Raw genomic sequence first — 144,179 nt, 5'->3', positions numbered from 1 at the left:
ACAAGTAACACGATAAAACATCTTTATGGTGTTTAAATGGTATCTTTAATAGAGCGCACACAAAGCTAGCACTTCAATTCTGCGAGCACTGAGTACTGAATACTGCGTACTTCTTTTCCCATCGTCGAGCTGCAAGTCACGGCAAGTTACAGCCAGTTTTTAAAGATCCATGCTCTCAGAATGGCCACGCTCACGCTCGCTATTAAATATATTGTTTATAAAGAATGACATCTTGAACATAAAACTCATAAACCTGAGGAGTTCATTGCTGCTAGCTCAATGTCTCACCAACCAACATCAGAGCTAGAGAAATGTTCCATGACGCGTCTGATTGCTTAATTGCTTAATATTAAATATGTTACTCATTTCAGTATTTGTATCTATATCAGTGAATATAAATAGAAATCAATTGTATGCAAAATTGGATTGAATAGCATGGTATTGATGCATCCCTAGAAAAAAATATGCAATGTAACAGGAAGACACCTCAATTTCAAACAGGAAAATTTCAGTGTCTCTGTTATTTTTTTTTTAAAATTAATTTATTTTTTTTCTTTGTCAGACGTTAGTTGGGTTAATTCATATCTAAAGGTACATATTTAAGAAGCTACTGCTACTGGTATGCTGGGAAATTTAATACAGATGACTGCATTGTTCTCGAATTATGTGTTCCTTCTTGCCTTTATTGCCTTATTTTCTTTTATTTGATTCAATTTCCACACACAAAAATGTAAAGTTGACAAGACTCCCTAAAAAGTGTTTGGATTAAATGCTTACAGTTACTGTGCTGCAAATCAGAAGGCTAAATTGAGTGTTTAATGTCAAGGGAAGAACGCTGTTAGGACAAGACTACTGTTAAGACCTACAAGAGGAGGACAAAAAAAAAATAACAATGCAGAATCTTTGTTTTGTGGCTCCTTTCTGTACCATTTTTCACCTCAATGCCACCATTTTAGACCAAACTTACACTCTAATATTATCTAAACATTCACTTCCCACAGATGTCCATTAAAAAGCCAAGCCTGGCAAGTCTTTCTGCGTCCATCGGCTCCCCGGCTCCTTTGCCTGTTAGACAGATGTTGTCGTTTTGCATGCCGTTAGTCCTTTTATTCTCCTTGCAGAATCATGTTGCTGCAGAGATGACTGTGGGATGAGTTAATCAACCAAAGGAGGGGGTGACCTGCCAGAAACAGAGCTCCTCATCTCCATTCCCCCCCTGAGGCTTTTACTGCTCTCCCTAAAATAGCAGTGATTGTCAAGGAAAGGAAGCGAAATGTAATTGACTAAAAGTAAAGAGATAATTAAGGGAACCTGTTGGACAGAACACACACAAAAAAATTAATGCCTCTCATTTAATAACTGGTTTTGGAAAAAAAAAAAAAAAAAAAAAGAAAGAGAGAGAGAGCAAGATTTCGTCATCGTGTTTAAACATGAGAGGTCTTGTTTGAAAAGAAATGAGAACAAAAGGTGATGGAGGTAGAGTACATGCTAGGCAGAAAGTGTGTGTAGCTGCTGCAACTTAAGTGACACAAGTCCAACTCTAGTACTCAGGGCATCACGTAAAATGATGTCACGGCTTGTGGTTGCTTGCAGACGTCTTACACGTTGGGTGAGATTTGTGGAAAGAAGGTGAGGTTATGGTTTTTTTTAGGCAGGAAGACTAGTGAAGCTTTGGCTTTTATTTATCAGAGTAGTAGTAGTAGTAGTACAGATAGTACAGAGAAGTTTCTCAATTCGTTTTCCTGTTAATTTCAAAACAAACCTTTATTCAGGGAAATAATCCCTGAAATATTATCACATCCCAAATAATGATTTTTTTTTAATTTATTTTTTATTATTTTTTTTAAGTTAATGAAAATTCAGTTAGGAGCCTAATGTTTATATTCAGAGATTACTGGCATCTGAATGAACATCTGTATCACAGCTGCTGGTTTGTGCCGATAGTTGATGGTTGTGTCATCAAGAGCATGTATGAACTGTTTAAAAAACTTTGTAAATATGAAAGGAAATTGAAAAAATAAGAAGAAGAAGATGATCGCATTTTGTCAGGAGTGTCCCTAAGCATACGACAAGGGTGTACGTGTCTGTTTAACAATATATAAATAATCACAGATATTTCTAATAACTCAAAGGAATAAAGATGGAAGGGTATTCTGAAATATTTTCAATTGTATTACTAGAAAAGTGAATGCGCTAGGACATCTTGTGCGAAGTATTGCACAGAACATGAGGGTTAAATGCAGTGTCAATGTGTAGCAAGTGGTTAAAACGTGACCTGGGATTGATAGTGTACAATATGTACATATGTATGTATATGTACATCAGGCACAGGCTGCATTAGCAGGTGTTTGGTCGTAACCTGCATCGAGACTGAGACCGAACCTTCCGCGTCTCACCTCTATAGCATTCTCTTTGTATCCTCTCCAATATCTGCAAGCCTGCTCTTTCCTGGGAACTGTAAATACAACATAGCATATTTTTCAATTCTGTCTCATCTTTCTAGTCTACATGAGAGATACCGGTCAAAAATATTTCTGAAAGAAAAACAAAATATATAGATATATATCTATATTTCATCAAGGGTGAGAGGGGAAACTATACACATTTTTATTTATGTTCAAATGAATTTTATACTGTATGTACAGTATGGTGGCAAATGATATTTATTGATTGATTTATTGCAAGTTTTATATGTTCTCTGTTTCTTTACGTTGTCTTGGAAAATCTGCGATGACCTAAATTGTGAAATGGTTTGTTCGGTTGCGTTTTTATGGTACAGTTTGAAGCGATATTTTATGGAGCGACAGAGTGACAGAGGTTTTTTAATCCAGCAGAGTTTGAGGACAGTGCGAGGGAGAGAGAGAGAGAGAGAGAGAGAGAGAGAGAGAGAAATCATATAAGGATATCTGGGAATGATATGTTTTTATGAGTTACGGATATGTTCATGAGTCATTTTTATAACAAATATTTGAAATCAGATATTTGCCTTCAAATCTTTTACCAGGATGGGATCGTTATTATTCACGGAAAGATTTAATCTTTTATTTATTTATTTATTTATTTTATTTTATTTTTTTCCTTTTAAATGTTGTTGTCTTTCTTAAAAATCTCGGACGACCTACATTATGTAAATTGTATGACAAAATGGAAATCATGAAATCATATAAGGATGTCTGGAAGTTACATGTTTTTTTTTTGTTTGTTTGTTTTGTTTTGTTTTTTTATCTTAAATGCCTTGAAATCTTTATCCGGCTGGAATCATTACTATTCACAGCATCACCTCTGTTGTCTGTTCTGCTTCAGTCTGTACTGTTCTGCTGTTCTGTTCTAACCTCATCAAATTCAGGAAGAAAAAAAAAAAAAGCATAAACTTTATATTCGACTTTTTAACTCAATTTGCATGTTCATAGCTGTGGATGAAGTCGAGATGTCAGTAGCCGAGAGCGCAGCTGAACAGCTGCTCTCATTCACTTTTGTCAATTGTGTAGATACCAATCTATGAGGGGTGTTTTGCCTTAAATCCAGCACATTGTCCCCAGTGATGCTACCTACACATCAGAAACTCCACTCTATGCCAGTGTGTTGTATCATTGCCTCTGTGTTTGGGCTTTACAGAGGCCCTTGGTGTTTCAATGCCACTATAAGGACCAACAACAACAAAAAAAACTTATTACAATACAGTTGCCAAATTGACTCAGTGGAGAACATGGAAAATGTGTTTTCCAGAAGAAATGAATCACTGCATTCCCTGCTTCTTAATCCATGCCTTGTTTTATTTATTTTTTTCCTATTTGTGTTACTTTTTTTCTTTTTTTCTTTTTTCATTTAATGTTGGTGTTCATTTTTAAATTGAACACGTTCAAAATGATGTTTATTTCGAAATGACATTTTTTTTTTCTTGAATACAAAAAGCTGTAAAATAGCATTGGCACGAGCCCATCCTCTCTACATATGGGCTGTTTTTTTTCCCTCATTGCTCCTGAACCGTGTAGCTCTAGATCATTATATTCTCTGCTTAGGCTAAAAATAAAGCACAGTCCTGTAGACCAGCATGGCTCCTTTTCGTTCCTTCGTCTGATTATTTGACTCCGGCGCTGTCTCCCGATTCGGAGCGAAGTAGTCAGAGCTGTCGCCTTCGCTCGAGGAGGAACGGCCTTTTGGTTTGTATGGCTGTGAAATTTGTGGTGGCTTTTTTTTTTTCGTCACTCGCATTATACAGAGAGTGTGTTTAGCACGTGTCATTGTATTAATTGAGATAATAACGTTAAGCACATCTGAATACCAAATGAGACAAAAGGGTTGGTAGCAAATTGTTTAGAAAGGGCGAATAATGCATAATAAATGGAGGGAGGAGTGGGAGGGGGTTGAAGGGTGAATTGATTAAAGTGAAATAAAACAATGATTACAGACACACACACACACACACACACACACACACACACACACACACACGTTTATCATAATATCCTTGTGAGGACCTTCCATTGACATAATTATTTACGCCATGCCTGCACTTAAATCTAAATTGAGACCTCATTTTAACCTTAGTAACAAAAATTAAGCGTATTTGTTTATTTAATAGAAGCATTTTACATAGCGGTTTCCTCATGGGGACAAACCAGAGGTACCCATAAGCTCCAAACTGTCAGATATTTCTATCTTTGTGGGGACATTTAGTCTCCATCAAGAAATAAAAACATGCTCACACACACACACACACACGCACACAGAGTGCGTTTTCTATAAACAGTGACAGTTGGAAAACATTTTTCTTTGATTGTTAAGGAATAATTAACAGCATTATAATATTTATAAATATTTATAAACACGTTTTATGCCATTTTCTCATAAAAGTTACAAATCTGTAAAATAATAAGTCTGATTATGTAAATGCACACTTCAATTCGTATAAACATTTATTGTGAATAATATACCCATACTGTACACTCATATGTATTATATGTATGAGGATATATATTGGTCAATATGTAATGCACACAAATATTGTGGACTGCTCATGGTGTCATGGCAAAGCAATGACATTGTGCTCTGTCTTACGCTTCCTTCGGGTTGATTCATGTCACCGCCTGTGGGCCACACACTCCAAGCGCACCGCTGATACCCAGTGTGTTAAAGCAGAAGAAACAATGTAGTGTTTGCTTTGAGGGGAAAGGTCAGTGGGAGGAAATTGGACCCAAATGGAAGAATGCCTTCCCTGTCCCTCAGGTCCCTGATAACATGTGAAAGGAATATAAATGAAGTTTCCAAAAGGAGATTATCTATCAGTTTGGTGTGCACGTGCGAGCTAAAACAAATGTTTCCACAGGATACATTTAAAGGCAAATCCATAGCATATTTAATGAACAGCCAGTCTGATGGCGTTTAACCAATTATTCATCAGCTGTATAGTTCTATTGTTAACAGAAATGGAGTGAAGCAGTTTATGAAAAAGTCCATGTCTGGAACATCACCTCCCTTCTATTTTACTGCCTATATACATTCATTGAGCACTTTATTAGGAACACCTGTACACCTACCTCATTCTTGCAATTATCTAATCAGCCAATCATCTGGCATCAGGGCAATGCATAAAATCATTCCGATACGGGCCAGCAGCTTCGGGTGGGTAATGTTCACAACCATCAGAAAAATGTGATCTCAGTGATTTCGTCCGTGGCATTATTGTTAGTGCCAAACGGACTGGATTGAGTATTTCTATAACTGCTGATCTCCTGGGATTTTCAAGCACAGCAGTCTTTAGAGCTTACTCAGAAAGGTGCAATAAACATCCAGTGAGTGAAATACTTTGTTGATGAGAGAGGTCAAGAGAGATTGGCCAGACTGGTTTGAGCTGGCAGAAAGGCTCCAGTAATTCAGATACCCACTCTGTATAATTATGGTGAGCAGAAAAGCATCTCAGAATGCACAACACATCAAATCTTGAGGCAGATAGACTACAACAGCAGAAGACCACATCGGGTTCCACTTCTGTCAGCCAAGAACAGAAAGCTGAGGCTGCATTGGGCACAGAATCACCAAAACTGGTCAGTTGAAGACTGGAAATACAGAGCCTGGTCTGAAGGAGCTCAATTTCTGCTCAGGCACACAGATGTTAGGGTCAGAATTTGGTGCTAATAACACAGGCTGCATTGTATCAAGAGTCCAGGCTGGTGGAGGTAGTGTAGTCATGTGGGGAATGTTTTCTTGGCACATTTTGGACCTGGTAATACCATTCAATCATCACTTGAATGCCATAGCCAGTTTGAGTATTGGTGCTCACCATTTGCATCCCTTCATGGCCACAATTTACCCATCTTCTAATGACTACTTCCAGCATGATAACGCACCATGTCACAAAGTAAAAGTCGTTTCAAACTGGTTTCATGAACATGACAACGAGTTCAGTGTTCTTCAGTGCCTTCAGTTCTTCAGATCCGGTCCTTCAATGGAATCCAATAGGACACCACTGGGATGTGGTAGAACAGGAGATTCACCTTCGGTTCCCTGTGTGAAAGTTTTTACACCCATTGGCTGTATAGCCATAAAGAAAAACTCCATGCAGAAACGCATTAAGCACATTTATCTCGAAATATTTGTGATGTGCTTAGAGTTGCTGGTGCTAATTTGTTGGTTGGTGCTGTATTGTTGTTATTCTTGTGAGAAGTTAGTGCTTGTCTGTCACTCTGATGTCACAGACATCGCACATATTGCAAGTGCAGTTCCAAAGGTAATTTAATCTCAAACATAAGAGATGATGGTCCGGTTTCACTGTTAGCTCCTAAAACAAAAGAATTAATGGCAAATCCAGTGTAGAAGTAGTGGAGATGTTTGTGTCTAAAACACAATGCAGCTATATGATGCAGTTGTGCTGAGTTACGGCAGTGATCTACGAAGTGACAATGATGCTGACGGCAGTATTAACATGAAAGTTTTGGAAGCTGATCTGTTTGAGCAGAGTGTGCAAATGAGGAGATGAGAGAGCTGGACAGGCTAAAGCTCTCTTTAAGTCCAGATGAAGCAAGAGCTAAATCCCACTGTCACCACTATCAGCAGGTAGTCGAATGGGAAACCATGAACCAAAAAGAAACTAAACCAACATGACACCAAAAGAAGTTTGAACTGAAAAACTGAATTTCACAACAAAATGAAATTGGACACCACTGAAGATCACATGTCAATTCAAAACCTTAATATGCAAGTCATTCTAGGTGGCTTTAATTGTGAAGGAGCGTCCTAGAAATATTCACTGTAAAAAAAAAAAAAAATAGCTGTAAATTTTACTGGCGACTGGATTACATTAAATCAATGCAAGGTATTTGAGTAAGTTTTAGTGGTTCAGTAGGTAAGGCTTTGTGTTATACGATAGAAGATGGGGTTCAAATCCCACCACCACCAAACTGCCATGGCTGACGTCTTGAAGACCCTAAATCTGCCAAATCAGCCGAATGAGAGGGGCATGGTGGCTAAATGATTAGCACGTTTGACTCGTACCTCCAAGGTTGGGGACTCGAAGAGTTGGCACCCCGTCCAGGGTGTCCCCCACCTTGTGCACCGAGTTTCCTCGCAACCCCATGTAGGATAAGCGGGACAGAAAATGGATGGATGGATGGATGGATGGGTGGATCAGACAAATGAGCAAATGTATTGGATCATGTGTTATTTTATATTACGTAAGATATTACAGTACTTTAAGATATTTTATGGTTGCTTACTGTATATTTTTACTGAATTTTACCAGCAACCCTGTTGCTAGTAAATTGCTATAAAATTGACAATAGTTTTTGACAGTAGGATTTTATTTATTAATTTATTTTTTTATCAATGTAACCCATGTTCCCAGAGTTCCCTGCTACAGTTAAATCGCTCAAACCGAAACCATTTGAAGGCATGGTCTGCATTTATAAAATCTCAAATATTTCATGCCAAAAAAATGGTTAAAGGTTGCATAACGAAATGAGAAATGATGAGACTGTATTGTACCAAAGAGTGATGTCTGAGGTTCCCCTATACTTCCAGTCTTATACGAGAGCGCGAGAGTGATCACTAGACAGGAAAGGACTGTGTGAAGTATAGACCTATGAACCCCATACATATAAATGTCCGATTCTTATGTTTTCTTAGGAGTCATTGTATGTTTACTTAGACAGTATTCCCATATATAAACCTGTACATAGGGAAGAAATCTAGGTAACATTCAGTTCAGGGTCCTTGTTCAAGGTTACAAAGGCAGTGTCCAGTCCATATTTACCGTTTCTATCTAGTTATATTACTTTCCTGTCATAGCATAATGAAAGTCAATCACTGACAGTATGGCTGTGAATTGTACTACTGATATATTGCTCTTTGCTAGCACTGATCTAGGATCAGACCAAAAGAAGACCAAAAAGCCAGGCTCATACCATTAAAAAAGGTTTACATCCAGAAGTTATTTAATAAATTGTCCAACTTGTTGGCATCGTCTCAAACTATCATGCAAGCCCTCAGTATGTTTTGACTTTATGAGCGACTAATTGCCATGGTATTTGCTGAGCCTTTGCACATCTGCGCCTGCACTCTTAGCCCTATTCCTGATAGAGTTTTATTTCTGAGACTCCAAAACAAAACTGTTTATTTATTTATTTTATTCATTATATTTTCCCTTCTTAACATGCAGATTCCGGAACGGCAAGAGCTTATAAATAAGTGGCAATCAGAAGCCAAGAGACCCAGGCATAGGCAAAGCCTCTCAATCCTTTTGATCCTATTATGTATCACAAAAGTGTAATCAATATCCAATCAGGAGTTGCGCAGAGTTTAGTGTCATACAGGGTTGCTTATTGTCAGGGGTCGCGTTGCCGTGGCAACAGCCCAGGTGTGGCGGATCTTGGGCAGGGCGTGTATTGATGGAAATTTGGGAAGAAAAGCTGTTGAAGGGATAAAGAAATGTGTGGAGATAATGAAGCGAAGGAATATGATAGGAGCAGAAGCATCTTGATTACAACTGGAGATATAGTATACCACATTGATATACAGCTGATATACAGTTTGTGCAGTGTCAGAAATTATTTATTAAAATCTCGGCGTGTGAGCCCTGTTTTTACACTCATCTGAAAGCCACGAATGGGAAGGCGGTATACGATAATCCAAAAATCATGAGACAGATACAAATACAATAGTGGTAATGACAAAATGTAAACTAAACATGTTAATGGACAAAAAAAATATCATTATTACCTTAATTCCACGCTCTGTTCAATTTTCAGATGCGCTGACTGATGACACTAGCAGAGCGTAGTCATTTTTTTCAGGCTTATCGTTAGAGGTTCATCATAAATGCAGATGTAATGCAATGAATGAGTGCTATTGTTCCTTTTCAGAATCAGTGCAAGATATTTGTAGGCAAGAAAGAAACTATAAGTGCAATACCAAGAATTACAAAATACAGTAATGCAATACAAAGAGCAGGTCAGAGATGTACAGTGAGCAGGAAAGAATCATAATGTCATGCTACATGCATTTTTGAGGAACATCGTTATACAATACGACATGGAATAAAAGTATCAAACATAATATTAGTTTCCTCTGAGCTGCAGTCTGGGCCAGAAATCCAGTTTAAAGAGCTGTTTTTATTTTCAAACTTTTATATTCAACAGCACAAATCAATTCATTTAATATAAGTTAATATGTGTACGGTATGTTATAGTAGTAGTAATAAAGTAATATATTTAAGATTAATCATATGAATTAATCTTTCTATTTTTGAAGTTATTTAAAAAAGATTTCAGAAATGATTATTATTATTACACTCTAAAAAATGCTGGGCTATTTTTTATATCCAGACGCTGGGTTGAGACTTTTGGGTCATTTAATTGGGTTATATTCTCAGTCTTGGGTAGTTTTTGGGTAGTTTTGTGTAACCCAACCGCTGGGTTAGTGGTGGGTCATTTTCACTGACAGTTAAATCAATGCACCCCTCCCCCACCCCGACGCCTCAGCCCAGCTCCTCGGGTCAAATCAACTCAGAGCGGACTGTTTGAATTCGCCTCAGGTGGAGTTAGCGCTTTTCACACGGACAGACTGTTAAATTTATTTGGAGAAGCAAGGTTTGTATCGATATATTTATCAATAAGACCATTACTGTACACTAGAAAAAGCAAAAATGTGCGATAACAGTCCAGTTTACATGACACTAAGTGCACCGCTATCTTCGTTAGCTTTGGATTACGTGTTTGTAACGCCCACTGGATTGTAAGTTGCTTACTCAGTTTTATCTGGATGTTTTAAACGTCTCCTTTGATCAAAATCTGACATTTTCATCTCAAATATGTGACTTATTTGAGTAATTTACTTCATAGTCTGTATATAAACACCACTTTAGTAGCTCTATCCTGAACACATTTCTGAGCACCTTCTTGTGTATAAAGAAAGGAGATACCATGTTGACATGTTTGTTTATAATGTGGTATATTTGACATTTTCAAAGGGTAAAACTAATCCTGAAAATATTAACCCATTTATGAAATAAAATTAACTCAGCTTTTTTGTAAAAATGAAAGCATCCTTTTTAAAATTAACAAGCTGGATTAAAATTAAGAACCCAATTTGACTAACTTGGGTTAGTTTAGCCCAAAATGTGTTTTGTCCTATATGTATCCAGCTGTTGGGCTAAAAATAACCCAATTTGGGTTGTTTTTAACCCAGTGTTTTTTAGAGTGTATTATTGTTGTTGTTGTTGTTGTTGTTGTTGTTATTATTATTATTATTATTATTATTATTATTATTGTTGTTTTCGCTGTTGTTATTACTGTTGTTGTTATTATTATTATTATTATTATTATTATTATTATTATTATTATTATTATTATTATTATTAATTTGAAATGATGACACTTATAATGACTTATAATCGTCTCATACGCTGTATGTTTTGAGCCGTCTCTCTGTTTGCATGTACTGAGGTTTGAACTACGTGTATTTGCTTGACTTATTATAAATATACTGCACTCAGATATTTGTTTTGAAATAATAATAATAATGCAATCCCTACACACTATATTTATACACACATAAAATGTACACTTCTCAAAGCCTGTGCTGTTTGTCAACATTCAAACAGGGGAGCCTATTAATTTATATATATATATATATATATATATATATATATATATATATATATAAATCTATTTTCCCCTTTCCCATTGAATCAGTAATATTTTACAAGGCTCCATGTTTCCCTTTGAATTTATGTGATTTCTGATGCATAGTTTCCATAAATACAAAATGAAAGGTGCGTACAACGAGAGATGATACACTGCCTCCTTTTTATATCCCAATCTCTCTCTCATCTCATTGTGATTCAGAGGATGATAAAAGTATAATAATGAAATATGGGGCCAATGAATCGGGCGGCGCGAGGAACACCTGAGTCGTTGGAGAGCGATGTCATCATACTTGATAACGACCTCTGTGGATCGGCAGGCAGACGAGTCGACGTCGCAGAGGTTGACCTTTTGTCCATTCCGATCATCTGTTTTGTGGCACACTCAAGAAGGAAACTGCCTAGCTTTTGCAAGGAGAGACGCACTGATAGTGTGTTCACACTCAACTAACCTTTGTGTGCTCAGTCAATGATGAGAGGCTGAGCATTGGTGGCTGATTAACCCCTCGGTTAATGGATCATTACAGTTTGCTGTCAATCTGGGCGTTCAGGGCAGTGGTCAAGTGACTGTTAAGTGAAAGTGGACGCATAAATCTCCTTGAAAGAATAGGAAGAGCCCCTTTACCCTAGCAATAGGAGCAGTACGAATGCCAAAACCAACTTTGAGTTCTGTAGTGCTTTAGAATCTTTGTAATTGTTTTTTCCCCCATGAGCTCTTTTTATTGTGATTTTATAGGGACTTAATCATTTATCCTATTGGTTTAAAGTTGCATTTTTTTTCTTCATAATTTGATTTTGTTGCTTTTTTTCAATGGATTAAGAGTTTCAAGGTACAAAATGTGGCTTATTCACTAGAATAGTGTCAGGCACAAAGATGTGTGTTGAGAAAAGTAATGCACACGTCGAGGGTTGGAATGTCAGAGGACAAGGAAAAAATGTTATTATGATCTATTTTATTATCACCAGCTAAATAAATCTCTTTTTCTGAACAAGATCTCTTTATATATATATATATATATATATATATATATATATATATATATATATATATATATATATATATATATACATATATACACACATATATATATAACCCCCCCCAATCTGTACATATTGGCACAAACAGGCCCAGAGAAACAATAAAATGAAAAAGTAACAAACAGAACAAATTAGAAATGGAGGCAAAGGTGACGTCTGTTCTCGGGGACATGTTGGTTAAAAAAAAAAATAAGTAAAAATTACCCGCTGCTAATTACATACGCTGAAAAAAAATGTTTTTAATTAATCCTTGTCAGGGAACAAATGGTAAATTCATTAATGCATTAATCTTTTTTTCTACCGAATTTAATTTTGTTTTTTTGCAACAACAAACAACACTGGCTTTTGAAGATTCTGTGCCAACTGCTTTAAAATCCCTCCCACCCTGTGGAATTTAAACCGCAGAATCTTTGGCTAAATATGCTCCCTACAGCATCACATTCATCTTGCCCTGCCATTGCGGATAGAGGAGTTTGAACAAAGAAAAAGAGGGCACACCATCACACACCGCCCTGAGCTGGATGATGCAAGCGCGAGGCAAGGCCTTCTCTCTCTCTCTCTCTCTCTCTCTCTCTGTCTCTCTCTCGCTCTCTGTCACTCGCTCTCCTTCTCTCTCTCTCTCTCTCTCAATCTCTCTCGCTTGTTCTTTTTACTGCTTCACCACAGGAGTGAAATGAGTGAGGGCGCTCAGTAATGCTCCACTCTCAACGGCCAGAAGAGAACCACTGTGCCTATTTTTCTTCCTGCAACCCCGAGACCACCTGAAAATTCATCACCTGAAAAAAAACAAAAAAACAACAAGATCGAAAACAGCTATTAGGTATCATTTGTTAAGACACTTCAGCTTCATATTCTGCATTTTCCTTTTATGAGTCTCCTTTTCTTATGATAGGTCCTGCAATATATTTTATTATAACCCTTTAAATTACTTTTCTATTATTTTGCATAAGTCTCTATGGAACTCGATTTGTATCTTAGCAACCTACTCGGCGACAAAAAGCGAGATCAGAGAAGCTACTTATTAACTTGTTGCTATGACTACAGTGGTGGGCAATACAGTGCTAAGATGTGTTTAACCCTTTGCTTAAGGCTTCCTGCTTTCTGCCACCGGCTCAAAACGTTTTCACATCACCGTGTCAGTGTTGGAAACGAGGCCACGCATGTTTGCACTCTTCTTCTTGCAAAGTTTGACTCTTTCTGTCCAGTTGCATGAAGTTCTATATATTCCAGTTCAGTTCGACCCAATTCAATTCTATTTTATGGTTATTATCCATATACACTACAGTATACGTATTATGCACATATATGATGCTTACAGTATGTAGCTCAGTGCAGATTCCACATAAGATATTCATAGACAGTGTTAATACACAAAAACCAAAGCGTTAACATTAGACAAATATTAAAGTAAAACTCCATCCTGAACAGCTTTCATTTAAATCTTTATAAATATGTGCTCTTCAGTGGCATCCAACATTTATTTTGTAATTGAATTCTTTCATCTGCATGTTGATCTACTTTCACAGTTTTCTGGATTGCCCACAATGCCATTCAACTACGCACTGATGGTAGCTCCCGTGGGAATTCATCACTACCTAAAGAGATTAGTGCAACAGCACTTTAGTCCTTTCACCTGTCCAGCTCTCTCTCTTCCTCCTCTGTACATTTGCCCAAACAGAAGCTTCCAAAGCTTCAAATTTCATGCTACTACCATCATGCACATCATCCCATAGACTGCTAACTAGCCAAGCTGAATGTCTGCCGTAATTTGCCATATTTCATTTTGGATCTTTGAGGCCAGCGTTTGCACCAACATGTGTACTCCTTCTACTCCTCTAAAGGTGAGAGACAAAAGAAGCTCTTGCTCTTTTGCAGCTGTGGCTCAGGTGGTTGAGCGGGTTGTTCAATAATCGTAGGGTTGGCGGTTCGATTCCCAGCCCTCATGACTCCACGTGCCGAAGTGTCCTTGGGCAAGATACTGAACCCCAAGTTGCTCATCGCTCTAAGCTAGCGCCTTGCATGGCAGCTCTTCTACCATTGGTGTGTGAATGGGTGAATAGGAAACAGTGTAAAGCACTTTGTATAATCGCTAAGGTAGAAAAAGCGCTATATAAGTGCAGACCATTTACCATTTGTTTTTATGAGCTAACATCAAGCCTGACAATAATGTTTGACATTGTTCTTGTTTTTCAATTAAACTTCATTGTAACCATGTTAGAAATGTCCCCTCATGGCATTAATGTGACAGAAAACCACTATCTTCTCACAGGAATAATGAAAATCCAACACCAACCAACAAATCAACACCAGCGTCACTAAGCACATCACAGATATTTCAGTATAAACATATTTAATGTGTAGAGTTTTCCCTTTAAGTACAATAGTGAAGCAGCTCGATTGCAATATTCCGCTTCAAGGCCCATGCAGTAGAATTCACACTGCATACATATGAAGTGTCAGCACACAGATTTTATAATTATATAACGCGTATAAAGTGGCAGTGTAACTTGCATAACAGTTTTTTATAAAAACAATGCACAGTGAACATGACTTACAGCAACAGCATGAAGCAGCTGGATTCAAAACACAGGGATTTCTAGGGTATAAGAAAATATGTGTTCTAGGACAATGCTGGAAAATATAACGTGTTGAATTCTCGAATCTCATTGGTCAGAAGACGTTAACGCTGACAGTAGTGCTGTCTATAATTCAAATGGCAGGTTATATTATACATGACAAAGAAAGACGTACGATATCATCGTTGACGTTTTATGCTAGGTGACCTTTCTTTAACATTTATGGAAGGAGCCTCCAGTACCAGTGCTTTGTAACAGTCAATAAGTTTTCTTCCTCAGGAAAGTCATCATGATAGAGGAGGTTATGTTTAACAGTTTTTTTGTCTTATTAACTTCAGATAAGAGAGAAAAAAGTCTTGAAGGAACAACTGTTTAAAGCTGCTATAGTGTAAGTGGTAAGAGGAACTAACTTGTTGAACAGATGTTTAACAGATGTTAAATGTAGCTACAAACTGATAAATAGTATGACGTGTCATCACTGGTGAATTGTTGTGGTATAAGAGGAATAAATCAGTGCAGGGAGTGTTGTTATAGAAAGATAAGAAGAAGAAGAAGCCTTTATTTGTCACGTATACATTACAGCACAGTGAAATTCTTTTCTTCGCATATCCCAGCTTGTTAGGTGGTTGGGGTCAGAGCGCAGGGTCAGCCATGATGCGGCATCCCTGGAGCAGAGAAGGTTAAGGGTGATAATTAGCAATAATCAAATAATCAACTGTACACGATAATTAAACTGTTACGCTCACAACTCCACACTTTTTTTCCGTTTCCTTTAAAGACAAATAAAACAATGAAAAAAAATTTTTTAAAGAAAATACAGAAAAAGACTTTTCTTGTCTTGTCGACTCAAGGGCTGAAGTTTTACTCGTTTCAGTTACAGTAACATTCATAACATTCATAATCCATAAAAAAGGACCTGTTGTATATGAATGAAAGGAACTTGGATTAAAATAAATATAGAAATACATTTTAAAACATTAAATTAACAGCACAAGACCGTTTTACGTAAGTATTTCAATCAAGGGTCCTCAAAGCTTTCGCATCCCTTTAACTGTAAAATGTAGTCCACAGACCCCCTCGGTACAGATTTATTTTATGAACGCAATCCAACTATTCAAATATTAGCTTTATTATTCAAATGTGCAGAATATATCTAAATAGTTTGGTTATTTGGCGTTTTCGAGATTTGAATTAAACCCATTCAGATCAATTGTGCAGTCAAGCAGCTCAATATTCTATAATATTCAAGCAGCTCAATGTTCTATCTCGGATAATTGTGGCTTGTGGTTTCCTGTAACAAAATCAAATCAAATCAAATAAATAAATAAATACCTGGCTATGCTTCAAGGACTCCATTCCGAGAATCACTGGTTATAAATGTGTCATAGCATTCCCTGATTCAATATATAAACAATTTGAAACACTATAATTTTAGATTTGGTATTGAGTGTGCTTCCATGTTTGTTTGAAAGCTTTGTTTCCACGTGGAGCATGGAAATATCAGAGAACAGCCTCGGGATAAGACAAGCTGTTTAGAGTTTCTGAAATACAGCTGCACTGGGATGGGGAAAAGTGCATTGAGCTCAGTTCACGGTACGCATTTTTTTTACAAGAAGTAATCATAGAGGGAGGCAAGAAGCTGAAGTTAAAATGCAGCAATATAACTTTGTGATGATGTCTGAGCATACAGACAGTGCCCCCTGGAGGAAAGACCTGAGAAATTCAATAGAATGTAACCATGAAAAGCCTGCAAATATATATATATATATTGCATGTGTGTGTGTGTGCACGCGTGAGTGTGATGTTATTCTATTCATGCACATATGCACAGGGATACACATATACCTGAAATCGTTTGATCTGCAGCAGGGAGGTTATAAGACTAAGATGTGGGGGTGTGCCACAATAGAACAGGAAATTGAGTTTACAGATCTTCTTTTGTGAGATATGCTTTATTCGACAATACAAAAAAAAAAAATGAGGCAGGATTCAGTTTATAAAGCTGTTAAAGGAGCCATCAGTGATACAAATGCCACAGGTTTGTCACACAGTGATGTGAAACAAATGTGAGATAATAGTGGGAACTACAGCTAAATGGTGTTTGTGCTATAAATGCTAGTCAGGAAATACAGCTGTGCACACTGGCAGAGACTAACTCATTGCAATAGTGTGCAATGTAGTACACAAAAGCAGAAACGGTGTTTCATTAATCATACGAACAGATAAAAGATCGTGGATCAGAGAGACGTATTCACACATGGCTTGGCATTGATTTTTTTGTTTTAAATGTGTTTTTCTTTGTGTCTTTCGATCTCTGCACAAAAAAAAATCATAATAATCATAACAAATAAATGATAATTATGTTCAATAAACCAGCTTCTTTTTATTCACACAGCTCAGTGGTAAGCTGAAACATACTTATTACGAGCAAGGGATTACCGTCTAATTATATGAGCAATGTACTTTATTACTCCATCTCTGTCCGTTTTTATGTTACGTTAGAAGGTGTTGTCGTTCCTCCATTCTTCCACATTCATGTTGTTCCCACTCATTATTGGCACCTGTCTTTCATTCTCTTTTGACACCCCCCCCCCTTATTGCCCTGCCATCACGAAGGACCTTGTGGCCTCCCACATAGCCGCGATGTGAAGAGGGGTCCGTAGCTTGGCAACGCACCTAGCAACTGCTCCTCGTAACCATGGATTATAACCTGTTGCCAAGGGAGACAGAGATTGGGGATTGATATTCAAAGATGGAGTTTACAAGTAGAATAGGATAGAATAAAATAGGATAGAATAGTATAGAATAGTATAGAATAGAATAGAATAGAATAGGTTAAGTAGCTTATAATAATTTTTTTTTTTTTTTTTTCAGCAACAGGCTAAATGATCGTTAAGGATGCAGGCCAATAAACTTCTCCTTTTAATTTTGTTTCCTCAGTGATTGGTCACCTTCTTCATAAGAAATGATATCTTATTATTATTATTATTATTATTATTATTATTATCATGCCAGTCTAACAAATCTTTTAAAAAAGTCATTTTATTTTGTTTATTATACACGTTTACTTAATTGTGTGCATTTTTAACCTTTCATTGGTTTATTTTATTTATTAATTTTGGTTTGGCTTAGCGGTTAGCATGTTTGCCTCACACCTCCGGGTTAGGAGTCGAATCCCGCCTCTGCCCTGTGTGCACAGTGTTTGCATGTTCTCCCTGTGCTTCGGGGTACTCCGGTTTCCTACCCTAATCCAAATACATGCTGCAGGCTGATTGGCTAATTTAATTTGTACCTACGGAAAAGTCCTTAACACAGTTTACAGGCGCTAGGCAATTAAGGTCACAGTTACAGTAAGTTAGGACACTAAAGAGACCTTTTTACTGACTCTGAAAAACATCAGAAGAAAGATGCCTAGGGTTCCTGCTCACCTGCGTGAACATGCAATAGACCTGCTGCTGGGAGGCATGAGGACTGCAGATGTGGCCAAAGCAATAAACTGTAATATATGTAATGTAAGACGCCTAAGACGGTGCTACAGGGAGACAGGAAGGACAGCCGATTATCCTCGCAGTGGAAAATTACATGTAAGCATGTGTGTCCCCAGACGTGATCGAGAACTTGCAAATGCCTTGGTGGAAGAGTGGAGGAACATCTCACAGCAAGAACTGACCAATCTGGTGCAGTCCATGAGGATGAGATGCACTGTAGTACTTAAAGCAGCTGGAGGCCACCAGATACTCACTGTTACTTTTAATATTGACCCCCCTTTGTTCAGGGACTCATTATTCCATTTCTGTTCATCAAATTTCTGTGAAAACTTGTTCAGTTTATGCTTCAGTTGTTGAATGTTTTTACGTTAATACAAATATTTACACATGTTAAGAAATTTGCTGGAAATAAAAGCAGCTGAATGTGAGAGTACGGTTCTTTTTTGCTGAGTATATAATCTGTGGTTATAGCGCCACTTGGCGGCAAATACTTGGCGGACAAAAACTTATTCTAGTTGGGTACCATTTGTGTGTATATATATATATATATATATTTATATATACTATGGCTAGCGTTATGGTAAACTGCCAATTTAAGAAGCAAAATGAAAACATCCCTCTCCCATATTATTGTCCAACACACACACACACACACACACACACACACACACATAAACAGTCTCAACCTTCTTTCTACCCATCTTTATCTTTCGCTTGCTAATGACTGCTATTACACACCAAGAGCCAACAAACTGGTCATTACTGAAACATCCAGTCACTCTGGAGCTCGATTACAACACACACATGTGGACAGGTGTGTAGTTCAGTCAGTGCAAATGAAAACCTACAGTTCCCAAGACTGTCACTTTTGCAGGCTCTCACTACAGGCCTAATGACAGCCTGCCAACACAAACTCACAACAATTCAGCACTAATGGCCTTGGAAAGAACACAATCCTCATGACACAAGCTGTATGAAAAGATCTGAAGGTTAAGGTTAGTGGTGGAGGTATCATATATACCTTTTCTTACCACTTAATTTGTTTCAAATATAACAGAATTTCATCACATTCTTGTGTGTTTTTATTTTTATTTTTATTTATTAGATCAGCTTGTGTATGTATGTATAATACAAGGCATGCTTAAACACCCTTACATTAATGAGTCATATTGATCACTTATAGCACAGTGAAATTATTTTCTTCACATACCCTGTTAGGAAGCTGGGGTCAGAGCACATGGCTCCTGGAGTAGAGAAGAGTAGAGAGGGTTAAGGGCCTTGCTCAAGGGCTCAAGGGCCCAACAGTGGCAGCTTGGCAGCGCTGGGGCTTGAACCCCCGACCTGCCGATCAGTAACCCAGAGCTTTAACCACCAAGCCACTGCCACGTTGCTATTTCTAATGCACAGTCACCACCTTGTGGACATTATAGAGCACATACAAGCCACACTTGCTCGAGTTATAGCACTTTAATGTTGGTAACACCATTTGTGATTGCTAGACTTTAACGTCTAGCATTTTTAAGTCAAGTACGTAATCATGGCATGTCCCTTCAAAACAGAAACGCTGTACTTGCTGTTCATTTGAACTGACTTTACTTCATTTATTTACTTCTAGTTTCTCCTACAGAAACATTTTGGAAAAAGTACCGATCGAGAAAGCAATGCAGCCTGTCAATATTAATTATATCCACTACAGCATTTTATGTTTGCCGACTCAATCATTGCTGATGAAGTGTTATGGATGTGTCAGAGAAGTAGGCTTAAATTAATTTACCCCAATGCATATAAAATTTATAGTGTAATCACTTGAGACAAATGTTACTGAGAGATTTGTTGAATCTATCTTCTGTCTGCTTGAATCAACATTCTGGATTTGGGAAGAACCCAATCTCAGGATTGAACCGGGGAACCCATAACCCACTGCACCACTGTAACATAAACATTATATATAATGAGGGTCAGGAGGGCTACTTTAAAAATGTATTCCCTTACAGATACAAATTACTTCATAAAAAATGTAATCAGTAACGTAATCCAGGTATCACAATATGAAAGTAATGTAATCTGTAATCTGTAATGTAAACTTCAAGGTCACATATGTAAATAAAGTCAAGAGAACAGCAATATGATCAAAAACGCTTTTATTTAGAGCTTATTTTAGAGCTTAAAAACATGTTCAATGTTTGAATTTGTTTTAATAAAATAAATAAATAAACATTCACTGTCCCTGATGCGCGTAACAGGTCCGAAAAAGAAGACATGTCCAGGAAAAAGAGGATGACCTAAATGGTCCCCCTAAAAGAACATTTCAGAGAACTCTTTGTGTTAATTTCTACCAAATTAACTTCGTGCATGTACCAGGAGGTTTCTCACGTGAGCCACGACTGGCGAGAGAAAACCAGAACTATAATCAAGCAGCTGTCTATATTGTGTTATATCAAAAGATTCAATTCTTTGGTTTTAAATGAAAAAAAAAAAATGTAATCCTGATAGTATTCCCAGGTTTTATTTATTTATTTATTTATTTATTTATTTACAAAATGTAACTGTAATCTGATTACTTTGTTTTTTAAGGTAACTGTAATAGATTACAGTTACCAGTATCCTGATTACGTAACGCCGTGACAAGTATTCCGTAACTCTGAAAACCTGTACATAATATACACAACTCTCATGCCATTAACAACTGTACTGCAATATAATAATGATAATGATTCACATTTAACCACATACAAATCTGTACTGATACAGTATGTACAAGTCCATAGGTCTCCTATAGTTTTTGTTTGTTTGTTTGTTTGTTTGTTTGTGGCATTTTTTTTTTTTCTTTTCAGTTGAATTTACACTCATTCGATCAGCAGATGTCACTATTGTGCAGTAGTTCTAGCATTTCTTAACGACAAGCTTTAGAAAGTCTTGTTTCCTTCATCACTATCTCTAGGTATCCTCTTCTCAATAATCTCTATCATTTCATTTGTTTCGTTACAAACAGTCGCTGACCAAACTAAAATTCACCTTAAATATATACTCTACTATTTTTCAACTTGATTGTAATCTACTGCAACTGCTACAGAGATCATCAGAAAAGTGGTTTATTCTATTCTGCGGGCACACACACAAACACACACAAACACACACAAACACACACAAACACACACACACACACACACACACACACACACACACACAGAGAGAGAGATATTGGAAGTCCAAAAGAAACTGTGAATTCGACATATTTTTGTAGAATTCTTTTATGAAAATTTCCTTCATTTCAATATTTCAATTATATATATATATATATATATATATATATATATATATATATATATATATATATATATATATATATCTCGAGCTTTAAATAGTATAAAGATCACATCCTTTCAGATATGGTACTTTTGTCCCAAACAAAATTTGTGATTGCATTTTATTTATTTGTTTGTTTTGTTTTGTTTGTTTGTTTTATTGCAGTTCAGTGTACAGTTTTATAGCAGTTTATACAGCAGTACAGTATTGCGCATTTCTTTAGGCTTCCATTACAATAGCGTTTTTGCATAAAGGGTTTTCTTGTCTTTTCTTGGCACAGTGAAATATAAGGAAATTCATTTCTGTGATAATCACACAGACACACAGACACACAGATGCACAGACACACAGATGCAGTAGATAGAGATTAAGTTGAAAATCAAGCTAATATTCCTATTCCTGCACTTCATAGCTCAGTGTTCAGTTTGTTTACAGAGCACTGCTAACCCTTATTTAAGCGCTCTTCCACATGATGGCAGCAGGTACCTGAGAAAAAAAAAGGTCTTCTTTCAAATCTGCTTCTGTCACTTTAAAATTGTTAATCTGTACAGCACAGGTTAGTGAGATCATTTTTAATTTTTTTTTTTAACAAATGTTATTGCAGAACATTCTCTGACACTTCCCATATACTTCGGAAAGTAGCTTACGTATATGGCAAACTCGACGCTAACAACACAAAGCCATTAGGCATATCAGCAGCATCTGCAGCACTGTGTCATCTTACATAGTTTAACTGCATGTGCTAAGGAGATGTAATTGTTGTGACTAGTTTGTGACAGAAATGTCCAAAGACTGAAACAATAAGTCAGAATGGAGAATAGAATTATATACGTTAACGTGCATCACGAGGACAGATGCTGAGATGTAACTAATTGGCTGGAAAAGTAAACAACTGGGTCAGTGTAAAGACAAACAGAGCGTATTATCCATAATGACTGCAGGTTGTGTAAGGCCTAACATAAATGTACGGGTGTGTAGAAAGAAATACTGTATAATGTCCAATAATATTGGCACCCTTGTTATGTTGAACCTTTCACTGTTTAACCTTTTGATCTTTTGTTTAAAAAAAATTACAAAAATATTCTGCTCTCATGGATATTGGCATGGATTTTTAACATGAACAAATGTTATATATATATATATATATATATATATATATATATATATATATATATATATATATATATATATATATATATATGTATTTTTAATTGTTTAACCTTTTTGAACCATAAGGATCTAAAACAATCCTACTCTCACAACGTTTTTGTTGCCTCCCGCAGCATCCTAGTCCCGATTCACACTTCTAGTCTCTACCAGGCACCCTATGAAAATTTTAGGCAATATAGAATAAAGAAAAGAAAGAAAGAAAGAAAGATATCGCTGATACATACATACGTACAATACATGACCGGGTGTACAAAGTAAGAGACTGATACAAATACCAGGAAAGTGTCGGCGAGAGAGAAATGTTTTGAAATAACCATCCGTGCACCTGTTCCAATTTACTGTCGGTTTATTGAGCTCTGCATGTATTTTTGAAAATTTACATATCCCAGTATATGCGAGTCAGTTATTTCGTTAAACAGACTTGACAGGATTGGACAGGCACGTTTCCGCTTCATGTGCTTTTTTATGCTTGGGCTAATTTGCATTGATTACCTGCTTATTTGAATATGGCCTGGCAGTACACACGCAGTAGAGGGAGAAAAATGAACATAGCTGCCATGAATACACTATGTCATACTAGAGAGATTAGTGAAATACTGTATAATACAAAAATGTCTGGAGCTGGTCATTTGGAAAGTAAATTTGTGTGCCTGCCTGCAGTTTTGATTTGTTGGGCATTCTCAGAATATAACATTTAGCTCTCCACTGTCTCTATAGCAAAAATATGTATTTATGCATGTGCATGTAAGTGCATGCGATAAAACGGCACACGATCGATAAGGTCTCCATGTATTTAAGATAAGATAGTAGAGTTGTTAATAATGTGCGGTTATCCAAAAGAGTTGAAACAGCTCAGGGATGGACAGACACACACATGTGCACTGTCGGGAATGTATATAATAGTGATTGTCATCCATTAAAATGGGATAGAACATGTGCTGGAAGTATCACTGTGTGCCTAACAGTCTTTGCAATATGCCAGTTGATGGATTTGAGTGATCCAATTCGCCATTTGGACCCTAATTGAGATGTCAGACGGAGCGGTAAATGTGCTTGCATGTGCTGACGTGTCTCTTAACTGTTATTTATTATGGTTATTAGAACACTTTGCACTACCATCAATTAATCTCTTCCACATGCTCAGTGAGGGTGCAACATGGAGCCAATGTGCTAGAACAGCCATTACGAGTTTATGACATTTGCTTTGTTGTGGTTTTGTCTCTTCCTGTCGTAAAGGAAATGAATGTGCACACACTTAAGCAGAACCTGTTTAAAGAAAAGAAAAGAAAGAAAAGAAAAGAAAATATGGTATATTCTGGATGCGTATATAATATATATTTTTGCAATTATGGTTTCATGTAAGTGGCGTTCCTGTTTTTCACTTTCAAGAACTCTGTACATAAGACTACATGACACCTAGATAAGCACTGGGTGTAAGTTAAAGTTAATAAGCACATTAACTCATATTAACATTTTAAAATGTCTCTTAAAACAGGTGTTGTGCTTGCAAGTGTGCATGAAGCTACACGGCACATGAGTTTTTTGTGTGTGATCATACATTAGTTGTCATAAAGATGATTTCTTTCTATGTCATAAAGAAGCTTAAGCTCTTAATGATATTTATGACAAAAATCTGCTTGTCACATATTGGTTTACTTTTACTGATGATTCTCAGTTTTTGTTACCAGGGAGGGCAGTGGTGGCTTGGAAGTTAAGGCTCTGGGTTACTGATCGGAAGGTCGGGGGTTCAAGCCCCAGCGCTGCCAAGCTGCCACTGTTGGGCCCTTGAGCAAGGCCCTTAACCCTCTCTGCTCAAGGGGCGCTGTATCATGGCTGACCCTGCACTCTGACCCCAACTTCCTGACATGCTGGGGTATGTGAAGAAAATAATTTCACTCTGCATATGTCTATGTGATCAATAAAGACTCATTATCATTATATCATATAAATAGTAAAATGAACCTTTACTGAAAGGTCTGATACAATATACATAGCTCATTGTCATTAGAGTGTCATGGCCATAGTCATAAAAGTCTAATATATAACTAAATGAAGCTCTTATCTTTATATATATTTATATATAACAGTGTTATTACAGTATAATGATTGTCATGTAACTGCATCATTGTTAGTTGTTTACCACCAAGTGCTAAATCCAGGATATACTGTAGAGCAAGTCTTATACACTAGCCTGTGTTTTATATTGTGATTAACCTTATATGGCAAACTTATATCAAATAATCTTATAATAATCAACATACAGTATATTATAACGCATTCATAAACCATTATACACATTATAATAATTATTTATAAAAGGCATTAAAGTTTGTGGTAATATTAATACATTGGCAAACTCTATTATAAGCAGTTGTTATAACATACTACACTGTCAATACCAAAGAAATCCAGATATAGTTTATTTCATGCAGTATGTTGGGCTTTGGTATTGGTGATATAATGCATTATGATGCATAATGTTAAATTGCATAATGTTAAAAAAAATAATAATAATAAAAAAAGATATGTGTAAATTGCTGTGCATTTTTATAAATAAGTGTAACAATGTGTTAGTGTCTTATGAGTGCATTCTAACTTGATCAGTTCAGTAAACTACACAGTAAACTTCACAGAAAGTTTTAATTGATATAAATAGTTTATATAGGATTATGACAGTTGTCATTAATGTTTTTTTTTTTTTTACATTTCAGTATCTATCTAGGAGTGTAGCACAATGGTGATGACCCTGATGATGATGATGATGATGATTATGTTTTTTGAGTGGTATACCCATAGAATAAAATATAAAAAGAAGGGAATTACTTACAAACTAATTGTACATGAATGCTATTGTGTTGTTCTGTATGTGTATTTAATGTGTCAGTAACAGTTAATGTATAGTGTTATCTCTCTCTGTGTGTTTGTGTGTGTTTGTGTGTGTGTGTGTGTGTGTGTGTGCTGCTGCATGTGTGTGGTATCAAAATGAATGTCCCTCCGAGCAACACGAGAGATAATGTTTCTTTCTTTTCTCATCTCTCTTTCACTGCCCCTCGCCCCATCGGCCCCTCGCCCTCCCGTCACACTGCTGGCTGCATCACAGCTAATCGTCTCCCTTTGCCCCAACGGCAGCAACGTGCTGAGAGAATTAAAGAACCTCAGCCATCCTTCTCAATGCCCTTCTCCATTTCATCTTTTATTTCACCCTCTCGGTCTGTTTTGTCATAGATTTTATACAACAGTGAATGTGCAGAGGCATGTCTACATTTCATACTAAAGGTATGAAAGGAAAACAGAAGGAATATCTACTAAAGCTTAAACACATTTCAGAAGAGCTAATGTATTTTCAAGCCCCTTGTTCTCTATCTCTCCTCATCTTCTTTCTGTACCCCCTCTTCATTTGAGACTCTATTCAGGCCTGGCTGCAGTCTAATCAGTTTCATCATGGTTTCCATTAGTGCGAGAGAATATGAAGTAATTAAAGCATGGCCAGTAGAACAGGCTGAGAGAGAGCGAGAGAGCGAGAGAGAGAGAATCAGCCATCCGTAGCCAACAGACCGATAAGATGAAGAATAAAGGGTGTGGCATTCAGGTCTGTCTGTGTGTTCATTCCTGTGCTTGGCTAGAAACCAGACTTGCCTGTTAATGAATGAGATTATTAGGCATTAATGTGGCACTTTATAGCATGGAAAAGTGCCATCAGTACATGAAGATGAACACAAGATGAAACAAATGAATGTAAACACTATAGATGCATCGGTATAATATTTTTCAGACAAAGTATGAGTATGAGTACAGGTTTTCTGGTACTCAATGATATCAATACCAATACTGCTCTCGAACTGAGTAACCTACTTAGTAAAAATCAATCAGTGGTGCCATTAAACATGTTATTTAGCTCTGTTTATGCTATGTGCTGCTAGAAATGAATTCCTTTTGCTGAGTGTTATACTTAAGATGTTATCATGATTAAACAGTATCTTTAATAACGAGAACTTGGGCAGCCCATGTGAGCGCATAGAGCATTATTATTGAGCGTGGTCATTATAAATGAGTGCAAGGTGTGGAGGAAGTGTACGTGTCTCAGTGCTCGCAGAACTGAATTGCTCGTACACACAAGTTATCTGCACACTCACAGTGTGCAGATACCTTGTGCTTAATGACCACTGCTCTGTGCGCTCAGGTCAGTTGTACTTGTGTTCCCTTTTAAAGATACGATAGCATAAAAATACTTTGTCATGGTCACTTGAATTGTACTCGAAGATGCCGTAGTTCCTCGTCTTGATATTTTTAGAGTACAAGTCTGCAGTCTGCTATGCTTTGATCATTCATCCTGAAATACATCCAGAATGCTGTCATTTAGTGACATCTGTTCATTAGTGCAACAATGTATACTTGGCTTACATTGCATAGCATCGAGTATAAACACATGGGTAAATAAGCTTCGCACTGGATCATTTAATGTCACCGGTATTGGCCTCAATACATCCCTAGTAAACACAAACAAGGAAAGAGATGGCAATATACCCATTATTTGAACATGGGTGCAGCCATTTGAAATAGAAAGCATGAAACATACATATTGTATGTCAGACATGAAATGTGCCGTTTGTATCTAAGTACAGTACTATCTGACCTGGTTGAGAATATTCATCATTAACGTGATATTTAATCACATCCAGATTAGTGCATAGACTTAATGTATATACATTAAGTGTTGGGTAAATAACTCAAAAAAATAATAAAGTAATCCACTACAAATTACTAATTATTACTTTACAATTGTAATCTGATTACATTACTGATTACTGCATGTAAAAAGTAATCAGATTACTAATTACCTTACTTTCAAGTTACTTTCAAAATCTATCAGACCTACACTACATAGTGAAACTCAGTTATTTCAGTAATTTTAGCACGCATCAATGTATGACATGATCTGAAAAAGTTGGATTTATGATAAAACATGCCTCGGGTGTTGTCACTGTTTGTAGGATTACCAGACCGATGAAATATAAAACTATACTAACTAGGCTAGTTTGGTGTCGCTAGCCAAGAGGAGGCACAGCTAAGCTCTCACTGTATGGGTTTAGCTGCTACAGCACCATGCGGAGTACGCTATCTTTCCTTTTATCTGTGAGCTAGCGTTTGGCAGAATTGAGAGGTACCAGCCAATAAGAAATTTGTATTTCCACATAGTTTCCTGTAAACCCTGTCTGATTGGTCTCGCCTTCGTTCACTGAAGATATAAAATTACAACATGTTCAGTTACGTTGTGACAAACCGCTCCAAGTGGAGAATTATTCAGGACTAAAGAAAAATCTTCGGGGCTACAGCCCCCAATGCCCAGGCCAGGTTACGCCCCTGGAAGCTGCACAAAACGTGATTTATTTTAAAAATGCATTTTACTTAATATTGTTTTCTTAACATTAAATTTGTAATGTAATGTAATTTTACTGGCATCAGTAACTGTAATCAAATGACATAAATTTAAAATGTATTGCATTATATTACTGTGTCTACTGATGCTCAAGAAGACTTAACACCACATTAAGAGCCAGGGGAATGTAAACATTTGAACAGCAAGATTGGTGTAAATTATTATTTTGTTTGAAGATCTTAATTTTTTTCTCATTTAGTACTGCCCTTCAAAAGCTGCATAAGATATTTACATGTTTCCCAGAAGACAAAATAATAACAATTTACACCGATCCTTTGAAAAAGTTTACACCCCCCTGGCTCTCAATGCATCGTGTTGCCTTCTTGAGAATCACTGAATGTTTTCACCTTTTGCAATAGTTGTGTACAAGTCCTTCAGTTGTCTTAAGTGTGAAAAGATGTCAAAAATCATATAGCCACTGTTGGAAAGGGGTCAAATATGGAGAAGATGCTGATAAACCAAATAATGTGTAGTACCTGAAGTTAAGGGAACTGGAATGAAGGGTTTAAAAGGACAGCTTTTGATCTGTTAATGTTGAAAATGTATTATGTATGTTTTCTTATCTTCTGAGATAGTGTACTGTGTTTGAGCATTACCATACAATTCTAATCATGTCCTCTGTAATTCAGGGAGGATTTGGAGTATATCTCAGAAAGACTACGCATGAGGCAAGAATACATCCTGGATGGGAAACAAGTCCATTGCTGATGTGATTTTAAACATTTTTTAATGTATTTATTATTTTAACTAAAAGGTTATTTAATATTCTCTCTCTCTCTCTCTCTGTCTCATTAGTGTCATGTGAACTGTAAATTCTCTCTCATGCCCTTCATAAAATCAATATTGTTCCATTAACAATTCAGGTAGTATTCAGGTATGTACAGTATGGTCATTCAAGGTACCAAGGTGAACTTAAATGTAGTATAAAGGCAGTGTTGTTATATAAACTGAACGTGAATTGAAATGTTATTTGTTTAGTTAAGTTTAAAAAATGAGCGCATGAAGACCAGTTGTGAAGTAATTACAAAACAGTGATATCTGGGGTAATGAGCCACATGCTGATACGGTACAGATGCAAAAGCTGGAGTCACATACACAAGCACTGAAGAAAGGTTTTCACTTATATACATGATATTATTTTGGTTCAAATTGATTCATTTTCTCAGTGCTTTTTGACAGAACTTGTGTTATCCCTGGTAAATTTAGACTTTTAATGCAGGTTCAAATATACAGTACTGTATGCACCAAGACTGGAGTGAGTTGGTCATGGTACATAACTCCAAACGCTCAGACTGACTGCCCTGAGGCTCAATAGACTTTCATTTCTTGCCACAGCACAAAGCCAATTGTTTTCATTTTCACTTTGATCAATTATTCGCTCAAGCTTAGCATGTTCTGAATCACAGGGCCTGCTGCTTTGATAAACTGGCAGGCAGAGAAAGAGAGAGGAGGGGAAAGTGACTACAGAAGACAGAGAGAAAAAGAAAGAGCGAAAGAGAGCGATTCCATACTGTGGTGGAGGACAATAGAAAGAACAGTGTGCTGTGGAGGCGATGCTTGAATGCCTAACACAGCAAATCACTCTGCAATTTTCCTTGCACTTCTGTTATCCTCCTTCTCTCTCTCTGTCTCTCTGTCTCTGTCTCTCTCTCTCTCTCTCTCTCTCTCTCACCACCCCCATTTTTCTCTTCGACACCAATGATGGCTGTCTCAGCACTCTTTTCTGCAGCAACTTCACAATAGGTGCTTATTTGAGGAGGCACTCTGGCAGCAGAAGCTTTAGCCATGACAAGGTCTTATTATAGTGGAGGTTCAAAATGGAGGAACACGCCCACTCATACCTTCTGTGTCCTACAGTATTGTGAAGAGCTATTGCAGAGGCTGGGAAAGATATATGGTGCTGTGCTTTAGCAAAGGAAGCCAACAGCTTTATCACAGCCCATGATGGAAAACTAAAGGCATTTATTTATTTATTTATTTATTTTTTATGAGCACAGCTTGGAGATGGCCTATAATATGACGAGTCCAGATATTCAGTTCTTGGAGGACAGTTTTCTTTGTGAACACACACACAGATGATTTCATTCTGCACCCGGCGCCTCGCTGACAAGCTGGGAAATGAGCATATGGATCAAATAATGAGAGCTGAACCTCAGATGAGTTTTAAATTATAGCTTTTATCCAGTGTGAGAAAGCCTTGTCAATATCCATACGAGAAAGCCACACTTTCAGGGCTGACTTTGTTTTGGCCTCATCTCTGATTACCATTATAATCCAGCAGCCGCACCACTTGGGAGTCCAAACACATACACAGAGCATTCAAGTCTAGGCCCAGCAAGACGATTGCCTTATATTTAAAGCCCCTTTTTGTGGCTTTGCTATGACAAATGCTTTTCCAATACCAATCACAGGCGAGCACACTTATTTGGATCATTGAAAGGGGCTTTGAGTCCATCAGCAGGAAGTTCCATCACGCGAAGCAAATACCATTCAACAATCTAACACACAAGAAAGACGGGAGAGGGATTTCACACTTTATTCAAGGCATAAAAATGCTAATGTGTGAAGGAACAATAGGTCACCTGCTATCTAAAGTGTATACTGTTATTATTCAGAATTCAGTTTCTATCATGTTTGTGTCAATTAAAACCAGTCTTGTGTTTGTCAGGTCCAGTTTTAAAACTTCACAACTAATAATTGCATTTATTTTTTCTTATACAGTTCATCATATTTGCTATATAATTCAAATTATTACTGAATAATAATGGAATTTTTAATGAGATAAAACTACCCATTTATAATCAGTGCTGTTAGATGTTTTATGCAAACCACTGGTGACAAAAAAAAGGAGATTTTGATTTTGATTTTTACTAAAGCATGACACATGTACTATTTGAATTTATTCATTTTAATGATTTTTATTCATGCTCTTTTTGACTTACAGATGAGGGAGAATCCAAGCAAAGACAAAAAGTGAAAACAAAGAAAGCAAGGAGGAAATGCTGGGGAAGTTCCAGGAATTATACGAACAGTATTAACAAAGCAGTCAGTTAAACTATTAATATGAGTGAGTGTGTGATTGAATGCTTGTTTCCCTAGCCAAGTACTAATAGCAAAGTCATCACCTCTTGACCTTCACCTAATGTAGAATATAAAAGGCATGTGCAGATCATGCACAGGAGCATGCCCAAGTGAAAGTGACCACTATCTGGTGCTTCATTGACCAACTGATTTTGTGCTTTGGGGAGTGACATAAAGGGGCTATGCTGTCTAAAGACAGTTTAGGCCACTGGACTAAGGAAGAGATTGTGCAGGCATAATTGAATGCAGGCCAAGAGGTGCCTTCTTCCATTAAATGACATTCGACACATGCTATGTGACACCGGAGTCCACCATTCACCTTGACCAGATTCTACAGACACAATGTTGTGTCATCACCCCCCCCATGTGTTCTCCTACTGAGTAGAAAACAGCATTGGTACAGTACTTAGATCTTCCCATCCTCAATTTAGTACAGTAATGGAACTTTGACCGAGTCTTGTCCTCAACTAAAATAAATATCAGCACTTGGGTGATTATCATCGTCAGTAGGTTACAGTATTAATAAATTCTTATCTTAATAATAATTCTTAATAATTCTTATCTTCTAATAATGTAAAGTATTAACAGAGTAATAATGTACAATATTTACAATACAACAATGTGAACTATTAATTGAGTCATTCTCATCCTCAGTAAAGTACAGTATAAATACGTAAAATTATTAATGGATTGAGTGATTGTCATCCTCAATAAAGTACAGTAATAATGCATTACAGTATAAATAGTTTGAGTCATTTTCAATAAAGTACTGTGTTACTAGATTGAGTAATTCCTATTCTCAATAAAGTGCAATATTAATACATTGAATAATTCCCATCCTTAATAAAGTACCATATGGATAGCTTGAGTGATTCTCATCCTCAGTAAAGTACAGTATTGATACAATGAGTCATTCTTATCCTTAATTAAATACAGTATTAATCAATTACAGTATTACTAGATTGAGTGATTATCATTGTCAGTAAAGTAAATCATTGACAGGTTGAGTAATTCTCATCTTCAATAAAGTACAGTATAAATAGATTAAAATATTAATAGATCTTGGTGATTTTAATCCTCAATAAAGTACTGTATTAATACATTACCGTGTAAGATTACAGTGATTCTCATCTTAAACTGGTTATTTATAGATTTATAGAGTCCCATTCTCAAGAAAGTATAGTACAAATAGATTGAATGATTCTCCTCCACAACGAAAATCTGTAATTCAAATTTAATCATATGTTATTATGAAAATGTCACTTCGCTAAGCTGCTGGTGCACACTTGGTTTTTCAGGGAAAATAGGGGACCTGATGTATTTTCTAATTATAATCATCATTCCCAAACACCCTTTTCCCAATCACATGTGACCCATGAGGTGATGTGTACAATAATACCAAGAATATTTAACACTATGATTCTTAATTCTCACACTCTTGCCATTTTATTACAAATAAAAAGTAGATTGTAGTCACAAAGTCAGTTGTATTAAATGTCTCTGACAAAAGTATCATTTGAAGTGTTAGTACATTATTAACAAGAATATATTTTTTAATAAAATAAATTGAGGCATTATGATTCAGTTTTGATGAGAAGGACGCATAGTTTTAAGAAAACACTGTTTCAGCCAGCAGAGGGGGTGTGTTAAATCGAATGTCAGCAGACCCTCTTTATGCCCCATTTTTGCATTATGATAATTGCCTCCCCATATTTTCTGTGGTTGTAATTAGTGAGGTCTTCACTGTAAGTAGACACAGGGAGCAATGATGAACATCCACACACTCTCTCTCTCTCTCTCTCTCTCTCTCTCACACACACACACACACACACACAGAAGTTGCAGAGCATTGGCATGCAATTACACTCCTGCAATTATAGTTCTATTGTAAAGCAGGGATTTAGGAGGATTTATGCATGGTTGATGTGCCAATGCAATTAAAAATGGGACAAATCTGGTTCAGTCCTGTAAAAATGTGTCATGTTTTTCCATATATCTGTCCTGTACTACAGCTTTCTATGGATACTGCTATTAAAAATACTTTTAACTTGCTGTTCATATTTAAAATGTTTATCTTACTACCTTTATGAGGACCTTTCACTGGCTTAATAGGTTTAATCTCAGGAAACCTTTTGGCTCTTTTAATATTTAAAATATATGCTGCGCATATATATATATATATATATATATATATATATATATATATATATATATATATATATATATTCACACACACACACACACACACACACACACACACACTTACACTTGACATTTCCTAGGCTTCCTACTGAGTTAGATGACCCAGCTCCTCTATGCAGCATGACGGAGGAAGCAGTGACCCAATAAGAACAGGCACTGCAGGAGAAACACACACACACACACACACACACACAGAGTTTTTTTCCGTTTCTCTGAAGGTCCTTTATCCATCTGGTAACATGCTGAATAGACAGTCTTTACATGGGGGTCTTGGGGCCGATAAACAATCACATTGAGAACCACTTTTGCATAATAACACGTTCATTTCAAGTGAACAGATTGCTAAGTGGTCCATCGGCCTGCGCCTGGTCTCTGTAAACAACATCATTTGGTTGTCTTAGTAACATCAGAGGAGAAACGAGTTGCCATTAGTATGTTTGGCTTTGCTGAAATGATGACATTAATGTCTGGCACACAGCTGGTGTAAAAGGCCATGCTAAGGGCTGGGACATAACTTCAGTCTGAATATTGTTGACTAGCGGAAGATTCGTGCTCAAAGGTAGAATTAACTAAATGTCTAAACATTGAGGCACTGATTTGCAAAAATCCCAAATAATCAGTACTCCAGTTAGTTGGCCGGTGGACTTACAAATATTTACAATTGATATACATGTACAACCTCAATTCCAAAAAAGTTGGGACGCTGTGTAAAATGAAAATTAAAAATAGAATGCAGTGATTTGCAAATCTCATAAACACATATGTTATTCACAATAGAACATAGAAAACATATCAGATATTTAAACTGAGGAAATGTACCATTTTAAGAAAAAAATATGGTAATTTTGAATTTGATGGCCGCAACACGTCTCAAAAAAGTTGGGATGGGGGCAACAAAAGGCTGGAAAAGTAAGTGCTACTAAAAGGAAATACACTGTAAAACCGGTTAAGTTCATTTAACTCAAAAAATTTGAGGAAACTAATTACCTCAAAATTTTTAAGTTGATGAATCAATTTCTTTAAGCCAAATACACTTAAATATAACAAAAAATTTACTCAATTAAGTCTATTTAAGTGTATTTGGCTTAAATAAAATGATTTATCAACTTAAAAATTTTGAGGTAATTAGTTTCCTCAAATTTTTTGAGTTAAATGAACTTATCCGTTTTTCACAGTGTATTGGAATTTTAGAATTTATTAGAAAAATGTGAAAATGTGTAGTGAGAATGTGTAGAGAATAGTGTGCAGATATTACAGGCACATTACCTTATTATGACTGGTATAAGCGTTTATAAATCCTCATAAGTAGTTATAACACTGTATAAAGCATGAGTGTATGACCTCATAATGTCAGACTGCGTAACACATTATATCATTTGTTCATAAGAACATTATTTACACTTACATTTACACCATTTAGCAGATGCCTTTATCCAGAGAGACTTACAGAAGTGCTTTGAAGTCTCTATCAATAACTACATCCTGATACTGCTTCACTGGTTCACCGGTTCAATTCCATCAGACTAAAACACTCTCTTGGGTGTACATTTAACTTAATTTCTGCATTCACAGTGTATTATGAATACAGGATTCATTTGACAGATTTTGTATAGTTTATATTTAACAACCACCAAAATAGAGGGGAAATAAATAAATATTTTGTTTAAAAAAAGAATAAATAAATAAATAAGCCACTGATTAGCCAGTCCACAGTCCCACTTCATATCTGCATGTAAGCCTTTTTTGCATGCTGTGTTAACAGTCTGGATTTATCAGAAATGATCAACAAACCCCATTAGAGATAGTAGAGCTCGTACGGAAGAGAGGCTCTCTGTGCAGCTGCCATTAACAGATAACGACAACAATTATAGAGAAGTGTTTAAGTGAATTCAGAGGTAACAACAGTGCGCAAACTCATTTAGAAAATGAGAATGCAAACCACGCTTTGTTTAAATGTATTCATTTGCTTACCATTTTTTAAGAGTGCTTTTGGAGCCGATGCTTGAAATAGCGTTGGAGATGACTCACGTATCAAACTGGATCAAATTCATTCAGATTACGCTCTGAGATGCAAAAATATTGCAAAATATCATGAATTTCTGATACATTTTGGGATAATCTTTGCAGTCAGACTCCTGTCAAATATGAAGGTATTCGACAACATTACTGCATAATAAACAATTTTTTTTTTTTTGCCTGTGCCAGGGTACAATGCTCACAGCTGCATTGCAGTGTTAAACAGGAGAAAACTGAAAAAGAGAGAGTCACAGAGCGAGAGAGAGAGAGAGTTAATGAGACAGAGGTGTTTCTGGAGTTATAGTGTGTTAATTACACCCCTTCTGCTCCAGGCAACCCCTTTTTTTTCCCCCAATTTCCATTTTATCATTCCCCAATCCTTCTTTCTGGCTCTCTCCTTTCTTATCTTCAATAGATGTGTAAGTGGCTCATAAAGGCCTAAATGGTGACAGCACTAGATGGGAGAATGACTACTGGTATTTGTTGCCTGGTACATTCTCTGTATTTTATTTGCCCTTGATGACAAAGCAATGCGTGACATATAAACAAATTCTCTCTTTCTCTCTCTCTCTCTCTCTCTCTCTCTCACACACACACACACACACACACTCACACACATTCTGGGGCTTTGTTTTGAAGTTTGTGAAGCTGTCATGTGGATGATAAATGAACATTGGCTGAAGGTATTACTTGCTTCTCCAATCTCTTATTTTGCTGTCAGTGAACAAAACTTTTCATTACAAATCCAGAAAAAAATGGTCACTTTTCCTGAGTCCATGTTTCTGAGTGAGTGTGTGTGTGTGTGTGTGTGTGTGTGATAGAGTAATACTCTCAAAAACCTGCTGGGAGTATATAGAACTGTTCTAAGTTAACGTTATTGAAGCAATGCTAAACAATATAACTAGCTAATTGTAGCTGCTGCGACTCAGACATAATATGCCACAAATATAAGGCAGCAAATTACCATTAGAGACCCACAGGGAGCATTATAATTCTATTACAACCAATATAATTCCCATTATAACCATTAAAATCATTACAAATTCTTTGAGTGTTTCTATTGGGGCTTTCTTTTTCAGCACTTTTGGCTTTCTTTTCTCTGCTGTGGATAGATACCATTTTGTGGATATTTTTGGACCACAAATGGTAGCAGTTTAGATATATAAACCAGTCTTAGTGCATATCTACTGAAAATCTACTTCTTCTTCTTCTTTTCTTCTTAGTTTTTTCTTACAAATTAATTCTGTCATGGTGTAGGAACATGCTGCAAAAGTAATGTGGTATTATCCTTTTACTTGTCAGATATCAAAGAAAAAAAAAGAGAAAGAGGGAGACTCAGAGAGAGAGAGAGAGAGAGAGAGAGAGAGAGAGAGAGAGAGAGAGAGAGAGAGATGGTTCCCCTCAGGCAGCTGTGCATCTCTTTATGAATGATGAGGGTAATTTCTCCCAAACAGCCGAACGATCACACTGCTACACATCGCCCCCCCGCCATCCTGCACTGTTTGGGAATTAATGAGAAACCTTGTTGACATGTATACCTCTATGGACAAAGTGTGTGTAACTAAGAAATAATCCGATATATAAAATCTGATACTGCACAAACACAAACAAACACACACACACACACACACACACACACACACACACAGAGAGAATATCAAAGGTAGGATATTTTTTTAATTGATTTGAGCTATTTAAATGCAGGCACATGCAGTATAAATGTTGGCACCCCGCTAATTTGGTTGTGTCTGTACTACAAAAATAGCAACTTGTGCAACAGGGGTCTGCCATTAGAAATCTGTTGGCGCAGTGGGATTTTCAAAAGCATTTGGTCCAAACTCCATCTATTGGGACCTCCTTCTAGCTCAGAAGCAAGGGCAAATTCCTGCCTTCAAGCAAAGCCTTAAAAGTCTTGTAACTTTTCTTTTACTCTGTACAGATGGATAACCAATTAAGGAAAAATCTGGCGGCTCTTTTATGCTAGTAGGAGCATTTAATTATTTTGCTGGTATTGTTTGGTTCTACATGTCACTGCAAATCAACAAAGTTCTGGCTGATCACCTTTAACCTACGATGAAACATTTCTATCCTGATGGGAGCGATCTCTTCCAGGACGACTCAGCCTCCATCCACAGTGCAGGAGAGCTCACTGAATGGTTTGTTGGGGATGAAAATTGATGTAAATCATATGCTCGGACCTTCACAGTCACCAGATCTCAACCTGATTGAGCACCTATGGGAAATTTTGGAGTGATGGTTGAGACACCGCTCTATACCACTATTATCAAAATACCAACTGTGGGAAGATCTTTTGTAAAAATGGGGTTAAAACTTTATGCTATTTTTATTATTTTAATTTGTCACCCATCTATATGTCATCCTGATTCAACATAAACAGGCTATTTCACTCAAATACTAACTAAATATATATACATAGAACATCATATGTTTAATTGAGTCAATAAAATGTCTAACAAAACTGATTAAATGTCAAAGAATGACAAGGAATAAGCCAATATACGTAAATCCTGGCCTACAGCCATTACAAAAAAGACATGTCACGTGATGCTTCACACGTTTCACATCACATATAATCTATAAGTGAATTTGAATCATATGGAATTACGAAACATCAGTAAACCCTATTTCACAAGCACACCACCCTCATGTTACTGCGAGACACAATAATAAGGTATATATTATTTGCCATACCTGTATTCACAGATAATACAATATTAAGCCTTATTTTTATTTCTATACATTTTTTTCAATTAATGAAAAACATGATTAATAGTTATGATTAATTAGTTGTGTTGTTTAACTTCAATAATAACACATATGGTCAATATTTACCTGAGGAATTTAATTACTCTGGTCTGGATGTGTATCTTCATTCCAATAAGTAATGGACTATAAATAGTAACAAGTGAAAATAGTAAATGTAGTAAATACCCCTCTCTCTCTCTCTCTCTCTCTCTCTCTCTCTCTCTCTCTCTCACTGAGACAGCTCATTGTTTCAGAATGATTGGCCTGCCTTTACCCATTTACCCACCTGTCCATCACCTAGGTTGAATAAGCCAGCTGTCCCCTAGAGAGTGGCCCGAGACTATATCTGCCTGTGCAGGTAGAGCCACGAAGTAACAATTCCAAATAGAGAACACAGATGTACATAGCAAATGTACTGTCATCACACATGACTCACCAATCAGTCTACTTAAACTGTAAGAAATGTCATGACAACATGACAGAAGGCGGAATTGCACCGATCAGCTTATAACAAGATAACTGAACCAGAGTGTGTGTGTGTGTGTGTGTGTGTGTGTGTGTGTGAGAGAGAGAGAGAGAGAGAGAGAGAGAGAGAGAGAGAGAGAGAGAGTTAGTTTATATGTCACGCATTGCTTTGTCAGATTGCGAATTAGAATTTGGCTAAAAATACTTGACTCAACAGAGAGCAGCATTGCTGCTTCACAGCTCCATGATCGCTGGTTCGATCCTGAGATCGGGCTACTGCATACGTAGAATTTCGCCTATTCACCCATGTGGGTTTGCTATGGGTTCTCCAGTTTCCTCCACCTTCCATGCTGGTAGAAGGATTGGCTCTAGGTGTGTGTGTATGTCTCCTGCAATGTAGTGGCATCCCATCCAGGGTGTAGTCTGCCTTGCTCCCTGTCTAACCAGGATAGGCATGGGCTCCACCATGACCCTGACCAGGATAAAGCAATAAGTTAGTATTTTTTAAAAGGTTCATAGGAAGACAACACACATTGGGCCTCATTTACTGGTTTATTCATAAATTGTTGGTAGGTGTAATTACACAAGTTTAGTATTCATGAAAATCTTGTAATTTTAGGTGGAAAAATGTTTGTTTGTATATATGCATTAGAAGACTGATTTAAACCTTGAATGATTTACTCCAAATCATATAATACTGTATGCATAGATTACTGCACCGTTACATACAGATCACTCTCTCAAGTTAAAATGTCCTTTTTTAAAATTTTTTTTTTTTTTAACATTTTACAGCATTTAGTAGCAGATGCCTTACCCACAGTGACATATAGCAGTGATTTGGAGTCTCTATCAAAAACATATCTTCTTGCTAGTTCACTAGGTCAGGGACTGAGAGTACCATCGAGAACATTTTGTGAAAACCAACCATTATATATTATTGCCATTAATTTTTGAATAGTAAGCCAACACACACCCATAAATTAAGACAAATAAAGCTAATCATTCAGTGATGACAAAAGACATGCCATTGTATAAACAGAGGCTGGGCCGGTCTGTCTGCATAGAATTGTAAGCCGTAAACAAGTGCCTCAGAAGAGAGAAGATTTAACACACGTCTCAGTTGTGAGGGAAGGGATGTTTAAAGATCAGTATGATTCTTTCTCAGAGAATGAAAGCTGGCTTAAAAATTGGTTTCGTTTGCCACGGCATCTATTTTAAATCTGTGCAACATTTTAGATCCAACACATCAACCAAGACACTTTGAATCATTTTTAATAAACATTTTAAAATAGCAGTTTCCTTGTGTGATGTGCTTGGTGTCAGTGATCACCTGATTACAGTGTAGGTCTTTACAACATCTTTCATTTGTAGTTTGCTACATTGAATTTTTCTCCTCTATTTTCATCCATCCATCCATCCATCCATCCATCTTCTATACCGCTTATCCTTTTCAGGATCACGGGGAACCTGGAGCCTATCCCAAGGAGCATCGGGCACAAGGCGAGGTACACCCTGGACAGGGTGCCAATCCATCGCAGGGCACGATCACATACACATTCACACACCCATTCATACACTACGGACACTTTAGACACGCCAATCAGCCTACCATGCATGTCTTTGGACTGGGGGAGGAAACCGGAGTACCCGGAGGAAACCCCTGCAGCACGGGGAGAACATGCAAACGCCGCACACACATGGCCACGGTGGAAATCGAACGTGCTAACCACTAAACCACCGTGTGCCCTCTATTTTCATGTCACACCATTTTATTTTCGCCTCACTTAACTCACACCTAATTCACCTTTTCTGTAATTTGTCTTTAGATTTTGACCTTTTCAGGTGTTGTTACACCGCTAAATACTTTTCTTGACATAGACGTGAGGCTAATTAACTTCCACTTCTGCCTTTCTGCATTTTCTTTCACTATTTCACTGTAGTAGTCATTTATGTTTCCAGTCCTCTGAGTGCTTGACCTTTCAAAGAGTTTTGTGGATGTCATTAAATGCAAATGAGCTATGCCGAGTATGCGCTTTGTACTTCATGGGTGACCAACATATACCTATGAAGTAAATCAGCGTTTCTGAAACTTTTGTGAAACTGGTGGAAAATTTCACTTCGGTTTGGCTTACACAAACATTTGCATACAACCTTACTAAATATTGATAAATGAGGCACAATGTCTTTAAAACCAACATGCATACAAAATTCAAATAAATTCTGGAACCAGCTAAACAATAGCGAGTCACACACTCATAAAATTCTGCAATACCAAGACTTGAGGAAATACCCCTCAGTTCCCTAATTTTTGGTGCTGATCCATTCTTTAGGTCCATTAGCACGCACAACAGTAACACTGTTGTAGCCTATAATAACGGCACAAATGCAAAAATAATACATCACAGAGAAAAGCACAGAACAGGATGCCATGCTATTTGGCTCTACTGTACAACCTCAATTCCAAAAAAGTTGGGACGCTGTGTAAAATAAATAAATAATAAAAACAGAATGCAGTGATTTGATAATCTCCTAAACCCATATGTTATTCACAATAGAACATAGAAAACATATCCAATGTTTAAACTGAGGAAATGTACCATTTTAAAGAAAAAAATAGGGTAATTTTGAATTTGATGGACGCACCACGTCTAAAAGAAGTTGGGACGGGAGCAACAAAAGGCTGCTAAAGTAAGTGTTACTAAAAAGAAACAGTTGGAGGTTAATTGGCAACAGGTCAGTAACATGATTGGGTATATAAAAGAGGATCTTAGAGAGGCTTTCAGAAGTAAAAATGAGTAGAGGTTTACCAATCTGCGAAAAACTGCATCTACAATTTTTGGAACAATTTCAGAATAATGTTCCTCAATGTAAAATTGCAAAGTCTATGAATATCTCATCATCATAAATTCTTTATTCTAATATTTTGAGATACTGGATCTTTGATTTCCATGAGCTGTAAGTCATAATCATCAAGACTAAAACAAACAAACAAAAAAAGGCTTGAAATATTTCAATTTATGTGTAATGAATCTAGAATATATGAAAGTTCCACTCTTTGAATTAAATTACAGAGAAAAATGAACTTTTCCACGATATTCTAATTTTTTGGGATGCACCTGTAATATAATATAATAAAATACAACATTATTATTATTATTATTATTATTATTATTATTATTATTATTGGTAGTAGTAGTAGTAGTTATAGTAGTAATAGTAGTAGTAGTAGTATTAACACTACCACCACCAACAAAAATAATAATTGTTGGTGGTGGTTGTGGTGGTCTTTGCAAGCATGACAACTGTATAATGTTTCCTTCGAAGGACACAAATATATTTGACACCATTTGGTCCAATACTTCAACAAAGCACATTGTTACAGATCCCTATATGGCTTCTTTATATCAGAATCTGACTTGGTTGCTGGTAAGTTTCACATGGAGGTCATCTCTGGTCTGAAAACATTCACAGTGCATTATGCAAATAGCAAAGTGCAAAGACATCTACAAGGAGAAAAAAGCTAAGTACAGTGCAATTTAATGCCTCTGACTTTCAGCAGGCCTGTGAAGGATGTTTTCAATTAGAAGTGAGATAATTTAATTCATTGTTACACCCGCTGAAATTGCACTTTTACAAGCTTGACTGACTTCCTATTTCAGAGCTGCAGGTTAATGAGTCATGTACATTGAGCACATGCACTGGAACGTCCTCTAAACAGATTGACACAAGTTGCTTAAACCTGCGCCTCTGGTCTTAAAGGAATAGACTCCTACTTTTAACCAATGTGAATTAGCTACTGAAGCGAGATATTTTGTCATTCAAAGGAGGCTTCTGTACCTTTAAGAACGATGAAATATTTTAGTCTTGAGCCACCCCCCTGTCTATCCCCTCACTCGCACAGACACTCCCCCGGTCGCATTTATGTACCAGTGCTGCTCCTCTCTGCATCTTTTCGAAAGGGTCCGGAGTGCTGACTTTGTCAGTTGAAAAACCTTACGAGCACGTGGTGAAGGTCCCAACCAAGCCTGAACCTACCACAAGACTAAGAAATAAAGCGATATTTCCATCTGAGATGCTGCTTCATGGTTTTGAGCAGGGAGAAAAGAAGACAGGACAGCAAGGAAGAGGAGCAGAGGGCACTACAAAAGAGTAAAACTACATCGTGACTGAATTTTTTTTTTTATCAAAGATAAAATGAGAGTTATCTGCCTAAATGGTGGCCAATATCCTGTAATCAGCCTTCAATTTTGAATAAAGAAGAACTACACATGAGGAGTGGTTCTAAAGTTCATCAGAAGATCTCATCATGAAATTTGTTTTTGTTAGCAAATCTTCAGGACTCTAAAGAAGAGGTAAAGACTTTCAGTTTGCCGATGGAGGACATTTGCAGTACTACATTAAGATCTTGTAAATCAGTTCTGCCTGAATTTGCTCTTTGATTTGTCCTTGTTTGTTAGAACTCTTTGAAAGCAGTTTTGGACGGTCTTATTTGGCAACTAGATTGGGTGATGTTTACAGGCATGAATGTTTTTCAGCATACAAACTACTGCTCATGATGAACTAACTCAAACTAGGTTGTTCTTTCTAGGAGAGAGAAATCGTTTTAAAAATAAAGACATCAATGAGCTAGGTGGATTCTGTGTAACTGAAAAAAAAAAAAATTCCGAAATGCACGATTGATTGCAGCATGCACATGCTTCAGTCATTTACAGCTGGAATCATTTCAGAGACTCATCTTGACTGGTTAAAGCTCCTGAGGATACAGAAGAAGTGTGCTTATGGATCTGAGCATCGGGCATGATGAGCATCTATCCTTCCCGGGTGAGACAAATACTGCTCACCACACCTCTGCACCTCCTGCCCTTCCCTCCCACAGCCCAATCCTGAAGCAGGGTCTTGCGGCTGGCTTTAAGAGGGTGTGCCGGACAGAGGAGGATAGCCCATGCCCGTTTCCAGGGCTGCTCCCAGGCGTCTTGGAGATGCGAGTGAAAGAAGGCAGTAAGATCCGCAACCTGATGGGCTTCGCAATGGCAAGGATGCAGTGTGAAGAAGGAAACAGCAAACAGGTTGGCCTGAGGCAGGTGGTGTTCACCGGTTCAGGCCGAGCAGTCACAAAAACCATCACCTGTGTCGAGATAATGAAGAGGAAAGTGGGTGGACTCCACCAGCTGACTAAACTGTGCTATAAAGGTGTTCGAGAGGTGTGGGAGAGTCAGGAAGGAGGCGGTGCTAAAATGACTGTCCACAGGACTGTGCCATCTATTAGTATCCTTCTCTCTAAGGACCCGTTGAACCCCCTTGAGCCAGGATATCAGCCACCTGAGATGCAGAGTCCGCTCTGGGAGGAAAGACATGATAGTGATGCAGTGTGTAGTGATGCAGGAAAAAGGCAGTTTGACTACACTGTCATACAGAGCGAAACAGAGTCCAAAAGATTCTGTCCTCAAGGTGGAATCTCTATAAATTAAGCAATCTGGTTAATTGGGAGATCAGAACCACTTGCTGAAACTGCAAAGCTATTGCAGAGGAATTCTGAAAGGTAGTTTGTTTGCACATTTTATTATAACATGACAGATTGTGCTTTTAGCTCATTGAAATTGTATGTATCAAGCCTAGAGCTGGACTGGATGAGTTCATTTGATCATTTCTGTTACAATATATCTCCACTTGCAAATCATCATGTGGTGCCATCACTTCTTTCTGCTCACTCATGGTGGGCATTTCCTTAATGTTTCTGTAGATTCGATTAGTGTTAAAAGTCATCTCTTTTGTAATTAACATCTGAATACCCTTATTTAATTGGCACAAACTCTTTTGCATAAAAGTGAACTGTTGAGCTCATCACCAAACCGTGAGTGGATTTAACCAGTAAAATTTAAATAAATGAATAGGCTTATAGGTGAGCTGAACTTGTTGGTGGACTCACTCTGTCACTATCATAACACTGGAAATGCACGGACATAACCATAGACAGAAAATTAATACTATGTTAAATTAATAAATGAATCATTTCTTGTTTCCCTGAAAACAATCAATTATGAAGACATGCAAATAAATTATTTGCACATGAATAAGTCTTGCTGTTCATATTGGAAAAAATATAAATAGTGTTTGTGTGTGTGTGTGTGTGTGTTTTTATGCATAGCTTTGATGATCTATTGGTTATCTATTGACACCAACTGAATGACGCAGGCTAAATGCAAAAGACAGGATTTTTTTTTTAAAAATATATGTTTTAAAATGTCAATCCTATCCACACCTATAATCATTTAGCCTACCAAATCTCACTAACTAAATAAACAGAATTATATTTCCTGTTTAGTATCATATATATATATATATATATATATATATATATATATATATATATATATATATATATATATATATATATATATAAAGGCAGATCAAAGCCCACATGCTTTTAGAACCGACTTTGCTGCAGTGGTTATAGATACAGGGTGTTAAGATAGGACATCCATCATTTTAAGACAAAGATGACAGCGTGTCTAAGGGGCATCTCATCCGAGTGAAGTTCTTGAACCATGAGTGACTTTATAATACATTTTATAAAATGTAACCTAGGGATATTTCTTATGATCATAATGAAAATCTCTGAGGCTTGAAGATCACTTAATGCGTTTAATTTATCGCTTACACCCATGTAATGGATTTGTACAATACATCGGAATGAGATCCAATTTTTGCCAGTCTACTTGCAATCTCATTATGGGGTTGCCTTGGCCTGTGGATGAAATACAAAGGAATTCTTGGAAACATTGAGTGGTATTTGAGTGGTCTTTAATGGTTTCCTGAGGTTCTATTGTCTTCAGTAGACATACAATTAACCTCCCTGTTCAGTTGGAGAAATGAAAGAAAGTGCTGTTCTGAACCAAGGGTTAGGAGTGTGAAGTGATTACAGTTGCTAAAGAACTCAAATGGAACAAACTTTAGAGTGCTGAGGACGGGCTAATGGTTATCTGTGAGTGTTTATCGCTGACTTAACAGCTTTCACCCTTCACACAGTATTGTCTATGTAGGCCTCAGTTTCTATCACATACATACCTTACATCAGCTGACAGCTGTAAGATACTGATTGGGCAGCAAATAAATTAGAAATGAGGTAGACTCTAGACTATTCCATTCACACAAAAATGCACAGCAAATTAATCACTTTCTTGGGTCGATAAGGGGTTTTAGTGCGTTTAAATATGTACAACAATTTTCTACAATGTTACTTGTTGTACTAAATGTGCACTAATCACAAAGGGCTTGTTTGTTTACGCTGAAAGACCAGAGGTGATGGCAGTGAAGTGTGGAAGCTCTTAAATATATAAATATATCTGGATATGTGTGATTTTTAAAAAAATTATTTTAAATAATTACAAGAGGTTAAAAAAAAAAGAAAAGAAAATCAACAAAACATCCTGTGCTGCTCAGACGATATAAACAGGTAGGTATACGGTTCATTAGAGAATATTTATTTCACCTTCAGACGCAAACATCAAATTAAATTATTTTTATTTTATTTACTATTATCTTATACACTGACCATTTTTGTAACTTACAATCAAGGAACGTTTGTAAAAGCAAACACGTTTTGTTGGTTAAAATAAATTGTCTTTGAGCTATTAATTTTGCCCTAAAAGTTGTCCTTTAAATTTTGCACCCAAATGATTGTACTATACAACAATAATGCCCATCACAAAGTGAGGCAAAAGATGCTAAATAGCTCCTTTACTTACAGAGGCAGATAACATACAGAATAAATTAATCACGTGATGAGATGGATAGCTGTGAGCTAGGCATTGAAGATACTATAAAAGGACTAAGAAATCATGAAGCATTCTAACGAAGCTTTGATGTTTGTCATATATGAAGTCTGCAAGAAGAAGAAGAAGAAGAAGAAGAAGAAGAAGAAGAAGAAGAAGAAGAAGAAGGTCATACCTATGAAAGATTCTTTTGTATTTAATGTTTGCAGAGCCAATCTTTCCATGGCCTTTCCAAGGTTGAAAATGAATTCAGGTGACCCTCTGATAACAGTAAGCACACTTTTTTGTCTCTCTCTCTCCCTCTCTGCGCTCTCCGTCTCTCCTTCTCTTTCTTTAGTGGATAGGACTGAGGGCTCTGGGATGGTGTGGTAGTTCGCTATCTTCCACCTTCCAGATGGTGCAGTCTTTTCTTATCTAGAAGAATGGCCACTGCCTCAATTTTTCAGACTCTCTTATCTGAAAATCCTTTAAATTGAATATTTACTGGGCTGATGTTTACAGCCAGTGTTTGACTGCTCAAGGCACTGTTCTCTCACTCTCTCACTAGGACAGGCCAAGGTGGCCATTTTTCATCCTCATTCTCTCTCTCTCTCTCTTTCATTTTCTCACTCCCCTTTCTCCCTTTTTCTCTCTAAGAGAATAAGACTTTCTCCTGTTAGAGAATTAGACTAATTGACTATTCATTGCACTGGAAAAATAAGCATTCAGCGTGAATAGATGTAATTGAATGTTTAGATTGCGAGTTTATCTTAAGGCGACCTCTTATCGTCAACATTGGAAATGTAAAGGGGAAAATGACACACCAAAGTATGATACACCATACTCCCTAAAACAATTTGTTAATATGAAGGCAATATATATAATGAACTATTAACACATTCATATCATGTTATTGCATGTTAATAACCTCATTATACATGTAGTTATATTTATTTACGAATATGCATTACACTTTATATTGTAGCAGAGTTTGTATTGTTATACTGTAACATTATATCTCATTATAATGACCAAACTGAAACTCCATTTCAGTTTAAATAGTCTATTATTCATTGTTTATTGCTCACGGTCTGTTAGTAAATGCAGTATAGTCAACAGTTTGTTATTTAGTATTTTTTCTTATATTTACCACGCTTGAGACAACTGTAAAAAAAAGAAAAAAAAATATTGTAAATGCTGCAGGTTTAATAAACATTTTAAAAATATATCTTATATAACATGCAACTTATAAGCTATTACAGTATGTTAGAATATGTCTATTAATCATGTATGCTTGCTAAAGACATGTATATAAATTTGGTTACTGTCTGCTAAATGATGCTTGCGAACAAGTTACATGTTACAATGCATTAAAAAAGTAATATGCTATTTCTGGTGAAGTGAAATGTACACAATAAGAAATAGGACTTAGTGTGTCTATAACTAAGCATAATTCTCTAACTGAGCTTCTTTGACATTTACAATGTGTTATGTACACAATTTAAAATGCATTATATTAACAATTCATAATGCATTACACTGCTATAAGATGCGACACATTTACTGATCAGAAGGTTGGGGGTTCAAAGCTGCCACCATTGGGCTCTGAACCCTATCTGCTCCAGGGGAGCTGTATAATGACTGACCCTGCACCTTGACTCCAACTCCCTAATCAGATTGGATATGTGAAGAAAATTATTTCACTGTACTGTAATGTATATGTGACAAATAAAATCTTCAAATATAACAGTATGTATATTGCCAGTTAATATAACATGTTGTGAATGCAGATGCATATCATTAAAGACATGGTCTTCATAGAAAGCATTTCCCAACAAACCCCTTTATTAAGGATGTTACTAAAAACATGTATAACATGTGAGGAACCTATGCTGTGTTTGACTTTATGCCTGGCCATGCTCCGTCCAAGAGCCTTACTGAAATTCTGGCATCTAGTATTAATCATTGCATTTAAGGCGGTAATTTGTGCTGAAAAATACACTGTAACACTGTACGTTCTGATCAACTATGGAATAATAAGCTAATAGCATGCACAATATTTAGGCATTTTGCAATAAATGGAGGTGAGCGCTATTATTTTGTGTTGGCTACATGGAGAAGAGTAAAAAAAAATCACACAACAGCACAGAATGCCTTTTCTCTGCCTCCATCTAGTGGTGGAGTGACTGAACTTGAGCATTCATGAGTATAAGTATACATTTTACTTGCTTAAAATAATAAATGTAGGAATAATAAATACATTAAATAATACACAGAACCTCTTCGTGATATATACAGCCAAGTCCATAAATATTTGGAAAAGTTCTCAACAGGAGTTGTTCCAGTAAACAACTGTTTGGTTTACTTCCATTCAGTTTTTAGCCAGACAAGGAGGAAGGTATCTTCTCTTGTGATCCTTTGATATGTAAAACATTTGACTGAAGTACATCATGAATGTGTTCGTCTATGAAGGGTTTGTGGAAGGCACCTCTAATCAAATTCATGATGTGTGCCAGGTAATTTGGAGGGAAAGAGGGAAATGGGACTGCAATGCTTCTTTGTATGCTTTCAGCATGTATGCCACATTGTTATTATCGAATACAATGATATCTTCATTGGCAATGTCATACTCTTGGAGAGTTTTGACAACAGCAATTGAAACAGTAGAGTGATTGAAATTCTACATGAAAACTATACTCTCTAGATCAGGGGTTCCCAAACGTTTCCAGGGCAAGGCCCCCCAAAATGGCATTAACATTTGACCGAGGCCCCCCTTTTGCAAGATGTCTTTAAAACACATTAAAAATACAGATTGTGTGTGTGTGGTTGTCTGAGAGTGAGAAATAGAAAATATATTAGCGGGAGGGATGGGCACAGCAAATTGTTGAGGCCCCCCTGGCGCCCCCTGGCGGCCGCGGCCAGTTGTGGCCGCAAGGGGGCGCCAGGGAGGCCTCAACAATTTGTTGTGCCCATCCCTCCCGCTAATATGTTTTCTATTTCTCACTCTCAGACAACCACACACACACACACACACACACACACACACACACCACACACACACACAATCAATTCCTAATGTAACGTAATGTAAAGATGTAAGATGTAATTATTAATAAAAAAAAGGGGGATATATTCAGAAGTCTGTATTTTTTATGTGTTTTAAAGACATCTTGCAAGGGGGGGGGGGCTCGGTCAAATGTTAATGCCATTTGGGGGACCTTGCCCTGGAAAAGTTTGGGAACCTCTGCTCTAGATGTACAAGGATTCTTCCAGACTGATCTTTCTTTAATGGTGCTATCAATATGTTTAGCACAACATCTGGATGACATAGTGGTGTAATTTTGTCAGCTATTCTGTTTTTTTTCTTTTTTTTTTTTGGGGGGGGGGGGGCTATTTTAAATATTCAAGTCTAGGTTTATTTTATTGTATTTTTTCTTTTAACAATTTTTTTTTTTGGGGGGGCAGGGGTTATTATATTATATATATAAATATGAATACTTCTATAAAATCTAATAACAGTACACTTATTTCATGTCTCCTGTAAACAATATGCTTTCTGGAGTATCAAGACAGGCACATGAAAGGTCAATGAACAACATTAATGAATGATGTGTGGCACAAAACAAACATCTTTCATTCATCCTCATCTTCTATATGATGATCCTCTGCCCTCTCACTCCTGGCTTTTATACCAGGTGGTCCAAAGTAATTGAATATAGTTTGGTTTTTTTTTTCCATTCTGCCCAACTGACTATCTCTCTCTCCTTCAAACTCTTCACTCTCTCTCTTTTTTTTTTCACCATTTTTTTTGCATATCAACAAAAATTTGAGTGTCAGCGCAGTGTGTCAGTGCAATATAAAAGTTGTCGCTTAGGCTTAGGGTCCCCAAATGTTCAGAAACAGTCCTTTCACTGCATTTACAGACTTTAATCAACAGCTGTGAATGGAACGGTAATAGTTGGTTTGCCATAGTCCTTACAAGAAATTAAGCAATACATTTCTGACACGAAATTCATTTAGACATTCGTCTTTCTCCATGTAATCAAGATTCAAAGGTAAGTATTGTATTGCTTGCATGGTAAATCTAGGGTTTTAGACGTCTTGGCATCATACAAGAGTAAAAACTCTTCTTATGACAATTGATTATTATTTAATGCCAAAATCAATCATTCTCTTGCTTTTATTATTATTATCCATCTATCCATCCATCTTCTACCGCTTACTCCTTCTTCAGGGTCGCAGGGAACCTGGAGCCTATCCCAGGGAGCATCGGGCACAAGGCGGGGTACACCCTGGACAGGGTGCCAGTCCATCACAGGGCACAATCACATACACACTCACACACCCATTCATACACTACGGGCACTTTAGACACGCCAATCAGCCTACCATGCATGTCTTTGGCATAATAATAATAATAATAATAATTATTATTATTATTATTATTATTATTGTTGTTGTTGTTGTTGTTATTAATATATTTCAATAAATGACTGAATGCTGCGTTGCGCCGTCTTGTTTACGGTTGCTTAGTGATTTTTGCTACGGCGGAGTAACAGCTTACTTCCGGTCGCCTCCCATTCCTCAGCCTCCGTTACGCACGCGCCACATTTTTAACACGCATGCGCAGATCACACTATCTCCCTTTCTCGTATCCTGTACCCCTAGTTAGTGATCAACCTTCCCCAGGCGAACATCATCATGTTTTCTGCTGCTGTTCGTGTTTCTGCAGCTGGCATCAGGACTTTAGCACGAAAAGGTCCTCAGTGCACAGGTAAGTGTCTGATATATTCATAAATGTTTTAAATGTATATTTACACGAGTCGTCCTTATCTACTCTTTAGTGTTGTTTAGGTTCCTGAGAAGCTTTGGACTTTAAATGGACTTTAAATGGTTTAGGCAAAGTTTTGAAAACTCTCTCTAGAGTCCATACGTCCGGTTTGGTATAAAATAAACATAGTAACAAGGTATGTTGATAATAATAATGTCTTTGTCACTTAACTCTCACTAGTTAGCATGTTAGCTAATAGAGTACATGCCCTTGTGATGACCGGGAAGTCATTAAACACAGCAAATACACTAACTCAATTCCTGCTACTTATTGTTTGCGTATAATAATGTACAGAATCTATAATCTAATATTACGTCTTCATTTATATAGGGATGAAAGAGCTTTATACACCTAATGTTAATATTAATGTATGTATTTTATGGCTTGTGATGTCCACTTCCTCATTTTTGAAGTCATTCATTTAATATCAGCAGTACGTTTACATGGACAACAATAATCCGATATTAACCCGATTAGGACGATACTCTGATTAAGAAACTATCATGTAAACAGCAATTTTTTATTACCTCAATCCGATTAAAGTCATACTCGGAGTAAACGCAAATCGAATTAAGACGTGTGGAGTATTCCTGTTTTAGTCGCATTATCGACGTGCATTACAGACATGTACACACCTTAATCACACTGTTAATGTCGTGTGGGAGATTTCACCGCATTTTGCGACAGGACACGTACACACACGGCAGCGCTCAACCGTTTTACGGCAAACAAGAGAGCATGGCTGTGTCCGAAACCGCATACTTACCCGCTATATAGTAGGAGATATATATGCATTTTGGTAAATATGCGGTTTGGGACGCAGCCCACGGCTTCAAGCAGTCGTCTATTTGCACGTATAGCATGATAAATAATTAAATGCACTTGAAGCTTCTGTAAAATTAAAAATGAAACACCCAAAACTATATATGGTACCATAACGAAAAAGAACTGTATGCTGATACGTGAAATTCTGGAGGGAACGTCGGACGGCGTGGCGTGGGGATGTAATGACGTGTGACGTTAATCAATCTATGTTCTATAACATGTACATGAAAGGAATATTCTAAAAGTTACTCATGTAAACACCTTAATCAGAATATTGTCTTATTCAGAATAAGGTCAATAATTTGATTACTGCTGTCCTTGTAAACGTAGTCATTGTAAATGAGGCTGATTGTCAGTATTGATCATGTTGTTGTCATTATTAGGTGAAAGAGAGACTGGTTGAGATGGGGGAAAAAAAGCATATTAGTCATTATTTTGAAAAAAAAAAAAAGTCGACAGTGAGGTAACCTTTTGATCATTCACCATGGTGAAACCCTGAACAACCCTGCTTTAGAATCCAATTAATCCAGTTAAAGATAATGTGATAGTCCTATAGCAGGTACTCCTTCATATTAATTATAAAATTCATCCTAAGAGGTAAATGCTGTGATGATGATGATGATTTTTTTTTCCCCAGCCCCCTTGGCCTCCCGGTGCTACTCTCATGCCAAAGCAGAGACAGATGAGGAGTTTGATGCTCGCTGGGTCACTTACTTTAGAAAGCCCGACCTTGATGACTGGGAACTTAGAAAAGGTAAAATGTAAGGTGTCTGCTAGTTCGTTCACTGGCATAAATCAACGTTGATGGGTTAAATGAATTAAATAAAGCCAGTCTGTTTCCATCAGTCCTGTAGAACCAGCATCATGTCAGGTACACCACTACGTTTTTTTTCTCATCTCATTTTGTACTGGTTATAAAGCAAAAACTGGATGATCGGTGACAATGAGACACCATTCGGAATTGGGACTATTGGGAATTTATTTACTTATTTATTTTTATTATATTTTATTTATGTAGTGCTTTTGCAGCACTGCTTATTACAGTTATCCAATCAGCTAATCATGTGGCAGCAGCACAAATGCATAAAATCATGCAGATACAGGTCAAGAGCATCAGTTAATATTCACATCGCACATCAGAATGGGGGGAAAAATGTAATCTTTGACTTTAACTGTGGCATGGTTGTTGGTACTAGATGGGCTGGTTTGAGAAACTGCTGATCTCCTGGGATTTTCACACACAACGGTCTCTAGAATTTTCAGAGAATGGTGTGAAAAACAAGGTGTGTAGATGGTCTGTGCTGATGCACCTTGTTGATGGGAGAGATAATAGGAGAATGGCTAGGCTGGTCTGAGCTGACAGGACATCTCTAGTAACTCAAATAAGCATTGTTTACAACTGGGGTGAGCAGAAAAGCATCCCAGAAAGCATAACACATCAAACCTTGAGGTGTGTGCGCTAGAACAGCAGAAGACCACATCAGGTTCCAAGCCTGTCAACAAAGTACAGGAATCTGAAACTATCATGGGCACAGGATTACCCAAACTGGACAGTTGAAGACTGAAAAAAGACCAGGTAAAAAAAAAAAATAATAATAATAAAAAAAAATCTTCCAGCTGTTCAGTTTCAGTATGTCTCTGCCCATGATAGATATTTCCTGTTAGAGGGAAATCCTCACAATGGTGTGGTGTAATATGGTCAGATGCAAAGTTTGGTTAAGATGCTCAGTCAGTTCGTAAAAGCATATATTTTGTAGCTATTCAAAAAAAAAAAAAAAATAGCCTATCAACAATTCAATCCATGACACCATTAGAGGTCGAGCGATAACTAAGTTAGCTAGTACCTGCCGGTTAACCAAATGACCAATGTTTTTAAAATTGATACTGAATGAAAACATAAGCACTCAAATTTTGTGTGTGTTTATTTAGTTAAGTGTTTATTGCTGAACTTTATTGCAAAAATATACAGTATTGACTGTACCATGAACATCTACTATACTTTTTTAAAAATGAGATAAGTATATAAATATTCATATATAAATGATTAATACATTTTAACTTAAATAAAAGATATCCATCCAAACCAAAAAGTAACACTCCAAATAACAAATACAAATCGAGACATCCAAAATCAATAATAATAATAAAAAAAACACTTCATATAACACCACAAAATTTGTCAGTGTTAGTTTTTATTTCACCTCTAGAGGCTGCTCTCGTACTGTATAATGACAGCGGACACTTCTCAGCTATTCCTGCAATGGACGCAACTGGGAAAAACTATCCGTGTGGATTTTTGCAGATAAACGATAGTTCCAGGAATTGGTTATTGGCAAAACCGATCAGTTGGTTCAATCCCTCTAGACACCATTATCCACAATTCCTTAATTGTACCCACATTTTGTATGCATTCAAGTGTTAAGTAAAATGGTGCCTTTTAAAGCCTTCTGTGCCTTTTTTACTCTCTTAAAAACAATTCATCTTTAGGTGTGAACACTCTGATTGGTTATGACCTGGTCCCTGAACCTAAGATCCTCGACTCTGCACTGAGAGCCTGCAGAAAGCTGAATGACTTGGCCAGTGCAGTCCGCATTTTAGAGGCAGTAAAGGTGGGTTTGTGCACCTCTTGTGGCTGCGATACAATGGACATGACGCATGCCATAAATTACTACAGCAGGTGGACAATATAACAAATTATGAGCAAATTAAAGTGTTTTTTTTGACCTTGGATGCATGTAAATCTATCGTATGAGGCCTTTAATACAAAATTAGACACGTTAGCCTCACTAACAATTGGCTTTCTTAGACACAGCCGTTTATGTCCTAATCCTGTAATTTCTCATCGCATTATGCATGTGGAATCGCATTTACTTTCGGTATTAAACATAGCTGTGAGTTCCACTGTGTTCTACTGTTTTTGTTTTTACATTATTCCAGGCAGTGTAGTACCATTGATGGCAAATTGTGATTATGATCTGAGTTATATAGTGTTCACATGTATTGGATGAAAATACAGGTGGAGCTTTTGAATTCCAAAGCAGATATTTTCTGTCTCCCCCACTGACAACTTGTCTTATTAATCATCTTCTCAGGATAAGTCTGGACCACATAAAGAGATCTATCCATATGTGATTCAAGAGCTTCGCCCCACACTTATGGAGCTGGGCATCTCAACCCCAGAGGAACTGGGCATCGATAAAGCCTAAGCAGGTGCATTCATCATTTGAGAGTTGCCCTTTCTTGTCTTTTGAACACGGTTGCCTGAATGAAATTGCTTTAACTATGATTTTTTAAAAAAAATTTGGCCTTTAATTTGACATTTTGTCACTCACAGGAAATTTTCCTCAGTGTTAGGAATAAGGCTGCAAAAAATGTTCGATAACTTTGCAAATTCAGCACTTTTGCTGTAAAACCTCCACAGACTTTCCTTATTGACAGCATGCTAACTTGCTCTCTGGAGCAGCATAAAACTCGGCATTGTTTACTGAAAACTCAGTTCAGACCTCCCAACCTGTGCACATTTTGTGTAGGAGCACTGCATTTTAACATCGGAGTACGCTGGTACAAGATATGACTCAAAATATGTGTAAAAGAGCAATCTTCTTTTTTTTCTTCTTGGTTCGTCAATAAAAACAGATGAGCCAGTCGACATATGAATCTGGATTGATTGACAGTAGATATTCTAAACTCCTATCATAACCAACACCTGCTGGAAGCCCCACCTACTTTCCTAACATCTGTGATTAGTAATATTTTGACCAGTGCTCTTGTCGCAACCTGATTTTCCCAGTGAAAACATGCATTGATGACTTTTTGTCAAGGTAAATGGAAAATGTCTGAGTTCATTAACATGAAATATCTATTCATGTATGTCTGACTTAGCAGACATTAGACACGTATAGTTAACATCTGTTAATTACATTTATTAAGGATGCTACTGAGAAATTTCAACCTAAATTGATCTAAAACGTTTGAAAGTGGAAGAGCAGCAGCAGTTCATGAGTGAAAAATGTTAGACATGTGGAACCATTTAATAGTTTCTAAGTGAGAAATTTGTGATAAGGAATATATTGACAATAGACTCGTTTAAACGGTATGTGCATTTTTTTTTCTCACTAACACGTCATAACATCATAATGCCTGATGTTTATATAGTAAGAAAAATATCAAAGTTTATCACAGAGGACTGTTCATATTTCCCCTCTTAAGTTCTCTGCTGTCTACAATCTACTATCTTTCTGTGAAAATGCAGCGATTGCATGGGAAGTTGTGTGCTACTACTTTCTGTCTGCTACTAAAGTTTTGTTAAAGTAATTGTAATATCTTAACCATGGCATTTAAGACATGTACACTAAGTTGCCAGATTATTGTATACCCACCACTGTATAGGTATCCAATTACTGACTGATGTGTAACTGCATACTATGTAATCCCCACTCTAGCCCTGTCCATTTAATGGAAAGTGATAACTACCTTTAATGATAACCAAGCAGATATTATGCAGATGACACTAACATGGTAGTGTTTATAACTTACGGTTTGCTACAAGGTTTACACACACCAGGCACAAGCAGCTAATAATCTGATAATTCCATGTCGGTATTGCTCTGGGGATGATCAAAAGGTGCACTGTTTAGTTGTTTACAGTAAGTTCTTCTTTGAAATGGTTGGTAATGTCTTAATTTTGTCCTCTATAGGTCTTGTGACACATCTGACAAGGTTGTTCACTGCACTTCAAGGCTGCCTTGTTTTTTAATATCCAGCGTTCATAAAGTTCTGTTCTGTCCTGTCATGTCTAAAAGTTTTGACCTAATAAACAGAGCAATATTTAATTGGTGTGTTCTTTTTAAGGAGGGATTTTTTTTTAGTTCTGTTGTTGACACTTGCCCAAAAGTGCATGCAAATTTAATACCGTGCTAAACCCCCTGTTCAAGCCCCAGCACCACCAAGCTGCCACTGTTGGGCCCTTGAGCAAGGCCGTTAACCCTCTCTGCTCCAGGAGCGTCATATCATACCTGACCCTTTGCCCTGAGCCCAACTTCCTAACTGTGCTGTAATGTATATTTGACAAATAAAGGCTGTTTCTTCAATTGAAGGAGTGATTAGTAGAAAACCAGAGGTATAATGAAGAAGTTATATTATGCATTCCAGCATAAGAACCTTATCCCCTGTGAAATATGGTGGTGGTAGTATCATGGTTTGGGCCTATTTTGCTGCATCTGGGCCAGGATGACTTGCCATCATTGATGGAACAATGAATTCTGAATTACACCAGCCAATTCTGAATTATACCAGTAAATTCTAAAGGAAAATGTCAGGATATCTGTCTGTGAACTGAATCTCAAGAGAAAGTGCAGTGCAGTGTCATGCAGCAAGACAACAACCCTAAGCACACAAGTCATTCTATCAAAGAACAAATACAGTTAATGTTTTGGAATGGCCAAGTCAAAGTCCTGACCTTAATTCAGTAGAAATGTTGGGGAAAGACCTTAAGCAAGCAGTTCATGTGAAGAAACCCACCAACATCCCAGAGTTGAAGCTGTTCTGTACTGAGGAATGGGCTAAAATTCCTCCAAGCCGATGTGCAGGACTGATCAACAGTTACCAGAAACATTTAGTTGCAGTTATTGCTGCACAAGGGGGTGACACCAGATACTGAAAGCAAAGCTTCACATACGGTGGGAGAAATAAGTATTGAATGTGTCAACATTGCTTTCAGTAAATATATTTATATATAGGTTTTTCACATGAAATTTTCACTAGACATCAGGATTAACTCAAGAAATCTGCAAATATAAAGAATTCACAATATTAAATTCCATAAATAAAGTTATTGTGTAATAAAGTGGAATGACACTGGAAAAAAGTGTTGAAGATGCTAAGAAAAAGCAGTTCTCCAAGGCAAGGAACCAGCTGAAATCCTAAGTAATTATAACCCCCATCTGTGCAAATTAAGATCAGCTGGGTTAGTAAATTGATGGTCTTCAAAAAGGCTGTTCATTACCAAGGTGTCACGCAAGAAACGTCTGGGTTATGCATGTAACCCTGTTAACTGAGAAGGGAACGCGACATTGCCTTGGCTGAATGCCGTGTGGAGCGCCCTTGCGCCTATCTGAAGCTTGTGTAAAATCAGGGCTATTTATAGGTCTGCAGTGATCAGGTGATGTGGCAATTAAGCGCATCCTGTGATATATAAACGACACCTGTGAACCGCGCTGTCAGCCTCATTATTTGAAGCGAAGATACAATTCACAGGAATGCCCCAGTATGACAAAGTTATGCAATGTCTCGTTTACTTCACAGGGAACAGGGTTACATTAACGGGAACTTCATGTTGCGTTAGCTGAACGCTGCAGGAACGAGGATACCCACTCCGCCATACTGAGGGTACGGCCTGTTTAAATAGACCCAAGCCCGAGGCTCACTGCAAGACACTCGAGCCTGGGCAGGAATGTATATCCAGGCTGTAAAATCGAATGAATGTGTGTGGCGTAGACTACCCCACCACAGCACACACATCCTGTTAGGATACCCCTTTAGACAAAGCCTTCGAGGAGGCGACCCCCCTAGTGGAATGAGCCCTTATGTCCAGAGGCGTAGCGAGACCGTGTGCCTCATAAGCGACAGAGATAGCTTCCACTATCCAATTAGAGATGCACTGTTTCAACACAGCATCGCCTCTGCTGTCACTGCCAAAGCCGACCAGCAGGTGCTCTGACTTACGCCACTGGCCGGAGCGGTGGACGTAAGTACAGAGAGCCCTTACTGGACACAGTCGGTGTTTCTCTTGTTCCGATATGAGCAACAGAGGAGGGCAGAAAGCCTGCAACACCACAGGCTGGGCAGCCGATGTAGGCACTTTTATGAATATAATCCGGCCTAGGATACAGGGAGGCCTTGGCTAATCCAGGGGTAAAGTCAAGACAGCAAGGGGCAACAGAGAGCTTGTAGATCTCCTACTCACTTGAGAGATGTCAGAGCCAGCAGAAGAGCTTCCTTTAGAGTCAGAAGCTTCTCAGAGGCTGACACTAAGGGCTCAAATGCGGCACCTGACAAACCTTCTCGGACCACAGAAAGGTCCCAAGAAGTTATGCATGGTCTGCAGATGTGCCTCAGCCACCTGACACCACGCATATCCCTCGAAGTTAGAGGATGTTGCCCCACAGAGGCTCCATCAATAGGGGCGTGACTGGCCAAAATGGTGGCCAGGTATACCCTGATTGTAGGAGGAGCCAACCCAGCTGAGAAACGTCCTTGTAAGAACTCCAGGACTGTAGCTAATGCGCAGTTCACTGGGTCTAGCTGACGTTCCTCACACCACGAGAAAAAAAGTTGCCATTTGAGCACCTACATTACGTCGTGGATGCCATTCTAGCATTCTACATGGTCTCTATAGTCTCAGTTGAGAGACCAGTATCTATGAGCTTTTGCCATTCAGGGGCCAGACTCACAGTTTCCATAGTTCCGGCCAAGGGTGATAAATCAGCCCTCCGGCTTGAGACAGTAGATTTCTGCTGATGTGAATCTCCAAAGGAGTGCCGTCTAGCGGGGATATCTCTGAGAACCATATTCGAGCTGGCCAAATAGACTGTCTTGGCGAACTCTCGCTAGAACTTGTGGGAGCAGAGCGATCGGGGGAAAAGCATATAGATGTGACCTTGGCCACATGTGCACCATGGCATCCAGCCCTAATGGTACGGGAGGAGTGTTGAGGTCACTCAGCAGGTCTGCTTGGTAGGCCTGCAAGACTGTCATTGCCTGCAGTGACCCACAAGCAAGACCCACTACTGCATAGGCCTTGCCCACCAATGCCACAGTGGCCTTGCACGGCTTGGATGGCAAAGCCGGTAGCTCGCAAGCGCCTCCTCCACCTTCAGCATAGCTAAATAGCCATGCCGTTCATTCCTCACGATGGCCGAATAATCCAACATCGCGGGGTTATAAATATGGCTTATGCATGGTTTTCCCCCAGAAGCCCGATATTTTGTCATTCACTTCTGGGGGGAGGGGGGGGGGGGAGGGGAGTTTTCTGCAGTGTGAGGGATTTACTTTACGACTAGCTGCCTCGGCAGCGGCCGCCCAGATCTACGAGGCTCTGAAACCCAACTCGCTTCGGCTTCCGAGAAGAGAGTGAGTCGCGACCGGAGCCGCCTAATGTAAGGCATTCACAATGCGCACAGTCAGACCTCTTGAGGGCTGCTGTGGCATGCTCCACCCCTAAACACTTCACACAGAAAGTGCGCAGTCCTCCCCGTGATGAAAAGGGAAGAAGGCATAACACACTTCCTGAATTCTTTCACTCATACTTTTCTCTCTCGCTCATTCGTTTTTTTTTTCGTTACACAAACGACCGACATGCAGTCTCCTGGAAGATAATAAGGCTGATGGCGCGGTTCACAGGTGTCGTTTATATATCACGCGATGCGCTTAATTGCCACGTCACCTGATCATGGCAAGCCTATAAATAGGCATGATCTGAGGCCATCATATCAACACTGAAAGGTACTGTTGTGGAAATGGAGCACGCGCTCTCCGGTTGCACCAATGACATAGTTCATATGAAGACTACTATCAAGTCTCTCACTGCGACCGTGACTCAATTAGAGAATAAATGTGAGGATTTGGAGTCGAGGTCACGGTGCAATAACGTTAGGATAGTGGGAGTTCCAGAGGGCGCTGACACATGTACAACTGCTGCTGTAGCGGCCTTGTTAAAGGAGGCGTTTGGTCTGGAGAAGGAGCCGGTTTTGGACCAGCCCCACTGGACCCTTCAGCCCAAGCCCAAGCCTGGTGAACGACCACGAGCTATCGTGTGCAGATTCCACTATCACAGTGACTGTGTTGACATTTTACGCCGTGCAAGAGAGATCCAGTGGATTAAAGCGAGGGATTTGACCATCTCCGTTTTCGCTGACTACACAGCCAAGACCGCCCGGGCCGCATTTAACGAGGTTCAGCGTCAACTTCGTGATATTGAGGGCGCTTGCTATGGAATACTTCACCCAGCTCGGCTTCGCATTACATATATCGGTGTTCAGAAGGACTTTATTTCAGCGGAGGAAGCAGGAGACTATGTTAAACTCTTGATATCGGGTTGAACTGCATCACCTACACAGCGGAGTCTTTTTCGCTCTTCTTTTATTTTAATTTTTTGCACTCGGCCTTCCAGCTCTACAGAATTTGGATTCTTATTGAAGATATTGTCGTTGCATTACTCCACCTAGATTTTGTGGACTTACTCCTCTTAAATTTACTTCTGTATTAATGTGCTTCTCTGTTTTGATGCTCTGACCGGTTTAGAGTTTCTGTTTATTTAATTTTATTAGTGTTATCTCCTCGGCTTTACGTGCTACACTGTTATATTATTTGTTACAAGTCTTTAAAAAGTAAGGACATTATATTTATTATTGTGTGCAGACTATTTATCAGTCTTGGTAATTTTGTTGGTTAGTCCAGCTTACTCTCCGAGTTGTTTTCACATTGTGCACAACATTCGGTTTCTGTAGGATACACTGCAGTCTCATTTGTTTATGGAGACTTTGGGTGTGGGAGTTTGGAGGATTGTGAGAGTAAGCAGAACATGCCAATGCTTTGAAGGATGTAATGTTATTTAATTGCGAATCTGTTTTTAGAGGATTTAAACCTAACATGGTGAACAAATTATATTATAGAATTCAGGCAATTTTACTGGGGTTATCTCATACTGTGTAACAAGTAATAATCTGGAAGGACCTTTGTAATATCACAGTCTAAAACTTGATTTAAAGATAAGCAAATTAGTAAATGAATCACATGTAAATAAATCATACGTAAATGAATCACATGAAAATGTATCACTTGAATATGAATCTCATGAATATGAATCACATGTAAATGAATCATACGGAAATGAATCACATGTAAATGAATCACATGTAAATGAACCATATGAAAATGAATAAATAAATTAAAGACATAAATAGGCATGATTTTACACAAGCTTCAGATACCGGTCACATGCGAGGGCGCTCCCCGCAGCGTTCAGCTAACACAACGTGAAGTTCCCTTTGAAAGGGAACATCTCATGATGGGTAAAAGCAAAGAGCTCTCCCAAGACCTTCGCAACCTTATTGTTGCGAAACATTGATGGAATCAGATACAGACATATTTCAAAACTTCTGAATCCTCCAGTATTGGGGCCATTATCCGCAAGTGGAAGCAACATCACTCCATCAACCAGCCACACACGGGAGCTCCTCGCAAGATTTCTGACCAGGGAGTCAGAAGAATAGTCAGAAGAGTAGCCCAGGAGACAAGGACCACACGGCAAGAGCTCCAGAAACACTTGGAGGCAGCAGGTACCATCGTCACAGAGAAAACAATAGGCAATGCACTCCACTGCCATGGCCTCTATACACATTCACCCCACAAGACTCCATTACTAAAGAAAAGGCTTATCAAAGCTTATTTAAAGGCTGCTACAACTCATTTGGACAAGCCTATGAAATACTGGGAGAGTGTAGTCTGGTCAGACGAGAACAAAATTGAATGTTTTGGCTGTCATTCTACACACCATGTTTGGAGAAGAAATGGCACAGCACATCACCCTAAAAACACTATACCAACAGTGAAGTTTGGAGGTGGAAGCACTATGGTGTGGGGCTGTTTTTCATTGCATGGTACTGGCAGACTTCATAGAAACAATGAATGGAGACCTTTACCAGGAGATTCTTGAGAAGAATCTGCTGCCATCCACCAGGATGATGATGAGATGTAGGTGGACCTTCCAGTAGGACACTGACCCAAAGCATACAGCAAAGGAAACTCTCAATTGATTTCAGAGAAAAAAAAAATCAAGGTGTTAGAATGGCCCAGTCAATCACTTGACTTCAAGCCAATTGAACATTTGGGGAAGGTTTACAAGAGAGCCCTCTGGAATCTTCAAGATTTAAAGACAATATGTTTAGAAGAATGGGCAAAAATCACACCTGAATACTGCGGCTGATTAATTTCTTCATAGAGGAAGCATCTTGAAGCTGTTATTACAAACAAAGGCCACTAAGTATAAAATAATTTTACACATAACTTCATTTATGGGCTTTAATGTTTGGATTTCTTTATATGTGTGGATTTCTTGAGTTAATACCGAAGTCTCGTGAGAATTTCATGTGAATGGCCTCATTGGAAATATATTTACTGAAATAAATGCTGATGTGTTCAATACTTATTTCCACCACTATATTTTCTCACTCACAGATATGTATTGGATCATTTTCCTCAATAAATGAATGAGCAAGTATAATATTTTTGTCTCATTTGTTTAAATGGGCTTTCTCTATCTACTTTGAGGACTTGTGTGAAAATTTGATGTTTTAGGTCATATTTATGCTTATATATAGAAAATTCTAAAGGGTTCACAAACTTTCAAGCCCCACTGTATAGATTCATATCACTTCTAAACAAGGCAGAGGCAACAGTGGCAAGGAAATACTCTGAGACAATATAAGGAAGAACCTTGAGAGGAACCAAACTCAAAAGGAAACCCATTCTCTTCACACTGGATTTTGGGATTTTAAATCATCCCAATTGTATTCCAAGTTAGTCAGTACTAAGTCTGTTGGAAGGATGTTCAATGAAAGTATTAATCTTCATGAATTTCACAAGGCTGCTTGACCACAATGTGAGGTATGTTAAAATCTATCTGTAATATTGCTCAAATTAAGAAATAGTGAAAATATTATGTGTTCACAGAATTTCCGCTGTTTGCAATGAACAAATCAAACAAAAGCAATTTAAATAGTTCAACACAACGAATGCTTCAAGTGCTTTCCCTAAATTCAACTGAAAATACAACTTATAATGATTTCTCCAGTTTTAAAATTATTCAACCCCTTCCTGGCAAGTAAATTTATTACATAGTAGAGCACCCTTTTGCTGTTATGACCTGCTGCAAATGAGATGCATAGCCACCAGAGACACCAGCTTCTGGCAGTGTTCCTGAGGAATCTTATCCCATTTCTCATGAGCAGTGGCCTCCAGTTCATTAATATTCTTGGGTTTGTGTTCTGCAACCACCTTCTTCAAATCCCACCAGAGATTTTCTATGGGGTTCAAGTCAGGTGACTGTGATGGCCCTGTAGCTCACTGAAACCTTAGTGCCTATTGCTAACAAATCTAGCTGCAGGTCTTTTGAAGTCACTTGAGGGTTTTTCCGCAAACTGTCTTCTCAGAAATCTGGTTGCATCTGTTGATAGTTTCCTTTTTCTGCCCCATCCAGGTATTTCATGTATGTTCTGCCCCTAGCCAGTTCAAGTATTTCATGTGTTCCAGCTCAAGCACACCTGGTGCAACTAATGAAGCCCTTAGATTAGTTGCATCAGGTGTGCTTGAGACAACACCTGTTTTGCATATTTGTGCTATTGTGAGGCACTCTATTCTGGGGGTTGAATAATTTTGAAACTGGAGAAGTCATTATAAGTTGCATTTTCAGTTGAATTTGGTGAAACCACTTGAAGCATTTGTTGTGTTGAACTATTTCAATTGCTTTTGTTTGATTTGTTCATTTCAAACAGCTGAAAGTCTATAAATTTTGACAATAAACCTGATTTGCAATGGGGGGTTGAATAATTTTGATTGCAAGTGTATGCATGTCTGAAATTTGGAGAGAAAATGTCAAGAGACTGAAACTTCAGATTCCTGTTGTTTATTGAGGATTAAAAGAGAAACTCAGCAGTAAATCAGTTTAACAAATAAAGATTTCAGCACAGATTAAGTAATTAGCCAGAAGAAGGAAAAAATATGTATGGAAGCGGTTTTCACCATACTCCCCAAAAAGGTACTCTTTAATCTAGAGCAGGACTAAATATCAAGTAGCCAATATATGCCCCTTAGCCCAAAAGACAAGTACAGGAATATATACTGTTATGTACCCTGAATTCCCCCTTTGAGTCTCTCTTATGGAGAATCATAATGCAAGCTTAAATGCATCAAAGCCTTTCCAATGAAGATTGTTGGCCAGACAAGCTACCCTTCAACAAAAATCTGCCCAGAAGTTAATTTGTAGCTTCTGGGCGGCCTTATCACTTCATTCCGCGTTTTTGCATAGACAAAAATGATTTTTTTTTCTGTTGCCATTGGATTATAAGAGAAGTATCCAAGCAGGCCTCACAGCAGACTTGTAGATTATCAGTAAAAAACGGTAAATATCTTGATCCAAATTTGATGTAGTATCCAAAAAGTATTTCAATTATGGATTAAAAAAATAAATATAAATGAATTGTAAAACTTTGGAATGTGATGAAAAGGTTAAACCTTTTATCCCTATGGTTGTTTTCCTGACATTTAATGTTACCTACATGAAAAATAGCAAATCAATTTATGGTCATATTAAAACAATACATTATTTCACATGAAAGTCTGAAAGCCACATTTTTTTTCTTTAAGAGACCAAAATTATTCACAAGGACGTTGAGGCAGTGTTGATTAAAATGTTAGCGTTTCTGTTGTTCAGATTGGTTGGTGAAATGTCCAGTGTCACATCCCAAGTTGTATAGTTTGTACAAAAACATAAATATAAGTTGGTGGCAAATTAAAGGCAAATTAAGGAGAGAATTTTTAAATCTACACCTACTTAAAAGAAATACTACTGTGGAACATGGTTGTATTTTTTCAGCCTCTGGAACTTCTTCCCCATGTACATGTGTTTTACTCATTTTAATTTATTTACTCCAGTTCTAATGGAAAGAAAAATAGAAAATGTGTTAATTAATGGAACTACATTAAACTTTTTCAAGAAGCAGAAAAGTGTTTTACTTACTTCAGCAAAACCAATTAGCTGAATAGTAGTGTCTCCATTAATGGCAATTAGGGACACTTTCTCTAAAGGAATGCGATGTTTAAATGTGCAGTGTTTCAAGCCATTCGCATAAACCTGCAGAAGCATGGAAAATATTTTAAATGACTTTGAATCTTACATTTATTTAATTATTACTGTGAAGTAATTTAAGAAACAGACCTCATAGCCCTCTGATTTAAAGACAACAATAATTTGGAAGGCTCCTCGGCTGGTGAAAGGTTCAATTGGTACATTTTCCTGTGTCTCCCAGCTTCCATTTCTGAAGCTGTTCAGGGTGGTATGATCACCAATGTGAGGTTTGAAGTGAAAAGCGATGTCATCAGATGACCCTGTTTTAAAACTGATTTCAAAGCTGTGAAGAAAAAAGTAGAACAATTTCAAAATCTGTTATGGGAGTTTTATCATTCAAACAAGTTTCAGAGTGATGTGAGGGCATACCTAACAGCATTTTCAAGAACATTCCCTTGAAAAAGTACCGCCATATTTGGCTTTACCACTACTGGTATTTTTCCTACATAGGGAATCGCCTGAAAAGATAAAGACAAGATGCACAGTCAAGTATCCAAACATTTGAGTGCAAAAGTTTGTGTCAGATATCCTGTGTGGTTCCTAACCATCTCTTACTGTTTTACTTACAGGGTTGCTGACTGATTGTGAAATCTCTAGAGTGATGGTTGTCGAGGTTGTGCTCTTTTTGCTTTGGATTTTCTGAATTTCTTTACAGATGGGAGAAGTACTCCAATTCTGGTAAGCAAAGGGGAAAAAATCACAAAGCATTTATTTTCAAAGCAGGAAACAGAACAAAATGAAATTTTATCTAAGGTAGCAACAGGATAGTGTTTACATACATAAATAAAACCAAATGTGGAGATCAAAACATCTCCTTGAATACCAAGTATGGAAACTTGCTCTAAAGATATGCGGTGCTTAAACAAACAGTGCTTTACACCATTCACATAGACCTGCAAAAAAGAGAGAAAATGTGGTTAATGTTCTTTTATTTAAATGAATAAATTATCATACATTATCATAAAAACACACCTCATAGCCCTCAGAGTTGATGACTACAAGAATTACGAAGGCTCCTCCCCTGGTGAAGGGTTTATCAGATGCAGTTTCCTCTGTCTCCCAGTTTCCGTTTCTGACGCTGTTCAGGGCGGTATAATGACCAATGCGAGGGTTGTAATGAAAAGCGATGTCAGCACCATCAGCCGGCCCCATTTTGAAACTTATTCCAAAGCTGTGAAGAAAAACAAATGTGTATTTAAGTGTTCTAAACTACAGCGCGTAAGGCAAACCAAACACGCATGTGTTCACTACTCTGTGGTTGTAGTACGTATACATGATGAGTTCAATTTTCCATTCAGTGGGGCTTCAAAGCGAGCGTACCCTTTGGCATCTTGAGGAGTAGTCCCTTCGAAGTATATAGCCATGTCGCTTTTAAACCCTCCTGGTATTTTACCCACAAAGGGAAGTGCCTGGAGAGAGCACGTATTAGAATTTAGTTTAATTTTCAATGTTATTTTAGAGCAAGTTGGTTGACTGTGAAGAATTTTTCCTGACATTTTGTAGCTTTTATGTTCATCTTATGTAGTGTTTAACTTACTGGGTTGGTGATTGGCTGTGAGATGTCTAAAGTTGTGGTTTCCACGCTTGTTGATGAACCTTCTGTGATTTCAAATTGCTGAAGTTCCGTAAAGAATGAAGAAGTCGTCCAGCTCTGAAGACAAAATTTTTATATTTAGCATATTCTTTAATTACAGCTTCAACACAAAAAACCCCAAACATATTAATGAATAAAATGATATCCATATAATTAGTTTGCATTTATGCCATTAATAGTACAAAGGTGTTAAACTTACATGTATAAAACCACATATGAGGTTGGAGAGATCTCCCCTAATGCCAAGTGTTGAAACTTTCTCTAGAGGAATGCGGTGCTTGAACGTGCAATGTCTTAAACCGTTCACATAGACCTGCAGAAAGGATATATGGTTGATTACGTTCACAGTTTTCTGTCAATTACAGCAGTCGTCTCAAAAATAATTAAGAAAAAACACACCTCATAAGCCTCAGTGTTGATGACTACAATAAGTTGGAAGGTTTGTCCTGCAGTGAAGGGTTTATCAGGTGCAGTTTCCTCTGTCTCCCAGTTTCCATTTCTGACGCTGTTCAGGGTGGTTTGATGACCAATGCGAGGGTTGTAATGAAAAGCGATGTCATCACCATCAGCCGGCCCCGTTTTGAAATTTATTTCAAAGCTGTGAAGAAAAACAATTGTGTATTTAAGTGTTCTAAACTACAGCGTGTAAGGGAAACCAAAAACGCATGTGTTCACTACTCTAACTTTTACTGTTCACGATTCTGTGGTTGTAGTACGTATACATGATGAGTTCTATATTTCATTCAGTAGGGCGTCAAAGCGAGCATACCCTTTGGCATCTTGAGGAATAGTCCCTTGGAAGAATACAGCCATGTCTTTTTGAATCCCTCCTGGTATTTTACCAACATAGGGAAGTGCCTGGAGAGAGCACGTATTAGAAAAAATTATCCATTTTCAATGTTATTTTAGAGTAAGTTGGTTGACTCTGAAGACTTTTCCTGATATTTTGTAGCTTTTATGTTGATCTTATGTAGTGTTTAACTTACTGGGTTGGTGATTGGATGTGAAATGTTTAAAGCTGTTGATGAACCGTCTGTGATTTCAAATTGCTGAAGTTCCGTAAAGAATGAAGAAGTCGTCCAGCTCTGAAGAAAAATTTTTTATATTTAGCATGTTCTTTAATTACAGCTTCAACACAAAAAAACCCCAAACATATTAATGAATAAAATGATATCCATATAATTAGTTTGCATTTATGCCATTAATAGTACAAAGGTGTTAAACGTACATGTATAAAACCACATATGAGGTTGGAGAGATCTCCCCTAATGCCAAGTGTTGAAACTTTCTCTAGAGGAATGCGGTGCTTGAACGTGCAATGTCTTAAACCGTTCACATAGACCTGCAGAAAGGATATATGGTTGATTACGTTCACAGTTTTCTGTCAATTACAATAGTCGTCTCAAAAATAGTTAAGAAAAGACACACCTCGTAAGCCTCAGTGTTGATGACTACAATGAGTTGGAAGGTTTGTCCTGCAGTGAAGGGTTTATCAGGTGCAGTTTCCTCTGTCTCCCAGTTTCCATTTCTGACGCTGTTCAGGGCGGTTTGATGACCAATGCGAGGGTTGTAATGAAAAGCGATGTCATCACCATCAGCCGGCCCCGTTTTGAAATTTATTTCAAAGCTGTGAAGAAAAACAATTGTGTATTTAAGTGTTCTAAACTACAGCGTGTAAGGGAAACCAAACACGCATGTGTTCACTACTCTAACTTTTACTGTTCACGATTCTGTGGTTGTAGTACGTATACATGATGAGTTCTATATTTCATTCAGTGGGGCGTCAAAGCGAGCGTACCCTTTGGCATCTTGAGGAATAGTCCCTTGGAAGAATACAGCCATGTCTTTTTGAATCCCTCCTGGTATTTTACCAACATAGGGTAGTGCCTGGAGAGAGCACGTATTAGAAAAAATTATCCATTTTCAATGTTATTTTAGAGTAAGTTGGTTGACTCTGAAGACTTTTCCTGATATTTTGTAGCTTTTATGTTGATCTTATGTAGTGTTTAACTTACTGGGTTGGTGATTGGATGTGAAATGTTTAAAGCTGTTGATGAACCGTCTGTGATTTCAAATTGCTGGAGTTCCGTAAAGAATGAAGAAGTCGTCCAGCTCTGAAGAAAATTTTTTTATATTTAGCATGTTCTTTAATTACAGCTTCAACACAAAAAAACCCCAAACATATTAATGAATAAAATGATATCCATATAATTAGTTTGCATTTATGCCATTAATAGTACAATGGTGTTAAACTTACATGTATAAAACCACATATGAGGTTGGAGAGATCTCCACCAATGCCAATTGTTGAAACTTGCTCTAGAGGAATGCGGTGCTTGAACGTGCAATGTCTTAAACCGTTCACATAGACCTGCAGAAAGGATATATGGTTGATTACTTTCACAGTTTTCTGTCAATTACAGCAGTCGTCTCAAAAATAATTAAGAAAAAACACACATCATAAGCCTCAGGGTTGATGGCCACAATGAGTTGGAAGGTTTGTCCTGCGGTGAAGGGTTTATCAGGTGCAGTTTCCTCTGTCTCCCAGTTTCCATTTCTGACACTGTTCAGGGAGGTATGATGACCAATGCGAGGGTTGTAATGAAAAGCGACGTCATCACCATCGGCCGGCCCCGTTTTGAAATTTATGGCAAAGCTGTGAAGAAAATCAAAAGTATATAACATAATTTTGCTCATCATGTTTCTATAGTTGTAGTATGTTCATTATATTAATTGTCTGGCATATGCATTTGCCCATTGCATTTTTCCACAATTTGTAGTCTTAAAACCTGCATTCAATGTGTACTTAGTTGGGATAAATCTACATGACATAGTCCACAATATTGAAGTGGGGCAAAAAAAATCTATATAGTTTGCCAAATTTGTTACAAATAAAAATCTTACTGTTTTGGGTATTACATTCAGGATTCACCCGTGTTTCTGTGAAACTAAGTTAATAATGTTGCACAACTTAACATCAAAAGTATCGTAATTAGATTAATAAAATTCGCTTATGGGCGCTTAAAGTTTCCGATGATTTCAATATACACCTGTTCCTGGATGGCACACAGTAAAATCCCTAGTGTTGAATCAAAACCCAGAGTGTTCATGTATGTCCAATGGACTTATATAAACACGGTAGGGTGTAAATTCAACACTGGATTTTACTGTGCAGGAACATACCCAAATAAAAGAGCATCATGAAGACCACAGAGCTTTCAAAACAAGTCTGGGACAAGGTTCTGGAAAAGTAGCAATGAGGATTTGTTTCTTTACAAAAGTATCCCAATATTTTAACTGTACCCCATTAAATCCATAATAAAAACATGGAAAGAATGTGGCACAACTGTGATTCTGCCCAAAGGAGACTGTTCACCAAATGTGACTGTGGAAGGAGGGCATTAATCTGAGAAGGAACCAAGAGACCAAGAGTAATCCTTAAGGAGATTAAGAGATCCACAGCTCAGATGGGAAAAGCTGTTCATAGGACAAGCATCGACCAGACACTTAACAAAGCAGGGGTTTATAAAGAAAATAAAAGATTAAAGCCATATGAGTTTGATAAAATGCCTATTGTAGATTGAACAAGCATATGGAAAACGGTTCTCTGGAAGGATGATACTAAAGTTAAAAATTTTGGCCTTGACACAAAGCACTATTTTTGACAGAAATCCAACAATGATCATCACACTGAGAACAATACTGCTACAATGAAGCTTGGTGGTGGTATGATCATATTCTGGTGATGCTTTACATTATCATGGACTGTGAAACTGTTCAGAGATAATGGCTTGGTGTATGTAGCCAAACACAGAGCAATCCTAGAAGAAAAATTGCTATACTCTGCCAGAGACTTTAGACTATGGTGGAGCATATAAACCCTATGGATAATGCCAAAACTACACTAGAGTGGTTGAAAACCAAGAACTTGAATGTGTTAGAATGACCCAGTCGAAGCCCAGGCTTCAGTCTGATTAAGACTCTTGGGTCTCTATCCACTTTCACACAGCTTGAGAAATGTTGTAAAGTAGAATGGGCAAACATATCAGGAAGCTGTTGGGGAAAGATTATTCACTAATTCACTAATGTGTTTTCCATGAGGCTGGCCTGCCTCAAGGACTTTAGGATCACTTGGACATGCTGCATATGCCATGGCCAGTCGCCACCATCAGTAATTCTCAGCTATATAAGCAGAGGTCTAAAAACCTGGTTCAGTGAGCTGTTGAAACGGCTAGAACTCTAAAGTCCTTAAATGGAAGGGTGACCAATTGATGGACTTGCGGGTGTAATTTCAGCCAATAGCGGTTCTACCAAGTCCAGACCGAGGGGGTAATGCTGGTAATTAATGGTGATACTAATCCAACCAATAAATGCCTGTTTATTTGTATTAATTATGATTTCTGTTGGGATTAAAAGTATTTTGCACCTTCAAATTAGTAATTCAAATAGGTTTGATAGAAATATTGTGTAAATCTAATGGTAAACATATTCTATTTAAGGAAATTTCAACTTTAGGTTGTAACACAAGTAGAAAATATGGAAAAGTTCAATGGGAGAGAATACAGAAGGAAGACATTGTACATAATGATTTCTATAACTGAATTCTGTGTGTTTTGACAGCATACCCTTTTGCATTTGCAGGAACTGTGCCTTGGAAGAATACAGCCTTGTCTTGATGTATCCCTCCTGGGACTTTAACCACATAGGGAAGTGCCTGATGACAACAGGTGAAGTGAACAATCAGATATTCATCATTGTGAGAACAAATATTCTAAGATATAATGGTGAAATGCAAGGCTTCTCTCATAGAGCAAAATTGGTTGAGATTAAAAAGTTCCTTCTGACATGATGTGGCTTTCATGTGTATATACTTTTTTTCTTACAGGGTAAATGACTGGATGTGAAATCTCTAAAGGCAAGTATGTCGAACTGGAGGTTGGGCCCTGTGTGGTTGTGATTTTCTTTACTTCCTTAAAGGATGAAGTAGTACTCCAGCTCTGAGGAGAAAATGAAGATATCAAGCATGTTATTGAAGTGCAGCTTGAACAGGAAATAAGTAAATAAATCAGTACATAACTCCTATTTTTATCTTGCACCTTCAACATTGATAACAAGAAACCTGTAAACATACGTCAATAAAACCACAGACGAGCAGGGAAACATTTCCACCAACGTTAACTGTAGTAACTTTCTCTAGAGGAATGCGGTGCTTGAATGTGCAGTGTCTTAAGCCGTTCACATAGACCTGCAGAAAGAAGGTTTATTTGATTATTGATTATAATATTCCTTTAATTACAACAATAGTCTCTAAACTATTAGGGAAAAAGACACACCTCATAGCCCTCAGAGTTGATGACTACAAGAATTATGAAGGCTCCTCCCCTGGTGAAGGGTTTATCAGGTGCAGTTTCCTCTGTCTCCCAGTTTCCATTTCTGACACTGTTCAGGGAGGTATGATGACCAATGCGAGGGTTGTAATGAAAAGCGACGTCATCACCATCGGCCGGCCCCGTTTTGAAATTTATGGCAAAGCTGTGGGAAGAAACAAAACTATTGCAAATATCTCTATCAAAAATTGTTAACTCTTCTGGATTACAATTGAAGGCAAAAACAAGACGAATTTCTTGAATTTTAGTGTGCCTGCTTTTATAACTGTAGTAGCTGTGTATGGTGTTTTCTTCATTTTCATTCAAAGCGCTTTAGGAGCATACCTAGTTGCATCTGTAGGAACAGTTCCTTGGAAGACTACAGCTATATCTTGTTTGATCTCGTGTGGGATTTTAGCCACATATGGAACTGCCTGTGGAGAGAACAGACAATGTGCACTATCAAATATCCATCATGTCAAGAAGAACTGTTTCAAGATTTAAGGATAAAATTGATATTTTCTCCATTATTACAAAGCAACATTTTGCAAATGAAAATGGGCTTTTTGACAATTAATCAGATCTATCTTAGGCTGATTTACTCACTGGGTTGCTGATCGGATCAGAAATCTCTAATGGGATAAATGTTGAACTTCCACTTCCCATCAGTAAAGTTTTCTTTTCTTTGATGAACCAAGAAGGACTCTTCCATTTCTGGTGAAAAATTGAAAATCTCAAGCGTGAGGTTTAATGGAGCAACTGGATAATAAAATGATAAAAATGATTAAACTACACAGTGACCATTAAGAGCAAGAAGTTATTTACTTACATGAATTAAACCACATATGAGGAGGGAAACATCTCCAGACAAATGAACTACTGAAACTTTCTCTAGAGGAATCCGGTGCTTGAAGGTGCATTGTTTTAATCCGTTGACGTAGACCTGCAGAAATGAGGTAAAATTGATTGTATTGTATGATTCTCTGATTTCAGCATCCTGCTGCATATTATATAAAACATACCTCGTAGCCTACAGATGTAACGGCAACGAACATTTGGAAGGCTCCTCCCTTGGTGAAGGGTTTATCAGGTGCAGTTTCCTCCTTCTCCCAGCTTCCATTTCTGAAGCTGTTCAGGGCGGTATGATAACCAAAATTGGGCTTGTAGTGAAAAGCGATGTCATCACCATCTGATTGCCCCGTTTTAAAATTAAATGCAAAGCTGAGAAGAGAAAAAAAAAAGTATTGCGAATATTTGTGTCAACAATCTATAGCCTCTTAGGGATTACAATTTAAAAAAGAATTCCCTGAGTGTAACTTTTCTAACTGTAGTAGTTACATATGCCATTTTCTTCGTTTTTACTTCAAGAGCTTTAGGAGCATACCCTTTTGCATCTGCAAGAACAGTCCCTTGTAGGAATACAGCCATGTCTTGTTTTAAACCTCCTGGGATTTTAGTCACATAGGGAAGCGCCTGGAGACAGAACAAATGAGGTGCACAATCAGGTGGCCGTCATGGCAAGTAAGAACAAATATTCTAAGACTTAATGGTAAAAATCTAAATTTGTACATTATTAAAGTGCAAGTAGCTTGAATGTAAAAAGTTCCTTCTGACATGCTATGGCTTTCCTGTCCATGTCATGTACTGGTTTACTTACAGGGCTACTGATTGGATGTGAAATCTCAAAAGGCAAGTATGTCGAACTGGAGGTTGGGCCCTGTGTGGTTGTGATTTTCTTTACTTCCTTAAAGGATGAAGTAGTACTCCAGCTCTGAGGAGAAAATGAAGATATCAAGCATGTTATTGAAGTGCAGCTTGAACAGGAAATAAGTAAATAAATCAATACATAACTCCTATTTTGATCTTGCACCTTCAACACTGATAACAAGAAACCTGTAAACATACGTCAATAAAACCACAGACGAGGAGGGAAACATTTCCACCAACGTTAACTGTAGTAACTTTCTCTAGAGGAATGCGGTGCTTGAATGTGCAGTGTCTTAAGCCGTTCACATAGACCTGCAGAAAGAAGGTTTATTTGATTATTGATTATAATATGCCTTTAATTACAACAATAGTCTCTAAACTATTAGGGAAAAAGACACACCTCATAGCCCTCAGAGTTGGTGACTACAAGAATTATGAAGGCTCCTCCCCTGGTGAAGGGTTTATCAGGTGCAGTTTCCTCTGTCTCCCAGTTTCCATTTCTGACACTGTTCAGGGAGGTATGATGACCAATGCGAGGGTTGTAATGAAAAGCGACGTCATCACCATCGGCCGGCCCCGTTTTGAAATTTATGGAAAAGCTGTGGGAAGAAACAAAACTATTGCAAATATCTCTATCAAAAATTGTTAACTCTTCTGGATTACAATTGAAGGCAAAAACAAGACGAATTTCTTGAATTTTAGTGTGCCTGCTTTTATATCTGTAGTAGCTGTGTATGGTGTTTTCTTCATTTTCATTCAAAGCGCTTTAGGAGCATACCTAGTTGCATCTGCAGGAACAGTTCCTTGGAAGACTACAGCTATATCTTGTTTGATCTCGTGTGGGATTTTAGCCACATATGGAACTGCCTGTGGAGAGAACAGACAATGTGCACTATCAAATATCCATCATGTCAAGAAGAACTGTTTCAAGATTTAAGGATAAAATTGATATTTTCTCCATTATTACAAAGCAACATTTTGCAAATGAAAATGGGCTTTTTGACAATTAATCAGATCTATCTTAGGCTGATTTACTCACTGGGTTGCTGATCGGATCAGAAATCTCTAATGGGATAAATGTTGAACTTCCACTTCCCATCAGTAAAGTTTTCTTTTCTTTGATGAACCAAGAAGGACTCTTCCATTTCTGGTGAAAAATTGAAAATCTCAAGCGTGAGGTTTAATGGAGCAACTGGATAATAAAATGATAAAAATGATTAAACTACACAGTGACCATTAAGAGCAAGAAGTTATTTACTTACATGAATTAAACCACATATGAGGAGGGAAACATCTCCAGACAAATGAACTACTGAAACTTTCTCTAGAGGAATCCGGTGCTTGAAGGTGCATTGTTTTAATCCGTTGACGTAGACCTGCAGAAATGAGGTAAAATTGATTGTATTGCATGATTCTCTGATTTCAGCATCCTGCTGCATATTATATAAAACATACCTCGTAGCCTACAGATGTAACGGCAACGAACATTTGGAAGGCTCCTCCCTTGGTGAAGGGTTTATCAGGTGCAGTTTCCTCCTTCTCCCAGCTTCCATTTCTGAAGCTGTTCAGGGCGGTATGATAACCAAAATTGGGCTTGTAATGAAAAGCGATGTCATCACCATCTGATTGCCCCGTTTTAAAATTAAATGCAAAGCTGAGAAGAGAAAAAAAAAAAGTATTGCGAATATTTGTGTCAACAATCTATAGCCTCTTAGGGATTACAATTTAAAAAAGAATTCCCTGAGTGTAACTTTTCTAACTGTAGTAGTTACATATGCCATTTTCTTCGTTTTTACTTCAAGAGCTTTAGGAGCGTACCCTTTTGCATCTGCAAGAACAGTCCCTTGTAGGAATACAGCCATGTCTTGTTTTAAACCTCCTGGGATTTTAGTCACATAGGGAAGCGCCTGGAGACAGAACAAATGAGGTGCACAATCAGGTGGCCGTCATGGCAAGTAAGAACAAATATTCTAAGACTTAATGGTAAAAATCTAAATTTGTACATTATTAAAGAGCAAGTAGCTTGAATGTAAAAAGTTCCTTCTGACATGCTATGGCTTTCCTGTCCATGTCATGTACTGGTTTACTTACAGGGCTACTGATTGGATGTGAAATCTCTAAAGGCAAGTATGTCGAACTGGAGGTTGGGCCCTGTGTGGTTGTGATTTTCTTTACTTCCTTAAAGGATGAAGTAGTACTCCAGCTCTGAGGAGAAAATGAAGATATCAAGCATGTTATTGAAGTGCAGCTTGAACAGGAAATAAGTAAATAAATCAATACATAACTCCTATTTTGATCTTGCACCTTCAACACTGATAACAAGAAACCTGTAAACATACGTCAATAAAACCACAGACGAGGAGGGAAACATTTCCACCAACGTTAACTGTAGTAACTTTCTCTAGAGGAATGCGGTGCTTGAATGTGCAGTGTCTTAAGCCGTTCACATAGACCTGCAGAAAGAAGGTTTATTTGATTATTGATTATAATATGCCTTTAATTACAACAATAGTCTCTAAACTATTAGGGAAAAAGACACACCTCATAGCCCTCAGAGTTGGTGACTACAAGAATTATGAAGGCTCCTCCCCTGGTGAAGGGTTTATCAGGTGCAGTTTCCTCTGTCTCCCAGTTTCCATTTCTGACACTGTTCAGGGAGGTATGATGACCAATGCGAGGGTTGTAATGAAAAGCGACGTCATCACCATCGGCCGGCCCCGTTTTGAAATTTATGGCAAAGCTGTGGGAAGAAACAAAACTATTGCAAATATCTCTATCAAAAATTGTTAACTCTTCTGGATTACAATTGAAGGCAAAAACAAGACGAATTTCTTGAATTTTAGTGTGCCTGCTTTAATATCTGTAGTAGCTGTGTATGGTGTTTTCTTCTTTTTCATTCAAAGCGTTTTAGGAGCATACCTAGTTGCATCTGCAGGAACAGTTCCTTGGAAGACTACAGCTATATCTTGTTTGATCTCGTGTGGGATTTTAGCCACATATGGAACTGCCTGTGGAGAGAACAGACAATGTGCACTATTAAATATCCATCATGTCAAGAAGAACTGTTTCAAGATTTAAGGATAAAATTGATATTTTCTCCATTATTACAAAGCAACATTTTGCAAATGAAAATGGGCTTTTTGACAATTAATCAGATCTATCTTAGGCTGATTTACTCACTGGGTTGCTGATCGGATCAGAAATCTCTAATGGGATAAATGTTGAACTTCCACTTCCCATCAGTAAAGTTTTCTTTTCTTTGATGAACCAAGAAGGACTCTTCCATTTCTGGTGAAAAATTGAAAATCTCAAGCGTGAGGTTTAATGGAGCAACTGGATAATAAAATGATAAAAATGATTAAACTACACAGTGACCATTAAGAGCAAGAAGTTATTTACTTACATGAATTAAACCACATATGAGGAGGGAAACATCTCCAGACAAATGAACTACTGAAACTTTCTCTAGAGGAATCCGGTGCTTGAAGGTGCATTGTTTTAATCCGTTGACGTAGACCTGCAGAAATGAGGTAAAATTGATTGTATTGCATGATTCTCTGATTTCAGCATCCTGCTGCATATTATATAAAACATACCTCGTAGCCTACAGATGTAACGGCAACGAACATTTGGAAGGCTCCTCCCTTGGTGAAGGGTTTATCAGGTGCAGTTTCCTCCTTCTCCCAGCTTCCATTTCTGAAGCTGTTCAGGGCGGTATGATAACCAAAATTGGGCTTGTAGTGAAAAGCGATGTCATCACCATCTGATTGCCCCGTTTTAAAATTAAATGCAAAGCTGAGAAGAGAAAAAAAAAAAAAGTATTGCGAATATTTGTGTCAACAATCTATAGCCTCTTAGGGATTACAATTTAAAAAAGAATTCCCTGAGTGTAACTTTTCTAACTGTAGTAGTTACATATGCCATTTTCTTCGTTTTTACTTCAAGAGTTTTAGGAGCGTACCCTTTTGCATCTGCAAGAACAGTCCCTTGTAGGAATACAGCCATGTCTTGTTTTAAACCTCCTGGGATTTTAGTCACATAGGGAAGCGCCTGGAGACAGAACAAATGAGGTGCACAATCAGGTGGCCGTCATGGCAAGTAAGAACAAATATTCTAAGACTTAATGGTAAAAATCTAAATTTGTACATTATTAAAGTGCAAGTAGCTTGAATGTAAAAAGTTCCTTCTGACATGCTATGGCTTTCCTGTCCATGTCATGTACTGGTTTACTTACAGGGCTACTGATTGGATGTGAAATCTCTAAAGGCAAGTATGTCGAACTGGAGGTTGGGCCCTGTGTGGTTGTGATTTTCTTTACTTCCTTAAAGGATGAAGTAGTACTCCAGCTCTGAGGAGAAAATGAAGATATCAAGCATGTTATTGAAGTGCAGCTTGAACAGGAAATAAGTAAATAAATCAATACATAACTCCTATTTTGATCTTGCACCTTCAACACTGATAACAAGAAACCTGTAAACATACGTCAATAAAACCACAGACGAGGAGGGAAACATTTCCACCAACGTTAACTGTAGTAACTTTCTCTAGAGGAATGCGGTGCTTGAATGTGCAGTGTCTTAAGCCGTTCACATAGACCTGCAGAAAGAAGGTTTATTTGATTATTGATTATAATATTCCTTTAATTACAACAATAGTCTCTAAACTATTAGGGAAAAAGACACACCTCATAGCCCTCAGAGTTGGTGACTACAAGAATTATGAAGGCTCCTCCCCTGGTGAAGGGTTTATCAGGTGCAGTTTCCTCTGTCTCCCAGTTTCCATTTCTGACACTGTTCAGGGAGGTATGATGACCAATGCGAGGGTTGTAATGAAAAGCGACGTCATCACCATCGGCCGGCCCCGTTTTGAAATTTATGGCAAAGCTGTGGGAAGAAACAAAACTATTGCAAATATCTCTATCAAAAATTGTTAACTCTTCTGGATTACAATTGAAGGCAAAAACAAGACGAATTTCTTGAATTTTAGTGTGCCTGCTTTAATATCTGTAGTAGCTGTGTATGGTGTTTTCTTCTTTTTCATTCAAAGCGTTTTAGGAGCATACCTAGTTGCATCTGCAGGAACAGTTCCTTGGAAGACTACAGCTATATCTTGTTTGATCTCGTGTGGGATTTTAGCCACATATGGAACTGCCTGTGGAGAGAACAGACAATGTGCACTATCAAATATCCATCATGTCAAGAAGAACTGTTTCAAGATTTAAGGATAAAATTGATATTTTCTCCATTATTACAAAGCAACATTTTGCAAATGAAAATGGGCTTTTTGACAATTAATCAGATCTATCTTAGGCTGATTTACTCACTGGGTTGCTGATCGGATCAGAAATCTCTAATGGGATAAATGTTGAGCTTCCACTTCCCATCAGTAAAGTTTTCTTTTCTTTGATGAACCAAGAAGGACTCTTCCATTTCTGGTGAAAAATTGAAAATCTCAAGCGTGAGGTTTAATGGAGCAACTGGATAATAAAATGATAAAAATGATTAAACTACACAGTGACCATTAAGAGCAAGAAGTTATTTACTTACATGAATTAAACCACATATGAGGAGGGAAACATCTCCAGACAAATGAACTACTGAAACTTTCTCTAGAGGAATCCGGTGCTTGAAGGTGCATTGTTTTAATCCGTTGACGTAGACCTGCAGAAATGAGGTAAAATTGATTGTATTGCATGATTCTCTGATTTCAGCATCCTGCTGCATATTATATAAAACATACCTCGTAGCCTACAGATGTAACGGCAATGAACATTTGGAAGGCTCCTCCCTTGGTGAAGGGTTTATCAGGTGCAGTTTCCTCCTTCTCCCAGCTTCCATTTCTGAAGCTGTTCAGGGCGGTATGATAACCAAAATTGGGCTTGTAGTGAAAAGCGATGTCATCACCATCTGATTGCCCCGTTTTAAAATTAAATGCAAAGCTGAGAAGAGAAAAAAAAAAAGTATTGCGAATATTTGTGTCAACAATCTATAGCCTCTTAGGGATTACAATTTAAAAAAGAATTCCCTGAGTGTAACTTTTCTAACTGTAGTAGTTACATATGCCATTTTCTTCGTTTTTACTTCAAGAGCTTTAGGAGCGTACCCTTTTGCATCTGCAAGAACAGTCCCTTGTAGGAATACAGCCATGTCTTGTTTTAAACCTCCTGGGATTTTAGTCACATAGGGAAGCGCCTGGAGACAGAACAAATGAGGTGCACAATCAGGTGGCCGTCATGGCAAGTAAGAACAAATATTCTAAGACTTAATGGTAAAAATCTAAATTTGTACATTATTAAAGAGCAAGTAGCTTGAATGTAAAAAGTTCCTTCTGACATGCTATGGCTTTCCTGTCCATGTCATGTACTGGTTTACTTACAGGGCTACTGACTGGATGTGAAATCTCAAAAGGCAAGTATGTCGAACTGGAGGTTGGGCCCTGTGTGGTTGTGATTTTCTTTACTTCCTTAAAGGATGAAGTAGTACTCCAGCTCTGAGGAGAAAATGAAGATATCAAGCATGTTATTGAAGTGCAGCTTGAACAGGAAATAAGTAAATAAATCAATACATAACTCCTATTTTTATCTTGCACCTTCAACACTGATAACAAGAAACCTGTAAACATACGTCAATAAAACCACAGACGAGGAGGGAAACATTTCCACCAACGTTAACTGTAGTAACTTTCTCTAGAGGAATGCGGTGCTTGAATGTGCAGTGTCTTAAGCCGTTCACATAGACCTGCAGAAAGAAGGTTTATTTGATTATTGATTATAATATTCCTTTAATTACAACAATAGTCTCTAAACTATTAGGGAAAAAGACACACCTCATAGCCCTCAGAGTTGGTGACTACAAGAATTATGAAGGCTCCTCCCCTGGTGAAGGGTTTATCAGGTGCAGTTTCCTCTGTCTCCCAGTTTCCATTTCTGACACTGTTCAGGGAGGTATGATGACCAATGCGAGGGTTGTAATGAAAAGCGACGTCATCACCATCGGCCGGCCCCGTTTTGAAATTTATGGCAAAGCTGTGGGAAGAAACAAAACTATTGCAAATATCTCTATCAAAAATTGTTAACTCTTCTGGATTACAATTGAAGGCAAAAACAAGACGAATTTCTTGAATTTTAGTGTGCCTGCTTTTATATCTGTAGTAGCTGTGTATGGTGTTTTCTTCTTTTTCATTCAAAGCGTTTTAGGAGCATACCTAGTTGCATCTGCAGGAACAGTTCCTTGGAAGACTACAGCTATATCTTGTTTGATCTCGTGTGGGATTTTAGCCACATATGGAACTGCCTGTGGAGAGAACAGACAATGTGCACTATCAAATATCCATCATGTCAAGAAGAACTGTTTCAAGATTTAAGGATAAAATTGATATTTTCTCCATTATTACAAAGCAACATTTTGCAAATGAAAATGGGCTTTTTGACAATTAATCAGATCTATCTTAGGCTGATTTACTCACTGGGTTGCTGATCGGATCAGAAATCTCTAATGGGATAAATGTTGAGCTTCCACTTCCCATCAGTAAAGTTTTCTTTTCTTTGATGAACCAAGAAGGACTCTTCCATTTCTGGTGAAAAATTGAAAATCTCAAGCGTGAGGTTTAATGGAGCAACTGGATAATAAAATGATAAAAATGATTAAACTACACAGTGACCATTAAGAGCAAGAAGTTATTTACTTACATGAATTAAACCACATATGAGGAGGGAAACATCTCCAGACAAATGAACTACTGAAACTTTCTCTAGAGGAATCCGGTGCTTGAAGGTGCATTGTTTTAATCCGTTGACGTAGACCTGCAGAAATGAGGTAAAATTGATTGTATTGCATGATTCTCTGACTTCAGCATCCTGCTGCATATTATATAAAACATACCTCGTAGCCTACAGATGTAACGGCAACGAACATTTGGAAGGCTCCTCCCTTGGTGAAGGGTTTATCAGGTGCAGTTTCCTCCTTCTCCCAGCTTCCATTTCTGAAGCTGTTCAGGGCGGTATGATAACCAAAATTGGGCTTGTAGTGAAAAGCGATGTCATCACCATCTGATTGCCCCGTTTTAAAATTAAATGCAAAGCTGAGAAGAGAAAAAAAAAAAGTATTGCGAATATTTGTGTCAACAATCTATAGCCTCTTAGGGATTACAATTTAAAAAAGAATTCCCTGAGTGTAACTTTTCTAACTGTAGTAGTTACATATGCCATTTTCTTCGTTTTTACTTCAAGAGCTTTAGGAGCGTACCCTTTTGCATCTGCAAGAACAGTCCCTTGTAGGAATACAGCCATGTCTTGTTTTAAACCTCCTGGGATTTTAGTCACATAGGGAAGCGCCTGGAGACAGAACAAATGAGGTGCACAATCAGGTGGCCGTCATGGCAAGTAAGAACAAATATTCTAAGACTTAATGGTAAAAATCTAAATTTGTACATTATTAAAGTGCAAGTAGCTTGAATGTAAAAAGTTCCTTCTGACATGCTATGGCTTTCCTGTCCATGTCATGTACTGGTTTACTTACAGGGCTACTGATTGGATGTGAAATCTCAAAAGGCAAGTATGTCGAACTGGAGGTTGGGCCCTGTGTGGTTGTGATTTTCTTTACTTCCTTAAAGGATGAAGTAGTACTCCAGCTCTGAGGAGAAAATGAAGATATCAAGCATGTTATTGAAGTGCAGCTTGAACAGGAAATAAGTAAATAAATCAATACATAACTCCTATTTTGATCTTGCACCTTCAACACTGATAACAAGAAACCTGTAAACATACGTCAATAAAACCACAGACGAGGAGGGAAACATTTCCACCAACGTTAACTGTAGTAACTTTCTCTAGAGGAATGCGGTGCTTGAATGTGCAGTGTCTTAAGCCGTTCACATAGACCTGCAGAAAGAAGGTTTATTTGATTATTGATTATAATATTCCTTTAATTACAACAATAGTCTCTAAACTATTAGGGAAAAAGACACACCTCATAGCCCTCAGAGTTGATGACTACAAGAATTATGAAGGCTCCTCCCCTGGTGAAGGGTTTATCAGGTGCAGTTTCCTCTGTCTCCCAGTTTCCATTTCTGACACTGTTCAGGGAGGTATGATGACCAATGCGAGGGTTGTAATGAAAAGCGACGTCATCACCATCGGCCGGCCCCGTTTTGAAATTTATGGAAAAGCTGTGGGAAGAAACAAAACTATTGCAAATATCTCTATCAAAAATTGTTAACTCTTCTGGATTACAATTGAAGGCAAAAACAAGACGAATTTCTTGAATTTTAGTGTGCCTGCTTTTATAACTGTAGTAGCTGTGTATGGTGTTTTCTTCTTTTTCATTCAAAGCGTTTTAGGAGCATACCTAGTTGCATCTGCAGGAACAGTTCCTTGGAAGACTACAGCTATATCTTGTTTGATCTCGTGTGGGATTTTAGCCACATATGGAACTGCCTGTGGAGAGAACAGACAATGTGCACTATCAAATATCCATCATGTCAAGAAGAACTGTTTCAAGATTTAAGGATAAAATTGATATTTTCTCCATTATTACAAAGCAACATTTTGCAAATGAAAATGGGCTTTTTGACAATTAATCAGATCTATCTTAGGCTGATTTACTCACTGGGTTGCTGATCGGATCAGAAATCTCTAATGGGATAAATGTTGAGCTTCCACTTCCCATCAGTAAAGTTTTCTTTTCTTTGATGAACCAAGAAGGACTCTTCCATTTCTGGTGAAAAAGTGAAAATCTCAAGCGTGAGGTTTAATGGAGCAACTGGATAATAAAATGATAAAAATGATTAAACTACACAGTGACCATTAAGAGCAAGAAGTTATTTACTTACATGAATTAAACCACATATGAGGAGGGAAACATCTCCAGACAAATGAACTACTGAAACTTTCTCTAGAGGAATCCGGTGCTTGAAGGTGCATTGTTTTAATCCGTTGACGTAGACCTGCAGAAATGAGGTAAAATTGATTGTATTGCATGATTCTCTGATTTCAGCATCCTGCTGCATATTATATAAAACATACCTCGTAGCCTACAGATGTAACGGCAATGAACATTTGGAAGGCTTCTCCCTTGGTGAAGGGTTTATCAGGTGCAGTTTCCTCCTTCTCCCAGCTTCCATTTCTGAAGCTGTTCAGGGCGGTATGATAACCAAAGTAGAGCTTGTAGTGAAAAGCGATGTCATCACCATCTGATTGCCCCGTATTAAAATTAAATGCAAAGCTGAGAAGAGAAAAAAAAAGTATTGCAAATATTTGTGTCAAAAATCTATAGCCTCTTAGGGATTACAATTTAAAAAAGAATTCCCTGAGTGTAACTTTTCTAACTGTAGTAGTTACATATGCCATTTTCTTCGTTTTTACTTCAAGAGGTTTAGGAGCGTACCTTTTTGCATCTGCAAGAACAGTCCCTTGTAGGAATACAGCCATGTCTTGTTTTAAACCTCCTGGGATTTTAGTCACATAGGGAAGTGCCTGGAGACAGAACAAATGAGGTGCACAATCAGGTGGCTGTCAATGCAAGTAAGAACAAATATTCTAAGACTTAATGGTAAAAATCTAAATTTGTTCATTATTAAAGACCAATTTTCTTGAGTTTAAAAAGTTCCTTCTGACATGCAATGGCTTTCCTGTCCATGTCATGTGCTGGTTTACTTACAGGGTTACTGATTGGATGTGAAATCTCAAAAGGCAAGTATGTCGAACTGGAGGTTGGGCCCTTTGTGGCTGTGATTTTCTTTAGTTCCTTAAAGGATGAAGTAGTACTCCAGCTCTGAGGAGAAAATGAAGATATCAAGCATGTTATTGAAATGCAGCTTGAACAGGAAATAAGTAAATAAATCAATACATAACTCCTATTTTTATCTTGCACCTACAACATTGATAACAAGAAACCTGTAAACATACGTCAATAAAACCACAGACGAGGAGGGAAACATTTCCAAAAACGTTAACTGTAGTAACTTTCTCTAGAGGAATGCGGTGCTTGAATGTGCAGTGTCTTAAGCCATTCACATAGACCTGCAGAAAGAAGGTTTATTTGATTATTGATTATAATATTCCTTTAATTACAACAATAGTCTCTAAACTATTAGGGAAAAAAGACACACCTCATAGCCCTCAGAGTTGATGGCTACAAGAATTATGAAGGCTCCACCCGCTGTGAAGGGTTTATCAGGTGCAGTTTCCTCTTTCTCCCAGCATCCCTTTCTGCTGCAGTTCAGGGCGGTATAACAACCAATACGAGGGTTGTAATGAAAAGCGGCGTCATCACCTGCAGCCGGCCCGGTTTTGAAATTTATGGAAAAGCTGTGAAAAGAAACAAAATTATTCCCTATGTCTAGCTAAAATTTTTAACTCTTGTCGATTTCAATTGAAAAATTTCCTGAATTTAATGTCTCTGCTGTTATAATTGTAGTATTTATACATGGTGTTTTCCCCATTTTCATTTAAAGCTCTTTTGGAGCTTACCGATTTGCATTTGCAGGAACAGTCCCTTGGAAAACTACAGCTATGTCTTGTTTTTTGCCTGCTGGGATTTCACACACAAAGGGAATTGCCTAGAGAGAGAACAGACAATGTGCACAAACAGTTATCCATCTCGCCGAGTAAGAATAACTATTCTAAGACTTAATGATAGAATGCATATTTTGTCCATTTTAAAGCATTTTTAATCAAAATGTCTCTTTTGACTTATGTTCAATTTGTCTTTTTTTTTAGGCTAATTTACTTACTGGGTTGCTGGTCAGATTAGAAACCACTAATGGGATATATGTCCAGCCTCCGCTTCCCATCATTATAACTTTGCTTTCTTTGAACAAAGAAGGAACTTCCCATTTCTAATGAGAAAATTAATAAGTCAATAATGATCTTCCAAGAAGCGACTTTTCTCATAAATTAAAAACTAGAATTGATCCAATTAATATGAATAAACTAATTTACTTACCTCAAAACCCAACCAGTATATTGTAACATCTCCTACTATGGCAAGTGTAGTAACCATGTCAAAAGGAATACGGTGACTGAATGTGTAGAATTTCATTCCATTCACATGGACCTGTAGATAAGTTGTAAATTCGTTTAGACTTTTCTTGAATACGTTTTTCATCAATTATTAGTGATTTATTTGAAGTAACCCACCTCATAGGAATCCTTATTGATGAGAAACAGTAGTTTAAAAAGTTGCCCTTTCACAAAGGGCTTATCAGGACCCAATTCCTCCTTCTGCCATTTCCCATTTCTGAAGATGTTCATGTATACGTAGTGTCCGAACCGGGGATTGAAATGAAAAGCGACATCATCAGCATCTTTTACCCCTGTTTTGAAGTTTATTTGAAACCTGCATAGGAAAAAAAGTTATTTACAATACCAAAATGGTACAAATGCCATTGAAAGAAATAAGGATTAAGAAATAAATGTTAGCATACTGTTTGGCATTATGAGGAACAGTCCCTTCGACATGTAGTCGTGTTCCTGGTCTTATACCTCCAACTATTGGTCCAACATACGGAATGCTCTGTAGCACAATGAATAAATTAGAATTGCCAAATAATAGAACTGCAAAATTCATATTTGGTGCATTATCCTGGGAATGAGTAGCATTATTAAAAGAAGGTCTTGTATTTATCTTTATACTGTGCATTTTTTTTTTTTTACTCACAGGCTGGATGACTGGATTTGAAACCTCAGGCGGGATGGTTAACTGCGTGACCCCCATACCTTGAAAGAACGATTGTGCCATACCGGTAATTGATTGGACTTCCTCCTGATTGATGAAAAAAAATAAAATAATAGATATCAGAATGAAGTTGGGTGGTCTCAAAAAGTCTGCATTTTACATTCTAAATGATGTTATTTTCTGATTCCAAGATAATCACTCCTGACCACAAAAGAAAATTACAAAGAACTGCTGGAGATAACTGTCATTAAACGAATATACAGTACAGTCATACAGTATATACACACTGTATGCAGTAAACATAGTGGAGAAAAAATATATAGCAAAGAGAGGGGTAAGCTGTAAAATGAGTGATCTGTCACTCTTCATATTTGTGAGGATTTAACTCTAAAATGTCATTGTTGTTTAGTGAGACTAAATGCTATGATGTCAGTTTCCTGTTGACCTGTTCAAAGTGACTCTATTTTGAGCTGAACACAATTTTCTCACATGTGACTTTTAAAAGTTACAAAATGTCACCTTACATTTTGTTTAATATGGTTTGTCAGACTTGAATGTTCAAAATCCTATTGTATAGGAGTAGAGGAGATGAGAGAATATTGCAGTCCTGTGTTAGATATAGGACTTTAGATATAGCTACCATTAAAATCCATCAGGTAGGGTCAAGTTGTCACAAAGTTGTCACAACTTGGCCCAGTATAAACTGACATATAGAACTTGTTCAAAAATCTTAATAATATTGTGTAATCAACTACTAGGTTTCTTATAATAATAGTAAATATAGTTGACAATTGATTATTATATAATTATATAGCATAAACTGTATATTATTTATATTGCATTACAAAGCATATATGTGTACATGTGTGTGTCTAGTACTAACCCACTAGAGTCACACACTAGTGTAATGCATTACCCTCAAAACAGTACTTACCTCAAAACCAGGCCCCCCGTGATGGCTGTGCTCATGATGACCCCTTCCTCTTCCTCTTCCTCTTCCTCTGCCTCCACAACTCATGTTGGCAATAAGCAGGGTGGGCAAAATTCTGTGAGAACAGAATGAGTGTCTGAACGTGTGCACCGAGGTTTATATAGTGTACCACTGATGGGGGTGGAACTCTTTTTGACCTCAGGATAATGAAAGTCCCCAAGGCATTTTAATAAATGTTATGAACTATTTTAAAATCGTTAGCCCTTTGGCAATGAACCCAATTGCACGAAACTCCCAAAACTTTAATGTAATGTACAACAAAATAAGTAATTTGTTACACCGTAAATCAGTTTAAAAAGCCTTGTGCAGGAATTGTGCATTTTGATTTTGACATTTTATTCCATTCCTTAATACAATTCTTTTCAAACTCTGTAAAAGAACATGGAGCATGTTGGTGGACAGCAATCTTCAGGTAATACCCTGTGCTTTGGCTCATTGGAACATACACTGTTCAGCATTAAACCCACTGACAGGTGAAGTGAATAACAGTGTTTATCTTGTTACAGTGGCACCTGTCAAGCAGTGGGATATGTTAGAGAGCAAGCAAACAGACAGTTCTTAAAGTTGATGTGTGGAAAGCAAGAAAAATGGGCAAGTGTAAAGATTTGAGTGACTTTGACAAGGGCCAAGTTGTGATGGCTAAAGGACTGGGCCAGAGCATCTCCAAAACGGCAGGTATGGTGGGGTGTTCCTGGTATGCAGTGGTTAGTACCTACCAAAAATGTTCCAGGAAAGGGTACCTACACAATATTAGGTGGGGGGGGGGGGGGGGGGGGGGGAGGAGTTAATATTATGGCTGATTGGTATATATTTTTGCCCTATATGCAGATTTCTGACTGACTGGAACAGGTTTGCCTCAACAATTTGCTTATATTGTTCATAAGCACATTATATTGTGATGGCAACAAGCTTTCCAGTGTCTCCTGCTGAAACACAACCCTAAAGCATGATGTTTCCATCAACATGCTTGATTCTAGAAATGGTGTTACCTTGGTGTTGCACTGTATGTGATTTGCACCAAATTATGCTGTGGCTGTGACCAAATGGCAAGACTTTAGTCTCATCAGACCACAAACACTTTATCATAAAGCTCTCAGATTGTGTCAGTAGTGGCTTCCTTCTGGCCACTCTTCCATAGAGGCTGGATCTGTGATGAGCTGATGACATTGTTGAAGTCTGCACAGGTTCTCCTAATTCAGCCAGTGAGCTCTGTAATCCCTTTCATGTTGTAGCTGGACTCCTGGACACTTCTCAGTCAATTGCCCTTCTTGCCTGAGCACTCAGTTTGGCCTGATCTTAGTAGTGTCTGGGTTTGGCTTTTGAAGATGTTTTGATAACCTTCTCCATCTTGTTTCTTCACAATATTTTTTAAAGCTTCATGGGTTTGGTTTTCATGACCATAGGACTAATCTCATCTGGCATGTTTTGCCGTGAGACCTCCTAAAGTCACTGATATTTACAGTCAAAGCATTCAGCTGGACACAGGAGGATTTAATATTAACAAAGGTATTTAGTGTGAGCTCTTAAAAATTAACTACTAATTCTAATTTCGAGTGCTAAAAGATAAGGGGTGAATACTTAATACGCAACATCTAAAGACTTTATTTTATTTCATTTTTGTAAAGGATCGTGTCAAAATGAGCAGATAAATATCCCCTTCTAATCTACTTAATTTTGATGTTGCAATACAGCAAAGAAAGAAATAATCATTGGTGGGTGGGGCCAGGAGGGCGGTACTTCCTTGGGGCACTGTATATAGGTGTACATCTAACATATGTATAAATTAATATCACTTGTTCATAGGCAGTTGAGTGTTCCTGGCAGTAGTAGTACTGGCACCTTCATGTATTGCTTCTAAAACAGGAAATTATCAGAAGTACCAGTGTGCTGTGAGGTTTTTAAGATCATGTATCACAATGTTATATGATCTTCATATGATCTGAATGAACCTGAGGTAGAGCTGTCACTTTGCTATTCAAATGATTCTTTCTTAGCGAAGTCTCCTTGTGAGCCAGGGGCATAAAGCCAGTGGGGTAAATAAGAAGAAAGAAATGAGAAAATAAGAACATTTCTTACAATTTCTCACGGAAAGCTCATTTTTGTATTCTGTTAACTCTAATGAAATATGGTGGCCAGTCACGACATTTTTACATTTGAAACCTAACTACTCAGCTAATTTATTCATCTTTATCCTGGAAAAGGTTGCTTTACATCTGGCATGAGGCAGAAATACACACTAGAAGGGACAGAAGCCATACACTTTTATTATTCTCATGGCAACCTTTTATTTACATAATTATTCATCATACCTCAGTAACTAATAGGTCATCTTTAAGTTTTTCTTGTTGTTGTTGTTGTTGTTGTTATTGTTGTTGTTGTTGTTTTCTTTAAGCTGCTGTAAACTTTTAGGGACCAGCTAAATGTCCTCACAAGGTCATCTTCCCAGCCCACAAAAAGATACTCTTGTTCTTGTTGGGACATAAAACAGGATTACCTTATAAACACATATCTTGTAAACACACACACACACACACTGTTGCACCACTGTTGAATTTAGTTCCTATTTAACTCCACTGTATAGGGTTTATGGTTTAGTTTTATAGCAAAAGTAATATGTAGGCATAATAAAGCTAGACTGTTGATGAACATGGCTATACACATGGAGGTGCTGCTAAATAAATATTTTATGTAACAAGATATATCATTTAAGTCTAAGTACAGTATTTCATAGATTTAAATGTACTTTTAAAATATTGTTTTCAGGAATGTTTCACATAGTAATGGTACATGTATTAAACCTTGTGTGGAGTTTAAACTAAAAAATGGGTCAAACGATAAATGGTGTTATTAAGGTCTAAAGGCACTAAAATTGCTATGCTCACATGCAAATGACCTGTTCTGATGCAAGAAGGAAGATGAAAGGTAGATCAAAGCAGCACACTCGCATTTATTTGGCTGTTTTGCAATGTCTGATTTGCAATGTAAATTTGCATCTGAAAAAAAATATATTCTCTTTAACCGTGACAAATTCTATCAACTCATAGTGGGAATTGGATGTTGGCAGACTTCTAAATGGCAACAATAAAATTACATATAGTAGACAGCAGAAAATATGACTGTTGGCTTTTTCAAATGAGACCATCAGGCTTCTTTCTTATGTCTCATATTTATTAATGTTTCATACAGTCAAATCTGAAAACAAGCATGCACACATTTTACTCACAGTCTCATTGTTCAACAAATTCATATTTCATTTGGTCAGAGTGTATAAATTGAAGTGTAAAATTTCAACAACCTAAAAATGCCTACTTTACAGTTTAATAAATCAACATTAGTTATTATTATAGCAACAATCCCCACTGTCATGGGGGGACAACCAGGAAACTTGTGTGGCTAATTGCAGACATTTATTTTTTTATACAGTGCTCTCCACTAATACTGGCACCAATGGTAAATATGAGCAAAGAAGGCTGTGAAAAATTATCTTTATTGTATAAACTTTTGATCTTTTGTTTAAAAAAATTCACAAAAATATTCTGCTCTCATGGATATCAAACAATTGCAAACACAACGCAGGTTTGTATTATTTTTTTTTAAATATATGAATGGTACAATTATTAGCATCCCTAGAAATTCATATGAGAAAAATATATTTGAAGTATATTCCCATTATTAATTTAGAGCACTGTATGTTAATGGTATCTGGCTGTTAACACCTACCAGGTAATATGCATGGAAGGCTTCATAGCCTATACTATAATAACTATAATGAGTAAAGTAGTGTAGGTATTAACAATAAAATAAAAAAATAACATTGACAATCACAGTTGCACACATGGAAACTAAGCACTAAATTAAGTTGATGCAGTTCAGTGACAAGATGGCTGACAGCCTGCACAGTGTAATATTGCACAAACAAACTGTGTGCCCCTTGCTGATACTGTTCTCCCACCACAGGACCCAAATGCAGGGCCTTGGGCAGGCAAACATGTGGCCTGGGATATTCAAAGATGCTTGGATATCTCTTTGAAGTGGTTATGAAGCCCTCTGCTACCTTTTGGAACAGTCTATGTGACGGTCAGAATGGTAATTATTAGAAGCTTTCATATACTTGTGTACTATATCCATTACGTATGCATTTTCTTAAATAAATACAACCAGAAGTAATTAGATTTCTGTTGAAATTGAACAAACTTGACTTAAATCTTTTTTTTTTTTTTTAAAAAAAACCTGATTAAAAAAGCCTGACCTTGACCCATGTTAGCTATCAAACTACAGTGTAGGCTATATGTTATAATGCAACACTTATACTTGCATGTGTGAAGAGGGAATAAACTAAAAAAAGAATATATAATTCAATAAAAGAAACTAATAACCATCTATGACACCCTTGGAATTTCAGCAAAGGAATTTTCCCATAAGGCTTTGCACGGGTTCCCCACCCAAGGCAGAAAAGAACATGGAGACATTTGTATCGGTTCCCAAATACAAAATCCTTTATTATAAGAAAGCCACACGACAGAATAAAATCTTTCAGCTGGAAAGGGCTGAATCTGGAGAAAAGCTGGAGCGCTGAATCTGATGAAAAACTGGAGGTCAACGTGACGAGCTCATATCCAGAGCTCCCACCTGAGACCCACGAGGTGTTCTCCACAGAGACCCATGAGGTGGTCTCATATACAGAGCTCCAGCCAGAGGTCAACGTGCGACCTCTGCTCCTGAGCTACAGCCTGAGATCCATGAGGTAGTTTCCACTGCAGAGCCCCAGTCGGCGGTCAACAAGGTGACCTGACCTCCAGGGCTCCAACCTGAGACCCACAAGGTGGTCTCACCTGCCGAGCTCCAGCCGGAGGTCAACGTGGTGACCTCGGCTCCAGAGCTCCAGCTCGAGACCTATGAGGTGGTCTCACCTGCCGAGCTCCAGCCGGAGGTCAACGTGGTGACCTTGGCTCCAGAGCTCCAACCTGAGACCCACGAGGTGGTCTCACCTGCAGAGCTCCAGCCAGAGGTCAACGTGGCAACCTCAGTTCCAGAGCTCCAGCTTGAGACCTATGAGGTGGTCTTACCTGCCGAGCTCCAGCTGGAGGTCAACGTGGTGACCTCATCCCCAGAGTTTCAGCCTGAGACCCATGAGGTTCTCTCATCTCCAGAGCTCCAGCATAAAGTCAAGTTCCTGTCCGAGGTCAACGAGGTGACCTCCCGAGCCAAGTTCCTGTCTGAGGTCGAAGAGGCGACCTTTCAAGCCAAGGTCCTGTCCGAGGTCAAAGAGGTGACCTCTCAAGCCAAGTTCCTGTCGAGGTCGAAGAGGCGACCTCTCAAGCCAAGTTCCTGTCTGAGGTCGACGAGGTGACCTCTCAAGCCATGTTCCTGTCCGAGGTCGAAGAGGCGACCTCTCAAGCCAAGTTCCTGTCCAAGGTTGACGAGGCGACCTCTCAAGCCAAGTTCCTGTCTGAGGTCGACGAGGTGACCTTCCATGTCACATTCCAGTCTGAGGTCGACGATGTGACCTTCCACGCCAAGTTCCAGCCTGAGATCGACGATGTGACCTTCCACGCCAAGTTCCAGTCTGAGATCGACGATGTGACCTTCCATGCCAAGTTCCAGTCTGAGATCGACGATGCGAACTTCCACACCAAGTTCCTGTCTGCGATCAACGATGTGACCTCCCGAGCCAAGTTCTCGTCCGAGGTCAAAGAGGTGACCTTTCAAGCCAAGTTCCTGTCCGAGGTCAAAGAGGTGACCTCTCAAGCCAAGTTCCTGTCCGAGGTCGAAGAGGTGACCTCTCAAGCCAAGTTCCTGTCTGAGGTCGACGATGTGACCTTCCATGTCATGTTCCAGCCTGAGATCGACGATGTGACCTTCCACGCCAAGTTCCAGTCTGAGATTGACGATGCGACCTTCCACGCCAAGTTCCAGTCTGAGATCGACGATGCAAACTTCCACACCACGTTCCTGTCTGAGATCGATGATGTGACCTCCCGAGCCAAGTTCCTGTCCGAGGTTGATGAGGCGACCTTTTAAGCCAAGTTCCTGTCCGAGGTCGAAGAGGCGACCTCTCAAGCCAAGTTCCTGTCCTAGGTCGAAGAGGTGACCTCTCAAGCCAAGTTCCTGTCCGAGGTCGACGAGGCGACCTCTCAAGCCAAGTTCCTGTCTGAGATCGACCACTCACTCAGCCACCCTGTTCTACTGAGGAAGTTTCTCCTCCTCCCGTTGCAGCCAAGAGATCCATTTTGCTTCCCTACTCTTTCGTGGATGCAACTACGCCATGGTTCTATATGGATGTCGCTCCATTTTCCCATGCCACTGAGAACATCGCTCTGCCTTCCTGCTCCGCCTAGGACCCACCTTCCAGCTCTGCTGAGGAAGTCGCTCCACACTCAAGAAAGGCCGATGAGATGGCCCACCAAGTCAAGCCCCCGTCTAAAGCTGACGACACAACTTCCAAAGCCTGGATCTTGCCTAATGACCCTGGCAAACCAGACCCAGCCTCATGTTTGCTCCATGACTCCTTGAGAAAACTGCTACTTGTTGGACAATTCCTGCATTGGAACCTGAGGGGCTGTGAGGGGGTTCTGTCATATCACAGCAAACCAGTGACTACATTTCCCATACTGCTCAGTGGCCTACAAACATGGCCGCCATGGACTGAAATTCCCAGAACACTCACACACACACTCACACACACACGCACACAAACACACAGAACACTCATTCTAATCACATACACCTGCATCCAATCTCACACACACACTCACAACCACAGTATAAAAGAGACTTTGTGTACATTTAGACTTTGCGAAGTATTACGCGAATTTTCCATATACCAACCGTTTGTTCTCGGTTCATGTGTTATTGTTTTGATCTCATTCTCACCCTCGTTCTTGATTTTGGTTTTGCCTCGTTTATGCTTGTTTGCCAATCACCTGACCCATTGCCTGTTTTTTGACCATGCTATTGTCTGATGTTTTGGATTTGTCTGCCTGCCTCTCTTTAAGTAAAAGCTATTATCTCCACTTGCGTCCATCCTAGTGTTCTTTACATTTATTATGTGACAAATGTGCTCTGTTACTTGTTTCAAAACAGTTCTGAGAGAGGTTCACAGATCCGTGGGCCAAGCACAAGCAGCTCACAGGCTTCAGTACAAGAAACATCACCGTTTGGTTGGTAAAAGAGTATATGCTGTATACAGTATATGTCCAGGCAGAACTACTTTATCTACTAGCAAGCCATGTTTGTTCAAATGAAACATGACTGCCCCCTACTGGTCTTGTATTTCCTGTGCCTGCAGCATGCGCATAATACCGCGTGATACTGCATGAAGTCGCAGGATCCCTTTTCTTTTGACACGCATTTTCAATGGCCACATCTGTATTTAGGATATTATTGCCGGTGGCCACAGAGGTAATATCTAATGCATAATTAATAAATACACTAATTTCTATAATGTATTACATCACCAATAAGGTCATTAATGTACCATATAAACATGCTATTGAGTATAAACTCAGTATAAACTAAGATTGATTTGGTATACAACTGGTACACAATTATTTTGAATATGCACTGACTTGCACATATGTGACAATCAGTCTTCACTTAAGTTTAGGACTTAACCAATATAGTTAACATAATAATCAGTTGAAGGATATGGGACTGGTTTATAACAACTTTTAATCCCCAAGGAAGGTTGTATAAAGAAATATGTGATGTGATGTGGTTATTTAAATTACTGATTTTTTTTTTTTTTCAGACCAGTGGGAGGTGAACATTGTTAGATTCACATTGTAAATGTATTTTCCTCATCAGCTTTCGCTATTCCAGTAAATTAGCATTTACATTTTGGTGTTATGGTCCTCCCTAGTCTAGAGAGAAGACTATTTATAGTTTAGGGATAAAAAAAGATAAGCATCCGAACCTTCATGTTTCCATTGTTTATTGAGAATTAACAGATAAATCAGTTCAACAAACAGAAATTTAACCAGTGAACTAGAGAAAAGAAGAGGCCTGCACAGTTTAAAAAAAAAAAAAATCATATTACCCAACAAGGTGCCCATTTTTCGAACACAGGACTAAGTATGCATTGAATGATATTAATACCCCTAAGCAGATAAGAAAAGTATATGAAAGATTCCTTATGTTCCCTGAATCCCCCGTTTGAGTCTCTCTAATAGAGAATCCTAATGCAAGCTTAACCACATCAAAGCCTTTCCAATGTAGATTGTTGGCCAGACAAGCTACCCTTCAACAAAAATCAGAACAGAGTTTCACTTGTCACTTCTGGATGGTCTTGTCACTTCTTTCTGCATTTTTGGATAGACAAAACTTTTTTTTCTCCATTGGAATGCAATAGAAGTATCCAAGCAGGCCTTGCAGCAAAACTTTAGATAACCTGATGTAGAGACAATATCCAAAATTTATGTCGAAATTATGTTACTCTTCTTAGATTATTATTTACTGATAGATGAACTCCAGCTCTAATGGAAACAAAAATATAAAACATGTTAATTAATGGAACTATAAACCTTTTTAATAACTTGCAGAAAATAAATTGGAAGCAGAAAAAGCTTTACTTACTTCAATAAAACTAATGAGCTGAATGGTAACTTCCCCACAAACGGCAATTGTAGAAACTTTCTCTAAAGGTATGCGATGTTTAAATGTGCAGTGGCTCAAGCCATTCACATAAACCTGTAGAAGAATGGAACATTCATTTAATGGTTTTGCACCATACATTTGTTAAGTAAAATAAATTAAGAAACACACCTCATATCTATCTGATTGAAAGACAACAATAATTTGGAAGGTTGATCCGTTGGTGAAGGGTTTGTCAAGCACAGATTCCTCCTTATCCCAGGAACCATTTCTGAAGCTGTTCAAGGCAGTATAACGACCAATCCGGGGGTTAAAGTGAAATGCAATGTCATCATGGGCACCTTGCCCAGTTTGGAAATTTATATCAAATCTATAAAAAAACAACAAGTTAAACAAGTAAAAAACAAAATGTTGAAATGTACTATAAGTGTAGATGTTTTATTGTTCATGCTTCAATAAATTGAAATGTATTTTCTATATTGGCATTTGAGAGTGATGGGAAAGCATACCTTTCTGCATTTTTAAGAATGGTCCCTTGAAATATAACAGCCAAATCTTGTTTTTTGACTGGTGGGATTGCACCTATATAGGGAATTGCCTGGAAAGAACACATATAGTGTGAATAATCAGGTATCCAACAGGTATAGTAATGTAGGAGCACGTTTTCTTATTCTTAATAGTAAAACCAATGTTTTTATTTATTATCATAGCTACATAACTACAGTAAATTGAATGCAAATAATTCTTTCTGACATGTTGTGGCATTCAACACCATACCACAATGCTGTTTTACTTACAGGGTTGCTGATTGATTGTGAAACATCCAGAGTGATGACATTTGAGGTTATGCTCTTCATGCCTGTGTCTTTCTTTAGTTCCGTAAAGAATGAAGAACTACTCCAGTTCTGGCAGAAAAAAAAAATGTTAACCTTTTTCTTTTTCAAAGAAATAATAATAATAATAAAAAAGGAATAGCATTATAGTAAAATTAGCAAGATGCTGTATACTTACATCAATAAAACCACATATGATTTGGGAAACATCTCCACGAATGGCAAGTGTGGAAACTTTCTCTAGAGGAATGCGGTGCTTGAATATGCAATGTTTTAAACCGTTCACATAGACCTGCAAAAAGAAGGAAAATGTGGCTTTTAATGTTATCCTTTCATGTAAAATATGCATGCAGATGACCATAGAACATACCTCATAGCCCTCAAAGTTGGTGACTATAAACATTTGGAAGGTTGCTCCCTTGATGAAGGGTTTGTCAGGTGCAGATTCCTCCTTCTCCCATCTTCCATTTCTAAAGCTGTTCAGGTAGATATATTGACCAATGCGAGGACTGAACTGGAAAGCGATGTCATCACCATTAGACGGCCCAGTTTTAAAATTGATTTCAAAGCTGTGAAGAAAAACAAAAGTATTGGAAATAGCTATCTGAAAAAATTATAATGCAGCTTCACAGAACTCCCAATGTAGATCTAGATCCCTAATGAGCAAGCCAGAGGTGACAGTGGCAGGGCAAAACTCCCTGAGATGACATCAGGATGAAATTTTGAGAGGAACCAGACTGAAAAAGGAACACATCCTCTTCTGGGTGACACCAGATAATGGGATTATAAATCATTAAAGTATACAGGTATAGAGAGGAGGACCAGTATTAAATGTATTAAAATATTTGACAAACACACTGTGAATAGGAGAATAAATATTACAGATCTGAGGAAGTGGAAGCACAACTCTCTACTGTAGCCAATAAAGTCTAGCCCTTTCAAAGGACTATGCTGTGACTATAAAAAGTGTCCTATGCTTATCCCAGGACTAATATTTGACACTAGTAATCTGTAATCTGTATGCTTTTATGTACGGTAATTCAACGAGATATTTTCTTCATGTCCATTCAACCAAATTTTGAGAGCATACCCTTTGGCATCTGTTGGAACAGTCCCTTGGAAAAGTAAAGCCACATCTTGTTTTATCCCTCCTGGGATTTTACCCACATAGGGAAGTGTCTATAGGGAGCACAGACAATGTGAACAATCAGTTATCCATCATGGAGCAAGCTGGGTGACTGTGGGAAACTCTCTATTTTCTATTCCCTCACATATGTATAAATATGTTTAGGTTATAGTTTAATTTCTGTCTCATGAACTTTCCAGACCTGTCTGTGATGTGTACGTGCCAGTAAAAATGTCATCATAGGAACTTTCTATTTTCTGCTAGCAAACATATACCATATATGATCAAAACCTGTTGCACTTCCCTATCTGGCCTAGGATGTTTTTTCATGTATGTGGCCGACAGTTTAACTGACACATTATTTCCACACAGCAGTACGCCTACCCCGGCTATTTGTACCTCTGTATATGTATATAAACCTCTGTTATTCTACAATAAATCAGAAGTCTCTCTGAACTACTCTGATTGCCAGTGTGTTCATTTAGACTCTCCAGGCCTGCATATGCTCAATGGTAAACCACATGCGCTAGTTTTTCTTTCGAGTAAACGAACCAAGAGGATGAAAGGGTGATGGAGGAAAGGTGAAGATAAAGCTATTATTTGCTTTATCCCAACAAACTGGTTTCAGAAGCGGGAATTCTCCAAATCAGGGTAAGTGACCATTCATTTTGTTCGCTTCCCGGTGTGGTGAATCCCTGAACCTTTAAATGTGAGTGATTGTCTTGGCTTAGGATAATCTGTACTCTGTGTAGCTCCTCTGCAACATCACAGCTGCCTTATAATAGAAATAGTATTATTTTCCTGTTTGCACTTTTGTGGTTTGCCAGGGAGTGTATTTTTGTAAGTTTTGTGTTAAGGTGAAGATTAAGCTGTTATTTGCTTTATCCCAACAGTGACTATAGAAAGTTATGCCTGACATGTTGTTATATTCATGTTTGTTTTATGTGCTGGTTTACTCACAGGGTTGCTGACTGAAAATGAAATCTCTTTAGAAATGGGTGTAGGGCTTGAGGCCCCTATAACTGAGTAAAAGGAAGATGTCTTCCAGTCCTGAAGAGAAAGGAAAACGATCAAGTAGTTTCTTTAAATAAGCAGCTTCTCCAGAAAAAAAACGAATAAGAATAAACAACTTACACCTAAACCATTAATAGCAAGAAACTTACATTATACTTACATCAATAAAACCACAGTTGGGAAGAGAAACATCTCCACAAATCGCAAGTGTTGAAACTTTCTCTAGAGGAATGCGGTGATTGAACACGCAGTGCCTTACGTCATTGACATAGACCTGCAGGAATTATGTACATTTAATTAATGCTGGTGCAATTGTTATATATATATATATATATATATATATATATATATATATATATATATATATATATATACAAAATGTAATCTCAAATCAATATTAGAACACACCTCATATCCCTCAAATTTGATGACTAGAAGAATTTGGAAGGCCTCTCCCTTGGTGAAGGGTTTGTCAGGTGCAGTTTCCTCCTTCTCCCACCTACCATTTCGGAAGCTGTTCAGGTAGACATACTGACCAATGCGAGGGTTGAAATGAAATGCGATGTCACCGCCATCAGACAGTCCCGTTTTGAGACTAATTTCAAAGCTGCAAAGAAAAACAAAAGTATTGCAAAAATTTCATTTAAGGAATTGAACTAGTCAGTTCTGTTTTATTTGTAAGCCCTTTTAACAATATACATTGCCACAAAGTAGCTTAACAGAAATTTGGATATAGATGGAAATCCTTAATAAACAAGCCCGAGACAACAGTAGCAAGGGGGAAAAAAATCCCCGAGGTGACATGAGCAAGAAACTTGGAAAGGAATCAGACTGAAAAGGCAGCCCATTCTCCTCTGGGTGACACCGGTGTGTCTGATTATAAATCATAACAGTACACACTCATTTTAAAGTCAGTGAATGAAGTGCAGTTCTCTACTGTGTCCAGGTAATAATTTGCACTTGCTAAAAACTATAAAACTGTTCTATGCTTCTCAAAAATAAACAAATAAATAAATAAATTCTCTAAGTCTGAATGTTTTTAGAATTATAGTACTTCTAGAGTATATGGTGTTTTATCATTTGGGTGGCTGTGGATCAGGTGGTAGAGCGGGTTGTCCACTAATCGTCGGGTTGGCGGTTCGATTCCTGGCCCACGTGACTCCACATACCGAAGTGTCCTTGGGCAAGACACTGAACCCCAAGTTGCTCCCGATGGCAGGTTAGCGCCTTGCATGGCAGCTCTGCTACCATTGGTGTATGAGTGTGCGTGTGTGAATGGGTGAATGAGACACAGTGTAAAGTGCTTTGGATAAAATTTCTATATAAGTGCGCCATTTGCCTTCAATTCAAGTGCATACCTTTTGGCATCTACAGGAACAGTCCCTTGGAAAAGTATAGCCATGTCTTGTTTTAGCACTCTTGGGATTCCATTTATATAGGGAAGTGTCTGTAAAAAGAAAATAAAAAATATACGAACAATTGGGTATCTATCACGGAGCAGGGTGGCTGACTGTAAAAAGTTCCGTTTGGCATGTTATCATATTCATGCCCATGTTATGTGCTGTCTTACTCACAAGGTTGCTGATCAGATATGAAACATCTTTAAGGAAAGGTGTAGCGCTAGAGGTCCCTATACCTGAGCAGAAGGAAGAGGTCTTCCAGTTCTGAAGAAAAAAGAAAAATATCAAGCATGTTCTTCAAAAAGAAGCAGCTTGCCCAGAAAAAATAAACAAGAACAATGAACAAGAACAATCAGCTTACACCTAACTGTTTAACTTACATCAGTTAAACCACAGATGGAAAGGGAAACATCTCCACGAATGCCAAGCGTTGAAACTTTCTCTAGAGGAATGCGATGCTTGAACATGCAATGTTTTAAGCCGTTCACATAGACCTGCAAAAAGAAGGAAAATATGGCTTTTAATGTTATCCTTTCATGTAAAATATGTATGCAAATGATCATAGAACATACCTCATAGCCCTCAAAGTTGGTGACTATAAACATTTGGAAGGTTGCTCCCTTGATGAAGGGTTTGTCAGGTGCAGATTCCTCCTTCTCCCATCTTCCATTTCTAAAGCTGTTCAGGTAGATATATTGACCAATGCGAGGATTGAACTGGAAAGCGATGTCATCACCATTAGACGGCCCTGTTTTAAAATTGATTTCAAAGCTGTGAAGAAAAACAAAATTTTGGAAATAGCTATCTGAAAAAACACAATGCAGCTTCACAGAACTCCCAATGTAGATCTAGATCCCTAATGAGCAAGCCAGAGGTGACAGTGGCAGTGCAAAACTCCCTGAGATGACATCAGGATGAAATTTTGAGAGGAACCAGACTGAAAAAGGAACACATCCTCTTCTGGGTGACACCAGATAATGGGATTATATATCATTAGAGTATACAGGTGTAGAGAGGAGGACCAGTATTAAATGTATTAAAATATTTGACAAACACACTGTGAATAGGAGAATAAATATTACAGATCTGAGGAAGTGGAAGCACAACTCTCTACCGTAGCCAATAAAGTCTAGCCCTTTCAAAGGACTATGCTGTGACTATAAAAAGAGTCCTATACTTATCCCAGGACTAATATTTGACACTAGTAATCTGTAATCTGTAATCTGCATGCTTGTATAAGTACAGTATTTCAACGAGATATTTTATTCATGTCCATTCAACCAAATTTTGAGAGCATACCCTTTGGCATCTGTTTGAAGAGTCCCTTGGAAAAATAAAGCCACATCTTGTTTTATCCCTCCTGGGATTTTAACCACATAGGGAAGTGTCTGTAGGGAGCACAGACAATGTGAACAATCAGTTATCCATCATGGAGCAGGCTGGGTGACTATAGAAAGTTCTGCCTGACATGTTGTTATATTCATGTCTGTGTTAAGTGCTGGTTTACTCACAGGGTTGCTGACTGAAAATAAAATCTCTTCAGAGATGGGTGTAGGGCTTGAGGCCCCTATAACTGAGTAAAAGGAAGATGTCTTCCAGTCCTGAAGAGAAAGGAAAACGATCAGGTAGTTTCTTTAAATAAGCAGCTTCTCCAGAAAAAAATGAATAAGAATAAACAACTTACACCTAAACCATTAATAGCAAGAAGCTTACATTATACTTACATCAATAAAACCACAGATGGGAAGAGAAACATCTCCACAAATCGCAAGTGTTGAAACTTTCTCTAGAGGAATGCGGTGATTGAACACGCAGTGTCTTACATCATTCACATAGACCTGCAGGAATTATGTACATTTAATTAATGCTGGTGTAATTTTTTTTACACACACACACACACACACACAGACACACACACACACACACAGACACACACACACACACAGACACACACACACACACACACACATATATATATATATATATATATATATATATATATATATATATATATATATATATATATATAAAATGTAATCTCAAATCAATATTAGAACACACCTCATAGCCCTCAAATTTGATGACTAGAAGAATTTGGAAGGCCGCTCCCTTAGTGAAGGGTTTGTCAGGTGCAGTTTCCTCCTTCTCCCACCTACCATTTCGGAAGCTGTTCAGGTAGACATACTGAGCAATGCGAGGGTTGAAATGAAATGCGATGTCACCACCATCAGACAGTCCCGTTTTGAGACTAATTTCAAAGCTGCAAAGAAAAACAAAAGTATTGCAAAAATTTCCTTTAAGGAATTGAACTATTCAATTCTGTTTTATTTGTAAGCCCTTTTAACAATACACATTTCCACAAAGTGGCTTAACAGAAATTTGGATATAGATGTAAATCTTTAATAAACAAGCCAGAGACAACAGTAGCAAGGAGGAAAAAAATCCCCGAGGTGACATGAACAAGAAACTTGGAAAGGAATCAGACTGAAAGGGCAGCCCATTCTCCTCTGGGTGACACCGGTGTGTCTGATTATAAATCATAACAGTACACACTCATTTCAAAGTCAGTGAATGAAGTGCAGTTCTCTACTGTGTCCAAGTTATAATTTGCACTTGCTAAAAACTATAAAACTGTTCTATGCTTCTCAAAAATAAACAAATAAATAAATAAATTCTCTAAGTCTGAATGTTTTTAGAATTATAGTACTTCTAGAGTATATGGTGTTTTATCATTTGGGTGGCTGTGGATCAGGTGGTAGAGCGGGTTGTCCACTAATCGTCGGGTTGGCGGTTCGATTCCTGGTCCACGTGACTCCACATACCGAAGTGTCCTTGGGCAAGACACTGAACCCTTAGTTGCTTCCGATGGCAAGTTAGGGCCTTGCATGGCAGTTCTGCTACCATGTGTGTTTGAATGGGTGAATGAGACACAGTGTAAAGTGCTTTGGATAAAATTGCTATATATGTGTGCCATTTGCCATCATTTCAATTCAAGTGCATACCTTTTGGCATCTACAGGAACAGTCCCTTGGAAAAGTATAGCCATGTCTTGTTTTAGCACTCTTGGGATTCTATTTATATAGGGAAGTGTCTGTAAAAAGAAAATAAAAAATATACAAACAATTGGGTATCTATCACGGAGCAGGGTGGCTGACTGTAAAAAGTTCCGTTTGGCATGTTGTCATATTCATGCCCATGTTATGTGCTGTCTTACTCACAGGGTTGCTGATCAGATATGAAACATCTTTAAGGAAAGGTGTAGCGCTAGAGGTCCCTATACCTGAGCAGAAGGAAGAGGTCTTCCAGTTCTGAAGAAAAAAGAAAAATATCAAGCATGTTCTTCAAAAAGAAGCAGCTTGCCCAGAAAAAATAAACAAGAACAATGAACAAGAACAATCAGCTTACACCTAACTGTTTAACTTACATCAGTTAAACCACAGATGGAAAGGGAAACATCTCCACGAATGCAAAGCGTTGAAACTTTCTCTAGAGGAATGCGGTGCTTGAACATGCAATATATTATGCCGTTCACATAGACCTGCAAAAATTATATATATATATATATATATATATATATATATATATATATATATATATATATATATATATATATATATATATGATCAGTGCTCTTAAATGTTTTTTTTTTTTAAAAAACAAAAACAAAAACACACCTCATAGCCCTCTGATTTGATGACAACAAACATATTTAAGGCCGTTCCCTTATTGAAGGGTATATTAGGTGTAGGTTCTGTCTTATCCCAGCTACCATTTCTAAAGCTGTTCAGGTAGACATATCCATCAATTCGAGGATTGAAATGAAATGCGATGTCATCACCATCACATGGTCCTGTTTTGAAATTTATTTCGAAGCTGTAAATAAATTGTAAAAAAAAAATAATAATAATAATTATTCGCAATATTTTGGTCAAAAAAGCTTTATCCTAACGTGTTTTGAACTTCATTGTAACATATGCCAAAAGTGAAATGTTTCTGATCCCTGAAATATTTTGGTTACTCAGAACTATGTTAATATCACTTATTTTTTCTACAATTTCACTGATTTTAAAATTTGTTTGTACCCATTAGCATGTGCAGGAATAGTCCCTTGGAAGAACAAAGCCATGTCTGGTTTTAACCCTCCTGTGATCAAACCCACATAGGGAATTGCCTGGACAAAACACAACCAATATTCATAATTATGCATCCACGATGAGTAATAGAATGCATCGATTAAGATATGGACATATACATTTTAAATTTCAAATTGAACATATTGTGACATTAATCTCCATTGATTACACGGTTCAACTCACAGGCTGGATGAATGACTGTGAAACCTCTGTTGGTACAGGTAACAGACTTTGACTTCCCTTGCTTGTGATTTTAGATTGGTCCGTAATGAAAGAGGAATTGCTCCAGTTCTGATAAAAATGGAAAGATTAGACATATTCTAATACATTAATTCAAATTATCAAAACACGTATTTACTTGCATAAAATAATAAGAAACAGCTTGACTTACATCAATAAAACCATAGATGGGGATTGAAACATCTCCATATATACTAAGTGTACAAACGTTCTCTAAAGGTAAGCGGTGCTTGAACATACAGTGGAACAGTCCATTCACGTAGACCTGAAGAAGCAAGGTTAGGTTCATATTTGAATATTTTTTGTTTCAAACATTATTTCTTTTATTATTATTATTATTATTATTATTATTATTATTATTATTATTATTATTATTATTAAGTATCTACAGATGTGGCCATTAAAAATGCTCGTCAAAGCAGAAGGAAATCTACGATTTCATGCGGTATCATAGAAGACCAGTAGGGGGCAGTCATGTTTCATTTGAATAAACACGGCTTGCTAGTAGATACAGTAGTTCTGCCTGGACATATACTGTATGCACATATATTCTTTTACCAACCAAACGGTGCTGTTTCTTGTACTGAAGACCATGATCTGTTTGTACTTGACCCGCAGATCTGTGAACTTCTCTCAGAACTGTTTTGAAACAAGTAACAGCACATTTTACGTGAACCATTCGAGCACACATTCCATTTTCATTCTACCGTGTTCAGCTACAGTATGTTGTTCCATGCGCCACCTGGTGGTTATTGTGTGAAGCACAACAAATGAAATAAAATTCTTAAAACCATGCCTGCAGGATACCGTGTGATCACACGTGACGAATCACGTGAAAGTGCATGAAAAAACGCGCATTCTTAAAGGTCACATCTGTTTAGGCAAATTAAACTAAGAAACACACCTCATAGCCCTCTGATTTGATGACAACAAACATATTAAAGGATGTTTCCTTTGTGAAGGGTTTGATAGAGGCAGATTCCTCCATTTCCCAACAGCCATTTCTGCTGCTGTTCAAGTATACAAATTGCCCAATGCGAGGGTTAAACTGAAAAGCGATGTCACTCTCTGGACACCAACTTGTTTGGAGGTTTATCTCAAAGCTGTGAAAAAAAAAAAAAATCAAAGTCATACAAAATACAAGTAAAACTGCCATGCATGGGAGTATTTTTAAAATGATATGTAATGCAAAATATATTCATGGTCACTGTATTATATTGTTTGTATTATGTACTATAAATAGGACTGTTTAATTATCACGTCCTTTTTTTGTATTGAAGAAGAGTAAAGTGAGACCCTACCTTACAGCATGTGCAGGAACAGCCCCTTGGAAATATACTGCCATATCTGGTCTTAAACCTCCAGGTATTTTAGCAAAATAGGGAGGTGTCTGGAAAATGCATGAACAGTATGCAGAATTAGGTAACCATCTTTTAGATGTCCATGTATAGACTAAATCTAAAAATTAATGTTTGCATATTTGCATTGTCATGGTTCATTATTATTTTCGATTTTGTGGCATTCGTCTTGGTTTCATTTGCTGTGAACTCACAGGCTGGATAACTAGATGTGATAACTCTGAAGGGTTTGCTAACAGGCTTGAGAATGTGCTCCCCATGCCTGTGATTCTTGATTGATCCAGACATAAATATGAACTGCTCCAGTTCTGATGAGAAAATGAATATATAAGACATGATCATCAATGAAACAGTTTGACCAGAAAGCACATTCCAGCAACGTACACATTACATCATTGTACATACATCAATACAACCATAGATGGGTTTGGAAATATCACCGCAAATGCCAAGTGTCGAAACTTTCTCTAGAGGAATGCGGTGCTTGAACATACAGTGCCACAAGCCATTCACATACACCTGGAGAAGAGTTATACATGTATAAATTCACCTAGAGAAGTAGTAAATGTGTGTTTTTATTTATTTATTTGTTTATATTTTATAAGAGTGCTTGTTTAGAGGAATGTCTCAAAATAATCTTAAAAAAAAAAAAAAAACCATCACCTCATAGTTGTCTGACTTGATGACAACGAACATATAGAAGCCTGCTCCCTTGGTGAAGGGTTTGTCAGAGACACAGTCCTCCTTCTCCCAGCTACCATTTCTGAAGCTGTTCAGGTAGACATATTGACCAATCCGGGGGTTGAAGTGAAAAGCAATGTCATCAACATCAGACTCCCCTGTTTTGAAATTTATTTCAAAGCTGTGACAAAAATAAATAAATAAATAAAATATATAAAAATAATGAATCATACAAAAAACAACAACAACAACAGAAAAACAGGTCATTAATACATGATAAATGATGAACACATTAATAATCGACTATTATGCTGTGATGTCAACTGAAATGATATGTTCATGATTGTATAATTTATAGCTGATTCTTTTTTAAAGGCTAGAATTTAGTTGGCTTTTCTGCATTTTATTTGAAAAGTAATGTGAAAACATACCGTTTGCCGTTTATTGGAATGGTCCCTTGGAAGAACACAGCCATATCTGGTCTTATTCCTCCTTTGATTCTACTCACATAGGAAAGTGTCTGGTAAAAGAAAGGAATTTACAATTTAAAAAGAAAAAAAAAAAGTTATATTATGTTCAGGATTCATGGCTGTATTTAAAAGATATTTTAGATAACATGTTTTGACATTCTTCTCCAACAGATATGTTGTTTCACTTACAGGCTGGATGAATGGACATGACACCGCTGATGGGAGTGATAAGTGTTTTGAAACTAAACTCCCCATGACTGTAGTATTTGATTGGCTCATATTCAGTGTGTTCCAGTTCTGATAATAGACATACCGATCATCATTTTTAATGTAACAGCTTGACTAGAAAATGAATTTCACTCAATTCCCAAAAGACATCAGTTTTATGGAATTGCTTTACTTACATCAACAAAACCAAAGATGGGCAGGGATACATCTCCACAAATGTTAACTAGTGAAACTTTCTCTAGAGGAAAGCGGTGTTTGAACATGCAGTGTCTTATGCCATTAATGTAGACCTGCAGAAATGAGACGTATTTGGTTGAACCTGATTTATTTTAACAACAACAGTTGGTAAATTATCACAAATACACACCTCGTAGCACTCTGTTTTGATGATGATAAATATTTGGAAGGCTGATCCCTTGACAAAGGGTTTGTCAGAGACACATTCCTCCTTTTCCCAGCTTTCATTTCTAAAGCTGTTCAGGTAGACATATTGACCAATGCGGGGGTTGAAGTGAAAAGCGATGTCATCAACATCAGACTCCCCTGTTTTGAAATTTATTTCAAAGCTGTGACAAAAAATAATAATAATAATAATTACTCATACAAAAAAAACAACAGCAACAGAAGCGATGTCATCCTCCTGCTGCTCGGTTTTAAAATTAATTTCAAAGCTGTGAAGAAAAAAAAAAAAAACTTAAGTCTTACAAAAATATGCAACACACTTTGTGTATTCTACTATTTGAAGTTGATTTTTCAGTATTTGTTTTAGGAGTAAAATGAGAGTATACCCTTGTGCATGTGCAGGAAGAACCCCCTGGAATAACACAGCCATATCTGGTTTTATCCCTCCCTTGATTGTACTCACATAAGGAAGGACCTATGAAAAGCACATGCAAATATGAAAAAATATAAACTGTATATATATATATATATATATATATATATATATATATATATATATATATATATATATATATATATATATATAATTCAGATATACAGTCGAGACATTGTTAATCTTGTAAACAACTATTATGTAATCTTGTACATCTTCTCGAGATGTTAATAGTCAATGTCGACTATGTTTTCTATTCATTGTGCAACATATTTGATGAATAAAAGTATATGTTTTCATGGTAAATGTGACATTTACTGAGTGATTCCAAGATCTGAACAAGACATTAGAAATATATTTCTTCAATTATACCATGGTACCTTGGCTGTGTTAAAAAAAAATGATCAAAAAGTACATGTGGCATTGTTGTCCAGTGCAATGTGTGCTTTGACTTACAGGCTGGATGACTGGATGTGAAATTTCTGATGGGACTGGTAACAGGCTTGTAAATGATCTCCCAACGTCTGTGAGTTTTGGTTGGTCCCTAAAAGTGTATGATCTTCTCCAATTCTGGAAAAGATAAAGCATGATATTTATCAAAACAGTTTGAGAAACAAACGGGTTGCTAAATGATGGCAACATCTGGGAATATTTTTACTCACATCGGTAAAACCACAGAAGTTGATGGAAACATCTCCCCAAATGTGAAGCGTAGTAACTCTGTCAAATGGAATGCGGTGCGTAAATGTGCAGTGTCTCCATCCATTCACATACATCTGTGGAACATATGTATATGTGCATTTTGATTTTATGTAATCATTATGATACAATTTAATTTAAACCAAATGTCGCTCAATGAATTCAAGAGACACACCTCATAGCCTTTGGAACTGATGAAAATCAATACATTAAAAGCTGTCCCCCTCATAAAGGGTTTTTCAGCCGCCAATTGCTCCTTTTCCCACACACCATTTCTGCAGCTGTTCAGGTATACGTAATGACCAATTCGAGGGTTAAAAGTAAGAGGAACATCATCACTGTTATTCTGCCCTGCTTGGAAATTTATCGAAAACCTGTAATAAAAAATACATATCATAAAGTTTTGCCAGTCAAAATGGAAAATATAAGCCTGTAAGTATGTAACAGTATAGATTTTTTAAATTTTATTCTGTAGCTATAGCACAGAATTAAAAAAAAAAAAAATCTATACTTTGAAAGAGAGAGAGAGAGAGAGAGAGAGAGAGAGAGAGAGAGAGAGATGACATACTGATTGCCATTTGCAGGAACCATTCCTTCGACATACAAAGCCATTCCTGGTTTTATCCCTCCACATACTGCTCCGATGTAGGGAATTTTCTGTAGCACAAATACCATGTACTTAATAATATCCATCACAAGGAATAACAATTGAATAAATACAAATTTCTAAAGATAATATTTGGTCCACTTTTTGTTTGTGTATTTTAAGAAGTTTCTGAACATTTGAAGTTTCTGTACTGTTTAACTTACAGGCTGGATGATTGGATTTGGAAGTTCAGATGGGATGACTAACAGTTTTGATTGGTCCTTAAAGAAAGATGATGCGCTCCAGTTCTAATGAAAAGATAGAGGCATCAAACATGATCTTTAGTAAGAGAGCTTGACTGGAAAACACTTTTCATCTGCTTGTACACAAGTTAAATTTAATTTCAAGAACCTGTTTTACCCACCTCAATAAAACCATAGAAGTGGACTGAAACAGCTCCCCAAATGCCAAGTGCAGTCACTTGCACTAAAGGAATGCGGTGCTTGAACATGCAGCAACTTTTTCCATTCACATACACCTGCAAAAGGGTTGTAAATTTGTTTCGTGATTTTATGTAAGTATTTCATTAAAAAAAAAAAAAAAGGTAATTATTTAGAGTTACACACCTCATAACCTTCTGATTTGATGACAACCAACACAGTGAAACTTTCCCCTCTGATGAAAGGTCTATCACAGACCAACTCCTCTTTCTCCCATATACTGTTTCTGTAAGTGTTCAGGTATAGGTATTGATCATACCGTGGGTTGAAAATAAAAGCGACGTCAGCGTTATAATTTTGCCCATTTTGAAAACCAATTGCAAACCTGTAATAAAAAAATAAATATCATGTCAAAATAGAATAGTGAAGACTAACTAATTTACACTGCTAATGTATGTATGTAGTTGTTTATCTATCAATTAAACACTTCTGTACTTAGATTATCTTTTCTAAATTTTGTTTGAGGAGTAAAATAACACCATACTGGCTGTCATCTGCAAGAACAGCGCCCCGGACATACAGCGCCATTCCTGGTCTCATTTGTCCAGTTATTGGTCCAATATGGGGGATTCTCTGTAGAGTGGACATTCATTATATGTATATATATATATATATATATATATATATATATATATATATATATATATATATATATATATATATATATATCAACTTTGCAGGTGCAGTTCTACTCACAGGCTGGATGACTGCGTTTGCAATCTCTGATGGGATGGATAATGGACTTGTGACTGAGGTAACTTTGTCTGTGATTTTCAATTGATCCTTAAAGAAAGGTGATCTGCTCCAGTTCTGGTGGTACAATGTAAACATTACACATGACATGGAACGAAACAGTTTGGAACCAAAACATTTCATTCACTTGCACAAAATACATTAATATAAGAAATTGGTTTACTTACGTAAGTAAAGCCAAAATAGTGGATGCAAGCATCTCCACAAATGTAGAGCGTAGTAACTTTACCTAAATACACGCGGTGTGTGAATGTACAGTGTCGCATCCCATTCACATAGACCTGGAGAACAGTTGCACATTTGTTGACATGACTTCGATTTAATTCAAAACAATTAAATATTGATCAAGTAACATACCTCAAAACACTCTGTATTGATAACAATCAATATACTGAAGGTTGCACCTCTGGTGAAGGGCTTATGGCAGACTAATTGCTCTTTTTGCCAGATACCATTTACAAAGTTGTTCATGTACACATATTGGCCAATTCGGGGATTGAAGATAAATAGGACGTCATCATTAGTGTTCTGTCCCGATTTAAAATCTATTCGAAACCTATGATAAAGAAATAATAGTTATGCAAAATAATAAATGTCATTAGCATAACTGAGCATGATGATAAATGATTAGGGGTGTTTCTCGATTCACGATACTGGCTACATGATCCATTAAATATTATGAGAATTTGATTATCTAATTATTTTGACCACAATTTTAATGAAGAAAAATTATGACTGAAAAGACTCCTTTTATATATATTTTTTTATAGTTAACAATGTAAAACAATTAGCATTTTTATGTATACAACTAAATAAACCAAATATTGTTATCAGCAGAGGTTTAATATTGTAAGCCATATATCACTTTATCTTTAAACTTATAAACTTTATTTCTATATTGGCTATTCATTAGCATACTGGTTTGCAGCTGGATTAACAGTCCCTTGGACAAACAGAGCCATTCCTGGTTGTGTCCCTCCAGATATTGGACCAGTATAGGGTATCGTCTGCAGTGCAAACAACAAAATATACATTTTTTTTATATAATGCAGGAAAAAAATGGAAACAAGGCCTAATTTGCACGTGGTTTTTAACTCACAGGCTGGATGACTGGATTTACAAGCTCTGTAGGGATTGGTAACATTTTCAAGAATGAGCTCCCCAAACCTGTGATCTTTGACTGTTCTGCAAATAAAGAGGTCTTGCTCCAGTTCTGATGCAAAGAAAGATAGATCAAACATAATCTTCAATAACATAACATTTGATCAGAAAATTAATTGATTCACTTGGACAAAAAACATTATCAAGAACCTATTCTACTTACATCAATAAAACCACAGCTGGAAATGAAAACATCACCACGAATGCCAAGTGTCAGAACTTGCTCTAGAGGCATGCGATGTTGGAACAGCCAGTATCGCAAGCCATTCACATAAACCTTCAGAAGCATGGCAAATTTGCTTTTATTACTTTACATAATCCAATAATAATCCAGTTTAAAGTAATTATCTGCAGTTTAGTTTAAAAACATACCTCATATCCCTCTGACTTGATGGTAATCAGTAGACTGAAAGATGTCCCTTTGGGGAAGGGCTTGTCATAAACAGTTTCATCCTTTTCCCACTTACCATTTCTGAGACTGTTCATATACACATATTTAACTGTAATACGAGGGTTGAAGTGAAAAGCGATACCATCACTATAAGACTGCCCTGTGTGGAAATTTATCTCAAAGCTGTGAAGAAAAACACACAAAAACATGCCTTGAATTGCAATGTAATGTAAATTATATGACTGTATCCATAATCCTTAAATAATATTTCCGATGCTTGGGCAGCTATTTCGTTCACATTTTCTTCCTGTATTTGCTTTAAACGTAAATCGAGAGCTTACAGCTTGGCATTTGCAGGAACAGCCCCTTGGATGAACACAGCCTTATCTGGTTTTAAGCCTCCAGGGATTTTTCCCATATAGGGAAGTGTCTGGGGAGAGTACAAACAATATCAATCAAACAATCAGTCAAGTATACAACAGCTACAGGGAAATATATAAGTTACCATAAACATTAAGTGTTTTTTTTTTTAATTATTATTCTTTAAGACTACGTCCATTCAACTCTGTAGAACATGCAGTGTAACTCACAGGCTGGATGACTGGATTTGAAACTTCAGAAGGAATGAATAACGTGTTCGTGAATGTCCTCCCCAAGGGTGTGACTTTTGATTGCTCCATAATGGAAAAGGATTGGCTCCCCTTGTGATGGAAAACACACACACACACACACACACACACACATATATATATATATATATATATATATATATATATATATATATATATATATATATATATATATATATATATATATATAAAATAAAAAAATCAACACTCTTGAGTTTCTTAAATGTAATCTGTTACCAACAAAGTAGAATAAATATTTGCTAAGCTAAGTAAGCAATATGAAGTAAGTAAGAAGTAAGAAGTACAAGAACCTTTTGCTAATTCAGATCAATCATTAATTCAAAAATTTCTTACTTGACATAAATATACTCACAGAGCTGGCGTGGCAACTCATGTTGGGAACACTATGCAGGAAGAAAAGATTTACACACCAGGCAAAATTCTGTGAGAACAGAATAAGTGTCTCAGAGTGTGCATGCTGATTTATAGAGTACCACTGATTGGGTGGATCTTCATTTAACCCCAGGTTAATGAAAGGCCTCAATAAGTTTTCACAAATGTTACAGACAAGTTTAAGCTCGCTCATTAACCCTCTGGCTATTAACTCTCCAGGGAGAACAGAAGTGGCACAAATTCCTAAGGTAACTCAAAACCCATGATGTTCTGTCCAGTAAAACAAGTTATTTGTTACACAATAAATCAATGACATTTCTGTTGTATAGAATGTGGTATATAAATGTATTTTTTTATTAGTCAAATGGAAAATTGGCTTGAATTATTGGATTTTTTTTTTTTTACACTTATTTTATTATCATTTGAATACTGAAGGTTTCAAGGCAACTGAAATGCAAATGCAATCTTTAAAAGTAGTTGAAAGTGCTAATAAAAACAACATGGGTGTGTTTGTGTGAGTTTGCACACAAACACTCACACAAATTTACAGTCCCCTCTGAAACTTAGAAGGGCAAGGCCAATTCATTTGTTTTTGCTGATTGCCTGACCCTTCGCCTGTTTTGGACCATATTTTTTGCGCTTCGACTTTGTATCTGTTTGCATGCCCTTTAATAAAAACCTTTTTAATGCACTTGCATGTGCCTCACCCTGCTTTATGTGACACTTCTATGTTTTGGATCATGAGCAGATGCATTCTTTCTCCACACTTTGGCCTTTCCATCCCTTTGGTAGAGGTTAATCTTGGTTCCAGAACGTTTATGGCTCATCTCTGTATTTCTTTACAAATTCCAATCTGGCTTTCTGATTCTTACTGCTCATGAGTGGTTTGCATCTTGTGGTATGGCCTCTACATTTCTGCACTTGAAGTCTTTTTTGGATGTTGGATTGTAATACCTTACCCCTGGTGTGTAGAGGTTGTTGGTTATGTCACTAACTGTGTGTGTGTTTTTTTGTTTTGTTTTGTTTTTGTTTTTGACAGCACTCACAATGTGTCTGTCATCAGCTGCTGTTGTTTTCTGTGGTCAACTTGATCCATGTCTGGTTGTTAGTACACCAGTGGTTTCTGTCTTTTTCTGGACATTCTAAATTGTTGTATTGTCTATGCCCAATGCTTGTGCAAAGGCTTGGTTTTTATCCCATAGTCAGCTCTCTGGTCTTCATGTTGGTGTATTCTTTAAAAAAGAAAAAAAAAAGAAAATTAAATGTAGTCTTCACAGGTGCAACCCAGGGCTCAAACCAAGAGAAGGCATTCAAAGCTATTAATTCTTTGAACAATCAATTTAACAGGCCACACCTGGGCAGCAAGAAACACCTACCAGTTGTATGTTCCAATATTTTTGATCACTTGAAAAAATGGGTCAGTTCAAACAAAAGCTGCCATGTTTTAAGTTGTTTAACAAATCTAGATGTAAATATGAGTAATTGAAAGCTGAAATTCTGAAATCGCAAACACAAATGTCTTCAATGTATAGCGAAAACAATAGAATTAGCCTTACTGTTCCAATACTTTCAGAGGGGACTGTATATTAGGCATCAAGTGAACAGTCAGTTCTCAAACCTGATGTGTTGGAAGCAGGAGAAATGGGCAAGCGTAAGGATCTGAGTTACTTTGACCTGGGCCAAATTGTGATGGCTAGACAACTGGGTCAGAGCATCTCCAAAATGGCAGGTCTTTTCGGGTGTTCCCGTTATGCAGTGGTTAGTACCTACCAAAAATGGTACAAGAAAAGACAACCAATAAACCGGCGACAGGGTCGTGGCCGCCCAAGGCTGACTGATGCATGTGGGGAGCGAAGGCTAGCCTGTCTGATCCTCACAAATTGCTGAAAAATTTTATGCTGGCTATAATAGAACAGTGTCAAAACCAGCGTGATGCTCTGGGCATTGCTCTGCTGGGAAACCTTGAGTCTTGGCATTCATGTGGATGTTAATTTGACACATACCACCTACCTCTTTCAGCAGAATAACACACCCTGCCACACTGCAAAAATGTTTCAGGAATGGTTTGACGAACATGACAAAAGTTCAAGGTGTTGACTTGACCTCCAAATTACCCAGATCTCAATCCAATCAAGCATATGTGGGTTGTGCCAGACAAAGGCATGGATTTTTGGAGTCTATGCCTTGATGGATTAGAATTGTTTTGGTGGCACAGTAGGGACCTACACAATATTAGGCAGGTGGTTTTAATGTTATACAGCTATTTTTTGCATCAGCAAGAGAGGAACCTTGTAACAACACTACGAGTCACAGAATCTATAATTATGTATATGTATGTATAATCAACGTTAGTATTATTATTTTTTTAATTCACTCATCTCATGCAATCTCCTTATTATGAAATCTCATGAAGTTAAATGTTTGTTTAAAATATCGTATTTGAAGAGCAAAGGCCAATGACTTATGAGGTGGATAATGTCTAAAGAGAAGAAAACTGCTAGTGTAAAAGAGAGATATGAAAGGAAGACACTGTGTTTGGCTCGCAGTCATCTAAGATTGATTTGCATCTGAAATTTGCATCTGAAGAATCAAGTCTTTTGGGAAAATTGTCTCTCATGGGCTTTTGGATGTCAGCAAGCTTCTAAAAAGCAACTGTTTTGCTTAGGTAGAAAATGTATTGAACACGATGTTTTAGCTCAGGGGAGTATTAGTCTTGTCACACAGCAACCAAGGGTACAGAGAAAACTGGTGGCTTTCTCCTCATGAGAGTTTCAGGCTTCTTTCTTTTGGTCTTTATTTATCAAAGTTGCATAATGTCAAATCTGACAGTGAATCAAGCATGCACAGTTTTTAACTGACAGATTTATCATTCATCAGTGTCATCTTTGGCATTTCTGTATGATCAAACTCACACATCTGGCTAAAGTGTGTAAATTAAAGGGTAACGTTTTAACATCCTGTTAATGTTCGTACGGGATGTACCCGTGGCCTGCCGTTTTTACCTTGACTGAAGAGCACACTGTTGCTGAGGCACATGACTGTCTGATGATTTGTGTCTAACCAGTAAGAATTAAAACTATTGTCTGATATGTATACTCTCGCCTTTTTGAATAAACGGAGAGACTTTGCTGTCTGACCTTGTGTGTGTGTGTGTGTGTGTGTGTGTGTGTGTGTGTGTGTGTGTGTGTGTGTGTGTGTGTCTTATGGCAACTCTCCCAAGCGCTTGAAACAGGATATAGCTATGGCAGTGTGACGGCGTCTTTTATTCTCATCCTCATCAACTTCACGTTTGAAAGCCCACTGCTCCTTGCTCTATATTTTCTGGGTAATTTTTTTTTTTTAAATATGGTATGGTAGCTTTCATAGTCAATGGCATAGCTATTTGATTCAGCAAAGCCAAATGACAGACACCAGCTTAGTACTTGTTGAAGAATGGGACTGAAGAATGGGACTTCCTCTTACTTAATTTTTTCAAGAAAGAAGTACTTTTACTAGGACCACAGGAAACTAGAAGAATGCTCTCTGATTATGCAGTAACTCTGGAAGGGCTTTCAGTCGAATGATGTACAGCACTGAAAGACCTTGGTGTGGTTACTGACTCCAGTCTTGCATTTAAATACATATAGATAATACAGCTAGGATAGATTTTTCATCTCAGAAATATTGCTACAATAAATATATTGTCACCACAGGATGAAGAAAAACCAGCTCATGCTTTTGTTACCTCTAGCTTAGACTACTGTAAAGCCTTGCTCTCTGGATGATCCAGTTGATGCATTAATAAGTTTTAGTTAGTACAGAATATTGCAGCCATCTGAGTTCTTCCTAGAACCAGAAGATTTGATCATATCATCCGTATCTTATCCACACTGCACTGACTCACAGTAAAATTAAATATTGATTACAAAATACTACTAATGACCTATAAAGCACTGATTGGTCTTGTACCGCAGTACCTGGGTGAAATTTTGGCCTTTTTTGATCTGCCACACCTGCTTTGTTCAAAAGGTGCAGGCTCTTTATTAGTACCTAGAGTAACAGAGACCACAGCATGGGGCAGAAATTTTACAAAGTTATTTTACAAACTCTTACAAAGCCACAAAGTTATGGAACAGCCTTCCAATTAGTGTTTGGGACTTTAACTATTTGTTCAGACAAGCTTTTTGTTTTCAAGCTTTCCTCTTAGATAGGTGCAGATCTGGGGGTACATGGGAATAGAAAGTTCTGGTAAACTGGGATGTTTGGATGCTGGTTCTTTTCAACACAGTTAGCACTGTTTGACTTTACAGTGTACAGCTGTGGATGAGTAATGATTCATAATGCCACATTCTGGTGTCACACAGAAGAGGAGGGATTGCATTTTGAATTTGATCCCTCTCAAGGTCTCTTCCTCATGTTGTCTCAGGGAGGTTTTCCTTGCCACCATTGTCTTTGGCTTGCTCATCTGCATATCAGGATTTCTATAAGGCTGCTTTGTGACAATGTTCATTGTAAAAAGTACTATATAAATAAAATTTAATTGAATTGAACTTGAATAATGAATTGCATTATAATAAAATATTCATCCAATCACTTAAAGTTGGCTGTTAGAAACAGTTGACAGTGACAAACTTTGGAACTGGATTAATCTTGTAATTTAAAACACAAGTCAGTGAACTGTACATATGCACATCACTCCTGTACTGTAAAGTGCTTCACTGCAGACAAGGTGTACAGACATGCAGAGATCCCCAATGAAATTTCCCTGATCCCCAAACCCCACTGTCCCATGAGAAGAAATGTAAGAGCTGAGTTATTACTTTGCTATTCAAATATGTTCTTTCATAGAGTTTCTCAGAGTACACCAAGCCACATAACTCTCCATGACAGCCAGGAGCATAAAGTTGATGGGCGTAAAAACACTTGACAACAGCCATACTTACATAACCCATTGCGTTAAACATTATGTCTTTCTGTGTTTTAAGTTGTGCATGTTATATAGCAGTTACATCTTTTTGCATAGAGTGTTTTGCATACTATATATCAATCCCTAATATTGCATAAATGCAGGCCTTATAGTCCCAAGTTTGCACACAGAGTGACTGGGACTGTTGGTGACTGGGAAATTTTAACAATATTTAAAATTTTAACAATAGTTGTCTAAATACTATGCTTAAGTAAATGTGGACTGCAATCTCAAGACTAAATTGTAACAATTTGTATTATGCCTAGTTTAGACATGAAACTCTGACCACACACTGATTGGCTCTCTCGACGACCTGAAGCAGCCTATCAGCCATGCCTCTCCATCTATGTAGCCCCTTATTCTGACTAACTTGCCGGTTACAGCCTGTGCATGCTACGAAATTTCATATCCTATGCTGTCAAATGCTGACATTTGATCACAAATGCTTGTAACAAACGAGGGTAACATTGGTTAATGCCGACAAACACTAACAAATGCGGTGAACATTGGTAAATGCAGATAACGAGCTTAATGTGGGCAATACTAATAATCTCTGACAACCGCATTAACGGCTAGTAAATGCTGCTTATAACCACTAAACGCCTATAACACCTGGCAAATAGTGATTCTTGCTGGCAAAAGCTCATAATGGCTGACAAACCCTGTCAAGGCTGACATAAATCTGGTTGGTAAATCCTCAAAAATGCTGAAAATATAACTGATCACAGCTAGCAAATTCTTATAATGGCTTACAACACTAATAATGGCCGATAAACACTGGTAATTGCTGATAAATGCTAATACACATGCCAGTAAAAGACACAGTCGTCCTTGAAAGTTTGTGAACCCTTTAGAATGTTATTTATTTTTGCATAAATATGTCCTAAAACATCATCAGATTTTCACACAAGTCCTAAAAGTAGACAAAGAGAACCCAATTAAACAAATGAGGCAAAACTATGTACAGTATTATACTTGGTCATTTACTTATTGAGGAAAATAATCCAATATTACATCCAATATGATCCAATATCTGTGAGTGGTAAAAGTATGTGAATAGAATTATTTGATCAACAAACAACGCCTCACTTTCTGCCCAATCATGTCTGCGATTTGCTTTGGGTGTCGTAATGTTCGAACCCCAGTCACACATTTCTCTCTTTCTTTCTTTTACAAGTATAGTATAATACATTTTTGGCGATGAGGATGGGATACACTATGGTGCTACCGAGTACGATCATGATGCTAACCTACAGAGGGAACTGCATGCGCTGAATGATGTGGGACTCAAACTGAACATGTAAAAGTGTAAGTTCAACCAGACCTCTCTGCGTTTCAAGGTTCACACCATATCCAAAGACCAAGATCGGGTCAGTGCAGTGGTCAACGCACATGCCCCACATGACACATCCTCCCTGTGATCCTTCCCTGGGCCTTGAATCATGGTACAGTAAATTAATTCCTGACTTCTCTACTGTTGAATGTCCATAGTGTATGAATGGGTGTGAATGTGTATGTGAGCGTGCCCTGTGATAGATTGGCATGGTGTACCCCACCCCATGCTCCCTGGTATGGGCTCCAGGTTCCCTGTGACCCAGTAGGATAAGCAGTATAGAAAATAGATGGATGGATGGAGTTGTCATAGCTGAACTGACAGTATGCTTTGCTTAACATCAACCAACCATGAACATTAGTAACATTAACAACAAAAGCATTAACCAAATAACCAGAAAACTATATTCATCTTATAAAGATCTTTATCAACGTATTTGCAGTTGAGAACAGGCAAAAGTCAGAAGTGAGGCTGAATAGAAAGTTATATTATTTATACATGGAGAAAAGTTAAATTAATTCTCAACATTTGGTACTCAATTTAACCTTAGCTAATTTATGCGGATTTATTTTAGTCATCAATGGCAGAAACTTTAGGCTATGTGGGTACATGTTATTACTTTGTTAACATTATTTATGGTTAATCAAAGCTAAGTAAATGATTTGTTAATGTTAATTAATGCAGTAAATGATGTTAATTAAGGGAACTTAGTGTAAAGTGTTACCTCTATTTCTAATACACAGTTGAACGGTTATATGCAGAACACAACAATTCTGATTCTAACTAAAACTTTCAGGTGGAATTAAAAAAATATAAGCAAAATTAAATGCTAGTCCATACAATGATGCTAAATGACTATTACAAAACAAAAACCAGCACAGTTATGAAATCTTGTACTTCCATTATAATTACCGAATTAAAAATCTTCAGATGATGTGCTGATCATCTGATGGGATGGGCCTTTCCAGGATGAGGTCTGCATGCCTGTGATTTCATTATTTTCTATGATGAAGGAAAATTTGCTCCAGGTCTGGATAAAAAACAACAACAACAACAACAACACACACACACACACACATTTATATATATATATATATATATATATATATATATATATATATATATATATATATATATATATATATATAAAATCGGTAGTAAATATTGTCACAAACTTGCATTAAACACACACACAAAAAAAAAATTTAACTTGCCTCAATAAAACCAATGAAATTGATGGAAACATCTCCACAAATGCCAAGCTTAGAAATGTTCTCTAAAGAAATGCGATGTTTGAATGTGCAAAGTTCCAAGCCATTCACATAGACCTGTACAGACATGGAAATTTGGCGTTGGACTTATATTGTTCTTCAGATATATTTAACCTGTATTTGTGTGGCAGCCTGGGAAAACCTTTCACATCTACTATCTGCTATGTAAAGTTAGGTTGTCTTGAACTGAAATTGTTTTGCACATAGAGCACAACATATAAAGTTATAGTATTACTAAAGGGGGGGGGGGGGGGGGGGGGGGTTAAATTGCATTTAAATTAAGAATTTACAGATTTCATTCCATTTTAAATGAAAAGAACACCACATTGTCTAAAAGCAATAGCTATTTATTTATTTATTTATTTATTTATTTACCTTAAATTCAGTATGTAAAAAATTAAATAAACATGTTACAATAATTACATTTAAAACTGTTTTAATCTTAATGCGAGCCCTTATTCATAGTCTACAAACAGACAGGCTACTCAGTAGTTCAACTCATCTGGTAGTCATTTCATGTTTAATAAATATATTATAAATATAAATGAACTTATATATATATATATATATATATATATATATATATATATATATATATATATATATATATATAACTTTTTTGGAGTGTGTTGCAGTCATCAGATTGTAAATGATTGTATATTTTCAAAAATTAATTAAATTCTCAAAGAAAACATGTGTTAATAATGTGTAAGAATGTGTTAATAATGTGCTTTCAATATAGAAACTATTTCTATATTGATTTGGTGAAATACAATTGACTTTTTCTTTTTTTTTTTTTTTCTTTTTTTTTTTTGTCTGTTTGACATTATTCATCCATAGCAATATCTAATGGGTTTTCCCAGACTGCTACACATTTAATGAATGAGACATTAATTTAAGGTACACACCTCATAGCCCTCTGATTTAATGACGACAAACATATTAAAGGCTGCTCCCTTGGTGAAGGGTTTGTCAGAGGCAGATTCCTCAGTCTCCCATCTACCGTTTCTGAAGCTGTTTAGTGCCACATAATGGCCGAGTTGGGGGTTAATGTGAAAAGCGATGTCATCACCAACAGACTCACCTGTTTGGAAGTTTATTGTGAATCTGTAAAGTAAAAAGATTAGTAACAAAAGGAAAAAGTTCTAATATTTGATTCAAGTAAAGAGTGAAATTAACATTTTTTGAAAATCACTCATGATTCAATAATCAATAATGAAAAAGTATAAGTTCTTGATAATTGCTTCTTTTTATCCCTAACTAGGGTACTTTATAGATAAATAATTTTAACTTTTATGATATATTTTAGTTAAAAGAAGGCATACTCATTGGCATCTGCAGGAAGAGCCCCTTGGAACAAGACAGCCATATCTGGTCTTGCCTTTCCTGGGATCACTCCTACATAAGGAAGGGCCTAGGGCAGAATGAAGTGAAGAATCAAGTGGTGTGATAGAATAATCAGAGGGTAGGCTTACATTATTAAAATTCTAATTATTTCTTTGTAATTCAAATAGAAGTGTTCTAAATTTGTGGTATTCACATGTGCTATTTAACTTACAGGGTTGCTGACTGGATGTGAAACCTGTGATGGGATTGGTATAGGTCTCCAGCATGATCTTTCCATGCCTGTGATTTTAATATTTTCCATAACCATGGACGAGCTACTCCAGTTCTGATAGAACAATTACAAGATAAAATTTTTCCAGTCAAGATCTCCAATTGGACAATGAAATAATTTCTTAAATATAAATTAAACAGCAAATAAAGGAATTTGTATGACTTACATCAATAAAACCAATGAAATTGATGAAAACATCTCCACGAATGCCAAGTGAAGAAATGGTCTCTAAAGGAATGCAATGCTTGAATGTGCAATATTGCAGGCCATTCACATAGACCTGAAGAAAATTGGTTATTTTTTATTGTCTTTGATTTATTTATTTAATTATTTTATTATCTAGATATTGATTTAGGATACACACCTCATAACCCTCTAATTTGAGGACAACAAACATATTGAAGGCTGCTCCGTTGTCTGAAGCTAAATCTTCACCATTTCTGAGGCTGCTTAGCACCAGAAAACGGACAATTTGGGGATTGATGTTGAATGCGATATCATCAGAGGACTGACATGTTTGGAAATTTATTTCAAACCTAAAGAAAAGAAAATTGAACGGTGAAAGGTTGGGTCAAAACATATTTAAGCACATTCATATAATTCTTATAATTCCTTAGTTGGATGATGCCTTACTCATTGGAATCTGCAAGAATTGTCCCATAAAATAGTACAGCCATATCTGCTCTTATCCCACCTGGGATGGTGCCCACAAATGGAAGCGTCTGGGGAAAAAGAAAATTATGTACAGTTATGTAAACTTTAGATATTGGATAAAATAAATGCTTAGTTGCTTACAAGTTGGTTATTTATCATTTTAAAATCCATACTAATGGCATTTGTGTTGCATCACTAATGGGATTTAAAATGTTTGATTTAAACAAATCAAGAGCTGGTTTTGCTGAACTCACAAGCTTGTCTGTTGTGATGGGTAGAAGTGTCACAGAAGTGCTTCTCATTTCAGTGCTTTGCTTATTTTCCAGTGCCAAAGAAGATCTGCTCCAGTTCTGTGAGTAAAATGAAATTATTAAACATTTTCTTAAAGTAACTGATCTAATGATTAAATATATCGAATGAAACACTTCAAAATCACAAGAAGCACAAAATTAAATAATAATAATAATAATAATAATAATAATAATAATAGTAATTTCACTTAAAAAAAGTCATTCCACTTACTTCAACAAATCCAAAGTAGTTGATGATAACATCTCCACAAATACCAAGAGTAGAAACGTTCTCTAAAGGAATGCGGTGCTTGAATGTACAGTGTTGCAAGCCATTCACATAGACCTGTAGGAACATGGTATATTTTGGTGTTTGCCATTATCAGAATTTGTTTTTAGTGTACATGTCTGCTTACTGATTTAGGAAATATACCTCATATCCCTCTGAGTTGATGACAATGTTCATATTCAATGCTCCTTCCTTGGCAAAGGGCATGATGGAGGCATGTTCCTCAGTCTCCCAACTACCATTTCTAAAGCTGTTTAGGGCCACTAACTCTCCAATTCGGGGGTTGATGTGGAAAGCGATGTTCTCACCATCAGACTCACCCGTCTGGAAATTTATTTTAAACCTGAGAAGAAGAAAAAAGACAAACTTTCTCAAAACACATGCTCAATGGTGAATGCTTTTCAAGTTCAGTGCAGCAGCAAAACATGTCATGTTCCTGGTCACTGATTTTTATTGCTTATATCCCTCTCAGATGTAAACCTCCTAAATAATTTGTTCCAAGTTCAGCAATTGAAATAAAAATGAAATAGTACTCTTTGGCGTCTGCTGGAATATTCCCTTGAAAGATTACAGCCATATCTGTCTTTAATCCTCCTGTTATTGCACCAACATATGGAAGTTCCTGTGAAGAGCAAAATGTGAATAATAGAGCTTCTTAAAGGAAAAGAGTTCCAAACTGAAGCTCAAGATACAGTAAATAGTTTCCAAATCTCTGTTAGTGGTACTTTATCTTATAGTAAATACTTTTGTGAACGTAAAAAGGATTTAGGTACAAAAGGTTGTGGCAGTCATGTGTACTGCATTTCCAATATAACTCACAGGGCTGCTGATTGGATGTGAAATCTCTGATGGGACGTCTATCAGGCTCCCAGTAATCAGTGACATGTCTTGGATTTCATTACTTTCCACAACCATGGACGATTCGTTACAGTTCTGAAAGATAAATAAAAATATCAAATGGTGTCTATTGTTAAGTACCTCAACGCTGTCCAGTAATTCATTTCAATATGTTCCATCAGTAAAAACAGTAAAAACAGTTGCACTTACTTCACTTCCATGGTGAGTAATTTTGAAGTTCACTGCACTATCAAACAAAATGTCATGTTTGTGATAAATAACTTTTTTTCTCGTAATATCATATTTGATGTAACTTTCATGGGTATTTGTTCAGGTTGTAGCTAATACAAAAATGAATTCATACTTATTGGCATCTGCAGGAAGAGCCACTTGGAAGATTACAGCCTTGTCTGTTTTTAATCCTTCTGGGATTGTATCTACATGTGGACTTTCCTGTGAAGAGCAAAAATGTGCACAGGTCTCTTCCTTTTAGATAAAGTTGTACTAATTGAATTGAAAATATATGAATTTAAAATATCAGCTACTGGTACATTATCGCATACCAAATGCTTTATCAGAAAGGAAATAGCTACAATAAGTAGTGGCAGTAATGAGTGTGGCATTTCCACACTAACTCACAGGGCTTCTGATTGGATGAGAAATCTCTGATGGGACGTCCATCAGGCTCCCGGAAGTGATCGACATGTCTTGAATGTCATTCATTTTCACAGCCATGGAGGATTCACTCCAGTTCTGACAGACAGATCAAATAATTTCTATTGTCGTTTTTAAGACAAGTTGCCCAGGAATTCATTTCTCAATGTCTCATTAATACAACTTCTAAAAAAAATTGTTTTACTTACTTCAACAAATCCAAAGTAGTTGATGATAACATCTCCACAAATACCAAGAGTAGAAACGTTCTCTAAAGGAATGCGGTGTTTGAATGTACAGTGTTGCAAGCCATTCACATAGACCTGTAGGAACATGGTAAATTTTGGTGTTTGATCATTATAAGATTTTGTTTTTAGTGTACATGTCTGCTCACTGATTTAGGAAACATACCTCATATCCCTCTGAGTTGATGACAATGTTCATATTCAATGCTCCTTCCTTGGCAAAGGGTGTGATGGAGGCATGTTCCTCAGTCTCCCAACTACCATTTCTAAAGCTGTTTAGGGCCACTAACTCACCAATTCGGGGGTTGATGTGGAAAGCGATGTCATCACCATCAGAGTCACCCGTCTGGAAATTAATTGTAAACCTGAGAAGATGAATGTGAAAAATATTTGTCAAAACACATGCTCAATGGTGAACAAAATACCATGTTCTTGACCACTGACTTTTATTGCTTATATCCTCATGAATGTACTTCTCCAAAGTAATTTGTTTTAGGCATTGTAGTTAATATGAAAATGAAAGCATACACTTTGGCATCTGCAGGAAGAGCCACTTTGAGGAATACAGCCATATCTGTCCTTAAACCTTCTGGGATAGATCCTACATATGGGAGTTCCTATGAAAAGCAAAACTGTGCACTGTACAAACCATTCTTTGTTTTTTGGTAGTAATTGAAGAGAAAGATGTATAATCTTTAACCACTATTAGTGCTACATAATCATACTCACAGGGTTGATGACTGGATGTGAAATTTCTGATGGAATGTGCATCGGGTTCCCAGAAATGCTCAACTTTTCTGGAATTTCATTAATTTTCCTAGCCATGGAGGATGTGCTCCAATTCTAATGGGAAAACAAATTATGTTCTTTCCATTCTTCGGGTAGACAACCTATAACAGCCTACAACTAGACATGTCTATTCTTATTACCAATAACTGGATGCAACCAACAATCCCATGGGAACATTAGAAAACTAAGCCAGGTGTTAGTGTTAGTTTTATTACAACTTGGGAAAAGTAAGATGACTGCCAGGTGTCCCACCCTCTTGAATATATGCCATACTCTAGTGATGGAGGATTGTTACACTATTCAGAAAATGATTCTTCAATAAGAGTTTTACCTACTTCAACAAAACCAAAGTAGTTAATGGTAACATCTCCACGAATGCCAAGTGTGGAAACCTTCTCCAAAGGAATTCGGTGTTTGAATGTACAGTGTTGCACGCTGTTCATATAGACCTGTAGAAGCATGGTGAAATTTTTCATGAATGACTTAGGATTGTAAATGTTTCATTTTCTGCTTTGAATTTAAGAAACATACCTCATAGCCCTCTGAGTTGATAACAAAAAACAAATTAAAGGATGCTCCCTTGCTGAATGGATTGTCAGAGGCATATTCCTCAGTCTCCCAGCTGCCATTTATGAAGCTGTTCAGGGCCATAGATTTACCAATTCGAGGACTGATGTGAAAAGCAATGTCATCATAATCAGAGTCACCTGTCAGAAGATTTATCTCGAAGCTGTAAATAAAATGAAAGATCATAACAATATGTGGGTCAAGCACTGATTGGGTGTAAAACAATGAAGTCTTCAAAACTGAAATTAATTGTGATTTTTACATAGGTGTTGTACCTTGGATTTTTCCCTAATTAACCTTAAGTATAAAGTCAGGTGATACCTTTTGCCATGTTCAGAAACTGTCCCATGGAACAAAACAGCCATATCTGGTCTTATCTCTTCTTTAATGGTACCCATGTAGGGTAGTGCCTACAAAGAACAATATTATGGTGCATTTCTTTGCAGATGGTATTTCTATTTAAAAAGTTCCTGCAGATTTACTCACTGGCTGGATGACTGGATGTGAAACCTCTGACGGAACTGATAATTGTTTTGAGAACGAGCTCCTACATCCTGTGACATTTGATCGGTCCATACATAAAGGTGATCTACTCCAGTTCTGATGGGAATTAGCATATGGAACATGATCTTCAGTGAAACAGTTTGTTCAGAAACATTTTAATCTAACTGAACAGAAAAAAAAAACTGTAATATCAAGAAAGTCTTACATCAATGAAACCATAGATGGCGACTGAAATATCTCCAAAAATGGCAAGTGTAGAAATACTCTCTAAGGGAATGCGATGCTTAAATATACAAAGTTGCACACCATTCACATAGACCTGTGGAAGCATGGTAAATAACTTTATATGATTTGTTTAATCAACATATTCATCTACAAATTAGTTTAAGAAACACACCTCATAGCCCTCAGAACTGATGATGACAAACATATTGAAAGCCGCTCCCTTGGTAAAGAGTTTATCAGGTGCAGTTTCCTCCTTTTCCCAGCTTGCATTTCTGAAGCTGTTCAGGTAGACATGTTTCCCAATGCGGGGGTTGAAGTGAAAAGCGATGTCATCACTATCAGACTGCCCTGTTTGGAAATTTATTGCAAACCTACAAAGGGAAACATAGAAGACATATGTACTATGTATTGTTTTTTTTTTGTTTGTTTGTTTGTTTTTTTTTTTTTTTTTTTTTGTTTTTTTAACAAATCACATTGAATGCATGTTATGTCTGTGAAGACAGTTGGACAGCACATGTGAGGTGCACTGTAAATAGTGCATGAAAATTGATGACTTAGATTCCTGAACTTAATTTATTAAAGTATTTATTGAAGGTATTTATTTGTTGCATACATTTTGGCATGTGCAGGAAGAGTGCCTTGAAAGAATACAGCCGTATCTGGTCTTATCCCTCCTCTGATTGTACCCACATAGGGAAGTGCCTGTGAAGCAGAACAATATGCCAGACCAATTATCAATTATGTGGATAAGAATAAATGCACGAAGATGCAGACTGGCATATGCTTTTCAACTCACAGGAAGGATGACCGGATGTGAAACCTCTGAGAGGATGGGTAACAGGCTTGAGAATGAGCTTCCCATGCCTGTGATTTTTAAAAGGTCTGTAAAGTTAAAGGATTTGCTCCAGTTCTGGTAGGAAAATAGAATGAAAATTGATCTTTCACAAGCAGGTTAACAAGAAAAAAAATTTCATCCATTAAAAAATATTAACACGAAATGATACTTACATCAATGAATCCATAGATGGAGATGGTAACATCTCCATAAATGCTAATTGTTGAAATATTCTTTAGAGGAACGCGATGGTTAAACATACAGTGTTGCAAACCATTCACGTAAACCTGGGAATTCACAACAACATAATTTAAATATTTTTAACAATTTAATTATTTTTCAATTCTTTTTTTTATATGATTATAATATTTAAAGGTGTCGTGTGCAAATTAAGTGCAAATAAATAAATAAACAAACCTCATAGCCCTCTGAACTGATGACAACAAACATATAGAAGCCTGCTCCCTTGGTAAAGAGTTCATCAGAGACACATTCCTCCTTCTCCCAACTTCCATTTCTGAAGCTGTTCAGGTAGACATGTTTCCCAATGCGGGGGTTGAAGTGAAAAGCAATGTCATCACTATCAGACTCCCCTGTTTGGAAATTGATCTCAAACCTGTGAAAAAGAAATAATACAAAACTGTATACTTTTACTACTGCACCCCCCCCCCCCCCCCCCCATTTCCTTTAACAGTAAATCAATTACATACTCTTTAGGATGTGCAGGAAGAGCTCCTTGGAAAAATACAGCCATCTCCGGTTTTAACCTGTCCCCGATTGTACCCACATGGGGAAGTATCTAGGGAGAGCACAAACAACATGTACATTCTAGGTATTACACAAAATCCACAAACATTACCATGTACGTGGTTAAATATGAAGATGTGGTTGAATGTAAAGGTTAATGAAAAAAGCAAATGGCTTTAAAGAGAAAATGTGCAGGGCCAGTAATATTGACAGAATAACACAAAGTTAATTGGCTGTACACTGCAGATATCCTCATTTCCACACTGACATGGCTTCTATACTATAAACACTGTAAAATACAATACTCATGCTAAATAGTGAAATCTAGAATCGCATTAAAACAGTAAGCAAACACTTCTTCTTTAGTGGATCTGAAGACTTATGAGTCATTACTTAAATCATTTATTCATCTCCAGTATCTGCTTTATCCTGGTCAGCATTACAGTGGATCAGGCCCAAATACATGCATTCCACCATTCTGCTGTATTTTTAAGGGTGAGTAAACTACAAATTTCTCACAGGTTGTCTGAATAGATTTGTATGTATGACTAAAAGGTTTTAATGTTGTAGCATTCGGGGGTATGGGGGGTTAGCGGCAGGCTGGAGAGGGAGGGTGTTATGTAGACGTGAGCAAAAAGAAGCCAAGGGTGCTGAATGAGGTTCAGAAAAAATCGGGTGGGTTTTGGAGACGGAATATGATGGCTACAGATGTAAACTGCCCTTCAGTAGGCACAGCTGGGTGAAATAATCAGTTCTGTTTTGTAGAATCTGAATTAAGTAGGGTATAGATAGTGGGTGCACATTATTCACTGTATGTCAACCCACTTCACTGTAATTAAGCTACTTCACCTAACTGTTGACTAAATACAACTGAATTGTGTCTGCATGAAATAAGAACAAACAACTCATGACTACACAAATTAAATCTGACACTCTGGAACTTTGTCATCATAGACAGAGAGTAGAAATTAGCCAAAACAACGTCGTTGAGTTCTTTCTACTAAAATACAGTGTTACTAATATAGTTACTGAAATAGAAACACCATCTAATTCAAATCATTACAAAAATATCACTGCACTAACCTATCAGTGCACACAACACACATTTGACTAATGCAGACCACACCCGTAACTAAATGACATAAAGAGTGACTGTAAAAAGCCTGGAGAACTCAAAATTATTGTGCAGGAGTAGTTGACAGGTAACAAGGAGACAGAAACTTCATGTCATTTGTGTGAGAAAGAAAGAGAGAGTATTTATAGCAAGTAACTAGGAAGAAGGTAGAGCTTCAGGCATGGTCTTTCTGGCTAATGTCAGCTGTTTCAAAATTCCATTTTTAAGACAATGGGAGAAGTCTATTTGATTGGATATAACAATTTTACAATGTAGATATGTATGTATATACATACAATACATGCATACAAGGTTGCAAATTAGAGTGCACTCTTCTGCCTAATTGTGTCATCATAAAAATAGGGCTCTTATGCTTTTTCAAAGTTGTAACTTTGTGCATTAGGGGCAAATTAGCTGTATTCAGAAAGTTCATGTCCATTATGTGCTGTTTTACTCACAGGATGAATGACTTGATGTGACACCTCTGATGGGATTGGTAACATGTTCAACAATAAACTCTCTGTGCTTGTAATTGCTTGCTCTCTAAAGCTGGATCTTCTCCAGTTCTAATGGCAAAATGAAAATATAAAAAATACTCAGTAAACCAGTATAACGTTAACATTCCATTCACATCCGTATGCACAGAAGGCATTAAATGAAATAATAAAAAAAAAGTGTTTATTTTTTTTTACTTACTTCACACAAGCCAAAAAAATCAATGCTAACATCTCCGCAAATGCAAAGTGTAGTAACTTTCTCTAAAGGAATGCGGTGCTGGAACATGTAGCGTCTTAAGTCATTCACATAAACCTGGGAAGTAAAACTGTATGAATTTATGTTATATTTACAACAAATATCAGTGAGTTCATTCATAAAACACACCTCATAACCATCTGTCTTGGTGACAATGAACATATTGAAGGCTGCTCCCCTGGTGAAGGACTCATCGAGAACACATTCCTTCTCCTCCCAGTTTCCATTCTGGAAGCTGTTCAAATATACATATTGGCCAATCCAGGGATTGAAGTAAAAAGCAATGTCATCGTATTTATTCTGGCCCGTTTGGAAATTTATTGAAAACCTGTGGGAAAAAAAGAGCAAAGGTCATGCAAACCTAACAGAATAATATCGATATAGTATGGTGGTCTTCTTATTTTTACCATAAAGGCTAAAAAGAAAGACACTGTTTAAACATTTAGTAATTGTGGTACTTTAAAGAGAAATCATTTTTAAAAAATCATACTGATTGGCATTATCAGGAACAGTCCCTTGGACATAGAGAGCCATTCCTGGTTTTAATCCACCAGATATTATTGGTCCAACATAGGGAATAATCTGTAGCATAAAGAACAAGTTATTTATCTAAAATAAAATTCTAAAAACTGATTAAAAAATTATTTCACATACTGTAAAATAGTTTAAAAGCACATGAACATTCATTGTAAGATGGAAACAAGAATTGTTAAAACACTTATATGACATCTACATTCATTCAAACATTGCAAATACTGTACATGATATAACCTTACTGGATTGGCAACTTGCTGGTGTCCAGAGTGGAAGCAGGTGTTAGAACAGAACCAACTGCTTTCGGAAATATCTGATCTCACAAAACTCATGATTGCAAAAATACAGTACGCACTAACAGAAGTGTTCCACTGTGTAGATTAGGTTTTGTAATGTATTGTATAGTATAGTGGAAGTTTTATAGTGAAGGGGTGGGACTGCTCTTGTCCCCAGGGAGGTTTTTTATTATTATTATTATTATTTTTACAACCGTTACAGATTAGTTTAAACCCATTAGCCCTCTGGCAATTAAACTAAGTAAACAGAACTAAGAAATTGGTGTATATTTCACACATAACTGAAAAAAAAAAAAAAAACAAAACGTTATGCAATATGTTTGAGGCTATGGAGTATCTTATTTCAAAATGAACTGCTTTAAATAGAATACAGTTCTTTGAAGTATACAAGCTCTTACTGGACAATCATCGAATCCAAAATTAAACGTAACTTCAGACTGAAAAATGTTGACAACCAGCCATCACTTAGCTCGAATTATGTTTTGATAATGAGAAAGCTGATCAATCACACAGGCTAATAGGGTTCAGAGAAGGTCATTGCTACTTTTGGGAGAAGACATTAAAACTCATTCCTGGTGAAGGTTTAATGTTACAATTACCTTACTGGTCGTGTAGATTTGAACTTAACCGGATCTGACAGCTACCTGCTTTTGGTCCAACAGATCACCTACTGTAAGACAATGTACATTTTTTGCTCAAGGATGGTTAGAAGCTCCAATTTCCAATACATTATTATGTTTATATGACGTGACATACATTAACATGTGGTAAAGTTACAACTTTGATATTCAAATGCTTCTTTCATCAAGATTCTCAGAAACTTCAAAGTTACTGGTTAAGGCTTCAAGTCATAACGACTGCTTGCACCAGATAAAAAAGAAAAAGAAAAAAACAACCATCATAACAGCCAGGGGTATAAATATTATGAATAGATTACTATACGTACATCAGATTAATGTTACAATTGTTACTGCTAAACAACTTCATCCATACACTTTATATCTCTTTCTGTAAGTGAACTTTTACGTATTTAGTAGTGGTTAATATTACGTAAACCTTCATCCATAAACATATACAGCATAATAATATGTGTCATAATGATCACCTTAATATTAAAAATCCCATTTATTTATACTTTTAATATTGGTGTAAATGTTTGTGTCTGGTAACCTTACTTATTTTTATTTATTTTTTTTTTCATTACAAGACTATTTACCAGATTTGGCATTACCACTGTATTTTTAATAATGCAATGTATAAAATTAAAGTTTGAAATGAATGCAACTTTTGTATATGTATCAAAAGGTTGTTCTGTAGATATATTCTGAATATATGTATATCCAAGCAGACAAACTTGTGGTTAAAAAAAAATAAACAAAAACATATGGGGGTCACACATCAGGCATCAGAGCAATGCATGTAATCAATCTTAAAATGAGGGCAGAAGCAGAAAGTCTAAAACCAAGAATAACAAATGCAGAAAACAACGCTGAGAATGAACACTGGAATAGCAAAACCTCAAGAATTAGTCAGGGGGTCTGTGATTTTCTTAACTGAATTACAACAATGGAAATTAAAACTAATCATTATGTTTATAAGCTGGTATATATTTATTTTTTGAGTTCTTAAAGTTATTAGCCTAATTTGGAGCTGATGTGTTCTGTCAATGGACAGTGCAAGTTACGCTTGATCATTGGTAGGTCACATGATCATAATATGTATGTAGTTAGATCCTCAATAACTTATCTAAAACACTTTGAAGTGTGGCTGCTCTGCAAATCCATGGTTTAAAATCCCAATCCCAAGTACTTTTCAGTTCCAGATTGTAACATGTGAAATGTCCAAATAAAATGTGGAAAATCCAAGAGGGGTGAATACTTATTCACTACACAGTATAACTGGAAAAAAAAAATAATAATAATAATAAATAAATAAATAAATTGTCTGTCTTTGGTTCTTTTTTTCTTTTACACTGTATAATAGCCAAATCACTCGGATGAAATTTTAAAGATAACACATTTACAGAAATGGCAATGTAATGATGTGTAGGGTGTTGGTTTGAACATTATTTCTACAGAATAAAGTATCACATTACAAAATTACTGGGTTAAAGAGGAGATAATTGCTAGACCTGCATGCAAAAGACTTGCTGGGATCAGAAGAGAGAGAGGAAGGGAAGTTCAAAGAAATACTTTGTATTTAAGTTAAAATTTCTAGGCAATTAAACAGCAACTGACTTTATGATGTCGATTTACATTTATATTTACATCTGTAAAATCTACTCATTCGTTCTATCCTTGGGAAAACTGTATCATTCATATTAAATCTTTTATGGGGGTTGGCTGCCGCAAGGTTCTTATCGGCTACTGTTTTGCTTGTAGTTAAAACAACTTGCCGGTAATGACTAATAAACACTTCTTAGTTTAGTGGAGTTTTATTTCTGTCCAGCTGTGCTAACACCAGATGTGAATAAAATATGCATGGCTAAAAAGCCCATTCACTTGAGTGAAAGAGGGTACGTCAAAAAGGCTTTTTGTAGTTCAACTATATCGTAAACAAGTGCGTGAGGCTTGGGGTTACATCTTTCTTCAAGACTTAACAAGGACGCCTTGTTTTATACATCACCAAATAGACTATATATATGCAACATGCATCTGTTAAATTATGTCAAATAAGCTCATTAGAACACTGCACATGTTAAGAACACATTATTTATTGATTTGCGTATAATAAAACACGTTTTACTAATGTTAATTACACAGGTGTTCCTAAAGGCTAAAGCACGAACAATGCGAGATGCATTGTGGAGCCAGACTCAGAAGTGAATGTACGAGAGCTGGACGTCTCCCTCCAGCTCCAACATGTCGATCTGATTGTAATTCTGGAAACGGTGGAAGAAGTTACACATGTGCTGCCCATTTACATACACCTTAAACTTCTCTTCACCACAGCGAATGGAGATCTGCAAATGGGAATGCAAGAGAGAGAGAGAGAGAGAGAGAGAGAGAGAGAGAGAGAGAGAGAGAGAGAGAGAGAACAAGACTGGCTATGACACATGCTATCTATAACAATATTGATAACACATTAAAACATCCATATCAATGAATCCTTACCTCAAAGTACTGTCCCTCCAGGAAGGGGTTGAAGTTAACGTCTATTTCTTCTTCACCCCAGCAACCGCCAATCAGGCTGTTACGGACTACCACTCCCTCTCTAATTCGAGGGTTGATGTGAAAGGCTATGTCTCGTGAGGCCCCAACTAAAAAGTTTATGCAAAACCTGCAAAGTATAGGCAAAACATTCTCTCTTTCAGGCCAGGAAAATATACAATTGTAATTTCCAAAGATCTCATGTGTTTAATGCGGAAACAATTAAATTACTATTCTAAGTAGATTATGTTTGTTAGTTTAGCTTTGATAATGCAATTCGTTCTAGCATCTATATGGGATTTTTAATGTTATAGTATATTAGTCCCTAATATAATGTTAATTTAACTCCCCAGAAATTACTATCTAGCTTAAAACACAGATATATAAGGACAAAAACTAACATGATTTAACCAAAAGTCAGTGAGGTCTGACCTCACCACCGTTGTGTATGCTTATTTTAACATGTGTATGCAGCAAACCATTGCACAGATTGGAAAACTATGCCTAAGATTAAAACAAGGCATTTCACATGCATACCTGTCAGCTCCATATGGCACCATGCCTCTAATGATAATGGTCCTCCTGGATACCATCCCACCAGGGATCATGTTTGAATAAGGAACGCCCTAAGCATACATGTAAAAGCGACAGCTGACATTTAACATAAAAGTACCATTTAGCTCATGTAACTTAAAAATTAAACTTATGATTTTTTTTTTTTTTTTTTTTTACATATATTTTCAACTGTGAATCTAAGAAAACATTCATTTAACCATTCAAAAAATGTCTTAACAGACTTCAAGCATCATTTCTTTGCTGACAATGGCTACATTTGGCTATTAAAAGAGTAACAGTGTTGAGTTGTTAGCATAGAATTATCAAATACATAAAACTAACATCCATGTTAACGGCATGAGGACAGTAAGGACGTTCTAATTATTTACATTCAAAGTGACCTTCCCTGTCAACATCACACTGTCATTTCTTCTTCCCATGATCTTCAGGAAGCGCTAATGTTGCAACTTCCTGTTAAACATGTTATATTCTAAGTATTTCATAGTATTAGCTACATAGTTTAAACGAATGCTGTGATACGCATCCAAAATGCCTGCTTTTCATACCTTTTTCATTTCCTTTTTCAAGCATGTTTCAACCCATGAGATGTTAGATGGACTAACGTTGCAACAAACATAAAAACTATCCAAACAATACATAAAACCTTCTTCCTACTTACAGGGTTGAATACAGGCTGCATTCCCATGACCTGATGACAAACGAACAACAAGATAATTAGTGTGAAATGGCCTTAGACAAGAGTTTTGCCACAAGCTTAAACATAAATATCACTTTATTAAGATATGGGAATGCACAGAACAGACTGATTGCAAGAATGAATCCTGCATTGCTCAGTGGCCAAAAAAAATCAGGACGTTGTGAGTTCTTGGCACTGATATGTTTGAGCATGACCCATAACCTTCATCTGATCATCAACTCAAGTTGCTTAAATGTAAGGATAAAGTGGGCTTGACTGCTATAAATCTAGCTCTCATCTAACAAACAAATGATGATTAAAAGCACTCATAAAGTGTGATAAATATTTTTGTCAAGGTCTAAGATTGTTCTGCTGTTGATTTTTATATACTGTCATACTGGGCCTCTCACATGGGTAAGACCCAGAGAACAGTTAACAGACTGGCATAAACACAAATAAAAGTCATATTCCATACTCCAATACAGAGTACTCACACTCCACATCATGGCTTATGTGTATGTATAACATACTGTACTGGGCGCACGGTGGCTTAGTGGTTAGTACGTTCGCTTCACACCTCCAGGGTCGGGGGTTTGATTCCCACCGCAGCCCCATGTGTGCGGAGTTTGCATGTTCTCCCCGTGCTGCCGTGGTTTCCTCCGGGTACTCCGGTTTCCTCCAAAGAGGATTGTAGGTAGGTGGACCAATCCACAATGGTAGGTGGATTGGCATTTCTAAAGTGTCCATAGTGTATGAATGGGTGTGTGAATGTGGGTGCACGGAAGGAGCACCATGGGCACACCATAGGCAATGTTCGGCATCATACTGCTGAGCAGCTAATCCTTCCACCACGATGGTTCCACTATGAAGTGGAACCTCAACACGAAAAGAAGAAAATGTTCTAATACATATACCTACACATAATAATCACATAATAATCAGATACTCAAATATACATACTGTATATATACTTACTGGCAGATTTGTTCCTGGATACTCCATGCCTCCTCCCTTCAAGAAACAGACTTTAATAATTATTACAATGATACTGAGACAAATACTGATTTTCACTATCTGTCTGCCTGTTTTGACAATCAATGAATAAATAATTCAATACAACAATTACTGCACTATACACATTACACAATGTATGTGTCCAGGGACAATTCCACCTTTGGCCACTAGAGGGCAGAACTTCTCCTTATGTTGTCTCATTGCCTGTAAATCCATACTCATGTGTTTAGTGCTCTATTTAAGTTTCCTGCTTTTCCTCCTTAGTTGCTGGAGAATTGATTCTAGTCAGGTCAGGTCATGTTTGTGTTTGGGCCTTTTATGGTTGTTCTTGTTTTTATGTACTGTGTTTTGATTATTTAGCACTTTTTCTTAGGGTTTATTATTTTAGTTCCTATGTTTCTGATAATGCCGGTTCCTAGTGTGTCTTCATCGTGTTTGTTTCCCTGAGCCTGTTTCCCTGGGACCATTCCTCTCTCTGTCTGCAAATAAAGAAGTTCTGCATTTTGTACCTGCCTCCATGGACTCACAGCATGACAGTATTACACCTGACACACATTCAAATAGTACATTAAAATCCATAGAAATATCAGCTTACCCCAATCCCAGGTCCCGGATAACCTCCCTACAAAACAGAAAATGTGTGTGTGTGTGGGGGGGGGGGGGGGGGGGGATTTATTGTTAATTTTAAGTAATTACAAAAAAAAAAACATAATGAGGTGTGCTGTTACAGGAAAATATTCACTGATAGGGTGATGTGATGTGGTCTTAACCAAAATTATGATTACCACCTTGAAATTCCAAATAACAGCACATCCTGAAGCAATCTGCTCTGAATACTCTACCATAGCCAATCAGATTCAATTCTGATTGGCTATGTGGTATAAAAGATGGAATCATATTATAACCAAACATTCATACATATCATACACTCATTGCATGTGCACACACACACACACACACACACACACACTGCTTTTCTTACCCCCATGCCACCCATTCCACCTCCTGGAAAGCCGCCCTGCAAGTATGAAGTGTTACATATTTGAGGGGGAAATCTTAACTCATGCCTAAATATATACAACATATGACGTGGCTTGGTGATATACGCACCCCCATTCCAGCATCAGGATAAAATCCCTGTTGAAAATAAGCAATGATTAAAATATACTCTGTATAGGACATACACATAGAATCACGTGTACAATGGACAGTTCAGGAGCTTTTTTTTGTTTGTTTGTTTGTTTTTTTTGTGAAATATGAGATATCTGGACCTAATCAGTTGTTAATGAAGTGCCCAGAATGCACAAATTATGAAGCGTGTTGATTCAAATTTCTATATAACTCTACATAATTTGTTTCTGAAGTTTTCCAACCTTGATATTTGTTATAATATGCATAAAGCATCTTAAAGGATATACAAATACAGATACAAATAGTGTACAGACATTTATTTATTTATTTATTTATTTGGAAGTTTTCTAGAAAGGGCATCTATTTGATAGTAGATCCAGTGGGAAGCAAAAAAAATAAAATAAAAATGCTGCAGGAATGGAGTGTGTTTTTACTTTCATGTGATGTGTGCTCAAGGATGCTCGAACATGAACACGGACAAAAAAGGTCCTTTCCTTACACCTGGTCAGGCTCGTGATGGGTTAAATTAGACCACTTTTTTTATGTAGGAGGTAGTATTGACTAACTACAACTACAATAGCCCAAAATTTTCAGGGATTAGACGCAGGAGACAGTTTTTTTCTTTTGTTTATTAGTCTTTATGTGAGAGAGAATTTAACAGTGGTGCGCACTCATTTCTGATTTATTTATAGAGTCGCTGTTCCATATACAGCAGGACACCCAGATCATTCACTGTGCACAGGGCAGCATATTTCTTCTGGGGTCTCCCAAAATATTGATTAGCTTGTATGTTTATTGCACACGTTTTGTTGTTCTTGACTGAACGTTCTCTATCATTATTATAAATAACAATATATAATGAAATGCAGCTTAAAGGACCCCATTTTGACTAGCAGCAGGACTGCATCACAGATTCATTATAGATTCCGATAGCGTGTCCAGTGAAATTTTCGGATCTTTTCTGGAATTTAACTCAAAAATCAGACAGTAAATCTTTGCCAGAAAGCTCCACAGAACAAAGAGTTCAATAAAGATATATTCTGCAAATTGCTATTTGTTGTTATAATTTGGGAGTGAAATAAAAAACCCCAAAATCTTATTTTTCCAGCAGGAAGAACAAAAAACAAAAAACAAAAACAAAAACAAACAAACATACAAAAACACTTAAACTAGTATAGATTATACCTACTTCCAATATACTGAATATACTGTAGATACAGGTATAGATATACTGTAATCATGTTCATTTTAAGGGTAGTAGGACAGAAAGACTTACACCAGCTCCACCTCCAGGATATCCTCCCTGTATTGGGTAAGCAGATTAGTATTAGCATATTTTTAACAGCTCCATGCTCTGCGTTACATGATGACACAGGCAAATACAGATTTATGGCATAAATTTCATGCACTCACCCCCATGCCACCTCCCATTCCGCCTGGAAATCCTCCCTATATGGGTTAAAATAAACAGAAACAATTTCATAACCTTTCATAAGTAAATACAGTCAATTACACCATCGAGTGTATCTTAATGTATCCTAATACAGATCCTGCTGTTCTTATTTAGCAAGTGTTGTGTTGCTGTACTGTCATATGTATTTAATGTGTTTTAACTTTGTTTTATTAAAGCTGTTGTTTGGCACACACTGTAGTACTAGTACTAGAAGCACGATATGAAAAATAACTCTTGTGTAACATTTCCCATTTTTAATTGGCATTATATACAGGACTGCAGGAAATGCCTTATTTTATCATCTGATGAAATCTAGTATTGGTTGAGCTTGAAACACACTGCGGAAGTGATGCATCCTGGGGTTTAAGGTAAGTTATTGAGTCCATAGCATAGACATAGCCTACATACCATACCAAAGTATTCCCGAGCCCATGTCTGGATATCCATTACAGACTCATGACGGTTTTTAAGGCAGTGACATCTGAGGGATCGGAGATCACACGCATTCAGAAGTGGTTTTCGGCCTCACCCTTTATGCACTGAGATTTAACCGGATTCCTTGAATCTTTTAATTATATTGTGTACTGTAGAAGGTGAAATGCCCAAACTCCTACCAGTCCAGTATGAATTAAATTCAGTTAAAACATTTAGTAAATGTCGCACATTTATTTTGTTAAATAATAGCCTCATTTTCTATTACATCTACATAGCTTTTCAGTTATATCTACTCATTTTGTTGTACCTTTCATCTAGGGTTACTATTGCATTGACTTAGGATTTTAATTATATCTGCTCAATTTCATGTGTTATGGTACTAAATGTAGTTATTCCGATATTTCGATGATTTCACAGCTTTAAAATGAACTCAATATTTTTAAGTGTAAAAATGTTTCACCGAAAAATTGAGCACATCATAGTTTAAGTTTTTAGAGTGTAAGTTGGACAATGAAGCAATAACTTCCGTATGCATAAAGCTTTAATAAAACCCTACAATGTTTGTCCTTATCTTGTACTTACTTGTTATAACAATACATCTGTTTATGTTAAGCTGGCTTTTTCCTTTACTGAACTTGTTCTCTGACAAATGATAAAGGCTGTGTTTGTACTGTAAGTGTGAGTTTCGAAATAAGAGGAAGTGCATGGTTTTAGCAATGCTTCATGGTCACGCCTCTTCCCCACCACAATATGAATAAAACTACTATGTATTTCTTGTCAAAAACCCAAACTTCATTTATATAATATTCAAATGCATGAGCAAAAAGAGACATTAATGCACTTACCCCCATGCCTTGCATGCCCTAAAAAAGAGGTGGATGGTATAAAGACTCATGGTAGCAGCTTTGGTCCAGTTAAACGTTTAGAAATTAAACATACAATAAATGAATGAATGAATGAATCGATCAATCAGTAAAACACACAGTTCATCTTTACCCCGATGATGTTGATACTATCAATGGACACATCTCCTCCAATCTCCAAGGCACACACCCGTTCCACAGGCAATCTGTGCTGAAAGAGGTAGAGCTCTTGCCCATTCACATTCACCTGTATGTTAATGAAAGCATATTTATGAGATTTGCATACTGTTTTTTTTTTTTATTATTATTTTCAGCAGAATAAATAAATCCTGGCTAAATAGTAGTGTCTACTGTGTTAAACATTAAAATAAATTTTGGCAAAGTTTACAAAAAACACCTGATAGCCCGTTGAGTTGACGACAATGACCAACTCGAAATGCTTCCCCTTGTGGAACGGCATCTGGTGGACTTTCTCCTCTCCTTCCCATACCCCGTTCTGGAAAGTGTTGAAGACCACTTTGTCCCAGAACTCAAAACGAGGGTTGAAGTGGAAAGCAATATCGCATCCTTCAAATTCACCACACATCAGATTTATATGAAACCTGTTGGGTGTTGCAGTGAGGGCCAGAATTATTTACTTCCATCAAATATTAATACAGATAAAGTGATTAATGTTCCATCCTTGTGTAATCGGCCACGCGGTCATCATGCGTATAGAAACCAAGATAAAAATCGCTGTATTAATGTGAGCTTTATGTGAGTTTTAATGTGAGAGACTCTTTGGATTTTGATTGTTTGAGTATTACCAGCGTCATGCTCTTTGTGTGATATGAAAAACAAACGGAAACACCTTTAAGTACACAGAGTGAGTAGTGAAATATATGTGTAAAATGCCATTTGTGTTATTTGTGGAATTATAATAGAATAATAAATTCCCAGTTTCATATATATATATTTTCATATATATATATATATATATATATATATATATATATATATATATATATATATATATATATATATATATATATATATATATATATATATATATGTGTGTGTGTGTGTGTGTGTGTGTGTGTGTGTGTGTGAAACTGGGAATTTATTATTTATTTATTATATATATATATACACTACCTCCTGTTGTAATTAAACATTCCACTATCATGCAATTGAAACTATCTTCTATAACATGTATTATTATCACTGAAAATTACATTGTGGGTGACATGGTGTGGCATATCCTTCGGTTAAACCATTTTGATGTAATTTAATTCAACCATATCAAAATAGTATTCAAATATAATCCCTTGAAATAAAATGGCATGAAACACAAGGTGCTTTGGCCCCCCTTTTGTTTTGTTTTTTTATGCCCACCTGCTAATATGATGTTCCATCTTTCCCTGGATATAGAGCGACATTCCTGCTCTAAGACCACCATTGATAGGGCCTACATATGGAATGCACTAAATAAAACACACACACACACACACACACACACACACACACACACAACAAGAATGATATTCTATACCTAGTAAAGATAAAAAATGTAAAGACACAGTCAATAATATTGCTATGATAGACAGCAAATATATACTCACTGGATTATAGATAGGTTGGTAACCTGGTGGTGCTACAAAAGCCATGCTTTCTGGATACTAACTGTATCTCCAGATGCAGGTAAGAAAGGAAAAATGTACTGGCTGGCACAGAACAGAAACAGTGGCAAAATCAGTAGCCTGTATTTATATTCATGCCTAATGGAGCGGGGGGGGGGGGGGGGGGGGTGCATTAACCTGTGTTCATATACTCACTGCTTTGTTTGCACTAACACTCTTATCAGCATACCAGTTTGACAGACCAACAAAAGACAAGCAGCTAGGGCAAGTAGCCGATTGGGTTAATGTGTGCTCGTGTGTTTTACAAGGGTGTGTCTTTGGTCATACTCACACTTGGCCCATTTAAGCCATTAAACCAGTCGTTCAAGTTCTGCACATGATCCAGTGTTCAATCAATGCATGTTACCCATCAGATTT

At 37.2% G+C, this 144,179-nt stretch overlaps 7 protein-coding genes across 8 annotated transcripts; 2 read left to right on the top strand and 5 right to left on the bottom strand.

Moving 5' to 3' along the window:
• The first annotated feature begins 43,460 nt into the window (after positions 1 to 43,460).
• rpp25b (ribonuclease P and MRP subunit p25, b) lies at positions 43,461 to 44,150 on the top strand. Its single transcript, XM_053623878.1, has one exon. The coding sequence runs from the start codon at positions 43,461 to 43,463 to the stop codon at positions 44,148 to 44,150; it is 690 nt and encodes a 229-aa protein (XP_053479853.1).
• Positions 44,151 to 51,047: 6,897 nt separating this feature from the next.
• On the top strand, positions 51,048 to 56,921 carry LOC128606450 (cytochrome c oxidase subunit 5A, mitochondrial). Its single transcript, XM_053622581.1, has 5 exons — positions 51,048 to 51,207; positions 52,727 to 52,843; positions 54,577 to 54,698; positions 55,182 to 55,299; positions 56,787 to 56,921. Exons 1-4 carry the CDS (start codon positions 51,135 to 51,137, stop codon positions 55,293 to 55,295), a joined length of 426 nt encoding a protein of 141 aa, XP_053478556.1. The 5' UTR covers positions 51,048 to 51,134; the 3' UTR covers positions 55,296 to 55,299; positions 56,787 to 56,921.
• A 7,834-nt stretch (positions 56,922 to 64,755) lies between these two features.
• On the bottom strand, positions 64,756 to 88,411 carry LOC128607185 (uncharacterized). The gene is made up of 78 exons (XM_053623877.1): positions 88,268 to 88,411; positions 87,316 to 87,420; positions 87,083 to 87,171; positions 86,796 to 86,994; positions 86,602 to 86,712; positions 86,390 to 86,494; positions 86,127 to 86,215; positions 85,766 to 85,964; positions 85,563 to 85,676; positions 85,315 to 85,428; positions 85,042 to 85,130; positions 84,681 to 84,879; positions 84,488 to 84,601; positions 84,265 to 84,372; positions 84,004 to 84,092; positions 83,626 to 83,824; positions 83,424 to 83,537; positions 83,176 to 83,289; positions 82,903 to 82,991; positions 82,540 to 82,738; positions 82,347 to 82,460; positions 82,124 to 82,231; positions 81,863 to 81,951; positions 81,485 to 81,683; positions 81,283 to 81,396; positions 81,035 to 81,148; positions 80,762 to 80,850; positions 80,399 to 80,597; positions 80,206 to 80,319; positions 79,983 to 80,090; positions 79,722 to 79,810; positions 79,344 to 79,542; positions 79,142 to 79,255; positions 78,894 to 79,007; positions 78,621 to 78,709; positions 78,256 to 78,454; positions 78,063 to 78,176; positions 77,840 to 77,947; positions 77,579 to 77,667; positions 77,201 to 77,399; positions 76,999 to 77,112; positions 76,751 to 76,864; positions 76,478 to 76,566; positions 76,115 to 76,313; positions 75,922 to 76,035; positions 75,699 to 75,806; positions 75,438 to 75,526; positions 75,060 to 75,258; positions 74,858 to 74,971; positions 74,610 to 74,723; positions 74,337 to 74,425; positions 73,975 to 74,173; positions 73,782 to 73,895; positions 73,559 to 73,666; positions 73,298 to 73,386; positions 72,920 to 73,118; positions 72,718 to 72,831; positions 72,470 to 72,583; positions 72,212 to 72,300; positions 70,044 to 70,242; positions 69,844 to 69,957; positions 69,602 to 69,700; positions 69,385 to 69,473; positions 69,015 to 69,213; positions 68,815 to 68,928; positions 68,573 to 68,671; positions 68,356 to 68,444; positions 67,986 to 68,184; positions 67,786 to 67,899; positions 67,530 to 67,643; positions 67,313 to 67,401; positions 66,965 to 67,163; positions 66,772 to 66,885; positions 66,560 to 66,667; positions 66,362 to 66,450; positions 66,083 to 66,275; positions 65,885 to 65,998; positions 64,756 to 65,801 (listed from the first exon to the last, which is right to left on the bottom strand). Exons 1-78 carry the CDS (start codon positions 88,349 to 88,351, stop codon positions 65,787 to 65,789), a joined length of 9,804 nt encoding a protein of 3,267 aa, XP_053479852.1. The 5' UTR covers positions 88,352 to 88,411; the 3' UTR covers positions 64,756 to 65,786.
• A 7,575-nt stretch (positions 88,412 to 95,986) lies between these two features.
• LOC128606449 (uncharacterized) lies at positions 95,987 to 114,661 on the bottom strand. The gene is made up of 52 exons (XM_053622580.1): positions 114,327 to 114,661; positions 113,915 to 114,025; positions 113,666 to 113,754; positions 113,306 to 113,507; positions 113,097 to 113,210; positions 112,872 to 112,985; positions 112,691 to 112,779; positions 112,130 to 112,328; positions 111,940 to 112,053; positions 111,716 to 111,829; positions 111,504 to 111,592; positions 111,146 to 111,344; positions 110,944 to 111,057; positions 110,744 to 110,827; positions 110,502 to 110,590; positions 110,109 to 110,307; positions 109,897 to 110,010; positions 109,691 to 109,804; positions 109,188 to 109,276; positions 108,767 to 108,965; positions 108,576 to 108,689; positions 108,361 to 108,468; positions 108,133 to 108,221; positions 107,684 to 107,882; positions 107,426 to 107,539; positions 107,215 to 107,328; positions 106,964 to 107,052; positions 106,567 to 106,765; positions 105,814 to 105,927; positions 105,606 to 105,713; positions 105,372 to 105,460; positions 104,964 to 105,162; positions 104,714 to 104,827; positions 104,508 to 104,597; positions 104,292 to 104,380; positions 103,351 to 103,549; positions 103,014 to 103,127; positions 102,801 to 102,890; positions 102,589 to 102,677; positions 101,862 to 102,060; positions 101,670 to 101,783; positions 101,464 to 101,553; positions 101,248 to 101,336; positions 100,298 to 100,496; positions 100,050 to 100,163; positions 99,836 to 99,925; positions 98,840 to 98,928; positions 97,928 to 98,318; positions 97,714 to 97,821; positions 97,426 to 97,514; positions 97,088 to 97,286; positions 95,987 to 97,012 (listed from the first exon to the last, which is right to left on the bottom strand). The coding sequence occupies exons 1-52, from the start codon at positions 114,537 to 114,539 to the stop codon at positions 96,851 to 96,853; spliced, it is 6,903 nt and encodes a 2,300-aa protein (XP_053478555.1). The 5' UTR covers positions 114,540 to 114,661; the 3' UTR covers positions 95,987 to 96,850.
• An 8,093-nt stretch (positions 114,662 to 122,754) lies between these two features.
• On the bottom strand, positions 122,755 to 125,728 carry LOC128606219 (galectin-4-like). 2 transcript variants are annotated; one of them, XR_008385649.1, is made up of 9 exons: positions 125,566 to 125,728; positions 125,280 to 125,368; positions 124,891 to 125,089; positions 124,690 to 124,803; positions 124,422 to 124,517; positions 124,147 to 124,235; positions 123,878 to 124,049; positions 123,221 to 123,793; positions 122,755 to 123,002 (listed from the first exon to the last, which is right to left on the bottom strand). XR_008385649.1 is itself a non-coding variant. In XM_053622254.1 (8 exons), the coding sequence occupies exons 1-8, from the start codon at positions 125,659 to 125,661 to the stop codon at positions 123,635 to 123,637; spliced, it is 1,014 nt and encodes a 337-aa protein (XP_053478229.1). In that variant the 5' UTR covers positions 125,662 to 125,728; the 3' UTR covers positions 122,755 to 123,634. The 2 variants fall into 2 exon arrangements, 1 of the variants encoding a protein (XP_053478229.1); XM_053622254.1 differs by having other exon boundaries at positions 122,755 to 123,793.
• Positions 125,729 to 126,526: 798 nt separating this feature from the next.
• Positions 126,527 to 127,255, bottom strand: LOC128606218 (galectin-4-like). Its single transcript, XM_053622252.1, has 2 exons — positions 127,011 to 127,255; positions 126,527 to 126,847 (listed from the first exon to the last, which is right to left on the bottom strand). The coding sequence occupies exons 1-2, from the start codon at positions 127,052 to 127,054 to the stop codon at positions 126,628 to 126,630; spliced, it is 264 nt and encodes an 87-aa protein (XP_053478227.1). The 5' UTR covers positions 127,055 to 127,255; the 3' UTR covers positions 126,527 to 126,627.
• Positions 127,256 to 135,475: 8,220 nt separating this feature from the next.
• LOC128606448 (galectin-6) lies at positions 135,476 to 143,852 on the bottom strand. Its single transcript, XM_053622579.1, has 15 exons — positions 143,745 to 143,852; positions 143,518 to 143,606; positions 142,541 to 142,745; positions 142,277 to 142,390; positions 142,126 to 142,143; positions 140,806 to 140,841; positions 140,669 to 140,695; positions 139,372 to 139,398; positions 139,244 to 139,279; positions 138,857 to 138,883; positions 138,223 to 138,258; positions 137,230 to 137,259; positions 136,533 to 136,621; positions 135,960 to 136,125; positions 135,476 to 135,808 (listed from the first exon to the last, which is right to left on the bottom strand). The coding sequence occupies exons 1-15, from the start codon at positions 143,787 to 143,789 to the stop codon at positions 135,662 to 135,664; spliced, it is 1,092 nt and encodes a 363-aa protein (XP_053478554.1). The 5' UTR covers positions 143,790 to 143,852; the 3' UTR covers positions 135,476 to 135,661.
• Between the last annotated feature and the right edge of the window lie 327 nt (positions 143,853 to 144,179).

The sequence above is a fragment of the Ictalurus furcatus genome, chromosome 4, assembly GCF_023375685.1.
Source record: "Ictalurus furcatus strain D&B chromosome 4, Billie_1.0, whole genome shotgun sequence".
In the NCBI taxonomy this organism is placed as follows: domain Eukaryota; kingdom Metazoa; phylum Chordata; class Actinopteri; order Siluriformes; family Ictaluridae; genus Ictalurus; species Ictalurus furcatus.
Note: the sequence above shows the minus strand (reverse complement) of the source record. Positions and strands in the feature narration are given on the sequence as shown.

Coding starts and splice junctions, on each gene's coding strand:
- rpp25b (XM_053623878.1), top strand. CDS start 43,461: ATGGATCTGAGCATCGGGCATGATGAGCATCTATCCTTCCCGGGTGAG.
- LOC128606450 (XM_053622581.1), top strand. CDS start 51,135: ATGTTTTCTGCTGCTGTTCGTGTTTCTGCAGCTGGCATCAGGACTTTA. Junction 51,208..52,726: donor AAAAGGTCCTCAGTGCACAG/GTAAGTGTCTGA, acceptor TTTTTTCCCCAG/CCCCCTTGGCCTCCCGGTGC. Junction 54,699..55,181: donor GCATTTTAGAGGCAGTAAAG/GTGGGTTTGTGC, acceptor TCATCTTCTCAG/GATAAGTCTGGACCACATAA.
- LOC128607185 (XM_053623877.1), bottom strand. CDS start 88,351: ATGAGTTGTGGAGGCAGAGGAAGAGGAAGAGGAAGAGGAAGGGGTCAT. Junction 79,256..79,343: donor CCAACTCTGAGGGCTATGAG/GTGTGTCTTTTT, acceptor TTCTTTCTGCAG/GTCTATGTGAACGGCTTAAG. Junction 73,387..73,558: donor CTGATCCGATCAGCAACCCA/GTGAGTAAATCA, acceptor TTCTCTCCACAG/GCAGTTCCATATGTGGCTAA.
- LOC128606449 (XM_053622580.1), bottom strand. CDS start 114,539: ATGAGCGAGCTTAAACTTGTCTGTAACATTTGTGAAAACTTATTGAGG. Junction 113,211..113,305: donor TCAAGTCAGAGGGATATGAG/GTATGTTTTTAA, acceptor ATGCTTCTGAAG/GTTTATGTGAATGGCTTGCG. Junction 112,986..113,096: donor CCAGCTGTGGTTTTATTGAT/GTAAGTAGAATA, acceptor TCTTTGCATCAG/AACTGGAGCAAGACCTCTTT.
- LOC128606219 (XM_053622254.1), bottom strand. CDS start 125,661: ATGGTTGTGGAAAGTAATGAAATCCAAGACATGTCACTGATTACTGGG. Junction 124,050..124,146: donor ATTCTTGCAGATTCCAATGA/GTAAGGCATCAT, acceptor TCTTTTCTTTAG/GTTTGAAATAAATTTCCAAA. Junction 123,794..123,877: donor TCAAATTAGAGGGTTATGAG/GTGTGTATCCTA, acceptor AATTTTCTTCAG/GTCTATGTGAATGGCCTGCA.
- LOC128606218 (XM_053622252.1), bottom strand. CDS start 127,054: ATGGCTGTATTCCTCAAAGTGGCTCTTCCTGCAGATGCCAAAGT. Junction 126,848..127,010: donor CTTCCTGCAGATGCCAAAGT/GTATGCTTTCAT, acceptor TCATCTTCTCAG/GTTTACAATTAATTTCCAGA.
- LOC128606448 (XM_053622579.1), bottom strand. CDS start 143,789: ATGGCTTTTGTAGCACCACCAGGTTACCAACCTATCTATAATCCA. Junction 142,391..142,540: donor TCAACTCAACGGGCTATCAG/GTGTTTTTTGTA, acceptor ATTAACATACAG/GTGAATGTGAATGGGCAAGA. Junction 140,696..140,805: donor GAATGGGAGGTGGCATGGGG/GTGAGTGCATGA, acceptor TACCCAATACAG/GGAGGATATCCTGGAGGTGG.